This window comes from Borostomias antarcticus (assembly GCF_949987555.1).
Source record: "Borostomias antarcticus genome assembly, chromosome: 10".
NCBI classification, from domain to species: Eukaryota; Metazoa; Chordata; class Actinopteri; order Stomiiformes; family Stomiidae; genus Borostomias; species Borostomias antarcticus.
Genome location: NC_140243.1, coordinates 18,577,339 through 18,699,374, shown reverse-complemented (window position 1 = coordinate 18,699,374; position 122,036 = coordinate 18,577,339). Strand labels below are relative to the sequence as shown.

General features: G+C 44.5%; 8 protein-coding genes across 9 annotated transcripts in view; 4 read left to right on the top strand and 4 right to left on the bottom strand.

The window, feature by feature from the left end:
* Positions 1 to 16,364: 16,364 nt before the first annotated feature.
* LOC311314220 (free fatty acid receptor 2) lies at positions 16,365 to 17,261 on the top strand (the record flags this gene model as incomplete). The annotated part of the gene is made up of 1 exon (XM_084444557.1): positions 16,365 to 17,261. One exon carries the CDS (start codon positions 16,365 to 16,367, stop codon positions 17,259 to 17,261), a length of 897 nt encoding a protein of 298 aa, XP_084300683.1.
* A 471-nt stretch (positions 17,262 to 17,732) lies between these two features.
* lim2.5 (lens intrinsic membrane protein 2.5) lies at positions 17,733 to 19,094 on the bottom strand (the record flags this gene model as incomplete). The annotated part of the gene is made up of 4 exons (XM_084445104.1): positions 17,733 to 17,794; positions 17,989 to 18,123; positions 18,317 to 18,466; positions 18,920 to 19,094. The coding sequence occupies 4 exons, from the start codon at positions 19,092 to 19,094 to the stop codon at positions 17,733 to 17,735; spliced, it is 522 nt and encodes a 173-aa protein (XP_084301230.1).
* A 2,646-nt stretch (positions 19,095 to 21,740) lies between these two features.
* Positions 21,741 to 28,693, bottom strand: LOC311314219 (myelin-associated glycoprotein-like; the record flags this gene model as incomplete). Its single annotated transcript, XM_084444556.1, has 10 exons — positions 21,741 to 21,782; positions 23,476 to 23,535; positions 23,987 to 24,096; positions 24,444 to 24,710; positions 24,950 to 25,216; positions 25,840 to 26,109; positions 26,410 to 26,679; positions 27,121 to 27,414; positions 27,533 to 27,901; positions 28,660 to 28,693. The coding sequence occupies 10 exons, from the start codon at positions 28,691 to 28,693 to the stop codon at positions 21,741 to 21,743; spliced, it is 1,983 nt and encodes a 660-aa protein (XP_084300682.1).
* Positions 28,694 to 30,549: 1,856 nt separating this feature from the next.
* On the bottom strand, positions 30,550 to 36,909 carry vsig10l (V-set and immunoglobulin domain containing 10 like; the record flags this gene model as incomplete). Its single annotated transcript, XM_084444555.1, has 12 exons — positions 30,550 to 30,812; positions 31,196 to 31,285; positions 31,388 to 31,428; positions 31,537 to 31,656; positions 33,161 to 33,385; positions 33,865 to 33,957; positions 34,285 to 34,563; positions 34,719 to 34,961; positions 35,377 to 35,643; positions 36,090 to 36,362; positions 36,453 to 36,782; positions 36,900 to 36,909. The coding sequence occupies 12 exons, from the start codon at positions 36,907 to 36,909 to the stop codon at positions 30,738 to 30,740; spliced, it is 2,046 nt and encodes a 681-aa protein (XP_084300681.1). The 3' UTR covers positions 30,550 to 30,737.
* A 584-nt stretch (positions 36,910 to 37,493) lies between these two features.
* On the bottom strand, positions 37,494 to 47,639 carry etfb (electron transfer flavoprotein subunit beta). The gene is made up of 7 exons (XM_084444358.1): positions 47,528 to 47,639; positions 45,899 to 46,057; positions 42,430 to 42,588; positions 39,916 to 39,978; positions 39,163 to 39,321; positions 38,685 to 38,911; positions 37,494 to 38,257 (listed from the first exon to the last, which is right to left on the bottom strand). Exons 1-6 carry the CDS (start codon positions 47,579 to 47,581, stop codon positions 38,741 to 38,743), a joined length of 765 nt encoding a protein of 254 aa, XP_084300484.1. The 5' UTR covers positions 47,582 to 47,639; the 3' UTR covers positions 37,494 to 38,257; positions 38,685 to 38,740.
* Positions 47,640 to 51,569: 3,930 nt separating this feature from the next.
* usf2l (upstream transcription factor 2, c-fos interacting-like) lies at positions 51,570 to 62,634 on the top strand. Of its 2 annotated transcripts, none has more exons than XM_084444035.1 (11): positions 51,570 to 51,669; positions 52,118 to 52,158; positions 52,537 to 52,643; positions 53,668 to 53,787; positions 53,992 to 54,145; positions 54,661 to 54,748; positions 56,697 to 56,735; positions 57,808 to 57,866; positions 58,234 to 58,328; positions 58,441 to 58,569; positions 61,347 to 62,634. In XM_084444035.1, exons 1-11 carry the CDS (start codon positions 51,632 to 51,634, stop codon positions 61,434 to 61,436), a joined length of 960 nt encoding a protein of 319 aa, XP_084300161.1. In that variant the 5' UTR covers positions 51,570 to 51,631; the 3' UTR covers positions 61,437 to 62,634. The 2 variants fall into 2 exon arrangements, with proteins under 2 accessions (XP_084300161.1, XP_084300162.1); XM_084444036.1 differs by having other exon boundaries at positions 58,441 to 58,630; positions 61,347 to 61,394.
* A 6,175-nt stretch (positions 62,635 to 68,809) lies between these two features.
* hamp (hepcidin antimicrobial peptide) lies at positions 68,810 to 69,958 on the top strand. Its single transcript, XM_084445055.1, has 3 exons — positions 68,810 to 69,037; positions 69,141 to 69,251; positions 69,463 to 69,958. The coding sequence occupies exons 1-3, from the start codon at positions 68,951 to 68,953 to the stop codon at positions 69,559 to 69,561; spliced, it is 297 nt and encodes a 98-aa protein (XP_084301181.1). The 5' UTR covers positions 68,810 to 68,950; the 3' UTR covers positions 69,562 to 69,958.
* A 51,593-nt stretch (positions 69,959 to 121,551) lies between these two features.
* The window catches only part of iglon5 (IgLON family member 5), a 119,601-nt gene continuing 119,116 nt past the window's right edge, over positions 121,552 to 122,036 (top strand). Inside the window, exon 1 of the mRNA XM_084445008.1 lies at positions 121,552 to 122,036. This exon is cut by the window's right edge and continues 46 nt beyond it. Coding sequence (XP_084301134.1) covers positions 122,022 to 122,036 — 15 coding nt within the window. The 5' untranslated portion in view covers positions 121,552 to 122,021.

The window sequence follows — 122,036 nt, the reverse complement described above, 5'->3', positions numbered from 1 at the left end:
ATTGTGTGCCCTAATCTAAAGTGAAGATTATTCATTATAAACAAATGTCTAATAATGTTTGCTAATTATTTTTCCTCATGGTATAAATGTCATAGGCAGTTTTGGTATCCATCCTTCTTTGTGACATCAGTGAGAGAAAAGGGAGTACTGTATGATGTATACATTTTATTAACAAGACCCAATATTGTTTATAAAAGGGAAAAAATCAGATATTTCTCACACTGACATGGTTTCTCAACTGTGTGGATTCTTCTAAATTTATCTAATATAAATGGAGGCAACAAGAAAACATTGTTCATAGTCTTCTAACATAGTCTTCACTTTAGATTAGGGCCCACAATAACAACTGACAATGATCTATAGATCTTTTAAGAATGTTTTATAAAGCATTTGTTAAACATGAAAAAACAAATGAAGGTATCATGAGTTTTTTTTTAACGCACCTACAAATGTTACTACATATTAGATAACATCTTTGAATATTTCACTAATAATTTACAAATAAGGTTGATCTTGTGTAAAAAATTATCTACTGATCATATGAACGATGAAGTAGTACATTTTCAAATGATGTACTAATGAGTTATAAATTATTGGATAATCATTAACAAATGTATATTCATGGTTTGTTCATGATGAGCAAATTATCTACTAATAGCTTACAAATGATTTATAACTTAGGTTACAAACTATTTAATAATCATTTTCAAATATATACAAATGATTTATTCATGATTTGTTTACTATCTACTATTAGCTTATAAATGTGTTATAACACATTGTTATTATAAAGTGTTACCAATGTCTTTTATTCAATCATCAACATATGCTATGCTCTAATACTCTGGTGAAAGTATGATATATATGAAGGCCAATCCCTCCATGTCCAGACCCTCCCAAGAACACGTCAGTATCAGTCAGTCCCTCTGGTCCAGTGTTGGAGGGCAGCTCTGTGACTCTGACCTGCAGCAGTGATGCCAACCCAGCAGTGGAGAACTACACCTGGTACCGAGTTGATGTAGATCGGGTAACTTTATCAGGTTTTGGAAGAATGTTAACCACCAAAGTGTTCAAAAACAAGAATCAGTTTTACTGTGAGGCCAAAAATGTGTATGGAGCACAAAAATCTGAAGTCTTCAAATTGAATATCCTGTGTAAGTACTATAGTTTCTGTATTCAGGAAGTAGCACATTGTTATCTACTCTTTTGGTAATGGTGAATTTAGAGTTAATCCATATTTCCATCAGATCCTCCCAAGAGTGTGAGGATGTCACAGAGTCCCTCTGGTCCAGTGTTGGAGGGCAGCTCTGTGACTCTGACCTGCAGCAGTGATGCCAACCCAGCAGTGGAGAACTACACCTGGTACCAAGTTGATGTAGATCTGGTAAAATCATCAGGGTTTGGAAAAGTGTTAACCACCAATGTGTTCAAAAACAAAAGTCAGTTTTACTGTGAGGCCAGAAATGTCCATGGAGCTGAGAATTCTACAGTGCTCCAATTGAATGTTCTGTGTAAGTACTAAATGTATTTTATTCAATCATTAATAAACTGTATGCTCTATTACAATTATATAACTCTGGTGAAAGTGTGATGTATGAAAGTCAGTCCCTCCATTTCCAGATCCTCCCAGGAACACGTCAGTATCCCTCAGTCCCTCAGTGTTGGAGGGCAGCTCTGTGACTCTGACCTGCAGCAGTGATGCCAACCCAGCAGTGACGTCCTACACCTGGTACCGAGTAGATGGAGACCAGGTGATATCAGAGAGGTCTACAAAGATCTTAACCACCATTGTGTCTAAACACCGCAGTCAGTTTTACTGTGAGGCCACTAATGTCCAAGGAGTTGAAAAATCTGCAGTGCTCAAATTGGATGTTCTGTGTAAGTACTAAATGTCTTTTATTCAATCATCAACATATGCTATGCTCTAATACTCTGGTGAAAGTATGATATAAATGAAGGCCAATCCCTCCATTTCCAGATCCCCCCAAGAACACCTCAGTATCAGTCAGTCCCTCTGGTCCAGTGTTGGAGGGCAGCTCTGTGACTCTGACCTGCAGCAGTGATGCCAACCCAGCAGTGGAGAACTACACCTGGTACAGAGTTGATGTAGATCAGGTGACATCATCAGGGTTTGGAAACACATTAACCACCAAGGTGTTCAAAAACAAGAATCAGTTTTACTGTGAGGCCAGCAATGTGTATGGATCACAGAAATCTGAAGTCTTCAAATTGAATATCCTGTGTAAGTACTATAGTTTCTGTATTCAGGAAGTACTGTTATCTACTTTCATTGGTAATGGTGAATTTAGAATAAATCGATCTTTCCTTCAGATCCTCCGAAAAGTGTGAGGATGTCACCGAGTCCCTCTGGTCCAGTGTTGGAGGGCAGCTCTGTGACTCTGACCTGCAGCAGTGATGCCAACCCAGCAGTGGAGAACTACACCTGGTACCGAGTTGATGTAGATCAGGTGACATCATCAGGGTTTGGAAAAAAGTTAACCACCACGGTGTTCAACGACAACAGTCGGATGTTCTGTAAGGCCAGAAATATCCATGGAACTGAGAATTCTACAGTGTTCAAATGGGATGTTCTGTGTAAGAACTAAATGTATTTTATTCATTAATGTATGCTGTTAAAATTATATAACTCTGGTGAAAGTGTGATATACTGTATGAAAGTCAATCCCTTCATTTCCAGACCCCCCCAAGAACACGTCATTATCAGCCAGTCCCTCTGGTCCAGTGTTGGAGGGCAGCTCTGTGACTCTGACCTGCAGCAGTGATGCCAACCCAGCAGTGGAGAACTACACCTGGTACCGAGTCAACAGGAGAGAGGAACTCGCTGTGGGATCTGGACCAAACATGACCTTTAATAGGATTCACCGTGACGATGCTGGAGAGTACAACTGTGTGGCCCAGAATCGACATGGAATGGACAAGACAGGGACTGTTAACATGGAGGTTACATGTAAGTTTACCAACTAACCGAGTGAGACAGTATTTGATTACGCTAATGAGACCCTCCCTAAAAATTAGAATCACTGGAAAGAACTCCATCCATCTTCATCCACTTATCTGGGGTCGGGTCACGGAGGCAGCAGTTCCAGCAGGGGGCCCCAGACATCCCTTTCCCTAGCAGCATCAACCAGCTCTGCCTGGGGAATCTTTAGCCGCTCACAGGCCAGTGCGGAGATGTAGTCCCGCCACCTAGTCCTGGGTCTACCCCGCGTCTACCTCCCAGCTGGACATGCCTGGAACACCTCCCTAGGGAGGCGCCTAGGAGGCATCCTCACTAGATGCCTGAACCACCTCAACTGGCTCCTTTCGACGCAAAGGAGCAGCGGCTCTACTCCGAGACTCTCCCAAATGACTGGACTTTTCACCCGATCTCTCGGGGAGACCCCAGCCACCCTCCGGTGAAATTTTCGTTTAATTTCGGCTACTTGCCATCAGGACCACATCATCTGCAAACAGTAGTGACGCGATCCCCAGTTCACCGAACTGCAAACCCACCTCCCCACGGCTAACTTACTGCCGAGGACAGGGACACAGCTCTCGCTCTGGGTGTACAGGGATTGGATGGCCCTAAGTAGGGACCCCCTCACTTCATACTCCTGCATAACCCTCCACAAGGCCTCTCAAGGGACCCGGTCGTAAGCCTTCTCCAAATCCACAAAACACATGTAGACAGGTTGGGCAAACTCCCAAGCCCCCTTCAAGATCCTTCCGAGAGTGAAGAGCTGGTCGGTGGTTACACGACCAGGATGAAATCTGCATTGTTCCTCTTCAATCTGAGGTTCGACTATCGGCCGGACCCTCCTTTCCAGCACCTTAAGTACACTTTCCCTGGGAGGCTGAGTAATGTGATGCCTCTGTAATTTGCACACACCCTCTGGTCCCCTTTTTTGAATATTGAGACCACCACCCCAGTCTGCCACTCCTTTGGCACTGACCCAGACTTCCACGCAATGTTAAAGAGGCATGTCAACCAAGACAGCCCCTCAACACCCATCATCTTCCGCTCTGCCTTGATCATAGAGGGTGGGTTAGTTGGGTTCAGGAGTTCCTCAAAGTGCTCCTTCCAAAGCTCAACAACCTCCTCAGTTGAGGTCAGCAGTGTCCCATCCTTGCTGTATACAGCTTGGATGGTCCCCCGCTTTCCCTTCCTGAGGTGTCGGATGGTCTTCCAGAAACACCTTGGTGCCGACCGAAAGTTCTTCTCCATGGTTTCTTCGAACTCCTCCCACACCTGCTGCTTTGCCTTGATCATGGCCGAAGCTGCAGCCCTCCGGGCCCGTCGATACCCTGCAACTGCCTCTGCGGTCTTCTGGGCCAACATGTCCCGGAAGGCCTCCCTCTACAGTCGGACGGCTTCCCTGACCACCGGTGTCCACCACGGTGTCCGAGGGTTACCACCCCTTGAGGTACAGTACCTATGGCCCTCAGGCCACAGCTCCCATCCGCGGCTTCAGCAATGGAGGCTTTGAACACTGACCACTCATGTTCGATGTCCCCAACCTCCACAGGGATGCCTGAGAAGCTCCGCCGGAGGTGGCATTTGAAATCTCTCCGGACAGGCTCTTCCTCCAGATGTTCCCAGTTTACCCTCACTATACGCTTGGGTTTTCCAGGTCTGTCCAGAGGCTTCCCCTGCCATCGAAACCAGCTCACCACCAGATGGTGATCAGTGGACAGCTCTGCCCCTCTCTTTACCCAAGTGTCCAAAACACATGGCCTCAGATCAGATGATACGATAACAAAATCGATCGATCATCGACCTTCGGCCTAAGGTGTTCTGATCAATCAATCAATCAAAGCTTTATTTATCTGATGCCAGGTGTACTTGTGGGCATCCTTGTGTTCGAACATGGTGTTTGTTATGGACAAGCACAGAAGTCCAACAACAAAACACCACTCGGATTTAGATCGTGGTGGCCATGCCTCCCAATCACGCCCCTCCAAGTGTCTCCATCATTGCCCATGTGCGCATTGAAGTCCCCCAATAGGACAGTGGAGTCCCCTGTAGGAGCCCCAAATAGGACTTCACTTAGGGTCTGCAGGAAGGCTGAATACTCCGAACTGCTGTTTGGTGCATAAGCACAAACCACAGTCAGAGTTCCCCCCCCCCCCACAGTTCTAAGGCGCAGGGAGGCGACCCTCTTGTCCACTGGGGTTAGCTCCAGCACAGAGGCGCTCAGCTGGGGGCTAGCTAGTAGAGCCACACCTGCCTTAGAGTTTGGTTCCGGTGCCGGTGCTGTGCGTGGAGGTTAGCCCCACCAGGTGTAATTGGTATCGCTCCACCTCCCTCACAAGCTCCAGCTCCTTCCCCCCCAGCGAGGTCACGTTCCATGTCCCCAGAGCCAGCCTTTGCTGCCCGGGTCCTGACCGTCGGTGCCCTCCACCTTCACTGCCACCTAGTTGGCAGCGCACCCAACCCCGACAGTTCCTCCCACGGGTGGTGGGTCCACGGGATGGAGGATGAGATGGTGTCTCCACGTCGCTTTTTCGGGATGGGCCCGGCCGGGCTCCGTGGTAAGCCTGGCCACCAGGCGCTCGCAGGCGGGCCCTTTGTCTAGGCCTGGCTCCAGACGAGGGCCCCGGACTTCCTCCGGGCCGGGTCTCTCTTCCTCTTGTGTTGTTTTCCATCAGGGGTTTTGCCTGTAACCCCAGGTCGGGGGGCTAGGGGGGTACTACCACTTTCCCAAGGTGGGCCCCCAGACTAGTGGAGGAAAGGAGGCGTCTTACTTCTCCATTCTAGTTTGCACTGAAACTAGCCACTGCCCACTGGAAATAACTAACAACTAATTTTACAAAATGAACACTGTACTAGATGATGCACTGTATGTTGAGTGCAAAGTATCAGAGCTCATCTTGGACCATGTACTTTTCTTTTTGTCTTCCTCCTGACTTGATTGTAGTTGCTCCTGAGATCCTGTCCTCCTCTCGCTGTGTCAGGGATACAGCTCAGATCAAATGTTCCTGTGAGAGCCATGGAAATCCTTCTCCCAGACTGGAGTGGCGATTGGCTGGACAGCCTGTCAATCACTCTGACACAGTCGTGTGGGAGGAGCCTCTGGGCAGCAGGGGCCTGAGGAGCTCTTTCACCATGCGTCAATCATCAGAGGACACGCCCACTGTGGTCTGCATCAGCACCAACTCTGTGAGATCCACGGGCTTCCAGTTCTATTTTGGCTGTGTCAATACTGATCAACAACAGGACAATAACAGAGATTCTCGAGGTTAGTTTGATGTACAAGCAACCAAGCATATCCTAAGTTTCTTGTTTTGTACAGTGGGTACATTTAGTAGGCAGTCATCATCTGTTTTTGAGACCATTATAGACTTGCTTGATTATGCAATGGACTTTGATTGTGATAACCAATGCCAGTCTATCTTTCTGTAGGTTATGTGCCATTGCCAGTCTTCTTCACTACTGTGCTAGTTTCTGTACTATTAACAGGACTGATATGTGCTCTACTGTTTTCACAAAGGTAAGATCACTCTGTTCTCTCTCTAGGTGATGAGGAACTGCTACCAGGCTTGGATGTATTTCATGCTTTCCATACGTCGTTCTGTAACTCAATATTTTAAATGATAGATTTGCAAATGCCACCATGTTTCAAGTTTGTGATACGTAGGAATACAAATATTTTCTGTTTTTAATGTTCCTTGAGACTCCATCACAAATAGATTTATTTTATTTAATTATAAATAAAATACTACTTCTTTAATTTTATTTTTTGGTATGATGTTTGTCATTCATTTGACATGTCTATTTGGCAGGGGTAAGGAGTTGTGCTTCCGTGTGATCAGGTGCCAAGCCAAGTCCAGCAGCAGTGATAATGAAGTGGATCTGGTTCTGACCAGTGGAGGAAGAGCTGAGGTAGCTGTTTAGACCAGGATCTATTGTCATCAGTCTTCCTGATCACTCTCACTCATGGAACTGTAATTTATTTCATACTCAAAACATTGCCGGCATGAACAACACAGTCAAAGATCTGTTTGTCACTTCAGGAAGCCGCTGCACCAGAGGAAGACATCTGTATCAAGAGTGAGGTGCTGAGTCAGGCAAAGAGAGAGGAGGAAGAGGAGGGTAGAGAGGACTCAGCCCAAAGTAACAAGAAGGTGTCATTAGAGATGAAGAACCTGTATAAGGAAATTGGGCCCAATGCTGATGTAGAGAAGCCGGTAGACTGGGAGTATGCCCAGGTCTAATATAAGAAAAGCAATAACACACCCAAATAAATAGTGCATTCTACCTCCTTTGTATATGCTAGCAACTAACACTTAATGATATTTTATGAATTAAGAAATCTTAAATTTGTTGAAGATAATTTTAATTGTTGAATTTGCGATCATATTTTCCAGCAGTAGATTTATATTGCTCTATAATAGTTTCAGATTACATTTTGTGTGGATTTTATAATTCTATGGATTGTTTTTTACTTGTGGGATTGTTTTTACTTGTCTCATCCAACCCCAAAAATAAAATATTTCAATGAACATAATGTTTTCTGGTATTTATCATGATTAATATCATGATGACCTGCATAGTGTCATAGTAACTCATGCTATACTGTAGCTGTTCAAGTTATTTTAGTAGAGTTATACCTGCTATGGAGAACAGTGCAACAGGATCTCAGGAAATCTGCTATCTGGACCTACAGGGTATGGGCTATGTGCTACAGTATCATAGTTTAACAATTCATATCACACAAACCATCCCACCCTCTATATACTGTATATATATATATATATATATATATATATATACTATCAGCACACACTATCAGAGCTAGCTAGGCCTGTCCTTAGTGCTCAACCTGTGGTGGGGGCAGAGCCTCCTCTGGTCAGGCTCAGTGAGTTTCCAGTGTGAGTCAAACAGAGGAAGTATCACATAGTATCACATGGGGTTCATTCCAGTTAGACACCCACAGCAGTTGCAGCGGTTCCTCACAAAGTAAGTCTTTTTTTTTTTTACCAAAACAAATAGATAACATGGCAAATGTCTCAATAAACTTTCAATATTTATTTTAATATAGTTTAAGTTTAATACTGTTTCACGATTTGTGGTCAAAACTACATGACTGATTTAACCAATGTGATGTCATCTCTAGTGAGATGACACTGGACAGTAATCTAATCAAATCAAACTTTATTTGTATAGCGCATTCCATACACAGAGGCAACACAATGCACTTTACAGAGAGCAAAGGGGGGGTGGACATCAATCAAAGCTTAGGACATAGATCCTACCCCTACATATTCCAGAAGGAAGAAAATAAAAACAAAAACATTTCACCCAGGGGCCTAAATTAGGTGAGCTGTAAAAAATTCTTCCCTGACCTCTCTCAACAAGATGATCGAGCAAGCTCCTGGAAAATGTTTAAATCTATTGGCTAGGAACATTTACAGAGCACTAAATATGTGCTAAATACTTCATGAGAGAGACATGAATATCAATAGAGTAGACAGAGATGTTACCCTTATGTGTTAGCTATCCCTGTAGTCCATAATAGGATATTTAAGTGGATCACATAATAAGGCACAAAAAGCACTTAGCAGGCAGGCTCCTAAAGAATTCAGCGTAAACTATGAATACTTTACAACAGACTCTAAAGCTTGAGGTACTTCCTTCAATCAAAAATAAGAGGGAGAGACACTAGAGAGGCAAAACATGACTAGTAGCATACGGAGCCACATAAGCAACACATATTTTCACCAAACAATGCCAGTCGCTAAGACTCTAAAACACACATCTAGATATACACAGTGCATAAAAGGATATACACCAAGGATGTACACGAAGGATTCACTAGCAGGCTGGAGGCTGCCTCTCCGTGTCTCTAGGTCCCGGCTAGTGATTATGGTATGGAGTGTTTGTAGTATGCAGTACAATATGCACTTGTATTGCTATCTAGCATCGATGATACTGTACTGAAAAATGTTTTTCATTATTCACAATAGTCTCTCACATGTTGTCATATCACCTGCTTCAAACAACTTATTTCTTTATTGAACTTCAGTTTCTTCTCATATTTTTAGTCAGACTGTTCATATCAGTCGCCTATTTTCTATTTTAATTCTGACCTCATAGTCAAAGAAGGAACTGTTCCTTGAATCAGTAGTTTCACATCCTTAAACACCAGAAAATAACCTACAAAGAACTCTCTAAAAAACGAAAGTCTTTGACTGGTGATTGACATCCATTGTTAACTGCCTAAAGTCAAACAGTCTTGTAAGTGGATCATCTCTTGTGTGTCCCTGTAAGTAATCAATACTACCACACTAGTTATTTAATGGATACCAGGTAACTACCAATAAACTCGGCTGTCAGATAAAGTGTTGCTGTTTTTCCTTATTTTAGATCCAGAATTCCATCTATAGCCTGGACATATTTCTGGACCCCCACTGACTCCATGGACACCTTGTACGTGGTTGGACTACTCAGCTTCCTGACTGGTAAAATATGAACTTATCATAGATTTTTAGATAATGCAGCGTATCCAGTAACCCTTTAATCACGTACGATGTTCATCATCAATAAGAAAATCATGAAAGTGGGTCCATCCCTCTCTCTATCCATCATCCATCCCTCCATCTCTGGCCTGTTCCCAGTGTGCTGCTGACAGCTGTGTGAGCGCTCCTTCTCTCTCTCTTTCTCTCTCCTCTCTCTCTCTCTCTCTCAGGCTGGGTGTCTCTTCTGCTCTGCCACAGCTAATCAGTCTCCCATGCCTGATAGCTTTCAAACATTAATGTATTTGTTTATAACACAGTTGTACACAACTGATTTCAGTACTGATATCTAATTCAGTAGAGTAGGCTGTTACAAGAGAGCTGATATGATATTGACCGGCTGATTTGTCTTTCCTCTTTAGGGTGCCTGCTTGTACCCCTGGGTGAGAGCTGGACCATAGACATGCCCAGGTCTGTGACCGCTGTGGAAGGCAGCTGTGTGGAGGTGCCCTGTCACACCGAACCCCACCAGCGGGTCATCTGGTACCAGTACCATGGTACAAGATATCCTCAAGTCTACAATGGCCATCAGCCCACCAGCGTGGAGTATCAGTTCCAAGGGCGTACGTCAGTGCCAGGTGACCCCACCCAGGGAGACTGCACCCTGAGGATTGAGAATGTGAGAAGAGAGGACAACCAAGTCCAGGTCTATGTGTGGATAAACCCGGATGAGTCACAATCCCAGAAATTCTATCATCAGGTTGTAACGATTAACGTTGTTGGTGAGTTTATTTGAAGGCCTCTTTGTTGTCAGAATGAGTGACAGCTTTTCATTTGCTGAAATAGGATGGGTGGTTATGAAAAACAGGTGGTTGTGAAAAACTGTGTAACAAACATGATTGTACATGACCAAACTGAGTGATTCTATTACAAAAACAATACTGACATCCTCTTACCCTCAGAGGCGTTACCTGGAGATGGGCCACGTCTCATTATAATATAATTTATAATAATAATAATAATAATAATAATAATAATAAATTAGATTTATATAGCGCCTTTCTAGACACCCAAGGATGTTTTACAAGAACAGAGAAGACAAATCAGACAAAACAACAGACAGGACTAACAACACTGGGTAAGCTAACTGAGAAGTTTTAACTGAGAATTTACACTGACATGAACACTGTTCCTGGTCATCACACTTCGCAGGGCAGAGAGCTCCAGTGATATGGGTGCAGAGAGAGCTGGTGGAGGGGGGCCCTCTCCAGGCCAGCTGTACTGTCCGGCATTCCTGCCCCCCCTCTCCTCCCGCGCTTCACTGGGACCCCCTGCCTGAGACCTCCCCGGTGGAGAGCATCACTGAGCAGCAGGGAGCATTGTGGGAGTTCACTAGCAGAATACAAGGAAGGATGCTGCGTCAGCTTCACAACACAGTGATTAGATGCACCGCCATATTCAATTCAGGCCCCATGGAGAGTCAGCCCGTTACACTGAATGTCTCATGTGAGTTAAATGTTTTAGTATCAAGAAGTATCAACATAGTTATGAAAATAATGAAGATTAGAAGAATAATCAAGATGACTGATTTCTCTTTGTGTTCACATTTCTGCCATGTCAATATTGAATTATTAAATGTGTCATCTGTGATTTATTGCTATTGGACCATTCTTTTAGATGGTTTATAGGCAAATTAAACGCAACACACACCTGTAAGTAACAAAGACACAATACTACACACTACCATAACACATGATACATTGTTTTACAGATGCTCCTGTGAGTGTTAACCTGACATCAGAGGAACAAGTCACTGAGGGCCGCAGCGTCAACATGAAGTGTGTAGCTGACAGCAACCCCAAGCCGGAAGGTTATGTGTGGTTAAGAAGACAAGGCGGCACAGACGTCCACGTTCATTCCACCAATAAAGACAACATATCATTTTCCAACATCGTCCGAAATACCTCTTTCTCCTGCGTTGCCCACAACAATTTCGGAGAAAAGCAGTCGGCCTGGTTGTATCTGGATGTCAACTGTAAGTTTTTTAGTTGTTAGTACATCTTAGTAAACTGCCAATTAAGTGTGAAATAAGCCAAACTGTATCTGATTCAGTACAATATCACTACTAATTTATGATTGTGTTTATTCCGGCCTTCCAACGCCAGTCCCCCCAGACCTCCTCTCTGACTCCACCTGCTCCCTGAGGGATGGACGTCTGAGCTGTGTTTGTCGGGCGGAGGCCAACCCCAACGCCTCTCTGAGCTGGATCATCGATGGGGAAGACACACTGCCAGCGTCCTTCACTTCTGTCACCACCTACAGACAAAATGTGGTGTCGGCGCAGATCGCCGGACCAGTGGAGAGCGAACCGAATGTTTCCTGCTCAGCGCTGAACCCAGTGGGTCTTGCCACTCGACAGATACCTGTTCTCAGAGAAACAACATGTAAACATTCTACGGTTCACAGATCAAATCTACATTGTCTTAACCTGCATAGTTGTTTCCTGACCTGAGATCGAAATCTTATTTTGAAATAATTTAAATGACTCATCTGCACTTCATTGATTGAGCTGTGGCTCAGTGGTAGAGCGGGTCGTTCAATGATCGTAGGGTTGGCGGTTCAAATCCCGCCTCCTCCTGTCCATATGTTGCCCAAGTGTCCTTGGGCAAGACACTGAACCACAAGTTGCACCCAGTGAGCAGGCTAGCACCTTGCATGGCAACTGCCGCCATGTATGGGTGAATGAGAGGCCATTGTAAAGCGCTCTGGATAAAAGCGCGATAAGTGCTGACCAATTTACCATTGTTCTTGTCTGCGAAATGGAACCAATGGGCTGTTCACAATAATGCAATCCCGCACCCACGAGACGATCTGAGCAGACTTTAGCAAATGCTAAAGTAATTGAAAATATTTCAAATTTGGACTCATGTCTGGTAGTTTGCTCTCTCTTCCTCCTCATGTCATTGCTCTCTTGTCCTTCTGTTCTTTCTCGGTAGCAGCCTTGCAAGGGATTCTGATTGCCGTGGTGTTCGGTTGTGCCTTCCTTTGCACAATCATAGGCCTGCTCGTTTTCAGAATCTGCCACAGCAAGAGGTTTGTAGTCTTCCTAACGCACGGTATTAGAAGCCACATTTGTTTCATTTTTTGTTATTTTTTCGCCTGATTTCATTTCTCAAAACAGAAAATCCCAGCGAAGTCCCTGCGCCAGACCTGCAGCCACTGATATCCCTTTGAGGTGAAGCAGCTTCAAAACATTTATTGAAAGCATCAGTGATTTGTGAGGCCATAAGGAATCGAAATGCAGATGGTGTCATTTTTCTGTAGCCATTACAGTGTGCAATCTACATTTATTTTATAATCACACGATAAATAAACACAAAATCTATCTGTGTAACCTTTAAGCATAATTTACCATTTCTCTTTTAAGGCAATCAGTCACGTCAGACAACCAAAGGTACAGAGCCCCCCCCAGGTAAGAAAGGTCCCCTTCCTAACTCAGATGTCTGAACACAAATATCTGTGTTGACTTGTTCATTGATTGAAGCATGCACACTGATCAAGACAAAAAGGAAGTTCAAGGCTCTGTTTTTTTGGCCATTCATCCTTCCCCTTAAATCCCTCTATAGGTCAGCTATAAGCAGATCCCAGACTAAGGCCATAGAATCATCAATCTATGTGAATGAATTTGTGCCCAAGAAGCCCTGTGTGGCTCCAGGATGCAAAAAGAGCAGAATACGGGTAAGACCCCTCTAGGTTCTTATGTCCACCTGTCACACTTTTATCTTCCAAACATATTAAGCTGAACAGGGCAGGACTCACTTTGCTGTTGCTTTGTTACTGATTAGACTTGCAAGAGACATGGATGCATTTTAATCCTTTCTAAAAGTTGAAACAATTTTAACTGGAGGCCTCCTGGCTGCTCCACTTGCATAAAAAACAGTTTGAAAAAGCAGCAGGTGGACACAACCACTTACTGTAAATATGCAACAAATGCCCTAGATCAAGTGCATGTTTGAAGCCACATGGCTTTGGTGACCCATACTGTATACTGTACGACATGTGGTATTCCCCACATAAAAGAGCGAACAAATCTAACATGAACATTTCCCACAGGACATGCGGTCAGACAACGATGACGTCTATGAAAACATATGAAAGAAACACAAGGTCTGCTTCCTTAAAAGACTCAAGACTCAAGAGCTGTTTGTTGCCATCTACTGTGTTATGGTTCACACATACTAGGAATCTGGCTAGGGTTAAGGCATACTCTGTTGTAGATGATGTAGGACAGGGTGTGGGACAGGACAGTGCAAAGACATGACAGTGCAAAATAGTACAAAAAAACAGTACAAAAACAGTACAAATACAAAATACAAAAAACAGTGCAACCAAATGCAGTGCAATGTACAAATTACAATATACTGCTAAAAATAAAAGGGGAGGCACAATTCCAGTTTATACAATGGTTCGTTCTGGTTCTTGATTCTAATTGGCTGGAAGCCGTGTTAAAATACTTTGTAACACACACCTGGGACGCATATCATTCCATTTTCAGTATTAATGTACCTCCTATTTGATCCAATGCATTGTAGTTGTTGTTGTTGCTTGGCAACCCTTTTGTTAGGGGAACTATTTTGCTCGGTGGAATTGAGGGAATGATGCTTCGTTTTGAATAAATGTTAATATTTTACATTGCTGTGTGTTTATTTTACACTAATAGCTGTGGTAACCGTTGTATAAAAGCAATAAACCACTCGAGGCACGAAGCGGAGTGCCTAAAACCCCCCTAGCTGTTATAAAATCACTATAACACACGGCCTCTCGTGGTTTATTGCTTAAATATACACTATGTACAGGATGAGGTTAATACAAAAGGGTTAATACCTTACGTTTATATGTTATAGTTACCAAGCTTTATACTTAATACATGTTAAGTCTCATTTAGAGCAATATGTCTGCCTATGTTGTCACTGTTGTCACAGACTCATAATGGACAATGCATTTTTTGTCTGTATTGCCTGAAATGTTTTACCATACAGAATGCTGTTTGAAGCGTATGTATCACTGGTGGGAATGTTTAACATGTACTCTGTAACTGCTAGTAATAAAAGTTCAAGTTTCCTAATTAATCAAAAATTAATTATAAGTTGTTGTTTTTACATGTAGACTTTACTTGTCGTCACTGTAAATGAGGGCAACTACAGTGTCCTTCGAGTTTAAGTAAATGGTAAATGGACTGCACTTATATAGCGCTTTTCCACCTTAGCAGCACTCAAAGCGCTTTACAATGGCCTCTCATTCACCCATTCACACACACACTCACGCCCCAATGGCGGAAGCTGCCATGCAAGGTGCTAACCTGCTCATTGGGAGCAATTTGGGGTTAGGTGCCTTGCTCAAGGACACTTCGACATGTGGACAGTCGGAGCTGGGATTCGAACCACTGACCCTTCGATCATTGAACGACCCACTCTACCGCTACAGCCGCCCCCGCAAAGGTTATTGAGCCGCCCCCGTAAGTAAAGGTTATTGAATTGAATTGAAAACCTGTCAGAATTAAAATGACAGTGCTGCAGTAATAGCAGCCCAGAGGCTGCTGACTGAGTCATTTGCGCTTCCCAATGATACTGATATCAGATGTACAGTAGGCTGACAACAACGTCACAGTTTTGCATAGTTGCATAGTTTTGCATATTTACCACATGCTCCACTGCCATTATTTACAAGCTTGGTGATGTCCTCAGATGTAGAGTAGAGCTCAATTTGGTCAGTCCGTCTTTATGCCTGATTATCATAAATGTAGGCTTAATTTTAGAGGTTCTGTTGGCCTTTAACTAAAAATGTTTTTGAAAAGATTCTCCACTACAACCAGGTAAGTTAAGTGAAGAGCTGATTTATTGTCCTCTATAATTTTGTATAACCTGTGATTTGCCAGTACTGTATTTGCCAGCAAAGTGCATGGACCTACTGTTTGTAAAACTACTATTCATACTGTAAAACTGCATGGTGGTTAACTGTTGGGATTATTGAAGTTGGTACTGTGTGACATTGTTTTGAGGTATATACTACTGATGTATATACCACTACTCAGGTATACCACAGGTTGTGCTGCGGTCATGTGCACGAGGCGCAGCCGAGTGCCGTCGACCAGCACAACCCGTGGTATATTAGCCATATACCACAGCCCTCAACTGAATTATTGCTTCAGTTCGGTTACATCATCAGTAGTATTTACCTCAAAACAATGTCATACAGTACCAACTTCAATAATTTATATTGGCCATATACCACACCCTCTCATGAGTTATTGCTTCAGTATATGAGGTATACACTACTACTGTACTACTACTACTACTACTACTACTACTACTACTACTACTACTACTAGGCTAGTGCACTGCACTATGGGTGTGAGGTGAGGGGTTGGACTGTGCCCTCCCCAAATGTCATGTTGCCCATTTATTACAATACTGTATGTCTGAGATACAACATTTTTGCATTATCCTCAAAAATACCATCCTGCAGTAGCTTGGGCACCAGCCCTCTGGTTCAACATGGTTTCATTGGAAATGTACGATTCATAACTGCATTTTGATGGTCGTTATGGGAAAATAAATTGTTGGAAATTAGGATAAGGAATGTACAATAGCATTACACATATTTGAGCTATATTGAGAACTGAGATGGCAATCTTTTTCTTTGACCTCTAGTCCCCACAGTGTATAATTTGCATTTCCACCACTATATACAGGTAAGAACCTGTTTTTACTGGCATATGTAGTACAGTAAACTACACATTGAACTTGTATTTACGTATGTTTACCTTGCCAGGCATTCATGGCTAGCCACTGAAACCATTGTACTGTTCTGTACTGACTTTTTGTCTCTGCATCTTCTGGTTCAGAGCTATGGAATACGTGGTGCAAAGTGAGGTCATTCTCTCCATCTACATCATCAGCTTCCTGTTTGGTCTCCCTGCCAACATCTTGGCGATGTACGCCTTCAGTGTGAAGATCCACGAGAAGCCCTGTCCAACCGACATCCTGCTCCTCAGCCTGACCCTGTCCGACATCCTCTTCCTCATCTTCCTGCCCTTCAAGATGCACGAGGCGGCCTCCGGCATGCTGTGGAACCTTCCAGAATTCCTGTGCTCCATCACTGCCTTCACCTTCTTCTCCACCATCTACACCAGCTCGCTGCTGCTGATGGCCGTCAGCGTTGTGCGCTACATCGCGCTGGCCTACCCCATCACCTATCACCGGCTCCAACATCCCGTTCATGCTGTCATTGCCAGTGTTATCATCTGGATCTTCTCCATGGCACACTGCAGCATCGTGATCATCTCCCAGGATCACCCGGCCGCTGTCCACAGCATTGCCGTGTGCTACGAGAACTTCACCGAAGAACAGTTGACCATCCTCCTTCCAGTACGGCTGGGGTCCTTCGTGGTCCTCTGCTTGGCGCCTCTCCTCGTCTGCGTCTTCTGCTACCTGAACTGCATCAGGATCGTGTACACGCAGCCGAGGATCAAAGCTGTGCAGAAGCGGAAGGCCATAGGAATGGCGCTGGGGACATTGGCTGTGTTCCTGGTGTGTGTGCTGCCTTATAACTTATCCCACATCGTGGGCTATTTCCAGGGCGTCAGCCCACCCTGGAGGTACTACACCCTGCTGCTCAGCACCTTCAACACCTGCCTGGACCCCATCGTCTTCTACTCCTCATCCTCCGCTCTTCGCACCACTGCTAAGAGGTCCATCTTTAAGGTGCTGGGACTGCACCTGATCCCCTTCCAAGGAGAACCATGACGCAAGAGCACAGAATGTATGGTTCAGGAAGTACATAATTTGATTTACGGGAAGGAAAATAGTTAGACATTGATCTACAAAACTAATACAGTAGCATTTTCAGTTGAATTCTTTGTTGCCTTAGACTTGCAGCCTGTACCTTTTGGTGCCAACCAAATTTGTATTTGGATACATAGATATGAAAACTTGTATTAATGACCACGACAAGATAATTGCTTAATTGATCATTAATTTCTTTTAGTAAAAGTGACAACTACAAAGGAACACATTTGACCTATGAAATTAAATAAACTTCTGAGGAACAATTAAACGTCTTTATTAATTTTTGGTTATGCATCTTCCATTCAACGTCTCTTTTCCAGTGTAACAATGGGTCTCTTGTTGAAAGTTTGATTCAACCCATTGACTCTTGACTTGCTGGGATGAAGGTCCCTATTCCAGCGGCTTCCGACGTGATTTCATCCCTCTCTTTTAGCGCGGGCCAGCCACTCTCCTACACTCATGCATCCTGTAGGCACACATGTAAAATATACCTGCAATACAAAGCAGAAATTACTTTAAATTACTTTAAATCCAAGGTGATTTATAGGAGAACAACTAAACCTGGACATTGATCTGTAACCTGGACATCGCCCACTCTATTTGCTCCAGTCAGTTTATTAACGATAAATACCCATGTTTCGGCGATCAGTGCTTTGGTCGGGGACATAGTCATGTCTTTATTTACCTGCAAAGAAGGTCATGAGCAGCGCCACCCAGCCTAGTATATAAGACCAGGAGAAACGCCAGTCACCAAAGCGCTTGCCCAGGAAGTTCACAGTCACCCCAGTGTAGATGGCCATTGCAAGCAGCACAAAGAGAGCTGGTGGAGGATAAAGAAGAGCACATATTGACATTTGCTGAACATTCAGCTGAACATTCCCCGATTCCCAGAATAACTTTGTTTACTTGACATGAATTTGTTTTGGGTTTGCATGTGACGCTATATGTTTTTTTGTGTGTTTATTTTGTGTGCATATGGATCTGTTTGCTTTATGATGTTGAGTGTGACTCACTGGAGACAAAGAACATGATCCCTGCTGCGAAGGAGCGGTTGAATCTCTCAAAAGCGGAGAAGTGGGCGAAGGAGAGGATCCCTGCGATGATGCCGGCGAAGCACGACATGGCCGACAGGATCATGAAGGCACGGGTAGCATTCCAGTAGGCTGAGGAGAGAGAGAACATTTAAAATGTAAAATTTTGTGAATTTAACATTAAGACAGTTTGTCAGCAATGTCCTCAATAAAACACAGTGATAAGTAGTAGGCTACACGTATTATCTTTTAACAGGAAGTGTGTTAATTCGTTCGTTCGTTCGTTCGTCCGTTCATTCATTCGTTCATTCGTTCATTCGTTCATTCGTTCATTTGTTCATTTGTTCATTCGTTCATTCGTTCCTTCGTTCCTTCGTTCGTTCCTTCCATCCTTTGTTCGTTCGTTCGTTCGTTCGTTCGTTCGTTCGTTCGTTCGTTCGTTCATTCATTCATTCATTCATTCATTCATTCATTCATTCATTCATTCATTCATTCATTCATTCCAAAGGAGACCTCTGGCCTCTACTGAGCCAGCTCTTCCAGCATGGTCTCCGGGCTCCAGGGGGCCCCAGGCGTCCCACTCACCGATGCTGTCCGTCTGCATGTAGCACTTCCCGGACATGCAGTACCTCCACAGGCCCTGGTGGGCGAAGCTGCCCGAAAGACGGTACTGCATCCAGTAGTCCGTCGCCGTGGAGACCACCAGCAGGATGTTCCCCACGATGGCGCAGAACAGGCCGCCTCCCATGAAGCTGTACATCCTGAGGGACACTGCGATGGCGGCGAGGCTCTGCACTCTATGGGTGTGGCGCGGCGGGGGGGGTAACCGTGGGGACAGGGGGTTAAAGGTGAGTAAACAAAGTCTTGCACGCCCGAGTTCTCTTGTGGACGGGGGTGTAGGAGATACGTGCAGGTCATAACATGTTGACTTCATCATCTTGAGAGATCCCCCGAGTTCAGTGTAGTGTGACCTATATCACATCATCGCAGAGTGCAGTGATAGTATTCCTACTCCTAACTAGATAGACTACATATGTAGTGATGACTTGTGCACAGAATGATCTGCATCAGTGGTGGAAATACAAGATAAGCTGTGGCTACGAACAAACTAGATAAAAACTGTGAGTGTAAAAAAAAAACATGCTTCCTTTTACAGTAATACTTAGAAATGTACATATGACACGTCAAACCCCTGACCACACGTGTGCTATAGGCTGTCTAGTTTCACAGTTAATTTAGCCACCCATGCACAGCAATAGAGGAAGCACTCACAGTGTACAGTTCACTGAACAAGTACTTTCTAATAACATAGCACACAACATTGTACACAAACACACATTGTACACAAACACTGTACACAAACACCTGACTCATAGACAAAAGCCCTGCTATCACTGAAATCCATTGATCCATCCATGGACATGTTTTTGAAATGTAAATAGAAGGGTAGATGTGTCTCACAGAGTATCAGCTTCAAACCAAACCCAACGAATGTGAGGCCCAATCCAGCGGTCACAAGACTGGACCAATGAGTGACAAGTCTCAGACAATTCCATTTCTAATACAACCATGTAGCCTACAAAAGCCTGGTCAGTCTCTTTTACTGTATACATGTGGTTGCTAACCAAACTTCTCCATGATCACAGATGGATCCTGTGTGCACTTCATCTACGCCATAAAGTATCAACATGTGCTAGCCTACATTGAACATCAACATATTCAGACAATGTACCGCTGTCAACAACACTAAACACGAGTGTAGGTGTTCAGCTCTGAGTGCAGGTTGGGTAACATGCTAATGAAAAAAATTATTCAGAGCCCTTCATACAGTAGCTACATCACTAGAACTGTCTAACGCTCAAAACAAGATTCTATCTTTAATTAGTACATGATGCCTTTCCATTTAAAAAAGTGAAAAGCGTTTTCCTAATTCGAAGGCTCCTTATTCCTTATTTTTAAAGGTATCCTCAGGATGCAGTCCTCCTGGTCCATCACTGTCCAACATGAATTCTGTGAATAATTCCACACATTCGTCCAGTTTATAATTCAAAACACTTCAAACTGTCACACAGCGGCAGGCCCGGGAAAAAGAGCAGGACCCTTCTTACCTGAATTCTTCAGGATAAATAAACCCTCTTAAGTGTCAACCTTTCCCCGGGGAAAGAGTGAGCGAGAGTACGATCCCGGAGTGAGCCAAACGTCAAAGAGGACCCCCTAGGCTGAATTCCAAAAAGTTATCCCCCCCGACTTTCTGTCGATGGAGGCAAAATCCTTTAAAACAATCGGCACAGAACAAATACACTTGAGCTGGTGGGCACCCAGGCATGTGACCCCCTCACATTGAGTCAGTGGACAGTGCTTTGGGTGGGGGGAGGGGGGGGGGCTGGTGTACCACTGTCCCCTTTTCTGTTGTTGGGTTAGATGTTCTGGAACTGTGGATGTGCAAAGGCTTGCAATACTGGGCCGGTCAATGCAACCTGCTGAAGTTGACACTTTCTTTCAGGGCAGAGGCGCTCTGTCATCTGGGACTGGGTGTGGCCATGATGGACAAACGCGTGTATGAAGTGCAGGCCATAATTCATACTTACCTCTCATGTATTAACACATGCTGCCACTCACATACTGTGTTCAGGTACTGTACATACACTGCCTCTCACATAAAATGTTCTTGCATTCACTGTACTGAGCCTCTCATGTCTAATGCTTTCACGTTCAACTGAACCTCACACACACACACACACACACACACACACACACACACACACACACACACACACACACACACACACACACACACACACACACACACACACACACACACACACAGACAATGTAAAAGCTCTTACACTTAAATTATATTCACATGCACATAAAATGCTCTAGCATTCGCCATTGAACACATGCTTATACAGTAAATGCTCTCACATAATACTAAAATGCTCACACGCATAGATTTTATTTCGTACACATACTGAAATTGATTGATTCACACTCGCTAAGGCCCTCCCTCACCCCACCCACCCCACCAACTCCCTACTGAAGACAACCTCCATATGTAATACATTTATGCCCAATTATGAAGAGGCAAGAGAAAAAATATATAAATAAAATAAAGAAATGACAAAAAGTATACCAATTATTTGGGTATATAAAACAAAACAGACAAAAAGAGTCAAACATGAGGAAAACATTTACAGCAACTATTTGCTTGCACATAAATAAAAAGATGTTTTGAATGAGTACAAAGAAGTAATAGATCTTAAAGACCCAGGTAGGCTGTTCCAGTCCAAAGGGGATTTATACATTTAAAGCTACTTCTACCACTTTCTTTAGAGATTTAGGTACAGTGAAGGAGGGATACTCAGTGTGTCTCAGGTGGTCATGTGCATTCACAAGTCAGAGCACCTTAGATTGAACCCAGCGTGGGCAAGTGAGGGTGGAAGGGATACTGACGAGCAACACAGTAACAGCTGTTACACTGCATACACAATGCGTATTACAGTAATGTGTGTGAGCTGATACACTACATTATTTGTGTATGAGTTGAAAAACAAATGTGTGTGAGAAAGATTTCAGTAGAAACGGCAGCAGGTAAATTGAAATGGAAGGCAGCTGAATCTGAAACACAATGATATTCTTTATCATTTTCAACAACGTTTCATAATTATAGTCATCATTTTACGAAGCATTATGGTGTTTTCAAATAAACAAGCACAAGACGTGAACCTTGTGTCTATGCTATAACTCTCGGCTATGGGTAGACCAAGCACTAAATGTATTAGTACAATGACTAAACATCTGTAAATACCAAATATACAGTATGCACTAAAGAAATTATGTAGCTGGCCTACAAGATCATATCTGAGCACAGGAAGTGATTTCAACGTTGCTACTGTTATCTCTCATAGCCCAGGATTTATAGACCTGCTTTAGACTAGCACTTTATATATATTGCAAACATAAACTGCATACTTAAAAAAGATTCTTCAGAGAAGTGTATCATACTATGCACAGTTAGAACACTTACATGGTGGCTTAAACTTTCACTCTGCAGTACCTCTTTGTCCATACACACACACACGCACACACGCACACGCACGCACGCACGCACGCACGCACGCACACACACACACACACACACACACGCATGCACACACAAATACACACACACGCGTACACTCACACACACACGGAAGCAGGCACACACACACACACAAACACACACATGCGCGCACACACACACACACACACACACACACACACACACACACACACACACACACACACACGCACGCACCCACTCATGCTATAGACACAGCAAAGTCATATGAACTCACTGGTGCTAAAATTCGAATTTATTTCAGCAAAAATCTAATATTGACAATTTATTCACCATTTTACACGTTGCACATTTATTACAATAGGTGAAGCAGTGGAGTTAAAGTAGTTAAAAAAGCAGATCAGACCAGAGTTGCGATTGAGGCAACAACATTATGTTACAGTAGCAGTGAAGATAGATGTTCAGTTGGTCTGTGCACCCACAAAACGAGTGAATTAGGTGCATCAGCTCAATTCCAGTGAACACGGGTCTCTGGCATACCTAAACACAATGAACGATTCAAGTGATTCTGGTGGTTCCAAGACAATACAATTATCCTTTCACGCGCTTCCTGATTTGTACAGTATCATGAGGTGTTTTCTACAGGCAAGGAAACCTCAACATTTCACACAGTATAATTCAGGGGTGTCAAACTCAAGGTCAAAAAAATATAATGTAACCTTATGTCAAAAATATAATGTAATCCGGCCTGCCAAATTCTTTTTAAAAATGTAATTTATGTTTTCTAGTTGTTTCATACCTATTCAAACTACCCATTCATACAATTGAAATAAAAACCCAATTTTATAGTATTGGAAATCTGGATGTTAGTAATGGAAATAAAAAACACCAGAAATATCATGCATTCTTGTTGTACTTACTGTAAATGTTGAAGTGGCCCTCCTATGATATGACAATACCAGCAGTGGCCCCAAGCCAATTTGAGTTTGACACCCCTGGTTTAATGTGCATAATGAAACTCTTCTTCACACATTAGGGCTGTGCTTGCATTACCTGGATCTTCTGTGATGTCACGTGTCACCTGTAGCACCCTGCTCAGCTCCACCTCATCCGGCGCCATGCCGCCATGTCTCTCCCTTCTCTGCAGGGAGAGGAAGGAAGGAAGGGAATTGAGGAAGGTGTGATCTAAAAATAACTAGAAAAACCGCGTAGCGGCTAAATGCCTCCGCCCAACAATGCAAGTTGCAGTTAACATTCAGTTGACCTTTGACATTTGAATACCAAAATCTAATCCAATTAATCTAATTAAGTCCAACTGGACATTTTGGCCAAATTTGTACAAATTCTGGTCAAGCCTTTCTTGAGATATCGTGTTCACTAGGCCAAAAACGCCTTTTGGGAGGTCACAGTGACCCTTGACCTTTGACCTTTGACCCCCACAATCTAAGCAGTTCATCCTTGAGTGCCAGTGAACATTTCTACCAAAGGGCATTAACAAGCATCATACGGACGCCTGGCGGAGGCATAAAAACAACAGTACCCAATAGTTGTGAAGAGAACCGCAGTCGAAGGCCTGTTATCTCACTGCTTACCTTTTGGTGGCGTAGCCTCTTGCAAACAACAAGAACAGAGATGAGCAGCAGTAGCAGCAGCGCTACAACGACTCCTCTATAGAGCAGGGCCCGCCAACCGGACCGCTCACCTGCTGGGTGAACAGGAAGCTCGTTAACACAAGTAGGGGCCTATCGCCCATCCGGCTGGCGGACTCCCTGAAGTTAACTTCTTAAACAGTTCATATTGCCCCCACCCCCCCATTGCTCTCTGTAAAGCACATTGTGTTGCCTCTGTGTATGAAATGCGCTATACAAACATAGTTTGATTTGATTTAATTTGATATTCATTAAACCAATATGCACATATTGTGAATTTGTTCACATCTGTGACGGATCAGATGCAGATCAGATCTAGTTTATATTATTTGAATGACACTTTGCTCTGCAATTTTTCATTGTAACTGAAATAATAATTCGAGAAGGCTGGGGAACTTGCCTATGAAGGGAAGCAGGAGGGAGGCACTCCCGTGCTCATTGGTTGCGTTGCAGAGGACACTGCCCGTGTCATCAGCCCCTCGCCCAATGAGAACCGACCTCAGGATGGTCCGGTCGAGCTGGTAGGTAATGTTGTGATTCTCGCGCTCCTGGATGCTCCGTGGTGTCCAGGTGACGTTGGCCACGGGGTGGGAGTCCACCTCACATTCACACCTGATGACCTCATCATTCACAGAACAAGAGGACAGGGGGAGGATGACTGGAGCATCTGAGAGAAGGAAAGGGGAGAGAGAGAGAGAGAGAGAGAGAGAGAGAGACAGAGAGAGAGAGAGAGAAAGAGAGAGAGAGAGAGAGAGAGAAAGAGAGAGAGAGAGAGAGAGAGAGAGAGAGAGAGAGAGAGAGAAAGAGAGAGAGAGCAGGGACGATACAAATCAATTAATTTGGCCTGGTCTCTATCAAAATGTGGAGACCTATGGCACATTAACAGGCAGAACACAGGACACCTACACTCCACGTTCACGGCCACGGCCGGAGAGCTGGTCTCTCCCATCTCGTTCCCCGCCGAGCAGCGGAACCTCGCGGCGCCTCTGGTCACCTCGGGGACGACCAGACTCCCAGAATCCTCTTTGAGCAGCGCCGCCTGTTCTCCGATGAGGCGGTACCAGCTGTAAGAGCTGGCTGGGGGGTGAGACTCAGCCAGACACGACAGAGTGATGGTATCTCCCTCCACAGGGCGGGTGGGCGTCTGGCTTATCGTCACGTCGGTAGGGGGGCCTGGGAATGCAACATGGACGAGAGGGTAACACTTTACAATAAGGGTACATTAATAAACATTAGTTAATGCATTATTAAACATTAAGTAACAGTGTCTAATGTCTCTATCAACCATTTAGTAATGTTATTTATGTTAACTAAGGTTAACTCACCTAACCCTAACCTTAACTAAGGTATTAATTAACATTAGTAACCTAACCTAACCCTAAATAAGCATCAGTTAACAGTTAACTAACTAACGTTTTTTGTGACCCTTATTGTAAAGTGTGACCGACGAGAGTAACAGCCTGTGATACATCAGATTCAGTTTGCCTTGACCGAGCATTGCTAGACGAATTGACTGCGTGTAACTCTCGGGAGACGAGGGCGTCGACTTTTAACGCCCGCACGCTTCCTGATTACAAAAAAGCAGTTTGCAATTCAGACCAGTCAAACTAGGAAACGTAGCCTACATTATAAGCAACGGCAACCAGATTGTCAGAGAAGCCTAGTAGCCTACTGCCCCCTTAGCAGTGCGCTACTGCCCCTTGTGGTTGCGGGTTGTAATATTATTTTACGCTCCCACTGTCGTTGTTGCACTGACCACATGGTTGGGCGAAGGATTGAGGTTTGGCTGAATGTACCTTTCACCAGGACTTTGAGGAGGCGTTCCACCTGACCGTAGGCGTTGCTGACCACGCAGGTCACGGACACGTTCTCATCGCCGCCTGTGGCGTCCCACGTCTCCTCCACCAGGTGCACCATGGGATAGATGGCCGAGGCAGAGCTGGAGACAGGGTGTCCATCCACTCTCCACAGCACCGTGGGGACGGGCCTGCCGTGGGCCCGGCACCGGCAGGACATGAAGCCCGTGTGGTAGGAGCAGACGGAACCGACCAAGATGGAGGGTTGGTCTGGAGATGGACCACAAACACGCAGGGAGGTGACGATCATAGCGATATGGACATAAAAACGCTTAGTCAGTGTAATGGTGGCCCAACAACAATCAGCCATCTATTCAAACCCGAAAATACATCTTTTCTTACTGGCTGATTGTTTTTATACAAGCATTTCATCACGTGGTACCCGACTAGATGCATCATAGACATGGCAAATAAACCGAATTGAACTTGACAACAGTGACAAAAATTGAACTTGACAACACCCAGGACGGGTGATATAGGCAATATCAATTCAGCTGTTATGGGACTCACACTCGGCAGTGACCAGGTATGCGGCGGAGGAGTTGGCGCTCCCCAGCGCGTTGATCGCAGTGCAGTGGAACGCGTTCTCATCCGGGTCGAGGCCCGCGATCGTGACGGTCATGGCGCTGTGGTCCAGCGCAACCGCCCGGTCGTTCTTCAGCCGATACCACAGGAAGGAGCCAGCGGGGGGGTTGGCGTCGCTGGCGCAGGTCAGTGTCACGTCAGTGCCGACCCGGACTACTTTCTGTTCCCCGGTGACGTACACTGACCTGGGGGCATCTGAGGAAGGAGGGTAGAGCAGAGAGGCAGCTGGTGAATGCTTAAAGCTTCCTGCTGGAAGTCAGAACAAACACTTTTATTACATTTCATTATCTCTGAATCATATCTTTAATCATGAAAAAATAACATATTAAAAAAATTAACACTGAAATTAATCTTTTTTTCAATGTATTTATTTATTTTTATTAATCGATTTTTGCTCAGCGGACCCAGTAGGCTACAGAGAGCAGGCAGCAGAGCTGCCATCTTGTTCCCGACCTCCAGAGCTAACTAGGGGTAGGGGTGAGTGGTGCGAGTTCACGAGCCAAGAAAACAAGTCGTGAGGAGTCTTCCCGTTAAAATTGAAAGTAATATTGTGTGAATCACTACCTCACGGGCCAAATGCAACGCAGCGTAATGGGTCATTTGTGGTCAGAACGGTACCAGGATGTAAACACTCACAGCTCACGTCCAGCACCACCCGTCCTGTGGCCGTTTGGCCTCCCGGGTGTGTGACGGTGCACGCCACCGTCTTCCCATGATCCTCTGCACTGGCTGTGAAGGTGATGGCGGAGAGGGTGTGCCACCTGCCCTCTCTCTCCTCCGTGTTGTTACCCCGTACTTCACCCCTCTGCTGCCCGAAAGATAGGGAGGGAGGGGAGGAGGGGCAGGAGTGAGTGACCTCACAGGAAATGCTGACCGCGTCTCCTTCCTTCTGATCCCCACTGATGGTCATCTGTGGTTCATCTGCTGTATCTGAAAAACAAAAACCCATCAATAATAGTGAAATAATCCATTTCTATTATCTTGTCCATTCAATAATAACAAAATGAAGACAAAAAGTCATATTCACAGTATAATTCTGTTGCGTTACCCGTTACCACCAAAGTCACCATTGTCCCAGAGTACTTGAAATCTGCATCCTCAATCCAGGGGTATATCTGCTGACTGTTGTGTTCTGCCAGCGTTCTGTTGATCAGCAGGCTGCACGTTCCGGTGGGGACCTGGCCCAGGAGAACGGTTCTTCCCCTGAACTCATCTATGACCTCCTGAGGCTTGGAGGTGCTGTACACCAGGGGCGAGTAGAACCTGGAGTACTGGTACCAGCTGGCGTCCTGGGGCATGTGATCGGCCGGGTGTGTGAAGGAGCAGGGGACGACCACGCAGGAGCCTGTCAACGCAGAGACTCCAGTAGGGACATCCACGTTCCACTCCTGACCGGTCACTAACGCACACCACAGCACTGGACGCAGACAGAAGGGGAGGAGTCAGTGACAATAAAGGGGAGTAGGAGAGAGTAAGATTGAAATAGTTGTATTTGTTTCAGTGTAGGGAGACACATCCGGAGGTGTCGTTGAGGGGGGGTGGGAGGGGGGTGGTATTCAGGGGGCCCCAGCTTGGATGGGAGCCCAGAAAACCGTCCGTAACTGATCAGTAAGGAACCCGGTGGAGCCCATCTCATGAGGCTAAAATTTTCCGGTGACACTGCTCCACGCGTACTGTGCGACACACTAAGGAGTGAGCTGGAAACACGACAGCTGTTGCTGAAGCTTTGGGAAATAAAACTGATACAATTTGAGAAATGCAGATCGTGCTCTAAAGGTTGGAAAGCTCACCCATACAGAAAATTCTTATGGCCGGTTAGATATATCAATACTTAATTTTACAACAAGTTATAAAAAGTAATAAGATATGGTGAAATTATTAGGCATATAAAACATACAGCACTGAGTAGTAACTATTATCTGTTAGTCAAATCAAATCAAACTTTATTTGTATAGCGCATTTCATACACAGAGGTAGCACAATGCGCTTTACAGAGAACAAGGGAGGTGGGCATACGTCCCACCCCTACATATTCCAGAGGGAAGCAAAAAACAAGTTTCACCCGGGGGCCAGAAAAGTGAGCTGTAAAAATTCTTCCCTGACCTCTCTCAATGAGACGATTGAGCGAGCTCCTGGAAAATGTTTGTCTATTGTAGTACTGTAGTGTATTTTTACCTTGGAAGTAGAGGGAAAGATGTCCGTGAAACATTCTCACTATCAACCTGTTAGGAAGATACAGTATCATTAAACAATTATTTCACATCAGACAGTTGATGTCATCCAGGCATTTACACTGTTCATATCTAGGGTATGCTGTGTACAAAGTAGTGAACAATAACTCAAAGGGACTGTGCCATCCACCAAATAACATATGAAATCACATGGCAAATGTTAAGCTTTGCAATACCACAGTATTCAGAGCATAAGCTTAAGCTTAAAGTTTATTTGTAACATGCACGGGTTACAAGTGTAGGGAGTACAGTGAAATTCTTACTTTGCGAGCCAAATATTACTAGGTTGAGTTTCAGAAGACATACCTCAAATGGACTGTGGTTTTCGTTGTCGTTTTCACAACTGCATTTGACACTTTGTGGCCCCTGAGTCTTCTGCTTTCTCATGGGTTGTACCAATGTAGCAACCCACCCACTCACACCTAAGCCATCTGACAAACACTTTGGCAAACAATAGTCCTATAGTATACCACCGTCTAGCACTCAAAAACATCACAACTGTGCCCTTGAGAGAACTCTCTGGCAGACCAATAGCCGTCAAGACAATTTAGTTACATGAGGTCAAGGCCAAACTGTGTAGTGAGCAACATGTCAGACACAGCTATGATACATCACCAAAAATATGGGACACTTGTGGGCGTGTGTGGAAGCATATTTAGTATTTTGAGCATTTGAAAAGGCATTATTATATAAATAGATATAATTATGTAGTATACCATACATGATGGTAATAATGATGATGGTAATATGGTGTCATGCTGTTTAGTGGTCTAGTTAAGGAAATAAGAAAAAAGCTGAAGTGGATGTCCGAACAGGATGTGTCATGAAAACTTGCTTCTGGAAATATCTCATGTTGTCATATGTTTAAAGCAGGGGGGTTATAACTGCAGGACATTGCGTCTTGTGAAAGAGAGTAGTGAAACTCGCATAGGGAAATAAAAAGGTTATGACTGGTCTTCCTGTCATCCCAGATGTAGAATGACCTTCAGCCACCAAAATGGCACAACTATAACTGCAATGATTACAAAAGACATCTCTGAAACATTTGTGATTTTCATCAGATGCATTGTGAATTAATTGCACTGCAGTACTGTTCCAAAACTATACCTTTGGGAGAAATCCCTGGCCGATCAATGGCAGTCAAGACGATGTTGGTTACATGAGCAGGACAAGGCCAATGTGAGTACGGAGTAACAGTCACAGATATAATGCTTCACCAAAGATTTGGGACATTTGTGGAAATTTGGGAGTATATTAAGCATTTTGAGCACTACATACTGTAGGCTAAATATCATGTGCTATACTTTATATATGAAACAGTGGTCTAGTTGAGAGCATAAGGTAAAAAACGAAGTGCAAGTGGAAGTCAGAACAGCTGTGTGCGTGCGCGTGGCATCACCAAAACATGCTTCTGAAAATAAGTCTGAGCAGGAAGGTCATAATAACTGCAGAACATTGTGACTTGTTAAAGAGAGTAGTGAAACTGATAAACGGAAATTAAAATATTTTGATGTAGAATGCCCCCCAGTGACCAAAACGGCAAATTGTGTAATCTTGCAACTGGAAGCTCGCAACTGTTAGTGCCATATGATTAGACAAAGACAAATCTGAAAAGTGTGATTTTCATGAAATTTTCATTTTCAGTAAATTCAATTTCACTATAGTAGTGTTGCAAAACTTAACTCAATAAAATATGCTGATTTACATTAAATCAGAGAACATCAAATTCACACACAAATTAGGCAAAAATGTTGATTAAATACAAGCTTAACTACAGTACCATATATCAATACCATATATAAATCTTTATCAACTTAAATGACAGTGGATAAAATACAAACTTAAATGACAGTGGATAAAATACAAACTTAAATGACAGTGGATAAAATCAAAATTTAAAACAGTACAGCAATAATTTTTCCATCATACAAATATAAAATAAGGCATTAAATATCAAGTGAAAAACAATGACATGCAACAAAAAATGATTTAAGCAACAGGCAGATCCCTCCAGGAGGCCCTTCAGACGGTTGTGGCGACTCTGACAGGGGGCGGAGGAACAAACGAGGGGAGGGTCATTGACCTCTCAGAAGACGCCTGGAAACAGGAAGCACAAACTAACTATAGATAAAGTCCTTTAACATAAATGTGTAGTACACATTAAGAACAGAAAAGCATACCAAGCAGTTCTGCACAAAGGGAGAGTATCTCTCCAACTCCACTATGTGTTAGGACTGAGACTTGTGACTCATATTCATATCCACATATAGCATGTCCATAATCCATCCAGACCTTACCCTTATTTTATACTGTATAGAAATAGTACTTATTGTGAAATTTGTAACTTGTACATTTATAATTTGTAAATTGAGCATTGGAGTCTGTTATTGAGCATAATCTTGGAGTCGGCAGCAACATTTCAGGGTGACTGAATACGTATGTTACATGTGACAAATAAAGAAACCTTGATCTTGACTTACCTGTTGAAATATGCTGTAGTCAGGGGGAGGTTTAAGTCCTCCGGTCAGCAGGTTATGAGGCGTGCTTATATCCAGCTGGCTCGCCGCTGCCTGAGTGGGGGGGTCAGAAGAGAAAGGGTGAAAATCAAAACAAGATCTGAAGTTAGACGACATGAAATGGCCTCTTTCAGATTCAGTCGTTTCAGACATTACCTTTTCCGCTGCTCTGGAGATGGGATATCTAGTCTGCCGGCCTACAACACACACAAAAACACACGCACACACAGTGAAAAATCAGTTTCATAAGCGAATGGAGGGGAAAGATAAGCTGGTGTTGAGAGTTAGAACAGCTCCGCTCTTACGTCTCTTACTGCAGCAGCGCACACACAGATAGATGAGCCCGGCGAGGAGGAGGAGGAAGAGGAGGCTGCAGGGAACCCCGGCGGCGATGCCAGCTTTGGCCGGACCACTCAGCCCTTCACCTGGGAGGGTCACACCAGAGCCCCCCACATCCTTTAGGCTGGATTCACATACCCTTCTCCTGGGAGGGTCACACCAGAGCCCCCCACATCCTTTAGGCTGGATTCACATACCCTTCACCAGGGAGGGTCACACCAGAGCCCCCCACATCCTTTAGGCTTGATTCACATACCCTTCACCTGGGAGGGTCACACCAGAGCCCCCCACATCCTTTAGGCTGGATTCACATACCCTTCTCCTGGGAGGGTCACACCAGAGCCCCCCACATCCTTTAGGCTTGATTCACATACCCTTCACCTGGGAGGGTCACACCAGAGCCCCCCACATCCTTTAGACTTGATTCACATACCCTTCACCTGGGAGGGTCACACCAGAGCCCCCCACATCCTTTAGGCTTGATTCACATACCCTTCACCTGGGAGGGTCACACCAGAGCCCCCCACATCCTTTAGGCTTGATTCACATACCCTTCACCTGGGAGGGTCACACCAGAGCCCCCCCCTGGAGTCACATACCACACCTGAGACGCTTTTTACATTACACGTTTGGCCTTTCAGGCTCACCATACACAGCTCAGGAGACACCACACTGGCATGCCCCCAAAACAAATAGGCAACAATCAAATAAACAAACAAATAAACAAAGTCACTTTTATGGTCTGGAGGAGCGTGGGCTGCTGCACTCCTTTTCAGAATCATTTTGTGCAGTATGACAACACAGGTGCGAGACATCATGGGACAGAGAACGCCCTGCGTTTCTCCTATGAAGACAGCATTTGTCCAAACATAATTGCCACACTGAATCAGTCAGAGAAATCATCTAATCAACATTTAGTCATTTGTAGTAATGAATTAGTTATTAGTAATGAAATTGTCATGAATTTACTTAAAGCTGCATGAGATTATTTAAACATTTTCAGGATTTTCTGCTAATAGTTTATGAAATCAACTTAGCAAGACCCCCCCAAAAAAATTGTGGCCATGAGACGGCATGAGACCCTACAAATGTATTATTTTAGGATTTCACTGTAATGACTAGTACACTGTACTGCTAGTATACTGATGGCGTACTGCTTGAATACTGTGGTTTTTATCCCGACTAGAGGACGGGCCAAAGTGCTGAGTTCTCTCATGCAGCTTTAAAAGGTGCAGTAGGCGGTTTGTGATTTCCTGTTACACTTGCAAAAATGCAACTGGCAAAATCCCCGCCCCTCCCTTTAGGCCTCCCTCCAAAGCCCCTCCTCCAAACTGGGGGAAAACAAATAATGCTTGCTAGGCAGGTAGCCATCCAAACCTTTCAATTTGGCAGCATGATTGGACGTCCTGCGACTTCCACAGATAACAGATTTATTTCATTTTAGTATCACTATATTCATTGCTGTCAGGATGTAATGAGAATTGCAAAAAATATAAAGTGCTTCTGAGCCAAACCGCATACTGCACCTTTAAAAGGGTCTGTGTTTCGTTCTTTTAAAGAACTATTAGTGAAAACACCCTCATACAGTACCTGGTCCAATTTGCTCTACCTCAGATGGGTTCCCGATGGTTCTGCCAGCTACGGGGGTGATCCTGAACCAGTATGTTGATTTGGGATCGAGCACGGAGATGTCTGTACTTCGAGAGGAACCAGGTTTTTGCTGGATGGTGCGGAATTCTTCAGAGGCCTTTTTCCCTGTGCTCACGTTGCGGCCGTTGCCTAGGAGATCTGGTCCCCTCATCTGTATGTCAAAGCCTTTAGAGTGTGGATATGGATACGAGTGTTGACTGGTGATTAACAGTGGGTCATTCAACCTAGACACCAAAAACTCCCTCACCAGGAACAATATCAGGTCCGCCCTACTAGTACTTGAATCTCCTGGCCTTCGCCAGCAGAGAAAATAACCATCAAAACACTGTCAAGTAGAGAGAAACTGGATAATCCTGCTGGTTTCACACATGCGTAGTATTTACACCCCCATCCTTCTGCATTTGGAGTGTGTTTCCAAAACGGTGCTTTCATCATTTCTGAGTACCAGCACTGCTGAAGTGCACTGATTCAGCAGTGAGATCAACACAGACGAAACACAATGTTCCCTTCTCTTAAACTCACAGCTACACAGTCTGGGTCTGCTTTAAAATGGCAATCTATGAAATGTATGTTATGCTGACAATACAGAGCAATATAGCTTACCAGTAAACCATGATATACCGAGTTTTAAGAATAGCTTTTACCTGTAACAATAGATGCACGAGGGACCTCCCAGGTCAGGGTGATGACAGTCCAATCTTGATTAGGGAACAGACTGGAATCTGAGATGAAGGGGGCTAGTGGGAGGGGGGCAGAGAGGGAACCATAGCGCTTTGTTTAAACGCTTAAAAAAAAAAAAAAAAAAGCAATCAGAAGTTTCGCTTTACAGCTTGTCTGAGGGACCCATTGTAAGGCGTTACTCTAACTTGCCAAATTAGAAATACCAGGGAACATTAAATTCTACAGCTCTAAAATACTATGAAACTCAATCACAGAAACAAATTGGATACATCTGAACGTGTCAAGTAAGAAACAGCATATCCTTAGTGAAGTGCTGTTGGGGAAAAAATCATTACCCAAGAGCAATAGGCCGTAACAAACCATTAGGAAGGCCGAGCTCGTACCCAGTAGCCGAGTGTCTTTCTCCCTGCTACCCAGTGGGTTGTTGCAGGTACAGGTGTAGAGGTTCAGGATACTGGCGCTGATGTTGAAGTCTTGGATGCTAAGCTGTGTGGTGTCAGTGCTGATTTGGTAACTGGTTCCGTTGGTCAAAACCTCACTCCCTTTCGACCATGTGACCAAAACCTTGGGCGTGGCCGTGCTGTAACAGTCAATGGTGACCACTATTTTTCCATCTGAACCCACTGTGGTTCGGACTATAGGTAGGAATTCTGCTGGACTACCTGAGGAAGTAAACATTGTGAAATTGTTGTCAGTTTTTCAAGATGTTAGAGATTTGGTTGGAGGACAGGTATGAGGACATACTATGATGTGGACAGGAACATTACACTGAAGCAGTCTATGCCTAATTCCTATGGGATGGAGATCAATAACTTACTAGCAGTAACATTGCACCGTTTATGATAGGTGGGATGGCTAGCCAAGCATGTAACCATTTTCCCATTGAGGTCCTGTGAGGTGTTCATGGTCAGACTCAAGGTCCCAGTCCCACTGGTGTTGGTCAGGGCTGGGAAGGACAACTGAGACTCAGGGCTGCCCCCTAGCCACTGGCAGTGGAACTGCAGGTCTGTGCTTCCGTTCACTGCATTGACGGAGCACAGCGGGCTGCCTGCAGGACTCTCTGCAATGGTTAGATTAGCAAATATGAGTTATAATGTACCCAATGCTTTATGTGGGAAAAAAACACAAGTGTCAGTAGTAATCCTAAAAGACCCTCCGAGATGTTTTGAGGAGAATCAAGATACAGGGTACAGGGGCATGTGTACAGGGGCATTCCACAAAATTCTGGGCCCTATACATTAACAAGCTCTGTTGACCCCCCCCACGAGACGACCCTTTCTCCCCCCAGCCCCCCGCTCAATGCGTGAAACTTGGTAGCCCCGTCAATCCTAACAAATTCCAGGATTTTCCAGGGCCCCCTCCCTACTGGGGCACTGGGTGGTCAGTTCCACCCCTTCCCCCCCTCCCTCCCTCCCTGGAACACCCATGCCTGTGTACCCTCTGTAACTCCACCATTCAACAGACTCCTACTTAACTGTAAACGTTGACTGTCATGCTCTTGCTGCGCTGTGCTCCAGTCTCTTTATTGCACAGCGTACAGGTGTAGACGCCCCCCTGGCTGGTCTGGACGTTGGTCAGATTGAGAGATCCTCCCTGGGCGTCAGGGAGGGTTTCGCCACCTAAGGCCCAGGAGACGGAGGGCGGCGGAAACCCCTCGGCCAGGCACGAGAGGGACAGAGAGTCTCCAGACTCATAGAAGGGCTGCGGGGGGCTGGCGCTGAGAACTGGTTCGTCTGGCCCATCTGTGGAAGACCACCGAATACGTGGAGAAGAACGAGGAATGTCAAAAGAACCGTTCAAAGAATATACAGTAATTTGGTTTCAAAAAAGCTGTTGGAAAGCGAGTGCCACATCATCTTACGAGGAAACTGTGGTAGGCAAAGGCCTGTCAGGAGTGAAGAGGTGATTGTATTCCGGTTTCCATTAATAGGTCATGAGAATAACAGACCGATGTAGTTGATACTTCCAGTTAACATGGGTGAAAGTGTGGAATAGGACACCCAATGACATTTAGGGGAGTTTAACTAAGGAGACATGCATGGCATGTAGGAGTGCAAAAGAGAGGGTAAAAGTGTGGTCAGTAAAAAGTAGAGATTATCCATGTTACTGGGTGAGGGACGATTAAATAGCAGTATTTTAGACAACTAAGAGAGTAAAACTATGATGGGAGTTCAATTTAACCACTTACACAGAACAGTTATGTAAGTGCGAGTGCTGGCCCTACTGAAGGGGTTCGTGAGGACCAAGGTGTAATTTCCGGTGTCATTTCGCGTTGGCCGTTTGATGACTAGGCTCTTCCGCTCCACCGTGTAATGTGTGCTGTTTTTCAACTCCGCGCTGTTGAAGTACCACTTCCACTCCTCTGCCTCTCCTTGAAGCGTGCTATACTGCATAGTGAATGTATGTGCTCCCTCCACGGCAGAAGTTGGCTCAGTGAGCACCGACACATTCTGGATGTCCTCTGCAGAAGAAAAGAAATCAATGTGGATCAATCACAGAATGCCCTCAAACCCAGTGCCAATCAAATAATCCTCACTGGTCCGCTACTCACCATAGACCGCGAGCACAAACGTGGCGGAAGCTGTGCCCACTCCAGACTTGGTTATGTCCACCGTGTAAATGTTGCTGTAGTTCAGCGGTACCTTTTCAAAGGTGAGGGATCCATCGGGTTCCAGACGCAACACATCTTTGTGGTTGACGGGTATATCTGGGGGATTACTCGAGCCAACGGTCCAGGTGACCACAGGTAAACTCCCCATGTACCAACTCAATGCAGGATCAGGGGCTCCGCTGAAGGACACGGATAGTGTTACGTTGCTGTCCACAATGGCATTGACCAGTTTAGGGCCGGGCGGTGAGATGGACAGCTCACTGTTTAGACCTGGGGTTGTTAATCAAAACCAGGTGGCAAATCAGGCTATTGCTATGATAAAATAATTAAATGTGGATAAATTATAGACGCATATGCATATCGTAGGCTGATAAAAACAAAACTTACCTCTAAACATAATCAGTAAAGTTCCCCAGATACTTTGCCACCCGATAACACCATGACATCGATACGGTGACATTTTAACAAAAGCGAGCGTTCACTAAAGTGTCCACCTCAGAAATTGGTTGTCGGTTGCCGTATTTTGTCAATTAAAATAATCACTGGAATAGAGTTCTTCCCAATAAAGTCGATATTGTATCCTTATAAGCAGGGACTCGCCTTTGCGTCTTCAACGCAAGCCAGCATGAAACACGACCGTTGTCTGTTGCGGGTCAGCGCGCTGCTCGGCTGCAGGTCATCACAACCCGAGTCACCTGCGCTGATATGTCTAAGCCTTGATTGTGTGCACGTGAGACATGGTCTTTTTTTGGCTGTAAAATCGGCTACATTTGATCATTGTACTTTCAAATTGCCAATTAAATTGTAGCCTACGGCTATCTAAACTGCTAATTAGAAAGGCTTTTGGGTTTCATCCTCAGCTTCCAATAGTGTGGCGCCACTTCGAAATACCAGCATGTAATCTATTCAATCAATTAGTCTTGTCCCGAGTGTGCAAAGAAACCCATTTTTGAAGGAAAAAAGTGACAAACACAAAACATGTAGATATGAAAAAGAATTGTATTTGTCATGGTAGGTGTCTGTACAATCAACACAGAATAGAGGCGCTTATGGTAAAAATCAACTTTGTGTGTCTGATAGTTCAGTACTGAGAGACACTATCCAACATTGTCACAATTATATAAACTTTATACACAGTCTGAGCCAGAAGACATGCAGTACACCAACCCCTGAAATGCACATTTAACTCTACAAGTTTGGGTCCATATTTACACATATAATATACTTTAACACAAACTGCATAGTTTTCATGTGTCATTACATGTCTACATAAGGGGCAGACCAGTTCATGTTACAGGAGGTGTGAATAATTTGCCATGCTGACACAATGAACGTGTATTGCAATAAATACATAAACCTGATGAATGAACCAAAGTTTGTTACTGGCTTGAGAGTTGTGCACTCCTGCACGTGTGTGTGTCAAAAAGCTGGAAGACAAATAAACATGGATTTCATTTCATATTGGAGTTTAGCTCATCATACCAGATGACCTTGACTCACATGGAAAACAAAACCAACTATAACCAAAACTAACAACCAACATAAAAAAAAAACAAGACTCCCACTAGGCTTGGCTCGGCTCCGGCTGGACAGTGTTTCTCAGTACTGCAGTTCTCTAGGCTGTATACAACCGTAGGATTCAGAGTCCCTCAGAAGGGTTAGGTGTATGGGGTCATCATGCCACAGGCAACTAGTCCTCAGCATTGGTTCTCATCTTCTCTCCAGTCACACCAACATCCAGAGTCCTGTGAGGGGAAGAGAAAAAAAATGCACGTCAACATACATAGTGTCTCATAGCCAGACCACACTCCGCACTTCGTTTTAGCACTGTTTTAGCCGGTGCTGGAGAAAGTTCTGACTGCAAGCCAGTCATTCTGAGATTGGGGGAGGACGCTGTATTTCTTTAAACCAATCATAATCGTCTTGGGCGGCGCTAAGCTTGTTTTTTTTAGTGGTGCCCTTGCAAGTGTTGGGGTATTGATCTGATTGCCGGCGCTGGAATTGAGCCAATCAGAGGCTTATCTCATAAATCGACATCCTGTAAGTCAGACTAACGTGTAACCAACCACGAGTTGAGGGCGGGTTGAAACGTTCAGAAGTATCATTATTCATCCGTACTTGGGTGGAAATGTGTACTGGTCACTTGTTTATGCGGGCAGGCTGGAGACTCACTCTCTGTGTGTACCTGTGCCCACCCCCCCCCACAACGGTAGGGGGGAGGGGGGGTTCTAAATCCTCCCAGACTCTTTCAGTTTAGCCACTAGGTCGTCCACCGTCTCCACCTTCACCCCCGCCTGTCTCTGTGGGGGCTCGTCCACCCTCAGCACCTCCACGCGGGACGTCACGTCCACCCCCAGGTCTGCCGGCTTCACATTGGCGATCTTTTTCTTCTTCGCTTTCTGGGAGGGGGTTAGAGAGAGGGGGGGTTAGAGAGAGGGACGAGGGGATTGAGAGGAAGGAACGGGAGCACTAGTCATGTGTGTTCCAAGTGTTAATTTCATTAGGATCCCCATTAGTTGACGCCAAAGCGACGACTAGTCTTCCTGGGGTCCGGAAACATCAGAAAGACGTAAGAAAGAGGAACCACTCCTGGTGATTATCGAAGGAGGCGTGTGTTGAGGTACACGCGTGTGCGTGTGAAGGTATGCACCATGATGTTAGGAAGAGTGGCGTATCTGGGAGTGTTGAGCCGAAGGTCTGCGGTCACTACTGCTGGCAAGTTGATCTTAATGGTCTCTAGTCCCCCGTCGATCTCCCTCACCACCTTCACCTGGTCCCCGTCAAATGACAGCTCAGACGCAAAAGTGCCCTGCAATGTCAACAGGACATTTATGTCAAAATCCACCTCCTTTCTAGTTTCCCAGACAATTATTTAGTTTTATGAAGGAAAGCTTGTTCTAAAATTCACATGACATATCATTGACGACATATGTTGTTGTATTTGTTTACACAGAACATTTAAGTTGTGTTCTTCCACACTTCACCACATAAGCAGTCTAGGAACCAGAAATAATAAACACTGCCAAGGTCATCGTGGGTCATGAGGCAGAACAAGTGCGACATCTGCTGGTTGAAAAATACCACTACACGCCCCCCCCCTACCCCCCAACTGTTACCTTGGTCAAATCAACCTTTGGTCTACATTCCAGTATTTGTATTGACTGATTTAGATCTGACTGGTTCTAGTCTCTAGAAACTAGTCTCCAGTAACCCTGATAAGACACTCTGGCAAGTGACAACAACTACGCACACAGTATAAAGCATAGATGGCAGTGATCATGTAACACACTTTCCCTAATGTTTTAGTCATTGAGATTAACGAGTAGCCACCCACTGATCTGAGATCAGTTAATGTATCCTGTTGACATATGGCTGCTATCACAGTCCAAGCGAAAACACTGACCTGAGGCCAGTCCAGCAAGGCAGCTGTCATCTGACCCGTCTGGTTACAGTCATCATCGATGGCCTGGAAAGAAAATAGCAAAGCCATGAATAAATGATGACATGAAAATGACAGCAACTTGATATCAGTGTTCAATGTGAAAGATGTCAAATATAAAGATATGAAAAGTAATCATTTGCATAATTATATTTATTAAAGCTGCAATCATTACCTCCACCCCAGCGACAGCTCAGGGCAAGAGGTAATGTTTTCACTGGCGTATGCATGTCTGTTTGTCTGTTAGCGGAATTACGCAAAAACTACCAGACCGATTTTCAAGAAACTCTGTGGAAGGGTGTAGCATGGGCCAACTTAGAACTCATTAAATTTTGGAGCGGATTCGAATCACAGGGCAGGTCCACGAGCCGCCCAAGCACGGCCAGCCATTCACCGCCATTCATATTTTGGACCAGGATTACGCAAAAACTCCCACACCAATTTTAATGAAATTCTGTGGAGGGATGTAGCATGGACCAACTTAGAACCCAGTAAATTCTGGAGCGGATCCTAGTCACAAGGCGGGTCCACGAGCCGTTTCTTGGTTTGTATGTTTGTTTGTTTGTTTGCTAGCAGGATTACACAAAAAGTACCAGACCAGGTTTACGCTACAACTACCACACTGATTTTCATGAAACTCGGTGGAGGGGTGTAGTATGGGTCAACTAAGAACCCATTAAATTCTGGAGTGGATCTAAATCACGGGGCGGGTCCACAAGCTGCCAGAACATGGCTGGGCCGGCCATTCACCTCCATTAATTTTTTGGACTAGGATTACGTGAAAACTACCCGACCGCTTTTCATGAAACTCGTGGAGGGGTGTAACACGGGGCCAATAGGGGTGTAACACGGGGCCAATAGGAGTGTAACACGGGACCAATAGGGGTGTAACATGGGACCAATAGGGGTGTAACATGGGGCCAATAGGGGTGTAACATGGGGCCAATAGGGGTGTAACATGGGGCCAATTTAGAACCCATTACATTTTGGAGCAGATCTGAATCCCAGGGTTGGGTCTTAGGCTCCGGAGTGAAAAATTCACCCCATTCATTATCAACTGGGGGAACTGAAACGGCCATATCACAACACGGGAGGTCACAGAGACACGGGGTTTGGACTGACAAAAATCTCGACCTACCGAATGCAGCAATACCAAACGTGCACGTGCACAGAGCTACGAAATACATTCTCTGAGCACCCATTCTAGTTGATTTTATTTTACCACTAGATGGGAGTAAGGGACTCGCGCAAACTTGTTTACAAACGGAGTGGCTAAAACTAATGGCCAGAGCCATATAAAGCACGGGGGGCAAAGCAAAGGCATGGGCCGGCTACTGACAACACTGGCAGAAATGCTGGAATAATAACAGACAGGCCACCGGTAGCGGTGAGTCCGTTCAGTAGGATGCTATTAGGATGCTATGGCTCAGTGAAACAATCAGGTGGTTTAAATTTGTTTTGACATTGTAAATAAAATCACTGATTCGGAAAAACTAGTGCACAGTGGCCGTGGAGCCATCTCGGTCTATCGATCAATGTATCCATCATTCCGTCTAAAACTGACATTTTGGCTCCTGAGCCCAAGTCCAAGTAGCCTGGCTTCGCCAGACCTAATTCGCAAAAATGCGTAGGGTCTGGAAACTCAGTTGCAAAAAAAATAAAAATAAAAAGCACAGGGGACGTGGAGCCTTCGCGGTCTATCGATCATAGGGCTGGGTTATAAAATCGATTCATCGATTCTGAATTGATTCTGAATCGATTCTGAATTAAATGATTCTGAATCGATTCTTGAATCCCAAAATCAATCTTTTATTTAATGAATGAGTGAATAAATGAAGGAATGAATAGTTCATTCATTCATTGATTCATTCATTGATTCATTTTTGGAAATCAATATCGATACCCAGCCCTAGTAGGCCTGTTGATGTGTTGCATAACTTGGCAGTCATGTAATTAAGGGTACAGCTAAAAAAAACAGGTTTTAGTAACACAAACCGAATCGATAATTAATCGAATTGAATCGAATCGTGATAATCGATTCTGAACCTTGTGAATTGAATCGATTCTTGAAATTCGAATCGATACCCAGCCCTAATCGATCAATTTATCCATCCTACTGAACGGACTCCAAGTCCAAGTGCATGGGCTTTGTTTGGGCGGCTCTGTGGCGCCTCCCTCGAGTCGGAGCAGGTGCCGTTCAATGTACTCAGGGCTCTCCCCCCGCACATCCCAGTCTATATCCCACGTCTCCAGTGCCCCCCACATGGAGAGCTGGCCTTGTTTGGTTCTGTACGCGCGCACGTATGTGTGAACGGGACATTGGTATTGCTGTGTTCGTTACTTCAACACCTTTCTGCCAGTCCAAACCGAGTATCTCTGTGACCTTCCTGCATCGCAATATAGCCGTTCCAATCCCATAGCGCCATCTAGTAGCTACTATGGATGATTGAAGGAGTACCATTTCCTGGAATCACTCACCTGTTTGCCCAGAATGACGAGATGGGCGTCCTCCTTCTTGGCTAGCGCAGCGAAGATCTTGGAGACCTGCAGGGGTCCCAATGTCTCGTAGTCTTTCCCAGTGACCTCTACGTGGATGCCCCGGTCTGCCCCCATGGCCAGAGCTGTACGGATGGTCTCCTGCAGACCGACAGACAGACGACAGCTGAGTGGTCTGCCCTCGGAGCTCTCCGCATCACACATGGGGATTACAGAGGACTATAAAAATTATGACTATCTTTGGAATCAAAATTCGGTTAAGCTTTATTCTACTGCCCAGTTTTAGATAGTATAAGTATAAGATAAATACATCTTAAGACATGAGACTAAGGGAATTGGTCTCTCTGCCTCATTTGAAAGCTCTTACTGTAACTGATCAGCTGTTTCCACTGCTGTCATTGTGCAGTCACCCTTGCGGCATTAGAATCATTGCATTTCTTTTTAGTCTTTGTCTCTCAGCATTGAAACATGGCCAATAATAGCTGACAGCTCTGAATCACTGTTGAGCTGCGCTAAGCTGAGATGTGTGCCAGTGCACTGATCAAGCACAAGCATTTCACTGTAATACACATGACAATGAAATTGAACTTGAACCAAAGATGTGTATTGCAACAAAGCACAATTTATATGATTTTGGCCATGTCTGACGAATACGCTTACTTAGTATATTTCGTTCCATGGCTTATAGTTGGATTCAAGATTCTTCAAGATTCCTTTATTTGTCACATGTAATCACAGTCAGGGGTGAAAATGAACTTTTTGGCTCACGTGAGTCACCTGCCAAGGGGACTGTAGATGAAAAAATCTACCGGCCAAGTATATATTTTTTTCAGATAGCCTTCCCAATCTAGTCGGCAATTGGAAATTTTACCTGCATTTGGCAGGTGTTCATTTTTTCAGCCCTGATCACAGTGAAATGTTGCTGCCAGCTCCAAGATGATGCTTAATACAGCTGAACTCTAATACTCAATTCCAAATTTAGTATGATGCATTTATAATATTTAGGTATCAGGTATTAGGTATTTATATTTAGATATCCCCTATCACACTATAACTTATATCACTGTGTATCAACCAAAGTAAACCTAAGCTTGATAAGTACAAGGTAGAGTAGGGTATTTATGTCATATATTAAAAATTACACAGGCTCATTACAATCACAAGAGACAAAAATCACAAGACAAAAAAAATTGGACTTGCCCCTCAAAGACTTGACTTGGTCTCTAGGTCAAAGATTTCTCTGGTAAAATGGCAGTGTAGCCCCCCCCCCCTGAAAACACAGCCGGGGATGTACTTGCTAGGGCAGTTGACAAAGTTTAACCTGCCAAAGCCAGTGATGGTCATGGTACACTTCTGCACTGCCATCTTTGAGTCCGTCCTCACCTCCTCCATAACCACATGTTACGCTGCTGCCATTGCTAGGGACAAGTGCTTGGTGATTGGCTGTAACCTGCCACGCCTCCAGGAACTATACGCCTCCAGGACCATAAAGAGGGCAGGAAAGATTGTGGCCGACCACTGCCACCCTGGTCACAAACACTTTGAATCACTCCCCTTGAACCACTCCTCTCAAGAAGGAGGCTGCGGTCCATCAGGACCAAAACCTCTAGGCACAAAAACAGTTTCTTTCCGACTGAAACTGGCCTCATCAGCAAGGCAAGAGACCCCCACTGACACTGTCTAGCTTGTACATTTTTGTAGATTACACTGTATATTGTATTATATCACTTTGTTATTTTGCATTGTCCCATCTTGTGCTTGCACGGTTTATCATCTATTTTGTACATTTTGGTAGATTGTATGGTATATTATACTGTATCACTTCATTATTGTATTTTGCACTGTCCTGTCTTGTTCAGATTGTACTGTTTATTATTACTGTCATACACCAACAGACCAGGTCAAATTCCTCATAAGTGCAAGCCTACTAGGGATGTCACGGTGTGGATTTTTCCCCACCGATTAATAAACCCATGACAACATCTGCGTTACTGCCAACACACCTACAATAAGAGAGGCCTTACTTTAATATTTAACGTTAGACGTCAGCTGTGACAAGGTTGAACAGAGCCTATTTGAATTTGGTGATTCTGGTATGCCTCCAGGCTTGCCTTCAAATGCATGATCAGAGTAAGGAAAGATATAAACGTTACTGTACACTTGGTCCTGTTTTTATAATCAGAATTCGTTCATTGCCATGCAGCTTTTCTAACACAGCCAATTAGGAATATGCAAATTCTGGTATATTGAAAAACTACATGGCAATAAACTATTCTGATTCTGATTACAAGGAAGCACAGGACAGTGTAACATTTATCTTATTCTTTCCTGACTGATTGTGCATTTGCAGGTAAGCTGTGGAGGCATACAACGCCAAATTGCCTCCATTTCCTATGAATGGAACGATGCTAGAATAGGCAAGAGAATAGGCTGCTATGGCAACAGCCACCAGGTTAGGTTAGCTGAACAACCAACAAGTGGCTAGGTCAACTGAACGTTAGCTAGGCTAGCAAGCCACGAGAGGCTATTAGCCATAACCTTCCCCTCCCCTCTCCTCTCCCTACTCTCTTAATGTAAATTGAAACTGAAATCTGATTCCTTTAGACTCCGCTCTGTGCTGTATTAGCACGCGGTGGGGCAGATCAGACACCTGTTTGAGTTTGATGAGGCGCTGACATGCGAAAATTAATTAAATAGGTAAAACGACGGCGGGGGCGGAAAAGAACAGTGGGTGGTGTTAAAGATCAGTGGGTGGTGTTAAAGATCAGTGGGTGGTGTTAAAGATCAGTGGGTGGTGTTAAAGATCAGTGGGTGGTGTTAAAGAACAGTGGGTGGTGTTTAAAAACAGTGGGTGGTGTTAAAGATCAGTGGGTGGTGTTAAAGATCAGTGGGTGGTTTTAAAGATCAGTGGGTGGTGTTAAAGTAACGCCTCGGTGAATACACGGTGTATGACCCAACACCGAGTAAGTCCCAATGATTGTCACACACCCGACCTGAGGGTGGTGGAATTAGTTCTCCGCATTTGACCCATCCCCTGGGGGAGCGGTGAGCAGCAAAGGTGCCGCGCTCGGGAATCATTTGGTGATTTAGCCCCCCAATTCCAGCCCTTGATGCTGAGTGCCAAGCAGGGAGGCAATGGGTACCATTTTTTTTAATAGTCTTTGGTATGACTCGGCCGGGGATCGAACTCACGACCTCCAAGTCTCAGGTCGGACACTCTAACCACATGGCCACTGAGCTGGTTAAATGTAGGGCATAGATTGTCTATGACAGAACTAACCATTACAGGCAAGCCTACACCCCACTAATAAAGGTCAGGGTCATTTCTCCAATATGATTCTGTATGATATCTTAATTCTGGGTGAATTTTCTGGGTGAATTTCATCATCTCTCAGTCAGTGACTGCACATAGCAAAGTTGAGCCCAGCTGTTCCATTCCCAGCATTCCCACCTGAACTTGCTGAGGGCCACAGCTGACGGCCACCACCTCCTTGATCAGCTTCTTCTCCTTCATCCTGACGGCCTCCTCCACGGCGATCTCACAGAAGGGGTTCATGGAGTGCTTCACGCCGTCTGTCACCACGCCGCTGTGGTCCGGCTTCACGCGGATCTGAGAGGGGGGGGGGGGGGTGCACGGTCATTGATAAGCGACGACAGGGACAAACTAAACTCTCAGCCGGACAGACTAGGTCATGAGGACAGGAAGGGAATGCAGGTCTTCTGCCAGAGCACAGACTGGCCAAGAAGAGACTGGAAGGAAAATTTCCCAGGGAAAATATCTCAAACTATGGTATTCTAGAAGTGTGTCCTGTGCTCAGAATGAATGTGACAGGCATGGGGATGAAATTGTAAAACCTGTCTCTCTACAAAGTATTCAGACAGGATGTTGCTCTACAGAAATAATGATTTCAGAATCTTTGAAAAACACAAGATTTATCAAAATCAATGAATATGCCAAGACAGTTTTCAATCACTAAAACTTTACAATCCTGCTTTATACAGTACCTACATCTATTCGCTGCCAGACGTTTAGCCAAATGGCTACATACATGACTGTTGCTCGTCACATGCACATGCTCTACCTCACCAGACTGATAAGGGTAAGCTGAGGGCAGCATGGGGAGCAGGGGAGGGTCCAAACAGCTAGTTGTACATCAACATACTCTGCAATTGCATGAGGCAACAACTGCCTCATGAGTGGACTGGACAAAACCCAACTGTCCTGAAGATGCAGTGCCGAGCTAAGCTCAGAATTCCATGATGGTCTTGTAGCAAACAAGAATTACATGTAATAACATGCAGAATTCCATGAGGGTGTAAGAGTAAAGAAGAATTACATGTAATATAACATGCAGAATTCCATGAGGGTGTAAGAGTAAACAAGAATTACATGTAATAACATGCAGAATTCCATGAGGGTGTAAGAGTAAACAATACTAATATGTAATAACATGCAGTACAGCACAACCACTGTCCAAACACGCTTACAGCAAGACCGGTTTGAGTTGTAAATCATTGCAGACACTGACAGCTACAGTATCATACCAAATATGCTGAGGACAAGCACTAATGGCCTAAATAATATAAATAATGATTGAACAATGTAATGTTAATTAGTGTTAAACCAGACTCAGTCTATGGGTTGAAGGCTGAATGTTAGACTACTTGGTGAGGAGGTTCAAAAGTGTGCCATGCGCGCAGTCGCCTACAAGTTATAGTAACGTTAGCTAAATTTAGATTGCAGGAATGCTGTCAAATCTGGAAGTTACTAGCTAAGCTAACAGTTAGCTATCCAAAGGTAGTGACATACTTTCTTTTCCAAAGCTGACCATAGACAACAATTGAGCTATTACCTTACTCTTTACTTAACTACAGTAAGTCAATTAACCTACTGACTCTCAAGCAATAGGTTAACGGCATGCTAGCTAACGTTAGTCAGTGCAAAGTGGATCTCTAGTTAGCTAGCTAGCTAACGTGTGTTAGCTAGCCTCGCACAACGTGAAGCGAGCAGACGCTAGTGAAAATCCACAAAAATTGACAGTGAAATGTTGGATTATTTCAATAATAATTCAAGAAGTACCTTCACAGCATAATCGATGACACGCTTAACTCCAACAAGGACGCGTTTGGACATTGTTGGCGACTCTTCGATTTTGCTAGGCACTCAGTCACCGCTATGAACCCAAGGAGAGGTCGGAATGAATAAGGTGATATCCCTGAAGACGAAACGGGCGGGGCTACAATGGACCGCCCACCATTTTATCCAATCAAAGTACATACATCTTGAAGGCTACCAATCAAATCACAAAGAGCAATACGGTGCTCTTGTTTTTTTTGGGAGTGGAAACAAAGCGCAAGAAATAAGGAGTTCCGCTCCTGGGTTATCTGTGGTAAAGTTCATCAACCTGACGCGCGACATGGTCCGTGTGTAGAGAAACAGAATCAGGATCAGGATCGTCTTACGAGGCTAAAAGTTAATGATGTGATGGTTTATTGTTGAATGATTAATTTCTTAGGCCATGAAATATCTTTAAGTGATTGTCTTTCTTTGTGTCCTGGCTTTATTAACCATTCACTCAACTTCTGCTGTGTTGTCTCTTCAGCCACTCTTTTAATTACAGTAACGTTTCTTCTTATTGTTATTGATTATAACAGTTGTAGGCAGGCAATTAGGGGTGAGTTAAATCTGAAAACAGTGTGCACCGTTTTGCTATGGTTTCCGCGTTGAACAACATGTTTCCTCAATAGCCTATAGGTGTGAAACGGTGTGCAACAGGTTTCGAGGTAGGGTTTCTCTTGTTTGGTTGATGTGTCGTGGTGTCCGATCAGCAGACTGATATAAACCCTGCTCAGCTTCCAGGTGCAATGCTTGCATAACACACAGGGTGTTTAATGTTCACTGTTTCTGTTTCAAATTCAACAAACATTTTGCAACGTTCTGTCAGGTCTGAACTCACCCCAGTTAGCATAATATCAAATTAAAATATTGATCATGATCATGTACTTTAAATTTAGATTGCTATCAATTTATTTATGTTTCATTTACACCCTCTCTGCATTTTCAGTCTGGTCAGTGTACTTTCATTCATGTTTAGTCTACATTATATTGTGTTCATGCAAATGGGATGAGTTCAGCCCCGACAAAACGGTTGCAAACCGTTTATTGAAACAGAAATGGTGGTGCGTTGAACACCCTGTGTGTATGCAAGAGTTACATCTATGGCAGCTGAGAAGATAGGGTGGGGTTTATATATCAGTCTACTGATTGGGTAACACCTCTGACACACCCACCAAAAGAGACAAAACCTACCTGAAAACCTGTTGCACAACGTCTTGAGGAAACATGTTGTTCAACCCGGAAACCGTAGCAAAACGGTGCACAATATTTTGAGATTGAACTCACCCCAGGATTGGTTCTCACTCAGTCTTCACCTGAGTATACAGTTCGTAAATCCTGCAATAGAAAATCCTTTAAACCAGAATTCACACCGCTGATTCCACACAAGATTATTTAGACAGTTGTCATGTTAAAACTAAACGTGTGCTGGAACCATAGGGTTCTATGGAACCTTTGTTCAGAGGCTTCTTCTTGTCATACATGGTTTTTAGCACAATTTCGTGTAAAACATCTCACACTACTGAGTTAAAGTAGGCTACACCAAAGTTTGAGACATCTTACCCATTTAGAATCACTCTACTCATCCAAGAGACATGCACACAAGATACATTTCAATAAACATATACTGCACCTTTTATGCATAAAACAACATGTTGGTTGGAGAATTGATAGCTCAATTTTCCTTTCTGGTTCCACGTGCTGTGGACCTTAAGGAGGATGTACAATGTACTCTTCCATCCAAGGACCACACCCGTAACCTTCATCAGCCATTCGGTCCTGTAAGCTGTGTTTTGAGTTTATCTTCTGAAAGCTGTGTCTTGAGTTCATCCTCTGTACGGTCCTCCACATGTCTTCAATTGCATATTAACTGGGGTCGAAAATGCTGCTCTTTCTAGATTTCAATCAGTGAGGCTGACTACTACAAATTGTGCCCTCTCACAAATGAAATTGCTTCAGGTTAGTTGATATAAATAAACGGGACATTGTTTGTAGGCTACTGTAGTTTAGTCAGCCTCATTAATTGAATGTCCAGAAACAGCAGCATTTTCAACCAACCCCACACCTATGTGGATGATAAACGATAAATATACCAATATTATTACATATTCTTGTTTCTTTCACTGTCCTGAATCCATTTCACCCACATACTGTATTGTGGGAGCACAATTTGTAGTTTAACCAGCCTCACTAATTGAACTTGATTGATGTAAAGTAATTTGTTCCTGTAATTATATTAATATAATATATGTGTTAATTATAATGATAATAATATAATTATATTCACACAAAAAAGTTTTCTGTGTGTTTTTCTATCGCATTTGGGACAGAAAGTGCTCTTTACCTCCGCCCCAGCGACAGCGCAGGGCGAGAGGTAATGTTTTCGGTGGCATGCGTGCGTGCGTGCGTGTGTTTGTCTGTTAGCAGGATTATGGAAAAACTACTGGACCGATTTACACGAAATTCGGTGGAAGGTTGTAGCATGGTCTAACACCGTGTCCTAATTGCTTGTGACGCGAGCAACAGAACGCGACATTGCATGCTTGCTGTCCTAACTGAAACCGTTAAATGTCCTGTTCCGTTACGTCATTTGTCTATATTCCCAACTGAAGACACCTGTCAACGCGAGCGACAGGAGGAAAATAGGAACAGGGCGAGCATCAAAAGGGCAGTTAAAACGTTGCGCCGCTTCGTGTTGCGTCGCTCGCGTCCAGTTAGGACATAACAAAAGAAAACAAAGCAATGGAACGCATTTTGTTGCTGACGCTCGCTCGCGTCGCGTGTAGTTAGGACACGGTGTAACTTAAAACCCATTACATTTGGAGCAGATCCGATTTATGGGCCGGGTCCATGGGACGCCCAAACACAGCCGGGCCGGTCATTCACCTCCATTAATTTTTTGGACTACAATTACGCCAAAACTACCAAACCGATTTTTAACTCTGTGGAGTGGTGTATCATGGGCCACCTTTGAACCCCATACATTTTGGAGCGGATCCTAATCACAGGCCAGGTCCACGAATGAAAGCAAAACTTAGAATGAAGCCAGCTCCCTGTGTGGGTGCGCTAGAGACAAGGCGTTTGGACTGGGGTGTGCGGGGGAAACCCCAGAGTGCACCGCACTGCCCCTCGCCGGCTGCGACTCGAGGGGGGCGCCACAGAACTGCCCAAACACAGGCGCCCAAATCACCTCCAGTCATTTTTTGGGCTTTTTTTTTTTTCAGGACCACTTCTCCAGGGTAAAAATGAGTCGGGGAACTCCATCCGTTTATTTCCCCGCAGGATTACACAGAAAAACTATTTAATGAAACTCGGTGGAGGGGTGTAGCATGGGCCGACTTAGAAACCATTACATTTTGAAGCAGATCTGAATTACAGCCTGGATCCACGAATGAAAACAAAACTTAGAATGCAGCCAGCTCTGTGTGTGGGGGTGCTAGAGTCAGTGGGTTTGGACCGGGGTGTGCAGGGGGAGAGTCTGGAGTGCACTGCACTGCCCCACACTGGCTGCGACCTGAGGGAGGCACCAAAGAGAGAGTTTTGGACTTCTCCAGGGTAAAAATAAGCAGGGGAACTCTGCCAACTTGGACTCAGGAGCCAAAAATTCATTGTCAAAGAGGGGGGGGGGGGGGGGGGGGGGGGGGGGGGATGTGGGAAGGTCACAGAGGCAAGGCATAAAGCTCTCGACCTAACAATTGCAGGAATACCAAACATGTCCTCCTCGCAGCACGTGCGCGCATAGAGCGACAAATGCATTCATAGGCGGAGGTCTGTGCTCTTCGGGCACTTTTTCTAGTTTTTCATGTTTTCACAGTCAAATCATAAAAGGTACATTTGTTTTGATTGACCCTTATTTTGAAATCCCTGGCAAGAACGCTACCGGATATGAGTTTCGAGGCAAACTTCCCATTGCTCCGGGGCCGGTCACCGGACCTGCAGACAGCGGTGGAGACCGATCTATGCCTCACGTGTCTGGACTATCTCTCACATGACCCGAGTGTTTGTTCCCGTGATCAACACTTCCATCACCGCCTGTGTCACTGAATATCACATTTTACTCTAACCCTGATGGATATGCTCAAACCGAGTCTGGACACCACTACAAGGTAATGGCAAACTGTAAATGGTATTGCTAGTCTACAGTTTTCAACCTAGCTAGCTGAATAGCTAACATTAGCTTGCAAGAGAACCATCTTAGGCCTGATCTCAAAACTATTTCCTAGAAACTATTGCTCTAGACAAGTGCGTGTAGTTAGATAACCATTTGATTAGCGCGACGTTAGCCATGTTGCAGTTCAATAAAACGTATAGCTAGCTACATTTTATTTCTGTTTTGGCTCACTAGACTCATTAGCCTCCTGTCTAGCTATCTAGCTCTCTTATAGCTAGCGTATAGTAGCGTTACAGCTAACTTGCTATACTATACTATAGTAGACTAGCATGCAAACAACTCTACAGTGTTACACTGTACTTTTTTTGCCAGTCACGGAGTGTGTTAAAATGTTGTGGCTTGCACATGCTATTTCAGCTTTACTTCTTTTGTGTCCAATTTAGTCACGAAAAACAAGAGGAGGAGGTTGCTCAAATTACTGAAGGTAAGATGTTATTGTTGTTATTATTGTGTATGGCTGTCATATTTCAATTCACTATCTAATCATGGTTAATGCATATAGGGGGGAAAGGGAAATTCATGGCCAATGACATGCTCAGACTGTGCAGACACAAACACACATTAACATGCAAATAATGCACATTATTATTGCATATTATTATTATTATTATTATTACCATTATTAAATAACCATCTATAAATATTTAATCAGTATTCATGCAGATCAATATTATAGTCACTGTGGCAGTAGAGGTACTGGATTTCAATCACTCACTGAGGCTTTGATTGCACTTCGGCATCTCCAGCAACGGTAGCTTTTCCATCCTTCTATCCTCTAATGACCTGTCGTTTCTTTTCACAGTAGACAGCGTAGTTGGAGGGGAGCCAATAGCCGTCACTAGCATTCAACAGGCCCCTGCATTCGCGGACCACAATATACAGTACCAGTTCCGCACTGAGGGTGGGCAGGTGAGCCTCTGTCGTGAGATATCTCTTGCACAGTAGCATGTCATGGATGATTTAAGGGCTTGGGCTCCTTAATGTTTTCAAAGGGTTTAGGGACTTCAGGTGCGTGCATCTATTACTCATCTCTCATTAACTGATGTGAATACCTTTCAACGCACTCTTTTGGATTGATTGATTCACTTTTAATGTATTTTTAATGTTTGAGGATTTTGTATAGTAGGCAAGGTGTAATTGTTGATACATTATGATAATTTTTTAAAAAGCAGGACATCGCTGCAATCTGTCTCATTAAGTAAAGAGAACATTCAATCTGAGTCAATCTGACTCATTAAGTAAAGAGAACATTCTCAGTCAATCTGACTCATTAAGTAAATCTCACACATGAATGCCAAATGAATCAAGTAATGGCCAAATCTGAATATAGTCCTTATTCAACCTCAGCATCAGTGCTTAATTAAGTCTCATGTGTGTTTGCTTTGAGGCCAGGCTACAGCACACTGCTGAAAGTTAGAAAGTTGGTGATCAGACAATGTGACAATTTTTTGGGGGAGGAGACTTATTTGGCTGCTCATTCTGAGTAAACACTGCTGGCATGAGTGATCATGTGATTCCAGTCCCCTTCCAGGGCTGTGATGCGCCCGGTGTCACATGTCAGTCAGGAGGGATGTCACATGATTAAGTGGTACAAAATACTGATTATTTTGAACAAACAAGCATGCTTTTCTGGACTTGCTCTTTAAATTGAATCAGCTGCATTCTGCAGCATAAGCATAACGCAGAGATGTCAATCATGAGTCACTGTCAGATGATCTAGGCTGCCCTGCTGGCTAGCTACACCGAACCTCAACGCGAGCTGAACAACTCTGTGGTTGACTTGGAAATAAAAAGTAGTCTCAGTGCTTGCAATGCTCTCAGTCTGGATAGTCTACACAGTTCTCTCTCTCCCCCCCTTTCTCTCACTCTCTCTTTTTCTCTGTCTTCTTTCTCTCTCCCTCTCTTTTTCCTGTCTTCTTTCTCTCTTTCTCAGCTGACGTACCGCGTCATCCAGGTGACCGACCAGCCCCTGGAGGGCAGGGCAGATGGGGGAGGGGCTGTGAGCGTGGTCTCCACAGCCACCTTCACAGGGGCTCCTCAAGCTGTGGCTCAGGTACCAACAACAGCCGACCGCTACAGCCGGACCACTGCAGCGCAAGCCGAGGAACACACACATTATGTTCAGGCTTGTTCTGTGAGGGAAGACACCTGTTAGAACGGCAGTGGGCGCAGCGTAGTAATAGCTGACTGTGCTGAACTCGCTTGAGCTGTGTCTGCTTCCTCAGCGCCCTCCCCTCTGACTCCTCCTCTCTCTCAGGCTGTGATCCAGAACCCCTTCAGTAATGGCGGCAGCCCGGCCGGCGAGGCAGTGGGTGGGGAGACGCGCTTCGCCTACTTCCCGGCCGCCGCTGTGAGCGACGGGGCCGTGTCTGTGCAGGCGACCGCCGAGCCCGCGCTCACGCAGGCTGGGGGTGAGTTCAACACCCGCTGCTGGAGGGGCCACGACCCCAGTGCTGGAGGAGACACAACCATTTCTCATTCAATTATATTCTATTCTATTCTTGTTCAGTTCAATTCAATTCTTATTAAATTCTATTCTATCCTATCCTATTCTATCCTATCCTATCCTATCCTATCCTATCCTATTTATTCTATTCTATTCTATTCTATTCTATTCTATTCTATTCTATTCTATTCTCATTCAATTCAATTCTCATTCAGTTCAGTTCAATTCAATTCTCATTCAATTCAATTCAATTCAATTCAATTCAATTCAATTCAATTCAATTCTCATTCAATTCAATTCAATTCAATTCTCCTTCAATTCTCCTTCTCCCTGCTCCTGTCCCATTCCCATCTCAAGTCCCGAGTAGGCTTACGTGTCATTGTACGTCCTGGGACACTGGTACTTGAGAGCTTCGCCTGACATGGACAAGTCAGTATGAAATAAAAAATCTCATACCAACTCTCTCTTTCTCTCCCGCAGGTCAGTTCTACGTGATGATGACCCCGCCCGATGTCCTGCAGTCAGGCACGCAGCGGACCATCGCCCCGCGCACACAGCCCTACCCTGCGTGAGTATCAGAGATCCCCCAGGGGGAGCCCCGCGCTACCGGACGCTGGGAAGGAGACCCCATTGTCCACCGCAGTCCGAGCCACCTCTGCTACGGAAAGGACACACAAACAAACCCCGCTAGATATTCCATGTCGGGTATCGGCTTGACAGGACCTGCATTCAATAACGCCATTTGCAAAAGTACAAGCTTCCTCAAGCATATCCGATTTTTCTACATTAAAGGAACTAAATTGACTTTTTGACATTTTGAAAGTTGATAAAGAAAATAAAGAAAGAAATATGTTCCCCCTCCAAAACGATTGAGTAGGAATGTGATATCGGCCTTGTAAGAGTGCATGTACAGCATGAAGGGTCTGTGTGGCTCAGACTGCCCTGGTACGGTATCTCCTTCAGCCCCCTGCTTTTCCTTTTGACAGTGATGTCATCAGCTCTGTTTCTGCACTTCCTGTTCCCCTCCCCCCGTCCTCGCCTTGACTTCCCCCTTTCCCTCCTCCGTCTCTTCCTGTCATATCATCACGATTATCACGTTCTCCATCTTCCTCTAATCCCTTCCGATAAGCCTCAATTACGATGAAACAGGAGCGCTTCCTGTCTAGACTCTGATGGCGCTGCAGCCTGGAAGATCTCGCAATACAATGTTTCACCTCCATCATGGCAGCTCATGAGATTAGCAGCAGCAAGAGAAGTGACTCAAATCCTATGACTAATCATGTGGACCATGTTTACGTTCAGAAGCACGTGTGTTTATGTGATTGTGCGAATGTGCTTTAAACGCCATGCCCTTTAACAAGGGTGTTACAAAGGACTCAGTCTGCTAGCGATACTTAAACAACCAAGTCTAAGTACAGGCAGATAAGGTCTGTGTTATTTTGAGGTCATGGTATGTGGTTTGAGGTCATAACATTTCATGATGCTGGCAAAAAAAAAGGCCTGGCTCATTCTGTGGCACGTTCGCACGTTCTGCAATCCAAAACACATGATCTGCTCTGAAATCAGATTAGCACTGGTCCCAGTTTACCTCCTTGTATGTGTTTAACCCTCTCTTACAAGTCTGTGTATCATGTCTCTTTCTCACCAGCATGCTGTACCACGGGGCTGTTTAACCCGACTCTGGGCTCTCAGATAGGGGTTAAAAGGGTCTAAATGCTTTGGTTTGATACACACATTTGAATGATCACACATCTCGGGGCGTATCACATAATTATGTCTGCCCACGCGCCTTGATGATGAAGTCATTCGCAAAACAGGAAACAGTCCTTTTTTTTTTTTTTTTTACCAAAAAGGTTTGTGGTCTGTTACTTGGACGGGGATTCTTTGAGTGTGTCTTGTTTATTGGCATCATGTGGTGGAGGGCTACGCCTATGCTTTCTAGGGACTGCTTTTCACTCATCTCTCAAGGCTTGATCGTGCATTTGTGTGGGATGTTTCTGGGGATTGTAGTTCAGTGTTGTATGTATTTATATATAAGTATTCCACTGCAGTGAGTCCCCCAGTTCTCTCTATCTCCCTGGCCTCACTGTGTCATTCACATTCATAACTAAATCCTCATATTGAAAAAGGAAAAATCCAGGCACTCAGGATGGATTAGATAAAGTAGTAAAAAGCCTGTATTTCATTGGGCTATATGAACATTTCCTTTTTCAAGTCTACATCCCCCTCCATGAGCACCGGTGGTCAGAGGGACACCAGCAGCGCTCCGGTCACCTTTCTCTTTTCAGCAAATCCTCATTGTAGGAGTGAGGGGAGAGGACTGAGTTTCCGTTTTTCCTCAATGAATTGTGGTTTCCCCCAATTTTCTATTTTGTTTTCCAGTCAATGTATTGTTCATTTGTTGGGTCGATTTCATTTTAACATACATCGTATAAGTGAACCCATGACTGACAAAGAAATGTAACTGTGTGAATAAATGAATTGACGAAACAACTCCGCTTCCCTGCCATTCGCAGACAGGATAACGAGGCGCCGCAACACGAAGGTTTAACCTGGTGAGGACAACTTCCACCCCCTCCTCCTCCCCACCCCCCTGCAACCAATAAACCAACCGCACCAGATCACACCGCCCAGACTACACGCCCCCCTATCCCGGGCGCTAATTCCCCTGTGATCGCTCCGGCTCTTGATGTGAGACACGCAGACGCAGCCCCTGCGAGGGATGTTTCATGTACCTCAGCTTTGATGTCGATCTTGATACTGTGCAAGCTATAAGCTGTGTGCGCCTCGTTAGACCTCGACTATCTGGGTGTTCCACTATGAAACAAATGTAGTACGCCACCACAGGCTTTAATCACACTTCAAGGCCGTCTAGCCTGCTTTGGTATTCCACTCTTTTATCGATCGAGTCGAGCACTCGAGTGTGTGAGTAGTGCGTCCCCTATGAATTCCATTGGCAAGATTAAAACATTGCCAATGTATCACATTGTGTATGAACAATATATCACAGTGTGTATAAACAATATATCACATTATGTATGAGTCTGCCTCTGCCCTTTGGGGCGGTTTGATGAGGCTGTCCTGTCACTTAATTAAAGAATACCTCGGGGAGGACGCGCCGCGCTAGAGACAGTCATCTCATTAGCCCCGGCCACAGTCCAATCCGACAGCATCTGTTCCTTTGCCAGCGTCATTTTACAGCATAATGAAGCCTCGGATGCCCTCAGCGGGGTGTTGGGGAAGGACACAGACACCTAAAAAGGAGTCTGCATGTCCAAACAGGCCTCAGTATTCCTGTCACCCCCCCCCCCCCCTCACTCTGTCGAACTGAGGGGTTATTAGTGCTGCATATGTGGCTCCAGCTTTCGATGAGTATTGTTGCCCGAGGCGATACACAGCAGAAACCCCTTGCTCAGTTGTTAGGGGGGGGGGTCATGTGATTAAAGAAGGGTCAAGCTCTTCGTGGGTGTGAAGGATAGTTTGATCATTTTAGATTTGTTGTGTGAAAGGCTGTGGTGTGGTTTTTAGTTTTCACAGTGGTATTTAAAGTGAGCTGCGTGTTTGATAATTGACCTGTGTGCGTGTGTGTGTGTGTGCGCTCGTGCGCCTGCATGCCTGCGTCTGTAGGAAAATGGATGGACCGCGGACGCCTAGAGATGAAAGGAGAAGAGCACAACACAATGAAGGTGAGGCCAGAGTTACCCACAAATCCGCCTGTCATTCCCTGAGTTACCCACAAATCCTCCTGTCATTCCCTGCGTCCGAGCCAGTGCATCATAACCTAGCTTTCAGATCCAAGCTGAAAACACACTGTTGCTTTGGGTCAACCGATCCGAAAAACGTCACATTCCGGCCTTGATGGAGATGAAGATATGACAACGCACCAGTAGATGCTGCTATTGAACTGTTAAATATGCTCTCTCACAATCTTCCCTTCTTCTAATATCTGGGGATTTCCAGCATGTAGGACCAGAGCAGAAAAACGTCTGTTCCTGCAGGAATATTATACCCTCCTGTCATATGTTGTCATGTTTTGTTTTGTCTTGTCAACAGTTGAGAGGCGGCGGAGAGACAAGATCAACAACTGGATCGTTACTCTCTCCAAGATCATCCCCGACTGCAACATTGAGAGCACCAAGACCGGAGCGGTAAAGACTCTGCTTCCTGTCTTATTTGTGTGTGTCCGTCAGAGAGAGACAATCCCAGAAGCATTATTCACTATCCCCCGCGTGCGGGTCGTGAACCCCTCTCTCCGTCCAGAGTAAAGGGGGCATCCTGTCCAAGGCGTGCGACTACATCCGGGAGCTGAGGCAGAGCAACCAGCGGCTGCAGGAGAGCCTGAAGGAGGTGGAGAGGATCCAGGTGGACAACGAGCTGTGCAGACAGCAGGTAAACAAGCCTGGCTCCGTGCGCCGTGGCGTCACCACAGCCTGAACAAGACGACGACAAGGTTCTTACCTTCAAATTAAAATGGGAATTGTTATATTTATCCTTGCTATGTTAAGGGCCCTGTTGTGCCACATAGATTTCAGGCTGTGCTGCAGACTGCTATGTGGGTGTATATATATATATAAAAAAGACAAAAAGTAGGCAGTCGTTTGCTACGGGGAAGAGTGTCACATACTTTATTCCCCTACTGCTTAGGAAGCCAGGGAGGCACTTGGTGATGTATCCTGATTGTGGCTCGTTCCGCCCAACTCTGCAGTGGGGAAGTGGGGACTGTGGCGCTGGCGCCCCAGGGGAAATGTGGTGACGATAACGATGCCTGGAGATTTAATACAAAGCAACTGATACAGAGTTTTTATGGGCAGAACTGTCAAGACTTTGAAGGTTGAGAGGAAGCGTGTAGCGTCACTATGCGGTACTCCCTGGGGTAGGGGCACAGCTATGGTGACACATGGGATTGTTAGCTGAGGCAGAAAAGTTGAGTTTGCAACTTGGAAGTTGCCCAATCCCATTTCTTTTTTTCTTTTTTTTTTACCCCTGCCTCTATTTCAAGTGCCCCTACCCCGGGTGGTTGAAATCTTACCCTGTGAAATGGGACAACCCTTCAAGACCCTCATACATCATCAGTAGTACTATGGCAATAATGGTATCATCACAATGACATTTGCCATTTATCTGATGGAGATAGAAAAGCATGGATGCATGCGGCGCGTTCTCAGCTCATACCTGTGTTTCAATTCATGCTATCAATCGATCAAACAAGTCATCAGATAAAAAAGAGTACTGCTTCATTACCAGGCCACTTCATGACAGAATAGCAGTGTTCTGTAGGCTAGCAGCCTGTGCCCTGACCAGCCAGTCTGCACTGATATTAGAGCTGCAGTAAGAAGTGCAACTTTGCTGCTGGACTAGTTCAGTTTGGGGCATCATATGTCATCACAGGGGGAGGGGGCGCGACATGGAAATATGTCAAAATGTGGGACTGTCATGCATAAATCAGCGTTGTAACGTTAGCTAGCTAACTAGAGACTTCAGCACACTAGAGAGTTTTTGTTATGCTTGTTATAAAGAAAAGGTCTACAATACAGTTGTGGTCAAAAGTTTACATACACTTGTAAAGAACATGTCGTGAGTTTCCATTTATTTCTACAACTCTTATTTTTCTGTGGTAGAGTGACTGGAGCACATACTGTGTCACAAAAAAATCCTGAAGTTTGGTTCTTTTATTTATGAATGTATTATGGGTTTCTAAAAATGTGACCACATCTGCTGGGTCAAAAATATACAGGTACTGTACATATAGCAATGCTAATATTTGGTTACATGTCCCTTGGCCATTTTCACCTCAATTAGGCACTTTTGGTAGCCATCCACAAGCTTCTGGCAAACTTCTGGTTGAATCTTTGACTACTCCTTTTGACAGAATCACTGCAGTTCAGCTGAATTTAATGGCTTTCTGACACTGACTTGTTTCTTCAGCACTGTCCATATGTTATCGATGGGGTTTAAGTCATGACTTAGGGTAGGCCATTCTAAAACCTTCATTCTAGCCTGATTTAGCCATTCACTTTTGATGTGTGTCTGGGGTCATTGTCCTGTTGGAACACCCAACCTTCTGGCTGATGATTTTAGGTTATCCTGAAGAATTTGGAGGTAATCCTCCTTCTTCATTATTCCATTTACACTCTGTAAAACACCAGTTCCCTTGGCAGCAAAACAGGCCCAGAGCAGAATACTACAGTACCACCACCATGCTTGACGGTAGGCATGGTGTTCTTGGGGTTAAAGGCCTCACCTGCTCTCCTCCAAACACATTTCTGGTCATTGTGGCCAAAGAGCTCCATTTTTATTTCCGCTTTGTCCATGTGATCAGGAGCAAACTTCAGTTGAGCCTTAAGCCTTCTGGAGAAGGGCTTTCTTCTGGCACGGCAGCCTCTCAGCCCATGGTGATGGAAAACATGCTTGACTGTGGACACTGACACCTGTGTTCCAGTAGCTTCTAATTCATTGCAGACCTGCTTTTTGGTGGTTCTCGGTTGACTCTTGACCATCCTGACCAATTTTCACTCAGCAGCAGGTGATAGCTTGCATTTTCTTCCTGATCGTGGCAGTGACACAACTGTGCCATGCAATTTATACAGTTGGTTGCATAGTTGATCTTGAGACCTGTAGCTGCTTTGAAATGGCTGGTGACTTTCTTGACTTGTTCAAGTCAATGATCTGCTTTTTCAGATCCAAGCTCCTTTGACTTCCTCACTGTAGTGTTTGTGGCTGAGTCTAATGATTGTATCAAATGAGTCCTATTTAAATGGGCTCAGAGAAGTCATCAGCTGTAGTAAATTATAACCACTCACAATAAGTTAAGAGGCCATGCCACAAAGCTAATTTGATTGACACAACTTTCCACATCACCAAAATCGATAATTCACGTTGCTGTATGTATATTTTTGACCCAGCAGATGTGGTCACATTTTCAGTAGACCCATAATAAATCCATAAAAGAACCAAACTTCATGAATGTTTTTTGTAACAAAGAAGTATGTGCTCGAATCACTCCATCACAGAAATATGAGTTGTAGAAATTATTGTAAACTCAAGACTGCCATGACATGCATGTTCTTTACAAGTGTATGTAAACTTTTGACCACAACTGTACATTGAAACAACATTAAACTAAGATAATACGATGGTTATCATAATTTCCATTGTGTTTTTCCCAGATCGAGGAGCTGAAGAACGAGAACGCCTTGCTCCGAGCGCAGCTTCAGCAACACGGCATTGAGACAGTGGGAGAGACACCGCCACAGTGACAGAGAGAGACCAAGAGAGAGACACTCTGACACTTTGGATACTAAAAGGACAGGAAATAGAGGACAGACACAAAGAATCACTTTTCTGACAGGTGCATTCTCCTCCCCTTTTGTTTTTGTCTTTTCGGGCTGCGTTCTTGCAGCCTGTCGATTCGTTGGTTGCACTTGACTGTTTCAACTCTGCTGAAGCAGCTGCCCCTACATGCTCAAAGAAGAAGAGCTTCTTGGTGTTCATTGAAAAGACCCTTAAGAACTCTTCACTTGTATTTATTTAGTTTAACCTGTGGACATTGCTGTTGACTTATTGTTTTATGTTGTTTTCATTAATACCGTTTGACTAAGTTACTGCTTTTACTCCTGCCCATGGTTGGGTTTCATATTAATATGTTGTTTTAGCTGTTTAACTTATTAGTTTGCTTATTGTCGTTAAGATATTTCCCGGATGGATACAGTACATGTTACACAGTGAAGCGTAAGTTACCTTAGACAGTGTGTGTATTTGAATGAGTGACGCCAGGATGGAAGCACAGAAAAGCACCTGCAAAGCTGCAAAACATTGAATAATCGTCTCAATTTACAAGCTGACGTCTCAAGGATGCGATTTTGAGATGTGTGTGAGGACTATCCCTGTGTTCCCAGGGATGCCGGTTCACACTTCGTTGATAGATCTGTTTTCTCCATAGGAAACAGATTACATAACAGAAACATCCATGTTGAAACATGTTGAAGAGAGGTCTACAGTACAACCGCTGGTGTAAAAACAGAAACATTGTGGTAATCAATAACCCATTAACTCTGTATTTCGGCATTGTGTCTTAATCATGGCCATTATGTACATAAGGGTTCAGGTTGATCTCACCTGGTCAAGTTAATCAGATGCATTATAAAGATGTAGCTGTGTGTGGATGTTATTGAATGCAGGTGATTCATGTGTAGAATATGTACATGTCCAAGAATATCAAAGCATACGTTTTTCCTTCTGCAGTTATCTGACTAAAAGCCTGACCACATAAGAAGCAGAGTGCTTTTCAATTCCCCCCCCCCCAAAAAAACTAATTAAGATGCACCTGTGTCTTTTCTCCCCTCTTTTTTTCTGCGCTTAGACATTATTAAGAAAGAACACGTCTCATTATTATCTTTGGTTACAGTGAAGCGCGTGAGGGCGCACGACTCCTGGTTTAAATGAACAGTCAGGGGTGCCCGGTAGGAAGGTGGAGTGCATAGAGAAGAGGACCGGCACTCACGAGATAGACAGCGTAGTCTTTAAAGGTTTAATGGGCAAACAGACGTATTTCGACTTCAAGCCATCATCAGCGTCCGTTAGCCCATTAAACCTTTAAAGACTAAGCTGTCTATCTCGTGAGTGCCGGTTCTCTTCTCTATGCTCGTTACTGGCTTTGGCTTCGTTTTGGTAACAACAGACGGAGCTCAGTGCACATGTGGAGGAGTACCCTGAGGAGACTTACTTCTTCTTCCTTGTTTGGGTCAGTTGTTTCTCCTCTCCCCCCAGTCTCGGTGCCGAGGGGCTATCCTTCTACCACCCCGAGCCTGGGTGAGGGGTCACCCGGACTACATATCCGGGCACACCTCCAGGAGCCATGTCACCATTTCGTCTTCCACAACCGTCAGGAAGGTTGACTTACTGAAAGACTTCCTGCTCATACCTTGCACCTCACAATCATCTCCCGAACAGGAGTAGATATTGTACAAGACAAACTCAGAAAAGACATTACCTTGTACACTCTCTTCCCACTCTCCATAACAACAACCACGTTGAAATGTGTTGGGTGTATGAAAACATGGGTGATGATGACTTTGTTGGTATTGGAGTTTTTGCATTATGTATTGTTGCTCTTAGTATTTAAAGGACAATGCTCGTTTTTGACAACCTGGACCTTATTTACGACATATTATAAGACGTTTGACTCACCGAGATCACTTTGGTGTAGTTCGGAGGTCTGTAGAAGAAATTTAAAATCCAGCGCGAGCCAGTATATCCATGTAATGGCGGTGGTGGGGGCAACGAGAATGCAGTTTCTAAAAATCTATTTTCTGCCGCGAAACGGTTGTTTTCATCAATCTGTCTTGATGAATCGCTAGTTGTGCTTACAAAGAGAGCATAGGCCTGTTGTGGTATTTCACATGCCTCTGTAATATGATCTTTAGAAACGTCTTTAGACACGAAATAGCTTCCTCACTTGCTCCAGCACGCATGCGCACAGCGTGCTGGAGCAACGATTGCGCGCTGTGCGCATTAGTGCTGGAGCAAGTGAGGAAGCTATTTCGTTTCGAAAGACGTTTCTAAAGATCATGGCATGTGAAAACCACAACAGTTATGCTCTATGTAAGCACAACTAGCGATTCATTAAGACAGATTGATGAAAACAACCGTTTCGCGGCAGAAAATAGATTTTTAGAAGCTGCATTCTCGTTGCCCCCACCACCGCCATTACATGGATATACTGGCTCGCGCTGGATTTTAAATTTCTTCTACAGGCCTCCGAACTACACCAAAGTGATCTCGGTGAGTCAAACGTCTTATAATATGTCGTAAATAAGGTCCAGGTTGTCAAAAACGAGCATTGTCCTTTAAGGGAAATTACAGAGAGAATGGGAAGAGATTAGTAGGATGAAGGGCCCTCATCTGAGTTATTATATTCACTCCCAGAGTAGCTAAACACTACAGAATCAATACAACTCTCCCAGTCAAAATATAATAATTAATATAATAATAATAATAAATATAATAATAATTCCACTTTTACACCGTCTCACTGTGTGATGTGAAAGAGCAGGAGTTTGTTTGTAGTGCTCTGCTGTAGATGCAGAATACCCAACATGTCTAGTGAAGTGGTGTCTTTGAGCAGAACTACCAACCAGAGGGACACACAGCAGTTCTTTTGTCGACGTTTGTAAATTAAGTGTGAGGAAGATGAGGATGAGGAAGTGTGAATGTGTAGTCTGAGGGGAATAATGTGGAAATGCCATTCATCACAACGAAAGTATGTTGGTTATGATTAATGTCTGCTTTTATGCGTCCCCCTTTTTCAAATGGCAAAAAAGCGACCTAACAAGCCCCACTTGCCCCCGAGCATCCTTGCTATTCTCAGGTTAGACTGTAAACATCTTTTTTTCTAATGAAACGGCAGAAAAATAAATGAACAACCTGATCCACGCTGCTTCTTTTTACTCCTTCACACTTTGAATGTCGTCCATGGAAATTTGACTCGCAGCAGTTGACATTATTAATTGATGATTTACTGAGATGGCCTACTCTAGTCTGAGAGGTTGAACTGAATTGATGAATGGTGTATTGCGATTGAATGCCCTCTGTGGAAGATTTAACTCAGTAATAGCAGCAGGGGTCTTGGTCCACAGTGAAAAATGAGATGTCAACACGACTCAGCATTTTGAGGATTTTCCCTCTAAAGATGAATATACATTCTATCCCCGTAGCCACAGGTGGCTTATCACTCAGTCTTGGTTGTCAATCTGTCTGTGAAGCATGCACTGAAATATTACACCCTGAATATTGGTCCTATGCAGTAACTGATTGACATGCGTCAAGTAAATGACTGTGAACCTCTCTTTTTCTCTCCTTGGTCGCAAAAAACACAGACGCACGCACGCCCACATGCAGGTCTGCCCGCTCAGACTCACGCACGCCCACATGCAGGTCCGCCCGCTCCTGATCTCTTGGCCAGTCTGACAGCCGCCGGTCAGACACACACGGGCAGGCAGACAGGCGTCTGTGTGTCCCCTGCTCTTGTTTGAAGTGCCTGATCTCTGATCCCATGTTCCTCTGGTTGGGACATAATATAGTCTCGCGATACCAGACTTTGGAGTGCAAAGACAGACTCATGGGTCTTGGACATATAGTATCTTCTATTTCTACCCCTGCCTTGCCCCCCCCCCCCCTCCCCCGCCCCCCTACACACACACTCAACAATGTGCCATGGCTGCACGGATTCACTGATGTTTTTTTTCAAACCACTTTCAAACTACATGAACACTATTGTCGTTTCTTTGGCGAGATAAATCCCAATCAGAGAGAACAGATGGTTAATGACACGCATGGATACACAATCTACAATACCAGCTCATACTAAGGCCTTGCACACTGAATAGTTATAGCGCTTGGCTTTTTCTTTGTTCTTAAAGATGTTCTCTACCTTTCAGAAACACCCTCAGCAGAATGAATTGTCTCCTAACCTCGGCCAGTCTCCGTCTCTGTATGAGGACTGTTGTGCTTCAAGTGTGCATCGCAGAGCAGAAGAGCTTGATTCATTCTCATTCACAACACTGCGCCTTTCTGACTCTCATCTGTCCAGGGGCTAGGTGAAAGGGAACAGATTAATTTGAAGTTGAACGGTTCAAATCAATTTAACCTTTCCCAAAGTCAGATTTTCATCAATAAATAAATAGTAGAGACTTCACCTTACAAGAAATGCCCACATAAAAACGTGATCAGTTTCTATTCAGTTGTGCAAGGTAAACCTAGTAGTTTACTTCTGAACCAAGTATTTCCTCACACAATTTCCCAAAAGGGTGTCCGTCATTGCATTGTGGGAAAATCCTCACCCCATGGCTTTAACCTTCTATTGATAGAGTACATCAGCCTGTGTTCTATACTGCCTCCTGTGGTAGGACAGAGCAATGGTAAGACATAGACAGAGCATAGACAGCTAGCCGGACAGAGCCTTTGAACATTATTTGGGTTGGTAAGCAACTTTGTTTACTTTTGTTTGCTTTTAACAACCTCATCGTGGGCTAGGTGTAAAGGCAAGATTTGACAGTAAATATTAGTTTCTTTTTCAAGCCATTGCAGAGCTGCTATGCCAAGTTAAGCTTGTGTGAGGAGGATGTGAGAGAGGAGAAGGAGGTGACTGGGGGGAATTGGGTTAGTAAAGAGGGGCTAGGAGAGAGACGGGGCCGTTGCCCTGGGCCAGGCGCGAGAGGTGGAGTGGCGCCTGTCGGGGTGACTGTGTCCGCCTCACTGGAGCCCTGCTGTGTTTGATCAGATGATTCCTCATGATAACACTGGCTGCTCTCTTTCACACGCCTTCCCGCTCACTACGGTTTACATAATCCCCCTCTTACACACACACACACACACAGTCACACACACACACACACACACCCACACACACAGTCACACAAAACACACACGCACACAGTCACACAACACACAGACATGCGTGCCGGCGAGCGCACACGCGCGCGCGCACACACACACACACAGTAATACAAACATTTCCAAAGATGTCCTTTCTTTAAAATGTACAAACCTTATTTTGTCATTTCTGTGTCACAAGCGACTAAGACAGAGTTACACTGACCACTACTATTAATGACCCCTCAATCACACATCTGAAATAAAATCATATCCATTTTAAGTGTAGAGACCCCTTATGTACTAAGTTCCCTCCCCCCATTTTCATTGTACAGTACATAAGCATTAAATGGATGGATGGATTCCATGAGTCCTTGTTGGAAATTCCAACAAGCAGTCATTCATGGTTAGATTTGTTGACTTTGATGTTCTGGTCACACAGTCAACATGAGATGGCAGAAAGGTTATCGGTGAACGAGACAGACTGACGCAGCGGTCCCACAACATGTTATTGCACTTGGTCAAGTACTGTTGTAAAATATGTAAATTATAATTAATATGGCTATTGAAATATTTAGTTATCTATTTCATTGGTGGTTATACACTTTGAAGTCTTCACACGGCACTGTAAGGTTTATTTACCTTACAGCAGTGTTTCTCAACCAGGGGGCCCCTGTGGTCCCTGGCATAATTACAGAGGATCCTTGGGGAAGTGTAATATATATATATATATATATATATATATATATATATATATATATATATATATATATATATGTTTTAAAGCCCATCATATTTAACAAAAATGAATATTGTTTTAAAATGAACCAATAAGCTAGGCTCACTTTAGCGGAACGAACACACTTATTCTTGAAACATAATGATTCACAAATGATCCAAGCAGATAACAAATTAAGTGTCATAGAAGACATAAAATGTGTACAATTTCTACTTTTTCCAGAGCTCAAAAAAGGTTGAGAACCACTGGCTTACGGTATATTGTTAAGAGCCATTAGATCAATGATTAGTAGATCATGCAGAGAAAATATAATCACAGAGATAACTAATGTCAAGTGTAGGTTCAACAATTCACTGTAAAAAACAACAACCCTGAATTCCACAATGAGTGATAAGCAAGTGATGTGTATGTCAGTTTTACTTTCAAAATGACTTGAAATATAATAAAACATGAGTTATTGTGGAGGCTGCAAATCAGTCTCTTTGGATATGCACTTAATTATTGGGAAAGTTTCTTCATGTTAAGTATTCTCTGGGACTGTACCTCCTTAAGGGGACATAAACTCCAAAGAGAACTGTGGGTAAATTATTCAACTTCACAACAGCTTGTCTTTTTTGATCTTTTCACACGTCTGATAATGAACACTGCGAGGCACACTGCTGTGTAATGTTCATGTAAGACTGATATCTACAATATTCAAACACCTGAATTCTGGACTCTCTCACGGCCCTCAATTGAGGCTTCATTCAGCTGCTGTCCTTCCTCTGTCAAAGGTTTTAATTTGGTTAAACGGTAGGAACCAAGGCATTGTAGACATAATTCAAGTGATGGAAATGTATGCCTAATTATTACATTTAAGAGGTTATAATTACATCCTTTAGACCAAGGAGTGGATACTCCAAAGTGGCTTAGTCCCCATTTGTGGAGGACTTTTCATAGGTCAGGAACAGTAATGTGCTACACAGTAATTGCACAGCAGCACTGCCTGAAACTAAGCTTAAACTCCTGTACTTTTCTTCCCAAAATTAGTTTGGTTTTCCTCAAATATGATGTGAAAATATGCGCGCACACAAAAATACAGAAAATGTTGTTTGATTGATGTGATGAGAGGATCTCCCTTAGATACCGTATGATTGCCATCACTGTGAAAGTGTGAAATTAAGCATCTGTAAAAATAAATAAATAACATTAATAATAATTGGGGGCAAGGTATGGGTACAGTTCCAGAACCGAGATAATTCTGTTTTTTCTCTAATTCTATTTTTTATCCATTAAAACACCAACTAACTGTTATGGACAAGAAAGGCCAGCACAGAAAAACATGATGTGGTTTTACCCACTTTTCTGCAAGGTGAATAGTTTACTTTTGAACCAAAAATGTCCCTGGATCATAGACATTCCCCCAAGTGAGGTAACAGTTTACAGGAATGGGCTGGGCATGTGAAACTGATGAGGCAATAGTGGCCATGGTGTACATAAATACTGGCTCAGCACAGTACTAACCACAAGACAGAGCAGAGACTGACAGAGACTGACAAGAGCTGCCAAGAGATAAGTACCATCATCACAGATAAGTACCATCATCGGGTCCAAAGAACTTGAGATCCTTTCCTGAGAAAGGACAACTGATAGCATATCAACGACGAATCAAAACCCACAAGAATGAAGATCTTCAGCATAGCAGTTGCAGTGTCTCTCGTGCTGGCGTGTGTCCATTTTTTGGAAAGCTCTGCAGTCCCCTTCTCCGAGGTACGTTTGTAACCACTCTTCACTTACCTTCAAACATCTTAGTGTTCTTCGGTCAGTATGCTTAGAAGTTGTCCCTTAAAGTGTTTTTTTTTTATTTATTTAGGTGCAAATGGAGGAGATTGAGAAAATTGACAGTCCGGTGACAGGACACGAGCAGACAGGTGGCAGCTCAAATAATTTGCCTACAAATATGGACCATTCACAGGACATGGATGTAAGTTCAGTGTTACCTGTATGTCAATCACTTCCAGCCCAAACCAAATCTGAATTATTTTTTTGTCCTAGTTAATATAGCTGGTGAGAGTTGCTTGATGTGGATTACACTATGAAGAACTATGAAGTGCTGGTGACCATGTGTGCTATGGACAAACAAACAAACAAACAAACAAACAAACAAACCATGTGCTCTTGTCTTGCCTATACAGCTGCCTCTCAGGGTGAAACGCCAGAGCCATCTCTCTCTCTGTCGCTGGTGCTGCAACTGCTGTTACAACAAGGGCTGCGGCTTCTGCTGCAAATTCTAAAGGATCCTGCACTTTATCTCTCTCTTTATTTTTTTATCCATTAATTTATTGAAATACGTCTCCAATCCCCCATTGGTACAGTACCTCTTCATGTTCTCTCCACGTGATTATTATTGAGCTGCATTTGACCTGCATCCTCAATGCACAACCTGTATCTTGTACATAACCATTTTGTATAATTTCTTAGAGCTGTTGTATAGGCCTAGTGACACAGAAAGAAGAACTTTTGACTAATTCAGTATTAGTGGGATACATCTTTTTTCTATTTATTATGTACATGGATTTGATGTTTTCCCTCTGTATTGCTCCTTTTTATATAAATGTGATATACATGTTTAAAATGAATTCTTAGAGAGAAATGATTGACGTAAATAAATATATTGCTAAATAGTAATAGTAGTAGTAGTACTTTATTGATCCCCGGGGGGAAAAACTGTGCAAACAACATTTGTGGTTGCATTTCACAATACAATATCTGATTACTGTATATAATTAAATAAACACAGTAGACACCACCTTAGTGGCTCCGCAATTCATGCCAGCACATCACACCAGCCAGTGACATCACTAGCACAGCGTGCACAGTTTCTGTCTTTGGAGGTTGTGGATGAACTCTACACATTACGAATATTCCAAATTAACATTGGGATTGAGTTTGTTCCTGTTGTAAGCACCGACAACACCTTTAAAAAAAAAAGAGATCAGAATCAGAATCCTTTTATTGCCATTTGTACTTTGTATTTTTTACGACATTGTGGAGCCAACAACATAACATTGTACCAGTGCAAAAACAGGAAAGGACAGTGCAAAATACGAATAAAGTGCAAGACTAGCAGTGTATTTGGCCTACTAAAGAGACAGTGTAGTACTCAGTATAGTGCAACAATTGCAGGGGGCAGGGGAGAGAGTCAGAGGGGAGAGAGTCAGAGAGGAGAGAGTCAGAGGGGAGAGAGTCAGAGGGGAGAGAGTCAGAGGGGAGAGAGTCAGAGAGGAGAGTCAGAGGGGAGAGAGTCAGAGAGGAGAGAGTCAGAGGGGAGAGAGTCAGAGGAGAGAGAGTCAGAGGGGAGAGAGTCAGAGGGGAGCAAGTCAGAGGAGAGAGTCAGAGGGGAGAGAGTCAGAGGGGAGAGAGTCAGAGGGGAGAGAGTCAGGGGAGAGAGAGTCAGAGGGGAGAGAGTCAGAGGGGGGAGAGTCAAAGGGGAGAGAGTCAGAGAGGAGAGAGTCAGAGGGGAGAGAGTCAGAGGAGAGAGATTCAGGGGAGAGAGAGTCAGAGGGGAGAGAGTCAGAGGGGAGAGAGTCAGAGAGGAGAGAGTCAGAGGGGAGAGAGTCAGAGGAGAGAGATTCAGGGGAGAGAGAGTCAGAGGGGAGAGAGTCAGAGGGGAGAGAGTCAGAGGGGAGCCTTGTGGACAAGGCTGATGGCCGAGGGAAAAAGCTGTTCCTGTGTGGAACCGTTTTAGTCTGTGACGACCGCAGCCTCCTGCCAGAGGGGGGTGGTGTGAAGAGGCCATAGCCCGGGTGGGAGTGGGCGGCCATGATCTTCCTGGATGTGACTGGACTGGATTTTCATTATACTTCAGACTTTCCAATTATATAAAAGAAAGGTTTTCCCATTATTTCTATTGGTTTGCCATTATATCTGAGTGGTTCATAATCCAAAACTCTCATTCATCCTCATGGCTTCATTCATGGTGATGTTTACTTTGTAGAGCGGTTTCTAATCCCTGATGTTATTTGCCCTGCAACTGGATGTAGTCTCTACTGCAGAGTCTGGTGAATCGATAGATTCTCTTCAAGTCTATCTTTGAGCATGGTATAATGATCTAAAAAAGAAACATCTTGTTAAAAAAAAATCTAAAAAAGAAAGCAAATGTTTTCTGACAATTAATTCTTTTCATATAGTAGTTGGCTGTATTATTTTGAATATGGGGGCCATTTAATACAGGTGACCAACAGCTCAGCACAGCATTTAAGGCACAAGCTCATTACGGATGGATGGATGGATGGATGGATGGATGGATGGATGGATGGATGGATGGATGGATGGATGGATGGATGGATGGATGACAATGAATCAATGAATATAAAATATCTCCATAACCACAAGGGCCATTATAATAATCTTGGTATCAAATGAAAGCTAACACCTGTGGGGACTGGAGGCTGAAGGCAGAAGTGTCAGAATCAAAATAGATGCTACTATATCAGAGCAAATAGAGCTAGAACATTGTGAAAAAATAAAAAAAATCTAAAATTCAATAATAGCTTAAGAGCTTTTAGAGTGAATATCAGCTTGGATACATGATATATATAGTAGCCCAAATCAACTAGGAATCATTATTCCAATGGTCAGTGCCTGTGCCAAGTTGGTACAAGATGCTAGTAATGTGAGCTAGTGCAACTCTGGATAGGTTTTAGTACAGGTACAGTATGTCCAGGCAGACCACCAAATTTGGAAACGTTCTGACACCATCATCAGTGCCATTTGACCTTATGTATCACACTGAAAAACGAATTATATTTCACTGACATATCACTATGAGTCCTTACCCCAAGTGAAGGAGTTCAAGTAACTGGGGGTCTTGTTCACGAGTGAGGGAACCATGGAGAGAGAGTTTGGCCGGAGAATCGGAGCAGCTGGTGTGGTTCTGCAGTCGCTTTACCGCACTGTTGTGACGAAAAGAGAGCTGAGCCAAAAGGCAAAGCTCTTGATCTACCGGTCTATCTTTGTCCCCACCCTCACCTATGGTCATGAAGGATGGGTCATGACCGAAAGAACGAGATCACAGATACAAGCGGCCGAAATGAGTTTTCTCCGGAGGATGGCTGGGGTCTCCCTGAGAGATCGGGTGAGAAGTTCAGTCATCCGGGAGAGACTCGGAGTAGAGCCGCTGCTCCTTTGCGTCGAAAGGAGCCAGTTGAGGTGGTTCGGGCATCTAGTGAGGATGCCTCCTGGGCGCCTCCCTAGGGAGGTGTTCCAGGCGTGTCCGGCTGGGAGGAGGCCGCAGGATAGACCCAGGACCAGGTGGCGGAACTACATCACCGCACTGGCCTGTGAGCGGCTAAAGATTCCCCAGGCAGAGCTGGTTGATGCTGCTAGGGAAAGGGATGTCTGGGGCCCCCTGCTGGAGCTGCTGCCTCAGCGACCCGACCCTGGATAAGCGGATAAAGATGGATGGATGGATGACATATCACTATACTGTAGGTATAATGTCTATACAAATTATTAAATAATGCAATATACCAATTCACTGGCCCATATACTAGGCCATACTGGGCATTCATTCACAATTCTTTGGTCTACATGTCATGTGACAATGACATGTCAATGGGAGCTATGGAGTGTAATGACTTGAAAATGCTGTCTGATATCAGGCTAACTCAACTGGGATGTGGTGGAAAACATCTCCACAAAGTCCAACAGTAGAGGGCACTGTGCTTCCATTACAGATGCCAGCTGTCACATGACTAGCAACATTTGCTCTCAGAGTCAGATTACAACATACAGTAAGCGAGCAAAATGGAGTTTGGACATAGGTGAAGTGCGCTAAAAAATGTGCAATGCTGTCTTAAAACTTAGCAGCAGTATTACGACAATGCAGGCAGGCAGCAGTACCGCATACACAGTAAACATCCACAAGCCACATTTTGTCTCAGACTGAGTTTAGCCTATTTTTTGTTATTGTAGCCTAACTTTTGTCAACTAGATGTTATGGCTCTAGCCATATGCCCCCCCCCCCCCCATAACGTTACTGCAATGGATATAACGTCTGCCAGTGGAACACACTTTCAAATCCATACCTACCAAAATGGAATGACCAGCTAACAGTCGCTGAATTAAGAAACTTGCTGCTTGACCTTTGAACTTTATCCGACAACGGGTGAGTGAAAATGTGTCCTTCTCTTACCACCTCGCTGTAGCCATTGCCAGTGGTCTCTTATCGGATAGCGCAGCGTCTCCTGTGATTCACTCACCAGCATAACCATATGCTAATCTGGATGATGCACATGGTTTTTAGCCTCTGAATATTAACAAATAACTACGGATAGAAAAAATGCAAATCCGGGCATTATCTGTGCCTTTCCGAATAAAGTAGCCTATTTGTATAAGGTCGCACTCTTTGAAGGGACACTGAGGTCAATTTTTGGCACCCACCTCAAAGAGCATTTGCTAATGAATTCATCCTGTTAGGTCAACATGACTACAAATCAGCTATGGAAAAAACGGAAGCAGCATTCTGCAATTAATTGTCAGAGTACATTTCCAGAGCTTGCCTTTTACCGGTTCCCCAAAGATTCTGACAGGTAATTGTTTATTTATCATGTTCACAAATGTGTAGAAATTAAAATGTATCTGTCAATGCTAGCTAAGTTAGCTAGCTGGCTAGTTAGCTAGCTAATGTTAGCGGTTCACAAAAGTGTAGAAATTGAAGTTGACTAGACCTGTCAGTGCTAGCTATACAGTTAACCACTGTAATACAGTTTACAGTTCCTGCTAATTTTCAAACTAGCCGGAATAGCTCTGAGACTTCAGGTTGATATGGTTCTTATCTGCCCTGTACACAGAAAGGCATCACATCACAGACATATACAGATGGACAAGACGGTCCTAGGTGACACTGCTCAGTCTCTTCTTTCAAACATAATTATGTACCATCACATGAATGTAAAGTAATGTAATGTAACATTTTATTTGAGTGTGAATACCGGGCTGTGGTTACTTAGATGAGACATTAAAAGCATCAAGACAAAGTGCAAGAAACGCATATAAGGTCATATGAAATGAAATGCAAAAATGTCATTTAAAACAAAATGCAGGAAAGATAAAATACAGGAATAAAAGTAACAGTGCAGTGTATTAATTAATTATTATTTGATTGAATAAAAAGCAGCGGCAAAAAGAAAAGTCTTCAGTCTTGATTTAAAAGAACTGAGAGTTGCAGCAGACATGCAGTTTTCTGGAAGTTTGTTCCAGATATGTGGAGCATTAAAACTGAACGCTGCTTCTCCATGTTTTGTTTTAACTCTGCGGATAGAAAGCAAGCCTGTGCCAGACAATCTGAGAGGTCTGAATGGTTCATAACGTAGCAGCAGATCAGAAATATATTTTGGCCCTAAACCATTCAGTGCTTTATAAACCAACAGCAGTATTTTAAAGTCAATTCTTTGACAGACAGGAAGCCAGTGTAAGAACCTCAGAGCTGGAGTGATGTGATCCCCTTTCTTAGTCTTAGTGAGGACTTGAGCAGCAGCGTTCTGAATCAGCTGCAGCTGTCTGATCGATTTTTTAGAGAGACCTGTAAACACACTGTTACAGAAGTTTTTCCAGATCCTGCTGAGACTTCAATCCTTTAATCCTTGATATATTCTTCAGGTGATAGTAGGCTAACTTTGTAATTGTCTTAATGTGACTGTTGAAATTCAGGTCTGAGTCCATGACTACACCAAGATTTCTGGCTTCGTTTGTTGTTTTTAGCATTACTGATTGGAGCTGAGCGCTGACTTTTAATCGTTCTTCTTTGGCTCCAAAGACAATTACTTCAGTTGTATTTTTGTTTAGTTGGTCTGATGTTCAACAACTCGGACAAGACCAACTGTGACTTCTTCCTGCTGCCGGTCAGCACATACACCTCCCAGGAGAGTAACCAGGTCGTCATCAACACTGAGCTGGTCAGGGACGAGCACATCTCTGCTAGGGAGACTTCTGATGGTAGAGCTGCCGGTGACCAGGTGGAGGAACCAAAGGTATCCTGGTCAGATACTGACAACCTGGGCGTTCATGGTAAGGTAGTCTCTCTCCAGACTAAAATATTATGTTGAATCGCAGCGCTCCACATACTACATGATAGAGTCTGTGCCACTTCGCCGCTCAAGCTGATATTCTGAGGGCGTATTGACGGTTCAAAATTGAAAGAGTGACAGGTCGTAGCAGCAAATGAGAGACGCTAGCCCAGGTTAGATGGGCAGGGAATATCTACTGTATCACCTGATCGCGAAAGTCGTTACTGATTGGTGTTGCCAGGATTCCTGCGAAGCCAATGAATTGCCAGGATTTGAGCACCAGATTTTTGCATGAAGTGCCCCAGACCCATCTGTTCTTGGATGTACTAAGCAGCACAGATTGTCTCCCAAGCTCAAAGGACAGCAGAGCTGAGTGGATACATTTTATTTTTTATGGCAACGTTCCCGCTAAAACTGACAAAACACTGGCGGTGTGTGCTAGCCATTTTTTGCCCGATTGCTTTTCCAACCTGCGTCAGTACAATGCAGGATTTTCAGATAAACTCTTTCTGAATGATCAAGCAATAGAACGCTTATTCTGAGTGGTATTTTCAGCAAAAATACTCAAAGACATGTTTTGAGGACCCCAAAGACTTTGTTGAAAATTAGTTGGCTGTGAATCAGCCAGCTGTGATTCACAGCAACAAACAGAACTGATATTTTCTGTAAAAAAGTGTGGTCTGTCGTTTTCATTATTAACCAAGCTGTGTCCAGAAATATGGAGAAAAGCTTGGAATACTGGGGAAATATCCAACTATTCAATTTATATTTGCACTTTCTCTCTACCACAGTCGTGGTTATTGTGTTCTTGGCACAAAGCCAATATTTACCACATGGCTAATTGCAATCATGGGTGTAAATTGCACACAGGTGGCAAAATTGGTGGCGTGTTTGCCCAGGCTCATCATTAGAGGAAAATATTTTGTGGATATGTAAACTGGAGCAGATTGCCGCTGCAATTACAGTGCAAAATATTGAGCTATTACCAGTAATCCATTCTTTCTGGATTTGGACCAATCTGTTTTATTACCCACCAAGAAGAGACTGTTCCATCACCCCCTCTAGTAAACCTGAGAGTGTGAATCTGGGTGGTCAGGGAGAGTCAGCATTGCCAGATGGGAAATGTTGAAGTTCAAATGTCGTACCAGAGGCTTAAAATTATTATATTTTGAGGAAAATTATCATCATAACCAAGTTATAACCAAGAGAAATGTGCGTAAATGTGTAATTTAAAAAAACACAGGCTATTTATGGAGACAACCTTTTTTAGCCTCACAAAACTATTCTCACATCTCATACTTTTGTTTCTCTCTTGCTACACAGATCAATTCCTTACTTCTCATCACAGTACAATATCAGTGACTGTGTGCTTCAGTTTTGCAGTCAGATGAGTGAGTACTCAAGCACTCAACTAAGGGAAGTGAAAATGCTGTGGTGCTGGATAATGGAAGAGTCAAACAACTCTCAGGCAGATCAAGTAGTCTTTCTGGCAGTTGGAAAAGTGCCTTCAAAGTCCTAATTCACATCCAAATGATACACAAAGACCTTGTCTTCACCAGCCATGATTACAGCCAAGCAAAGAGACACAATGGGAGAGGGAGAGGAGTCGCTGGAGCACTCGGCTATAGAGCCTTTTATTAAGGTGCAGTATAAGCTTGACAACGTTTCGATGTCAGTACATCTTCATCACGTCATGAACACCACAGGTGAGGGTGGCACTGTATAGTTTTCTGGTCACCTGACCAGTGAAAAGGGGAGTGCACCATACCTGGGTGAATTCTACCAATAAACAGGCTGTCTGAAATATTCAATAAATATCTTTCTGGCATAACATTCCTGCAAAGTTGTCTTTCTTGATCCATACATTGTTTAGAAAAACCCATTGATTCTAGTAAGATATACATTATATAAACAGTACAAAATCTAATACAGAAAGTAAAATAATACATCACATACACAGGCCTATAGTAGGGGGGGAAATAGAGCCACTTCTATAGGAAGCTATAGGAAACAGGATAGGCTGAGTTCCTTGTTAAAGGACAATGCTCGTTTTTGACAACTTGGACCTTATTTACGACATATTATAAGACGTTTGACTCACCGAGATCACTTTGGTGTTGTTCGGAGGCATGTAGAAGAAATTTAAAATCCAGCGCGAGCCAGTATATCCATGTAATGGCGGTGGTCGGGCACTTAGAATGCAGTTTCTAAAAATCTATTTTCTGCCGCGAAACGGTTGTTTTCATCAATCTGTCTTGATGAATCGCTAGTTGTGCTTACATACTGTAGAGCATAGGCCTGTTGTGTTGTTTTTCACATGCCTCTGTAATATGATCTTTAGAAACGTCTTTAGACACGAAATAGCTTCCTCACTTGCTCCAGCACGCATGCGCACAGTGTGCTGGAGCAACGATTGCGCGCTGTGCGAATGCGTGCTGGAGCAAGTGAGTAAGCTATTTCGTTTCGAAAGACGTTTCTAAAGATCATGGCATGTGAAAACCACAACAGGCCTATGCTCTTTGTAAGCACAACTAGCGATTCATCAAGACAGATTGATGAAAACAACCGTTTCGCGGCAGAAAATAGATTTTTAGAAACTGCATTCTAAGTGCCCCGACCACCGCCATTACATGGATATACTGGCTCGTGCTGGATTTTAAATTTCTTCTACATGCCTCCGAACTACACCAAAGTGATCTCGGTGAGTCAAACGTCTTATAATATGTCGTAAATAAGGTCCAGGTTGTCAAAAACGAGCATTGTCCTTTAAGGCCGAGGGGCTCTAGTGTCTCCAATTTGTGCAAGATGGATCTAAAGGGGAGATTCGGCAGATAATGTCATACTATTCAGAAGGAAGATGTGAAATCGCCTTGCTGTTCATTCCTTTTCAGATAATTGCAGAAATCCTTCCACCTCCACAGCGTCACACGTTTGTGCCACACATTGCATGTGCTATACAAGATGATGAAGCACAAATACAGCTAGTTACTTGCTAGTTACTCTTAATCGACTGCAGCAGAAGTGTCTTGTTGTAGAAGCTGCTGCCAAGATGTTTTTGTGTGACTTTCCAAACTCATATGAAAGGGATTAGGTTATTACGAAGAACAAATCTGCCAATAGACCCATCTACTTAGATGGCCTCCCAGTCCTGGCTATGGCCCACTAGTGATGCTCTTCTGCTGGACTGACTGACTGACTGTTGACTCACTGAATGACTGGTTGACTGACTGACTGGCTATTTGACTGACTGACTAACTGACTGACTCATACCTGACCTGTGACCTCCACTGAGGCCATCCCAGTCCCAGCTATGGCCCAGTAGTGATGCTCTTCTCTCAGTCTAGTGTAGGCTATCGCTAGCCTCTCCCCACAAGCCTCCAATCCATAGATAGTTAATGTGGTGTTTCTATCGGTGGTAGGAAGCCTGAGAGTCTACCACAGACTTTATTATTGACATGGGAGAGCAGGCTAGAGAGAGGATTAGGTGTGTGCTGTGCATACACAAGTTGTTTTCAGTCACGTCTTTGGTCTGTCTGACCAGTCCATCGGTCTTGTCCCTGTCCTCTTCAAAACAGCTGTGCAGACTCATGTATTTTACTTAAAGCATCCAGCAATTGTATGTTAGGCAAACCTTTTTGTGTTATACTTCATTAACATGTTTTTGTTCATTAGTGGGAGTTTTTGTTTGTTTTCTCGTCCCTGTCCACTTAAAACAGCTGTGCAGTCATGTATTTTCCTTAATGCATCAAGCAGTTGTGTATGTTACCCTAACCTGCTGCTGTGGCTTGCTGAGCATGCACACTGCCTGGGGGAAAAAGCTGTTTGGCTAAAACCATCTAAAACCATCAACCAGTTAAACCAGCGAAGACCATCTGAAACCATCAACAAGCTAAGACCATCTAAAACCATCAACCAGCTAAGACCATCTAAAACCATCAACCAGCCTGTTCAAGCAGTTAAGACCATCTAAAACCATCAACCAGCCTGTTCAACCAGCTAAGACCATTTAAAACCATCAACCAGCCTAAGCTGTTTTTTCTAGCAGGGATGTCAATACATTAATCTGTCTTGTTCTGTCCTTGGTCAGATGTCTCGTGTGTTCTATTGTCCACCCAGTAGATAGCTAGCTAGCTTGCTAACGCTAGTCAAACAAAGCTCATTCAGATAGGTCTTGCCAAACAGAAAATGTTTACTAGTCGTGCTGTTAATTTTTGCCACGTTCTAATCCATTCACTTATGCTAACAACGTTAGCGATCAGAACGGTTTTACTGATCAGTAATTATTATTATTATAAATTATCATATTTTGAGGAAAATTATCATCATAAAAGTTATAACCAAGAGAAATGGGCGTAAATGTGTAATTTCAAAAAACACAGGCCATTTATTGAGACAAACAACCTTTTTTAGCCTCACAAAACTATTCTCACATCTCATACTTTTGTTTCTCTCTTGCTACACAGATCAATTCCTTATTTCTCATCACAGTACAATATCAGTGACCGTGTGCTTCAGTTTTGCAGTCAGATGAGTGAGTACTCAAGCACTCAACTAAGGGAAGTGAAAATGCTGTGGTGCTGGATAATGGAAGAGTCAAACAACTCTCAGGCAGATCAAGTAGTCTTTCTGGCAGTTGGAAAAGTGCCTTCAAAGTCCTAATTCACAACCAAATGATACACAAAGGCCTTGTCTTCACCAGCCATGATTACAGCCAAGCAAAGAGACACAATGGGAGAGGAGTCGCTGGAGCACTCGGCTATTAGAGCCTTTTATTAAGGTGCAGTATAAGCTTGACAACGTTTCGATGTCAGTACATCTTCATCAGGTCATGAACACCACAGGTGAGGGTGGCACTGTATATAGTTTTCTGGTCACCTGACCGGTGAGTGAAAAGGGGAGTGCACCATACCTGGGTGAATTCTACCAATAAACAGGCTGTCTGAAATATTCAATAAATATCTTTATACAACGGTCAGTTCTGGTTCTTGATTCTGATTGGCTGGAAGCCGTGTTAAAATACTTTGTAACACACACCTGGGACCGCATATCATTCCATTTTCAGTATTAATGCACTTCCCATTTGATCCAAATGCATTGTATTTGTTGTTGTTGCTTGGCAACCCTTTTGTAAGGGGAACTATTTTGTTCGGCGGAATTGAGGAAATTATGCTTCATTTTGAATAAATCTTAATATTTGACATTGCTGTGTGTTTATTTTACACTAATAGATGTAGTAACCGTTGTATAAAAGCAATAAACCACGAGAGGCCGTGTGTTATAGTGATTTCATAACAGCTAGGGGGGTTTTAGGCACTCCGCTTTGCGTCGTGCCTAACAACGCCCCCTAGCTGTTATAAAATCACTATAACACACGGCATCTCGTGGTTTATTGCTTAATTCTGGCATAACATTCCTGCAAAGTTGTCTTTCTTGATCCATACATTGTTTCGAAAAACCCATTGATTCTAGTAAGATATACATTTTATAAACAGTACACAATCTAATACAGAAAGTAAAAGAATACATCACATCATAATACACAGGCCTATAGTAGGGGGGGAAATAGAGCCACTTCTATAGGAAGCTATAGGAAACAGGATAGGCTGAGTTCCTTGTTAAGGCCGAGGGGCTCTAGTGTCTCCAATTTGTGCAAGATGGATCTAAAGGGGAGATTCGGCAGATAATGTCATACTATTCAGAAGGAAGATGTGAAATCGCCTTGCTGTTCATTCCTTTTCAGATAATTGCAGAAATCTTTCCACTTCCACAGCGTCACAAGTTTGTGCCACACATTGCATGTGCTATACAAGATGATGAAGCTCAAATACAGCTAGTTACTTGCTAGTTACTCTTAATCGACTGCAGCAGAAGTGTCTTGTTGTAGAAGCTGCTGCCAAGATGTTTTTCTGTGACTTTCCAAACTCATATGAAAGGGATTAGGTTATTACGAAGAACAAATCTGCCAATAGACCCATCTACTTAGATGGCCTCCCAGTCCTGGCTATGGCCCACTAGTGATGCTCTTCTGCTGGACTGACTGACTGACTGTTGACTCACTGAATGACTGGTTGACTGACTGACTGGCTATTTGACTGACTGACTAACTGACTGACTCATACCTGACCTGTGACCTCCACTGAGGCCATCCCAGTCCCAGCTATGGCCCGGTAGTGATGCTCTTCTCTAAGTCTAGTGTAGGCTATCGCTAGCCTCTCCCCACAAGCCTCCAATCCATAGATAGTTAATGTGGTGTTTCTATCGGTGGAAGGAAGCCTGAGAGTCTACCACAGACTCTATTATTGACATGGAGAGCAGGCTAGAGAGAGGATTAGGTGTGTGTGCTGTGCATACACAAGTTGTTTTCAGTCACGTCTTTGGTCTGACCAGTCCATCGGTCTTGTCCCTGTCCTCTTCAAAACAGCTGTGCAGACTCATGTATTTTACTTGAAGCATCCAGCAATTGTATGTTAGGCAAACCTTTTTGTGTTATAATTAATTAACATGTTTTTGTTCATTAGTGGGAGTTTGTGTTTGTTTTCTCGTCCCTGTCCACTTAAAACAGCTGTGCAGTCATGTATTTTCCTTAATGCATCAAGCAGTTGTGTATGTTACCCTAACCTGCTGCTGTGGCTTGCTGAGCATGCACACTGCCTGGGGGAAAAAGCTGTTTGGCTAAAACCATCTAAAACCATCAACCAGTTAAACCAGCGAAGACCATCTGAAACCATCAACAAGCTAAGACCATCTAAAACCATCAACCAGCTAAGACCATCTAAAACCATCAACCAGTCTGTTCAACCAGTTAAGACCATCTAAAACCATCAACCAGCCTGTTCAACCAGCTAAGACCATTTAAAACCATCAACCAGCCTAAGATGTTTTTTTCAGCTGGGATGTCAATAAATTAACCTGTCTTGTTCTGTCCTTGGTCAGATGTCTCGTGTGTTCTATTGTCCACCCAGTAGATAGCTAGCTAGCTTGCTAACGCTAGTCAAACGAAGCTCATTCACATAGGTCTTGCCAAACAGAAAATGTTTCCATTGGAGACATAATTTTTTTATCCAGGCATCTTAGTTTTAACAGGTTTATTATAGCTGAACATGTTTTGTTTGCTAGTAGATGGTATTCATTTCGTTCGCGATAACGTTATTGCAGCCAGGCTAAATTCCTCCAGGGAGCCAGTGACAGGCGAGTTGAAAAACTTCACTCCCCGCTAGCAGGAGCTTTGGCCGCTGCTACCGCATCTCGGATAACCCGCTGAGTTCGTGGCTACTATTTCACACTCGCCCTTGATCAATCCCAATACAAAAAAAAATTAAAACTAAGATGCCTGGATAAAAAATAATGTCTCCAATCGATATATTTGACAAAACAGGTTAATATGCAAGCCGGTTTTCATTTCATTGCATTTCACAGAACTTGTTCGTGGACGCGTGTAGGACAGAAAAGCACAACTGCGCAAGTACAAAAGTCACCGGAAAATAGCCAAATGACTACAAATTTAGCCAAGATGGCGCTGTTCAATATGGCTTCACTTTAGATTTCGAATCCTGGGGGCTTGGGGGAGTGTCATGAATGCAATCTGTTCGTGGACTACAAGAAAACATCATTGATACCTTTGACTGCGCATGTCAAAGGTATCAGTGACACGTTTTTTTCAAAGATGGCGCGGTTCAATAAGGCTTCTCTTTAGATTTCGAACTGACTCATGTTTACGAAGCACACCAACGTAGTGCTCTGGTCAGCTGCACTCTCCAGTGAAGTGCTCAAAACGCGTCAGAGCCGGATGTGTAGTTCGCCGTAAAATAACTTAAACGTAAAAAAATATATTAAAAAAATACTTTTGAGAAACTGCCGTTATTGCAATGGAACTTGATATAGTTAGTAGGTTATTGCTTTATCTATCCAAAATGGTATGCATTGTGACTAAGTTAAAGGACAATGCTCGTTTTTGACAACCTGGACCTTATTTACGACATATTATAAGACGTTTGACTCACCGAGATCACTTTGGTGTAGTTCGGAGGCATGTAGAAGAAATTTAAAATCCAGCGCGAGCCAGTATATCCATGTAATGGCGGTGGTCGGGCACTTAGAATGCAGTTTCTAAAAATCTATTTTCTGCCGCGAAACAGTTGTTTTCTTCAATCTGTCTTGATGAATCGCTAGTTGTGCTTACATAGAGCATAGGCTTGTTGTGTTGTTTTTCACATGCCTCTGTAATATGATCTTTAGAAACGTCTTTAGACACGAAATAGCTTCATCACTTGCTCCAGCACGCATGCGCACAGCGTGCTGGAGCAACGATTGCGCGCTGTGCGAATGCGTGCTGGAGCAAGTGAGGAAGCTATTTCGTTTCGAAAGACGTTTCTAAAGATCATGGCATGTGAAAACCACAACAGGCCTATGCTCTATGTAAGCACAACTAGCGATTCATCAAGACAGATTGATGAAAACAACCGTTTCGCGGCAGAAAATAGATTTTTAGAAACTGCATTCTAAGTGCCCCGACCACCGCCATTACATGGATATACTGGCTCGCGCTGGATTTTAAATTTATTCTACATACCTCCGAACTACACCAAAGTGATCTCGGTGAGTCAAACGTCTTATAATATGTCGTAAATAAGGTCCAGGTTGTCAAAAACGAGCATTGTCCTTTAAGAGTTGATATCGATCTATAATAATTTCAACATTTTCTCCCATGCAAAAGATAGGGCGGGTGTGAACCAAACCAGTAGAGGGTGTAGTTTTACGCTTTGGCGCTCTATTCAAAACATGGACTGTATGAGGCTATATGCCTGAATGCTTAGAGCAGCAGGGGGATCGAGCTTATTGAGGTATCCTGTAGGCTATCATGCTTCTCATTTCCTCAAGGCAAGTGGGATTCAACACGACAGAGGTGGGAATATGCACAGCATGCCCATATCTCTCTTTCCTTCTATCTCTCTCCCTCTCTTTCTATTGATTAAACAGGCCCACTCAAAGACCACAGGTGGAATGTGTAAATTGACTGCTATCTCAGAAATAGTCCAAACCACAGTGAACATTGAACTCTGTAAGCCTGTTGACTGACAGTTGACATTAATAGTCCCGCCATAAAATAATAATAAAAGTCTTCTGGCTGGCCTGTATTTTTGTTCGTCACACCTGGGATAATATCTCACACCATATGATTTGCATTTAGATCACCAACCTCTTAGAGGTGCACGCCGTATCAAGCCCATGCGTCGATACTGGTGGGGAATCCTAAAGAGAATGGATGGCGATCGTAATGAAGGAGAACCAGCAACACAAACAGGTCCGCCCGGCTGCCCCTTCTTCCCGGCGCCATGCGGCACCTGGACTCGTTAGTTTTAATTAGCGAGGGGGAGTGATAGGGCTCCACTCCCCCCCCCCCCCCCCCCCCCCCGGTGACACGCTGAGGAATACTGATGCCCACGTCTCCCGTGCCATATTGCTTCACATCCTCCGGGGCTCTGGATGACACGTTCTACACCGACGGCTTCTGAATCTCATCCCTGCTCAACAGGGATGGAATGCGTGCATTGACGGCTGAATGAATAAATAAGGGCATTTATTAATATTTAAATTTGAATGTATTAATTAATGAGTTGTTAACTTGATGCATGATTACATTTCACCTAAATAATTGGAGACACCTTGAAAATGCACATTGGCCAACCGTACTACGGGTGTGTTGATGTAGAGTAACACAGACCTGTAATAAAGGCTTCGGTCATATATTGTGCAGCCAGGTTGATAATGTGCACTGGTAGTTCAGAGGCTCGATCCTGGTTGTCAAATGCTGTTGTTTCTGTGACCCATCCATGCTGTTTTATCTTGTTCATTCTTATTCAAAGCTTTATTTGAAGTGTTCTGTCTCAGAGGGGAAGGTTTCGCTCCAGACAACATCTCTCTAGCGAAGCACAACCCATGATTTACATTGGCTATCGCTGCCTCCGGTCCCTTGACGACACCGCTACCAAACACTCATCTCTAGCACGCTGGGATGGTTAGGACCGTCCTCGACAACCCTACACCCAATATTTACAACCATGCGGGTTGTACTCTGAAGTGGGTGTGGATTTTATTATATTTTGCTAATTAAATCCACTGTTTTCATAATCTTTAGACATGCCAATGGTCATATTAATATGTAAAGTAATATCTTGGCCCAGGCAAGTGGAACTTTTTTTGTTTCTCCATGGATGCCTGAGCAAACTGAGGACGTGTAGACGGTGCACGGCTGTTGTGTGCTCACTCCTCTATCCTTGTGATTGGGCTGCTGGCTGGGAGAGAAGAATTGCATTTGAGGTGAAGCATAGCAATGAGACCAGCTTGTGATGCTCGTCTGTGCACCCATAGGCAATATCCTTCTCTCGGATTTTATAACCAAGCAAGCGCACGCACGCACGTACGCACGCACGCACACACACACACACACACACACACACATACACACACACACACACCCGAAAATCCTCATAACACCATCCAAAATCCTGAAAAAAAGCCATGTTCTTTCACACATATTATCCCACATTGCATGTGTTGCATCCACATAAATCATGTCAGGGTTATTCCAATTCCCATTCCTCCTCTGGGAGAGCTGTGCGTTTGAGTGCCGAGCGTTACCCCTGGGTCCCCGCTGATTATATCAAACAATAAACAACATGGGCTGGAATGCATAAAGAGAGAGAGACAAAGAGAGAGTGGGGCATCTCTCCCTCTGGTTGAACTATGTATGCAGGGCTGTTATCTCCAGGCTCAGTTTAATACCTCCGCCTAAGGAAAGCCACCCTGGGGTGGATAGATAGGGCTTGTCGTTGTTTTACTGGCTCACACCCCCGCCATGCAACAGCAGAGTCCCCGGCATGCCTCGACTCATTGGAAAGAAGCTACAAAGTCACCAATTGCACATTTGTCATTCCCACACATGTGCCCGCATATTCTGTACTGATGTAGTATGTTTAATTATGAGAAGCCATTGATGTCCCACTGAATGTCACACAAAATGCATGATGGTGAGGAGGGCCAGATCTGTTGTGGGGCAACAACTGGACAGACGAGAGACTGTGGTGGAGAGGAGGATGAGGGACAAACTGAAGTCTGTTCTGGACAGCCTGTCCCATCCCCTCTATGATGGGCTGTGGTAGATGGGGAGCACTTTCACGGGCTCCTCCCACCCAGGTGCAATACGGAGCGGTTCAGATGTTCCTTTGTGCCAGGAGCTATCAGACTGTAGAACAGTGCCTGAGCGTTCTGAGTGTTGTGGAGGTGTGCATGTACAGGTATGTGTGTGTGTGTGTGTGTGTATATTACTAGACATATCTATAGAACCTCGATGAACGTATGTATATATATGTTCTCCTAGATACAGTTTACAGACTAGATGTATGCATGTACATATTTGTATTCTATCCGATACTATACTTTACACATGCTATACATATGGATGCATCAGAGAAACCATCTTCCACCAGAAGATCAACACCAGGCACCCTGTCTCCAGTGGCAGTGTCCAGTGCCCCCATGCACATCTAGCCTTCTGCATTTCTGCTCATAATTGGCTCTCCAGGTGCGCCATGTTGCAGTTCCAAGGGCTCAGAGCTACTGCTTCCCTGGGGCAAAAGGTCCCAGATATCAGTTCTGTCATCACATCAGCTATCAATCATCATCCCCCGGTCTCATCCGTCATCATCCACGTTGGGTCAAACGGCATCAGGCTCCAACAGTCTGACCGGCTGAAGGAGGACTTCAAGGCCCTGATTGGCACTGTTCTGGGGTTGGGCAAGACCTACATCATCTCCGGTCACTTCTCCTCTCCCCAATATGGTGACGCCAAATACTCTGCAGATAGAGTAGGCAGGGGTGGTGGGGCTGCTATTTATGTAAAATCTTACCTGTCTGTTTCTGTTGGGAATGCCATTACTATCCCAGAGTGTTTTGACCTGCTTGTATTGAAGGTTGAACTGGGGCCTAGTAGCTCATTGTTTGTGGTTTGTGTCTACAGGCCTCCCAAGGCTGAGGTCAGTGCTATTGACAGAATGGCTGATATATTCTCCTTGTATTCAAATTCTGAGATGATAGTGTTGCGTGATTTTAATCTGGACTGGCAGAGTGTTGCTTCTGGTTAACTGGAGGAAGTGAGTGGTGATCTCTGTCTTTCTCAGCTGGTTGAGTCCACTATGCCGAATCCCAAACATTATGTTAATTCCACCCTTACTGGTTTAATATTCTCTGCTTGTGGTGTTTTTGATTTGGGTATAAGTGACCACTGTCCTACAGCTTGCGTTAGAATTACAAAGCTGGTAAAAACAAGGCTACACATTTTTGTGTGGAGAAATTCTTCAATACCCAAGCCTTGTTAGATGACATTACTGCTATGCTCGGTTGAGTCTGATGACGTCCAAGTCGCCCTTGACGCCTCAAACTCACCAGTTGCGGAAGTGCAGCGCGCACTGCTGTGCTTCACTTCAGCTCCCATGTTAACGAATGCTGCTGTTCTCACCGGCAGCAGGCGCGCGGGGCGGAATTTTCAGCGCGTCCGCATGCGCAATCTCATAGAAATACATTGGATATTTACAATATATTCATCATATCACTACATATGTTTTTCAACCTACTATTGTTATATAATCAAAGCACCAAATATCATCTCTACATGCTTGCATCCTACCATCCAATCAGAAGTCACAACACGCTGTCAACAAATCCTCTCTCGCCTCCCAGACGTCAGTAGCTAACTACTCTCACCCAGAAGACATGGATGACATCAGACTGATCACTGAAGTGGAAAAACGAAGAGAGTTATGATCTAACTGCTGAGTTTTACAGACAACACACGCTCAAATCCGCCTACGCAAACAGCGTCTGTTGCACTTGCGTGGCTGGTGAGTTTGAGGCGTGACTCTTTTGTAAAAACATTGAATTACTTTGTAGATAAACACACTCCTTTTAAGTTGACTAAGATGAAAGATAAAGCTGCTCTGTGGTTTTCTAGTGAGCGGTCTACCTTGTTTAATGATAGGAATTGTGTCTGGTCCCATGCCAGAGAGAATCTGTCCGGTCCCTACTTAAAAAGGGCAGGAAATTGAGAAGTGTCCTGTTTGCATAGACAGCACCAATTGGTCTCTCACAGAGTGACCCCCACTCCCTTTGGTCATAAAAGGGGAGCCAAGATTCTCTTAGAAGTCTGGAATCATCAAATATCCCTGTTATAGTTTCAACATATTACATTTCCCCAACATGCATAATCGACTGATTAATGATTTTAGCTTCCGATTGATACCACACATTGCTAGGTTGACTTAACACCATAAAACCAGTTATTTACAACACACAGTAACACTTCGTTACAAATACAATGCATCAATGCCCATACTTTATTCCCGGGGCTTATTCTCGTGGTGGTTGCATCACATAGTTGGGAGAAAGTAATTGCACTTCATTAAAGAAACAAGACAAAGAATGCTCATACTCCTTTGTTTAACTGTGAGTCTCTGTTGGGCCCATGTGGCCTAACGAATGGATTTATTACGCCAGGGGGGGAAAGAGAGGAGGACCATGGCGAGGAGAGAAAGAGTTAATGGTTTGCAAAATCTCATTTCAAAGAACCAGTCTTTGCTAAAAGGGTTTTGTCAGATTTACTCTGAGTTTGACAGGAAACAGTCTAAACGAACCATGTTCTCCCCTACATGACCTCCCATTGATTAGTCACTGGGTAGGGGGGGGCAGGATGTCCCGGGCATCACCAACATTCCAGTCAGTGAGATGGTCTCACAATATGGTCTGACATGTCCATAATCTGCTACACAGTCCTACCTGACAGATAGGAGCTTCTCTGTCCATCTAGGAGAATTCTCCTCATCCACAGCTCCTCTCACCTCCAGAGTCCCTCAAGGCTCCATTTTAGGCCCTATCCTTTTTTTGATTTACATGCTGCCGCTGGGGTAAAATTTTAGGAAACATAACATCTCTTTCCACTGCTTTGCAGATGATGTGCAGATCTATCTGCCCCTGAAATCAAACGGCAAGGACTCTGTACAACCACTCCTGGACTGTCTATGAGGTCAAATCCTGAATGACATGAACTTTTTAAATAAAAAATAAAGACTGAGATCATTATGCTTGGTCATGACCCCTCAGACTGTACCACTGGTTTGTTGGGCCCCTTCTCCCCAAATATCCGTTATTCAGTCAAAAATCTCAGGATGACCTTTGACAGTACTTTAAGATTTGACAAACAGGTTAGCTCTGTCATAAGAACCAGCTTGGTTGACATATTTGTATTCTATTCTATACTATACTATAATTGATTATTGTAATTCTCTGTATGTCGGCATTGACCAGTCACTGAGGCGTCGCCTGCAGCTTGTGCAGAATGCAGCGGCCCGTCTCCTCACTGGCAAGCGAGAGCGCGACCACATCACCCCAACCTTGGCCTCGCTCCCAGTGCGTTTTAGAATTATTTCAAGATTTTGTTGTTTGTGTTTAAAGCTCTAAATGGACTGGCACCTCAGTATCTTGCTGAACTCCTGCACTTTCATGCCTCAGCTAGAAAGCTGAGATAGCTAAATTATTTCCTAGCTGCAAATTGTATCCTGGACACTTTTCATTCAGGTTTTAGCCCGCATCATAGCACAGAGACAGCACTGGTCAATGTTGTAAACGACGTCAGAATCAATGCTGACTCGAAAAAGCTCTCTGTTCTTGTCTCCCTGGACCTGAGTGCAACGTTTGACACTGTAGATCAAGATATCCTTGTTAGACGACTGGAGAACTGGGTCGGCCTCTCCGGGCCAGTCCTTGACTGGTTCAGGACATATTTAACTGGCCGAGAGTTTTTCGTTGCCCTTGGTGACCACAGCTCAAAGAACACTGAGATGAGACATGGGGTTCCACAAGGATCAGTTATAGGGACCTTACTTTTCAGTCTGTACATGTTACCCCTATGTGATGTCATGAGAAGGAACAACATTAGTTACCATAGCTATGCTGATGACACCCAGCTCTACATTTCTGTGACACCCCTCGACTACAGCTCAATTGACCATTTGATAGAATGTATTGCTGACATACAGTAAATGTGTGGATGTCCCAGAACCTCCTCCAGTTAAACCAGGACAAAACTGAAATATTAATCATTGGTGAAAAAGGTGAAAGAGAGAGACTATCGGTGCACTTAAAAACACTGTCACTGAATACGAAATGCAAGGCAAGAAACTTAGGTGTCGTGTTGGATCTTAGCTTTGAGGCCCATATAAAGACTATGAGAAGGACCTAATTTTATCACCTAAGAAATATTTCCATGGTGAAACCTTTCCTTTCCCAGACTGATACTGAAAGACTAATGCATTTATTACTAATGCTTTTATTACTAGCAAACGACTTCCAGAAAACTGAAGGTCTGCTGCAACTCTCAGTTGTTTTAAATCAAGACTGAAGACTTTTCTTCTTTCTGCTTTTTATTAAATCATATAATTATTCATTCATACACTGCACTGTAACTTTTATTCCTGTATTTTATTTTTCCTGCATTTTGTTTTAAATGTCATTTTTTGCATTGTTTTATATTAGGGGAGAGCAGGGCGCGTTAGACCGTGGGGGGCGTCAGACCGCGGGGCTTTTGAGGTGATCTGTTGTAGCTACACAAACATATTTTGGTGAACACATCTCTCTACGTCATGTCAACCTATCCTGAAGTTGGAGCTACTTTGGGCATCAAATGCGACTTGGAGCTCGCCTTTCTTCTCCTCGATGCGTAAGTAGCTAAACAAAGCAACGCAGTTAGCAGTTAGCTAAGCAACGTTAGCCAGCCCTAGTCCCCAAAATTGTTAGCTACCATGTATTTCTGTATTATACATATATATATATATATATATATGTATATATATGGAGTGAAAACGCCCACTTGTTTATATCTGATACGCTGCACCGCTGCCCCATCTAGTGGCCGAAAAAAGAAAAGAGAAATCAAACTGAGCACCTTTAACAATATACACCAAATATTTTTCAGATTTTCCGTTTCGTTGTAATTTTATATCAAATCCTATCATTTTTTTCTTCCTATAAAACAAAATCTCCCGAGTGCTTACATCAGCAATGCAAGAGCAAGGTCAACCAATAATCTCACAACATCCACCTGTCAATCAACACTATCCATCTATCGAATCTGTCTTTTCCTCTAAACTTTATGTCCCGCCCTTATTGCTTGTTTAAGTTGGAAATACGTCAATATGGAAGTTATATGATCTCAAACATCCGTTTCAGCTGGTCTTTAAACTTGAATAAACAGTAACTAAAATGAATTGGGATTTATTTTAATGGTGGACACGAAATGGTTGCATTATTTTAACAATAAATACCAAGAATATTTTTTTAAATAAATTAAATGTTGATGATAGATGTACTGGGGTTGAGCTCCGGGCTGATGACGTTTGGGAACCTATGTGCCGGGGCTGAGCATATTGCATTTTGTGATAAAAGCATGAAATCTGGTACACTTATACCCAAAGGCATTCCAAAAAGTGGATATTGAGCCATCACAAGTTTTCAATATTCAATATTGATTTTTTTTTTTTTTTGAATACGAGTTTCTCAGCCATCTTGGAAGATCAGACCTCTTAGCTGTTAATACCCTAAAGGGAAACATGCACCATAGATGTCCAAGATCAATGTCAGACCATTTGGACTTGGTTTATTTATGGTTTATTCGAAAAAATGTTTTATAGGATTTTCCAAATTTTCAATCTGCAGTAAAATCCATCATGGGGGAGACTATGGGTTCTTGAGGGTCACAAGCACACCTAGTTTCATTAATTTTAACACTTGTTGTTACTTGACAAAGTCCAGGAAAAGTAATAGTGAAAAATATAAGACAATAAATAGACTCCTACTGTAAATGGCTCCTTTTTCGATATACCATTGGTTATAAGTGTATGAAATGTCATGCTTTTATCACTAAATGCACAATTGTTGTGGATTTCTTAGCTACAAGCAGCTGTAAGCTGCTCCACTATACAGTGTTCATGCAACAATGCATACTCATGTAATAACATAATACTGTAATAGATGACTTAATCTGCTCTCTCTCTCTCTCTCTCTCTCTCTCTCTTTCTCTCTCTCTCTCTCCTTGTCCTCCATCCATCATCACAGTGAATGGCTATTGGCTTGAATCACGCCTACATTCATGTAATGGATGACTCCGATTAGCAGCATATTCTACACAAAACCCCAGCCAGTTGAGTGCTGTAAGGCCACTGGCTGGCGAGGTCACGTGCGACAGACAGACTGATATTGGCAGCCCTCTGTTGGTCCCCGGTGGCTGGTTCTTCTAGCTGACGCTATCACTTCTGTAGGGAAATGTGTATGACTCCCCCCCCCCCCCCCCCCAACACATACACCCACTCCCACCACCACAGCTCCTGCACAAATAACTTCCGCCGGTATACAAAAAAATGGATTTTGGACTGAACCATCCATCCAATCTCCCTCCCCGGTTGGCGTAGTCCTTTTTCACCTCCCTCCAACTCCCTTCAGTGGGATTGGTTGAGTTCGCAGTTGCACACACTGCTTAATGGTGGAAATGGAACCTGCCGCCATTTCTTGCATTTTGGAAACAGAATGTCTGGCTGGGGATTTGACAAATAAAACAAAAAATTATATCTATCTCTCTTTTATCTGAACCAGACAAATATACCAAAATAGACCAGTAAGCAAGTGAATGCATGAATATATTTGTGTAAATAACACCAGAGGTATGTGAGCTCCTCAACTCAGCTCTGAGTGGGGTCTTTATAAGGACCCCCTGCGCAAAGCATTATGGGAAAGCATCAGTGAGAAGGATGTGGTTGGATTGTGCTCTCTGTTTTAAAGTTCCCTCTGTGCATACTGCCTCCTCCATAACTACTTTATAACCCTTGGCTGGTTTCGGAAAGGCTCGAGAGATTTTGCCCGACCTCTTTAATGACAATCATTATCATTTACTTAAGCATGCAGCCTCTGAGTAATCTTGTTCCTTCCCTCATCAACCTATATGTGTGTGTGCGTCTCTGTGTGTGTGTTCGTGTGTGTGCGTGTGCGGGTGCGTGTGTTACCATGCCGATGACTCAGCGTTAAAATGACAGTTTGAGCGATCAATAAACACATTAGCATAACTGCCGTCTCCGCTGCTTCCAGCCTCCAAACTAGGCAGAGACGCTCTGTTCGACATGCATGTCATCGCACGCACACACACACACACACACACACACACACACACACACACACACACACACACACACACACACACACACACACTCACACACACACACACACACACACACACACACACAACCCCAGAGACCCTCCAGCCCCATCCCCTACAATATCCCTGCGAGTCAAAGTTGGTGGGGGAGACACTGATAAGTGAGGCTCTAGAATTAAACACACCTCATCTCCCCCGCTAGCCGACTCAGCTCTCTGGTGGCATACGGAGCGCATAAATCAGCAAGCTCCAACCCAGCCCTCTTCCCCAAACTTCCATCCCTCCCTCCCTCCCTCCCTCCCTCCAAGCCAGGGTTCAGACTGGGCCTGTCGGGCACATCTGTCCCGCCCCCACCCCCGCCGTTCCCCAACTCTGACAGTCGGACATATGCCACCACCAGGCATCTCAGCGGCAGGGTCCCCTCCGGCCCTCTAATGCGCGTCCCCCCTCCAAAACATTCCATCTGTGCCCTGCGCCGTGTGACGGACCAAACGGAGAGGAACAGGGTTTTGGGGGGAAGGTTGAGGGCGGAGGGGAGCGTTACCCCCAGCTGTTTCTGGCGCGGTGTCTCCTGGCTAGAGCAGCCGTGCCAGCGGCGTCCCTAGTTAGCGTTTCCTGTTAAAACGTCCCCCCCCCCCCCCCGCAAAAACAAAACAAATCATCGCCTGACCTCCAGACACCTTAGCTGTTTACCTTAGCTCACCTCACTCACCTGACCTGGTCGCCCTCCAGCCAATCGCTGGGTCTGGTTACAGCACCGAAAGCTGGCTCAGGCTGGAGCTATGGGTCGATCGCTGCACAGAAACCTCATCAACCACCTGCCTTAAAGAGAGCGCGCTTCATTTCCTTTACTTCCTTTAGAAGGGTGGTTAGATTCGTCCCCGAGGGCTGCTGATACTGTATGAAGCCACTAACCCCCATTTTTCTTTACTTTCTAAACCAGCAACCACCTCTTCCTACTTCACTCTCACTGTTGCTTTAGGAGGGCTGATAAAATATTGACTGCCTGGCTGGTAAACTAGCATGACCTTTAAATGTTTCTTTAATAAGCCTCGCACCCTATCATCACCCAACAGAGGTAAACACAGGCAGAGAAGATTTACTGGTGACAATAGCTGGAGGCCAACATCTGAAAACAGTCCACAACACTATTTAGTCATGTTACCGGCTTTTCAAATGATATACTGCAGGTTTCTGTTCATCTGAGAACAGAGAGAGGTATTTGCATTTTGGTTTATATGACCTTTTATGTGTTGCACTTTGTCTAGATGCTTTTAATGTCTCATGTAAAGCACTTTGAATTGCCTTGTTGTTGCTGAAATGTGCTATACAAATAAACTTGCCTTGCCTTAAACAAAACTTTCCATTTGAGATTCGACTTTTTCATGAATTGTGTATTTTAATCACAAACCTCTCCACACTGAAAGTGGATCTCCATCTTGGAATAACTGCAAGACTTTGAGATTTTCAAACCTTTAGGAGGATAGTTTATTCATTCACGGGGAGTAAAAAGACACTGCTACTCTGAGAATACAACACAGTTATATTATACCCACCACACTCTTGGCCGCGGGCTGAGAAACGGACAGATGAAGTGAGTGTTGGCTCAAAGTCTTTCTCAGTTACTCTTCCTGCAAACTACAGAGAAACACAGTCGCAAGAGAAGTTCAGAGTTCCCTTTTGATCCCCTTATTCACATGCAAACAGATCTAAATAACTATCTAGCCCTGCAGCGGAGCAGAAGGCCCAGTATAAGAGGCATATCAGCAATCTCAGTTTGACATGTCCTTCTCTGACCCCTCTCCATGGCAATGTAGACACAAACATCTGCTGAGGAGATCAAAGGACGAGCATATTTGTTTCTCTTTACCATCAACATCATCATCTGTGTATGAAATGTGCTGTATAAATAAAGTTTGATTGGATTCGATTTGATAAATGAATCATAAAGAACATTCTGTTACAGCCTCTACAGTGACACACAAGGCTCCTTCCAGAGTGCTGATATCTCTCTCTACTCTCTACTCTGCCTTCAGAGTCTCTCTTAAAACACAAATCCACTCCGCGCGGCGTGCTCCTCACTCTGCAACGGTTCCTCCGTCTACCAGATTAAAGGCAAAGATGATCCGAACTTCAGTCTTCCTGTGACGCGCAGGCACAGATTTTGCAAATTGATTACCATGTTAGGAAGAAGGGAGGGGAGGAGCTTGATTACCATGAACCAGGAAGGGGGAGAGGGGCATCACACAGGGCATCACTTCTTTGCTGAAAGAGACGTGGAGCGCGGACAGTGGATTCGGAAACGAGGGAGGGAGGAGGAAGAGGAGGAGGAGGAGGAGGGGAAGGGTGAGAAAGGACAGAGGAAGAAAAGGACGATACAATGCTGCTGATTGGGGTGGCTCGAGCTGTCGGAGGAGGAGAGAGGGTGAGGAGAGATGGGAGGAAGAAGAGAGGAGGTCACACCCTGTCAGGCGATCACAATGGAGGAGGCAGGAGACGGGGAGGGAGGAGGGGAGGGAGGGAGAGAGGGGAGGAGGGGATGGATGAGGCGGGAGGGAGGGAGGGAGGATAAGAGGTAGGGAGAGAGGGGTGGAGGAGAGGGTGGGAGGAGGGGATGGAGAAGGCGGGAGATAGGGAGAGAGGGAGGGAGGGAGGAAGGGAGAGAGGGCAGGATGGGATGGAGGAGGCGGGAGACAAGGAGAGAGGGAGAGAGGAGAAGAAGTAGGGAGAGAGGGGTGGAGGAGAGGAGGGGAGGAGGGGATGGAGAAGGCGGGAGACAGGGAGGGAGGGAGGGAGGAGGGGCGAGAGGGGAGGATGGGAGGGAGGAGGCGGGAGACAAGGAGGGAGGGAGAGAGGGAGGGAGGAGGGGAGGTAGGGAGAAGGGGATGGAGGAAATGGGAGACAGTGAGGGAAGGAGAGAGGGAGGAGGGGAGACAGCGAGAGAGGGGAGGGAGGGAGGGAACGAAGAACCAGAATATGGGAGATGTGCAGGAGCGACGGATAGACAAGCATCTTTAAAGTTGTGCGAAGGCAGAGTCACGACAGCCAATAAAAACGTGAGGTAATTCCTCTGACAGCAGGTAAGGCTGGACGCGTGCGGAGCGCTGACAGCAGATAAACAACGCGGTGGATCAAACAATACGGAACCGGAATGTTGCGCTAGAATGATGTTGTTTTTTTTCATGGGGAGCCATAAGGCCACAGCCAGCCCCCCTGTATGAGGCCCGGGCCACGGTCCAGGGCTCTCAGGTAATTTGACGGATTGTGCCACTCTGAAACGCGCCGGTCCCCGGCCCTCCCCCACGAGGGCTCGTTTCCCCAAGCTTGTTTGGCCAGCCTGGCGTGCCGGCGCAAGATGGATAGCGCCTTTCTCCCAGCCTGTCTGTCTCTGAACCCCGTCCCAGACACAAGGTCAGCCAGGGGAGAGGCCTACAGATGAGGGCGGGGGGGGGGGGGGGGGTGGGCGGTTGGAGGGGGGGGGGTCAGGATTAGTGTCAGGATCAGTGTGCATGTGTTCGTGTGTGAGCGCGTGTGAACATTTCTATGCAAAGTAAGAAAGTAATCACATTTCTCTGTGGATGAGACAGCAGCACATAATGTCTGTCCCCCCCCCAAAAAAGTCCTAAAAAACTAATTTCCCCGCCAACTTGGGTAACATAAAACCCTGTAACCGCTCCAGATCTCGAGACGTGTGACAGTAAGCTCATCTCCCAGCTCATACTTCCCTCTCCCTCTCCTCCGCTCGCCTTCTCCCTCTCTTCCTCCCCTCCCTCCCTCCCCCGTTCAATCTCGGCACTGTCAGTCTGTGGCTCTCGCCGCACCCTCAGTCATTGATCAGGGGAGGGAGGGGGGGGTTGGGGGGGTAGAGGGTTCTGCGCCGGGCGGGGGGGGGACAAATCCCGCCGCGCGGGGAGGGAGATCAAACACTTTAATTACCGCCGATGTGTAGGTGGCTCAGACTACAGTCACACAACCAGACCTGGTGGAAGAGAGGCACTGAAGCAGACAGTGGAGCATCAGAGCAAAACGCACGCACACACACACACACACACACACACACACACACTGTTCACACATATAGAGGTATATTCCTCTATGTGCACACGTTTGGAAAAAAAGCCTCCTGCACATATTGGAGGAGCAAAATCAATAGCTCACGCTCTGAATGTTAATGAATGTGAAAAGCGCCGTCAACGCCGTCTCCGCCGACCACCCAGAGATTTATATTCGCTCGTAAACATGCGCTGAAATATGAACGCCTGAACGGACGATCAAAAATCGAGCATACATCGCTACATACCCATATTACACGGCTAAATATGTACAGACGTTACTACAAATGTATATTTTCTCCTCGTTTCAGGCCAGTCTATCATCAGAGCAACAGAGAAATTTGCCCGGCGTCGCCAGCCTGATCTCGCGAGCTCACATTCTATTTCACTCCACAGATCAGTCTGGATATCCATCCGTTCTGAATGTGAATCCATTCGAACCGAGATCAGTTCATGCCAATCACAACCGTTTATCTAATATGGGGCGGGTTTAACGAGAGGACGGAACAGATGAGCGCCGTAGAGGTGTTTTCGCTGATTGGTTGTAGGTCTATCCAATTGCGTCCTGGCATTTTGATCTACGCCCATTGGTAACGCCCCTTGGGAATCGGAAAGCAACTGTGAGTTTCCAGACCCTTTCCCCCAATTCCACCCTTTTTGTGAATTGAGTCTGGCGAAGCCAGGCTACAGAAAACCCCCTCAGATACACAATCTCTCCACAGGCGTTGAATTGCATTGTCAGGACACCCCCAACCTTTATCTGGGGTTCATCCCCCAGTCATTGCATGATCTGCTCGGCCGTAACCTTGCAGATGGAGGTGACATGTAGGACTGGGCCAATGCAGCCTGGTTCTGTGATTGATGGCCCGTCTCACCGGGCCCACTGCTGATTCAAAGCCCCCCCACGGCATCGCGGGAACCGGCACTCCGACTGATCCCACTCCTGCCGGAGGGGACAACTTCCTGTCTCTCAGCGAACCCACCCGTCTCCTCGCTTTTGCCGACCAGCCAATCAGCTGTGAACAGGGAACCAATGGGTGTTGGGCAGGTGGCAGTACGGGTGACATTGTTGGGTGGTTGATAACAAAAAGGATTGACCGAATGGTGAATAAAGAAGGATCTAACAGCTTTGATATCGTCACCTTCTTAAAATAATGGCCTAGTCATATTTTTTAAGTCATATTTTCAAGTTTGTTTTAGGCTATTTTACCAGAGATGGCCAACATCATTGATTTCTTAGGCAAAAAAATAATAATCCTCAGAAAATGACTTGGGCCATTATTTTAAGAAGGTAACGATACAGTCACAGCACTGAACAACAAGTGTTAAATTGAGGAAGGGTCTGTTAACAGCAACATTGACAGATTAACAAAGGCAGTTACGATTGATTCTGACGTGGGCATAATTGGATAGGGAACCACTCTCCAAGGTCAAGAAAGAAGGATGGGAAGAAATACTGAGGGTCTGACAGAAAGAGAGAGAGAGAGAAAGAGAGACTACATGAAAATATGGAGGAAAGAGAGATATGAGAATTGTAGTCCGATGTCAGATTACATTAACTGCCCTGCTCAGGAGAGCGTAGCGTAAACAACTTTTTTTTTTCTCTTCTTCTGTATTTCTGGTTTGATAAGCAAATTAAGTCAATATCGAACTATTAGATTTATTACAAGAGAGGGGTTATTGTTTTTTCTCCTTGAGAGAGAATGTAATGAAAAGAGGCAGTTTGCAATCAAGCAGACATACTCTAGCTCGTTGTTTGTGGCTGTAATTTATATTTTTTTTGTCGATAAACTAGCTAAGTTATTAAAAGAGATAAGTTGACCGTGCTGGTTTTCATCATCTCTCGTGCTCATTCATCTCTTGCGCTCTATATCTTGATTTTATCTCTTCTGTGGCTCTGTGACTCACTGAGGCAGCCAGAAACACATCATCTCTGTTTCGTCCGGCTCTCCCGGGAAAACTGATTCCGTTCTTCACCTTTTTTTCATTAAAAGGTGAGGACTGATATTGTGGATCAATTTCTCAGAAGTGTTTTTCTTTTCATTTACACCAGGCTTTTTTCTTCTTCTTTTTTTTTTTTACTCCCAGAGCAAATACCAGGATCCATCCCAGAATAAGCCGGAGGGAGCGCAGCCCTGGAAGAAATGATGGAGAATGTGAAGGGAGTAAAAAAAGTCATGGGGAACTCAGACGAGAACAGATGGTGGCTTCGACGGTGGGGAGGGAGAGAGAAGAATAACATACATATGTATGTTCCGTAATGTTTGTGCATGTTTCCTCATGCTCGAATGCCGTGACACAACTCAACCATGAGAAATGTGTTGGCAAGGTATCGTATGCCACACCAATGAAGCAGACGGGAGGATTCGGGAGTGAGGGAGAGGGAGGGAGAGGGAGGGAGGGAGAGGGAGGGAGAGAGAGAGGGAGGGAGAGAGAGAGAGAGGGAGAGAGAGGGATAGAGGGAGAGAGAGGGAGAGAGAGGGAGGGAGAGAGAGGGATAGAGGTAGAGAGAGGGAGAGAGGGAGAGAGAGGGATAGAGGTAGAGAGAGGGAGAGAGGGAGATAGAGGAATAGAGGTAGAGAGAGGGATAGAGGTAGAGAGAGGGAGAGAGAGGGAGAGAGAGAGAGAGTGAGAGGGATAGAGGGAGACAAAGGGAGGGAGGGAGGGAGGGAGAGAGAGGGAGAGAGAGAGGGAGCTGTCTTTAGACGAAAGGGAAAGTCAAATGAAGATACTAGGAGGAATGACAGGAGGCAGAAACGCGATGGGGAGAATAGAGGGAACCAATATAGAGAGAGACAGGTGCAGGGAAGGTAGATAAGGGAGGATACAAAGAGAGAGAGAGAGAGCAGCAGAAGGAATAGGAATAGACCACTCAGGTGCCTCATATACGTAGGACAGGGGACATGTATGTGAGGTTGAGACAGAGAGACAAGAACACTGCAAATTGTTCTGCGCTGCCAAGACTTAAAATCTTAGATTTGGAAATATGTGATTAATTATCTTGTTTTAAAAGTCATTTACTAGTTTTTATCTTACTTCTAGACTCAAACCAGCTTATTTTAAGATTTCTTATCAAGTAAAATTATCTTGCTGCATGGATAGATAATTTCACTAGTATTATATAAGTAATTTCTCCTCAAATCCAGGATTTATTTCTTGTTTTTTAACTAATGTTTTTGTAGTGAAGAGAAGAAAGAGGGATGAAAGTGAGAAAGAGAGAGAGAGAGAGAAATAAAAAGAGAGAGAGAGAGAAAAAGAGAGATGTGTGTGCCCAGTGAGTGAAGGGTATGAAATGGAGGGAGCCAGAGGCTGTTGAAGTGTGCCTGGGGGGTGGGGCGCCTGGTCATGCCGTGGAGGGGGCCTGGAGACCGGGGGAGGGGGAGGGGTGGTAGGGTGGGTCACACTGAGTCCACAGAGCCAGAAAGATGAGAGGAGAATAGGGGAGAAGAGAGGGACAAGGCCCATTAACTTAGAGATAGCACCTGACCACAGGGGGGGTGGGGGGGGGGAGTAGTCTTGCTATGCCAGACTTTGGATATCTCCATTGAAAATTGTTGCTTGAACAGCGCCGAAAACCAATGCTACCAATCAGAGCCACTGCCTGTACATCTCCAATAGGGTGAAGACTTTCAGCAACGGAATCTGGACGAATGTCTTCAGTCTCTAGTTGAGCGCAACATTTAGAGACTGACTCGTGAGTCTATGGGGAGGGTAGCTGTCTGGCTCTGAACTGAAGGTTCACCAGGACGACTGCATCAGTCCTCTATGTTCAGGAGGACTCAGAGTTCTGAGGATGACGAGTTATGAGACCTGGTGTAAGTGCGATAGAATTTCATTAATTTCTCTACTGTGAGGTAGATTCAAGATTCCATAGCTCTCATTCTGTAAGAGACTGCTACCAGGAGGTCTAAGGGTTTGTGACCAAGCTAATTAACAGGTTGATGTAGAGACCTGAAATGCCACTTGGTCTGCAGATTTGTAACTAGAGGGGCACTCGGAGAGTGCAGACCGTCGCCCATGATGCATGTCGTCAGCATGTGCAATGACATTAGGGTACTGATACTTAGAGGCGACAAATGTTAAAAATGTCCATGGTGCATCGCTGTTGCGTTTGGCACAGCCAGGGTTGGCCAACCTGGTGCTCTTCAACTCTAGCCTTGTGAGACCATCCTGATCTAGCGAGCTCACATTCAGTTTCACTCCACAAATCAGCCTGGCCTATCTTGAATGATTATTGTGGGTGGGAGAACTTGTCTTGACAGACTAACTCCTTCGGCCAATCAGCGTAACAAAACCTTTGCCAAATGCAGTCGGAAGAACAATGAAACAACGAAAACAGTTTCCTCAGATAACCTGTGCAAACTCTTGTTCTTGTTTAATTGTTATTAAATGAGTCTATTTTTGCAATACTGCACTTATGGCTGTTCTTATTCTACTAACGTTAACATTACTGCTCATTGCTTTGGACGACTGTTTTGCCACGGGAACCAATCAGGGGCTACGTCCTACTGGTGGGAATAACAGCAGTCTGAACACAGTCCAGGATTGGCCTGGTCAAAACATAATCAGAGAATAATTGTTTGAGATACAGGAAAGTCCAGACTGAAAGGCAAACTGAAAGTGAGCTGGCGAGAACAGGATGATCTCATGAGGCTACTTCTGCTCTGCTCTCTGATATATCTCGGCTACCTAGCTCACTAGAAAACTGCATAGCTAACTAATTCACAGCAGTTGATCTTCGCCATGCCATGATTAAATGATGTCGGTTCTAATACCGGCAAAATAGCTAAGAGCAGGTTAGCTCTGCAGCATAAGTTACCATGGCTATATAGCCCGAAAAAAGAGTGACCCACCATCGTGACCCGTGGTGTTAATTATACTTTCTGTTTTGGACATTCAAGTTTTGTTCAATGTTTCCCATTCCCAGGACTTACCTCTAACTCTCTGGCCTGACTTGTGGTAACTTTCTTGTTTTTCATTAAAACCACCGAACTGTCTTCGCCTGCCTCGTTTGTCTGCATTTGGGCCGTGACAACCATCTTTGCAAAGGCTTTTTATCACTTTTATGCATCTGAAGAAAACAAGGCTATCTCTTTATTCTTTTGGATGATTCCTTGAAGAAAACGACAACTCCCTCATAAGTCATGTGAAAAATCACAGCGCTGTTGTGTCACGAGCCGCAGTACAAGCCCCAAACTGATGAGAAAATATGAAACACCAAACTACAGATGACACGTCAAATATCGAACATCAAATATGCCATCGAGTTTATTTTCAAATTTACTGAAACCATGCCTCAGAGCGTGTGCGTCTATTTGCATAGACGCACACTCAGTGCGTGATTGTATATACCTGCATAAACACGAGCATGTGTGTGTGTGTGTGTGTGTGTGACATGTCCAGCCCTTTATTGCGTGAAAAGTAGCCTCAGCTGTCTACGCATTTACATCTGGCCCGCCTGCTGCATCAAGCTGTGTGCTCGCTGGCCAGTTTGCGCCTTCATGCTACAGTAGCTAGCGCCCGGCGCGCGGGGCACTGGAGCGTGACAGAGAGCCAGGCCGGCGGTGACGGCGTCGGTGGAAATGTCTGCCCAGCTTCTCCTAAATAGAACCAGACAGAAACAAAGGCAGAGCCTGGAGATTGAATTTGTAAAAATGGGACAGGGGTGGAGAGTGAAGGTCAAAGAGTTTGGAGAAAAGAAATTAAAGCTGAGGATACACTACAAGATATTATGCCCAATTTTATACACGATTCACAATCCTGCCGAGTCTGTCCTAGTCAGCAGCAGTCTGCACTAGTTGGGGGTAGTCGGAGTGGCAATTTGGCACAGAAATCTGTAAGTGTATGAGGGGTACAGATTTAAATCGGCAAGTGTATGATGAGAACAGACTTCTCCCGATCCGAGTCAGAGCAAGTCGGAGCATATCAAACATGTTTGATATTTTTGAGCAGATTCTGGACTCAATCGTGTAGTGTAAACTCGTCACTTGTTAAATGTGCGATACCCAGTTTTTCAGTAGTCATACAAAAATAAGCAGAAGCCAGTCGTCTAGTGTATACTATACTGTTAAGATTGTGAAAGTCTTCTAGTGTATCCGAGGCCTAAGACTGGGCCTGCCGTTGGAACTGCAGACGGGCACCACTACCCAGATAACAAGCGGATCTGGGCCATATATGGGCCGGAACTAAGCCACAAGTGCCAGATCTGGCCTGTATATGGCCCAGATCCGCTTGCTATCTGGGAGGGCAGGGAAATGCTGCAGTGGTGTAGAGTCTGGCATATGCCATGGCGGCGGGGGTGGGGGGGTGGGTGGGGGGTTGGGGGGGGGCTGGCATTCCCAGACCCCCTGCCTTCAGTGCCATCTCTCAACACAGGGATGCAGAGGGGGGAGAAGATAAGGAGGAGGAGAGAAAGAGGCAGGGTGAGAAAGAGACAGAGAGAGAAACAGAGGGAGGGGTGAGAGAGAAGGAGGGAGGGGTGAGAGAGAGAAAAATAAAGGAGAGAGAGAGACAGAGGGAGGGGTGAGAGAGAGCGAGAAAGAGGGTGGGGAAAGAGAGGGGAGAGAAAGCAAGATAGAGAGAAAGAGAGAGGTGGAGAGAGACCTGGACCTCCCACGAGACGAACACTGTCCTGACACCAGTTACGCCTCCGAAAAGCTAGCTATTCAGTGATGCACAGCTGGACATTATCTATACTAGTGGAGTGAGTTTATATGATTCAACTGGGTTACATTCACCTCCCTAAACTCACTCCATATACTGTACTATAGCTACAGTATCTTAGAGGTTAGGTAGGTCAGAACGGTGTTTGTCCTACGGGAGTCCCAGGTTCAAATCCACCCTTGTGCAATAAAAATACTAAACGTTGAAATCGGTCACAATTGCATAACAAAGGGTTTATTAACCTTAATAAAGCACTTGAAGATGCACAGTAAAGTGCATGATGTGCATGATAAAAGGCTTATTAACCTTAATAAGGCACTGCTCTCACTTTAGATCCAGGACCTTCAAAATGCATAGCAACGTGCATAATAAGTGCATAATTAACGGCTAATACGTATGTATAACAAATTAATAAGGATATTATTAACATTCTTACATTCTTACATAACAGGTTTCTTATAAATATCTTAACTCATCTAACAATAAACTTATTTATAATGCTGTAAAGACATTCATGTTAATAAGCATCTTATAAGGACCTTATTACATATTAAGTAATGCTTATATTACACAGACCTTAATAGGGCATTTTAGAGAATTGTCATCATAGTTTATCATGACATCATTGAAATCATAATTTACGAAGACGTCCTACATGTACCTACTACATAAGTGGATCTCCCTCTGGGCTAGTTCCCATGGCAGCCAGAACATCAAAGCATAAGGATGCTCAATAGTCCATGAGTGTAACAAAAGACCTTGTCCCTGACTGTGCATAATTGTGCAAGGGCAAAATGCTTCCTCTCTGAAAGGCAGAATAAAGCCGTTTCACTACAGCTGATAACAGGGAGTGCATTCAGCCGAGCAGGAGCATTGAGAGATCGCATGTACAGAGCTGGTGAGTCGCCATGCGGCACCGTTCTCAGTGAAATACCGACTGCGCCTTCCTCTTTTCCTTTTGAAGCACCGGTAAGTCATAAAGCCTGCTCTTCATACAACACACACTTGTTTTCACCTGCAAACAAAGTACACTGAGCGAGACCCAGGCCCTCAGCTACAGACGCTGTTCTGTTCAACCAACGTCAAGGAGGACAAGACACCCCTGTTTGCTCACAAGCTCTGCACTTCACCGGACCCAACCGCTGTACAAGGCAAGGCAAGGTAAGGCAAGTTTATTTGTAGAGCATATTTCAGCAACAAAGCAATTCAAAGTGCTTTACATGAGACATTAAAGCATCAAGACAAAGTGCAAGAAACACATAAAAGGTCATATAAAACAAAATGTAAAAAAAAACAAATAATATTTTTTTTACATTAACAAAATGCAGGAAAAATAAAATACAGGATTAAAGTTACAGTGCAGTGTATGAATGAATAATTATTTGATTTAATAAAAAGCAGCGGCAAAAAGAAAAGTCTTCAGTCTTGATTTAAAAGAACTGAGAGTTGCAGCTGACCTGTAGTTTTCTGGAAGTTTGTTCCAGATATGTGGAGCATAAAAATCGTTGATTTGTTCAATGCACTTACTCAGCGCTTGTATGGGATTATAGTCCCCTAGGGATATGGTGATATAAATTTGTGTGTCATCTGCGTAGCCATGGTAACATACAGTATTTTGTTGTTTTCCATAATTTGAGCTAGTGGGAGCATGCAAATGTTGAACAGAAGAGGCCCCAGAATGGAGCCTTGGGGTACTACAGTCCAATATTCAGCTCAAGAGTACAACTGATGGACTGTGTTTGGACGCTAGGGGTATCTGTTGCAGCCACATTAACTTCCTGTAGCAATCTTGTTAGTGTAGCGCAACTCCAACGAGGGCTGCTACTGTCTACAATATCCCTCCTCTTCCTGTTCAGCTCCACGGAGAAGACCTCCCTTCACCCCATCCAACGCATCAGAGACGCTTTGTTCCAGAGACATCTATCTCTCACTCACCCGTCTACTATCTCTTCCTTTCTCCATTTTCTCATTCCCACCGCAGGGGGCAAGATGTGTCATGGGGTGCGAAGTATCGCGGGGGAACAGATAACCATCCACGTTTTTTTCCTTTCGCTTCATCACAGGGCTGACTTCACGGCGAGATATTCCGTGCAAGTGTCAAGGTGTGTCACCCACAACCTCCCTGAGCACCCCTCATTAAATCCCCAGAGCTTCAGACCGGCTTGCCCTCGACCGCTGAGGTGCCGATAAGCCCGTCTGATATTCGGCAATTACCCATCTCGGCCTTTGAGTCCTCCCTGAACCTTGGGCTTCATTGTCTGGCTTTGAACTCAGCTCACATGGATGTTGAAATACTGTACAGCTGTGGAGAGTCCAACTAAATTGCCTTTAATTTGAGATGTGTGGCCCTTACCACTGATGAATAAATTAGGATTCTCAATGCAGGATGAATAATAGATTTAAACATTTTGCCTGGGCATTAATCAACCAGACTAATGAAACAGGACAAAAATACAGACATGCATAAATGATGATTAGTATTGAGAGGTGCAGCTGAGGCTCTCATAAGTGTAATGAATCACCAAAACCCTTTGCATACAGTACAACCGAGAGCTTTTCCATCATGTCAAACTAAAAATTAACAGTCGTCAGAAAAATAAGTCTTGCACTTTTATTTAATTTGGAGTGCCACTATCCCACCCTGCTGGCTTTTCTCTACAAGTATTTTCATAGCAGAGCACCCACAGCCTAAACAGGCAACTAGAAGAGGCGCACCTGTTCTACCTCTCAAAAAAAACAACAACAAAAAAACTGTTTGGTGTTACCGTGAACTGGATAAGGACTCATAAAGGCCGAGAAATACTTCAAGCACACAAAGAGAGTAAAAACCAGTCAAATCCAGTCTGGTTGCGTAAGCAGCCGTGGCTGATCACAGTGAGAATTTGTAATGTCCAATGGAATAGCACGACTCACAAGGATGGATCCCATTGTTTTGTAAATTGAAAATGCGCGCCAGTTCTTCCGAATTAGCATACAGTAAACTCCCCGCAAGCCCCATATAGGGACATGCGACTAAAGAGCTGTGCACAGACGAAACGTTCTTAGGAAGAAATTTACTAACGGAACTTAGGGAGATATTGGTGAATGAGGCCCTCACTCGCAAAAAGGTTGGGTACACGTGGAGGCGGTCAATATTCAAGGTAAACAATCCAACATGGAAAAGGCAAAGGCGAGGTCCAGGAACGGAGCAGAGGTCAGTAATACAGGTAGAGCTAAACACTAGGAAAGCCTCTGGAACGCTGGACACACAGGTGCAGCGACGAACTGGCACATAAAGAGGGAAACACATCCCTAAACACACTTGGAATGGAATAAAACAACAACAACAACAATATTTTACACAAAACAATGAAAACATAACCTAGGGAGCAGGGGACAGAGTGGACAGAACCACTGGAGACCAGAGCCCATGGGAGTAAAGCTCCCTTCTGGCAGACGGTAGAGCTCACAGTGGAGCCGACTGAAGTGAGTTTCACCATGTGGAGCCCGAGGACAGAATTACACTGCCCCCGTCACGGTGAAGCTCTTTAAATAGGAGAAGATGAGCAAACTCCAGCCTCTTTAAACCCACACTGCATCCGGCAGCAGCTGTTCAGTCAGGGTACGAGTGCAGGTGGTGCCCGCAGGCCTCCTCGTTGGAGGTGAGGGACGTCTTCCAGATGCTGATGTTTGGAGAGGCTGACAGAGGTCAGTTCTGGCTCGGGCTCACTCTCACCACCTGTCCCCACCGACACTAACTGTCATTTTCATCGAGGTAACAACACAAATGAATAATCATTACATTTAACCCGATAATATATAATTATGAATGCATTCTGGTTTATTTGGTAGCATTGCACAGTGTGACTGATTTCACTAACTGCATTAGTGTTGTACAAAGTTGTGCTCTATTTGATAGATTCCCCTGCTATCTACCTCGAGCTTCCAGTGGGGAGGCCTGAGGTCTTCCTGGCCCACCTCCTTCTTCTGGGTGGGAGACCTTCCCAGGCAGTAGCCTAGCTCACAAACTAGAATAAGGGCGTCCACAAGGTAAATTGACTCACACAGTGATGTGATATCATGGACATGACGTACAAATGAGCGATAAACAAACTATTGCACAAATGTCACCATTCTGATTTTGTGAGGGTGCCCCGCTCTGCCCCAGGCAAGATGTCGCCCTGGGCCACTGCCTACTGGATGTCACTTTTGCCTAAATCTGCCACTGAGCTGAAGTGACCGTAATGGGTGTCCTCAGAGATGCCTGAGTGTATAAATGATTAGTGGCGAGAAGCAGAGCACCCAGAGTTTAGACAAGACGAGGAAATACTCAGACCCATGGTTTTATGGGACTTGGAGATTAACTTGTGTGAAATATAACAGACTGACTAAGTATACAGATGCAAACTACAGATTCGATCTACCATATCTCTAAATGTCTAATGCTGGGTTCACACACAACAGCCAAAACGGTTTCTGCCCATATTAGTCTGTTTCTTTTGATGTTTTTTTTGTCTGTATCTGTCAATTTCTATTCATTCTCTAAAGAAACCCTCCGTTTACTGACAACGTAATTGATGTGTTTGTACTGATTAAATTTCCATCCGAAGATCCATCACAACAAACTTTCTGAAACTGCTTTAACTGTCTTGGCTGTTGTACGTGAATCCAGCTATATTTTTTTGTTTTATATTTTGCCCGTATCCGTCAATTTCAATTCAGTCTCTATGGAAATCTGTTGACGGGCAGCGTGATTTGCAATTTCGTACAGATTTGATTTCTATCTGAATTCATCCATCACAACAAACATTATAAAAACTGCTTAAAACTGTCTTGCCTGTTGTACGTGAATTCAGTCCCATCCAAGGCAAGCATTGCAAACCCTCTACTGTAACATTCGGCTAATCATCCACAGGAAGGGCACCAGTATTCCACTCACCGAGGGTTGTGTCATGGAGGAATCAGACAGCTACTGTCACACATCAGAAACCTTTTCATTAATCTGCCCAGCTCAACCTTGGGAAGCTTTTCTCACGGCGGTAGTGTTATTGTCTCTCCTCCAGGGAGAAGAGGAGCAGAGACTGGCCTTTCACAGCCGGGGACTAAATGCTTGGGTCCAAACAGGGAAGGGGCCACGGTTCTGTCATTCACTAGTTCTGAATGTGCCCAGCCTTGCCTCGTCCCATCATGCTCTGCTCCGCGCCTCCTCCGGCTGCGTACAAAGAGAGAATCCAAATGCTCAGCTTTTTGCTGTTTGAAAGTCAGGATCCCGTGGCGTTTAAGCTCGCGGGGGCTGGGAGGGGTCAGGCCCGGCGAATACTCGGGAGATGGAACCAGCGGCATTGTGGGAGAGGGGGGATTCCGAATCCAATGGCAACAGATGCCGGCCCCTCGGTTTCTCGTTGCCGACTTTTTAAAGGTCACCGTGCCCCTTTCACACAGCAATTTACATTGATCAGCTCTCTCTCCCACTGCTGTTTATCCACGGCAGGTCTCACCCGGAACCAACCGTATATCATAAATGGATCGTAAATCTGTCAGGGAGAAAAAAGCGGAACGGGCCTCTCTCTTTCGAAATGGAGCAACAACGGCTGGTTTCTTTGTCCTGTCCCTCCGCACGCTGTGATGCACGCCGCCCGGCTCCTCTTCCGTGATTTCCCAGCATGCATTTGAAGGAGATCAAAGCGTCGCGTGCTTCAGAAACAATCGGGCGGCGAATCCCAGCGGTCATTTGAAAATGCTTGTGAAATAAATACATAAATAAATAAATAAATAAATAAATGAAAGGAAATTCTGTTTGACATGTATGAGCTGTGTTTTGCTTTCGGTTGAGTTAATAGACCAACACTCGGTAGTTTAATCATGAAATGGTGTATAATTATACACTTAATCATTTTTTCATTCTCAGACCTGTCAGACAATGTTTGAGCAAATTAACACCTGGTGTGTCTGTGTGTGTGTGAGATAGAGAGATAAAGAGAGAGAGAGAGAGAGAGAGAGAGAGAGAGAGAGAGAGAGAGAGAGAGAGAGAGAGAGAGAGAGAGAGAGAGAGGGAGAGAAGCGTATATCAATCTCTTTATATCTCAAATTGCCTCTTGAGACACTCAGACACAAATAGCTTTTATGGTCACCATCATCAGTTAGACATGTAGCATAACCATGACATGGAAATATCAGTAGTGACCTGTGGGTTTGGTTAATTAACAAGTCTGCATTTTCAATTGGAGACAGGCGTGATTTTGCTAGTTATCACCGAGCTAAAGAGGAGAGCGACAAGTCCCGACGGGGTTTACCTCACCTTCGACAGGTGGCGCACTGTCATGGCGTCTGACTCCCGCGTATAAGCAGCCTTAATGAACGACCCTCCTGAACGAGACACAGGTTTGAGAACGTGCCGTAACGAGCGTGACACGCTGAGAAGCAAATCTGTTCACTTCACTGCGGCACACCGGGCCACTTTATAACCCTCACCTGCTGGGCAGCGCGCCCTGTCTGCTCCTGACAGCTCCCCCGGCGAGGACAACCTTCTCCTGCCCCGAGCGCATGGCCGCCTGCCTGCTTGTTACCGACATGTTCACGAAACACATGCCAAGGACATGGAATGAATAAGACATTTGAATGAATGTGATGTGCATGTTGCTACCCCACAATGTCGTTTGTGAGATATTGGATTGCAAGAAAGAGAGAGAGAGAGAGAGAGAGAGAGAGAGAGAGGAGAGGCTGGGTGTGACACTTCATTGATTGCCGCTGTCATAGAGCCAGTACAGTTCTATGTCAGCGCTGAAGCACTCGATTCAAAAGTGCATCGACAAACGGCGATGGGGCGCTCTGGGAGAGGGCCGTGATTAATTAATGGGCAAAAAACAAGAGCTACGTGTGATGATTAACCACGATCTGGCCGCAGGAGGCGGAGCTGAGACCTGGCTAAAGCCGCCGGCTACCCCGGTACAGACGGGAAGTGAGAGGGAGGGCAGGGCGATCGATACATAAATTGAACTGCGCGATCATGGCGAATATCGCTCAGCGCCACTAATGACAATCCTGATTCGCTTAATTATTTCAATGGGGGCCAATCGGGCTGTGAAAGCGGGCGCGCCTGTGTCACGCTATTAAAAGCAGAATATAGCCTTTCCGAGCAATGGCTCTCTCAAGTGTATTGATGGGCCATGTTAAATGGGTTTAGAGAAGGCGGGGGAGATGCATGACAACGCATGCCGTAAACAAGCAAACATTTAATCATGATTTCATTCCACTTAACAACTCCTAGTGTTGAACAAAAAAATCAATTTAAAATCCATCAAGTAAACTCTCATAGTTTTGAATTGGCTCGCAGATAAATGTAATATGCAAGCATTAACTTGAGAGTTATCTCAACCGTTTCTAAAATCTGAATACCTCACATGTGCACAGGAATGATTGCATTTCTGCTATACCTCTCTCTCTCTTTCTCTCTCTCGTTCACTTTACTTCTCAAACCTTTCCTCTTTTCTCTCTCTGTGTAAAGGCCATCCACACGCAGCAGAAATCGTCTTTTTTTTTTTAAAGGCCCAGATTGATGATAGCCTACCTCGGGCTCGCACACCAGAGACCGTCACAACGTTTGGCTTCGTCAAGGCTTCTTTAAAGATGGATACGCGTGACGCTGTCTTCCCTTGTCTCGTTATACGGCACAAACAGCTGAGCGTTATGGCTCGCTGTGGCATTCATGTATACATTTGCATAAAGATACCTCACTTTAACAAAACAGCGTGCTCTCTCCATCAATGAGATAATTAACGCTAACGTCTTCAGGATAGAGGATGCTTCCTTACTGTTGCTATGGCTCACAGAGGAACGCGGGGATATGAGAAGCTTTCATGTCTCCAGACAGGGATTGACAATAACTGTGTTTTCAGCCTTTGGACTTTGGACAGCCTTTTCAGCCTTTGGACTAGAGTGCATATTTTGATGTAAAATGGTATATTTCAGACCATTGTAGGCCTCTGAGTGAACATAACACAGTTCTGAACCAGAAAGGGTGCTCAGAGAGCACAGGCCTCCGCCCCTGAATGCATTCCGTGGCTCTATGCATGGCAAAATTGAATGGGTTCTTAACTGGCCCATGCTACACTCCTCCACCGAGTTTCATGAAAAGCAGTCTGGTAGTTTTTGTGTAATCCTAGTCCAAAACCGAATGGAGGTGAATGTCTGTCTGGGCTGTGTTTGGGCGGCTCGTGATTCGCTGGGGCGGAGGTAAAAATGACAGGAGGTGAATGGGTGGCCGTATTCGGCTGGCGCGGGGGGCAGTGCAGTGCACTCCGGGCTCTCCCCCCGCACACCCCAGTCCAAACCCTGTGTCTCTAGCACTCCCACACACAGAGCTGGCTTCCTTCTAAGTTTTGTTTTCATTCGAGGATCCGGCCCGTGATTCTGATCTGTTCCAAAATGTAAAGGGTTCTAAGGTGGCCCATGATACACCCTTTCACCGAATTTCATAAAAATCGGTTTGGTATTTTTTGAGTAATCTTAGTCAAAAAAATGAATGGAAGTGAATGGGAAGTCCGGCAGTGTTTGGGCGGCCCGTGGACACGACACGTGATACCAATCCACTCCAAAATTGAATTGGTTCTACTGTAAGTTGGACGATGCTACACCCTTCCACGTTTTGTGTAAATCAGTCCAGTAGTTTTTGTGTAGTCCTGCTAACAGACAGACACACGCAAGCACACACGCATGCCACCGAAAACACAACCTCTCGCCCCAACGCTGTCGCTGGGGCGGAGGTAAAAACAGGAAGTCTTTTATTTGCAACACACTACCGCATCAACTGTGATCGATATGTTCTGTACTCCTTGGTAGCTGGGTCAAAAAATAATGTGTCATTTCCCGGCATTTGTCTCTGCAGTGACGAGCCAAAGGGGAGAGCAATCAAACGCCTACTCTGAGGATACGAGTGGCTCCTGAATAGTTTTAATACAACAAAGTGCAACACATGCTGTACACCCTTCAACCAGGACGAGCGGAGCCACACTTCATCTCCACCCACAACATTACCGTCAGTACGATCATACAGGGCGAAGCGTGTACGCTGTAGCCTAGTGGTATAACACACTGCCAAGACAATGCTTTACAGGATTCATGACACCGCCCTGTGCAAGGCAATTCTGCAAGGTACAATGGCGTCTGTCCGTGAGTCTGTGTGGCACGCCAGACACATCTAATCAACACATTGTTTCACAACCCCAGGGAGGAAGGCCTCACAGAGGAGGGGGGAGAGAGACCCGTTCCAAACTGATCTGAAACCAGTTACCGTGGAACAGAGGAACGGAGTGAAGGTGTGAGAAGATAGAAAGATGGAGGGAAGATAAAGGCGGATGGAGAGGTGGGGGACGGGCGGGCGGGGGGGTCTGTGTGCGGCGGTGGCGTCACGACGATAAGAGGTCGCAGAATCAATTCTGGGCGAAATGAGAACGATTGATTTTCGGGGAGCGCAACAAAGGAAACTGCGTTTAAGTGCGGTGCAGAAAGGGAGGGAGATATACGGAGAAAAGGACGAGAAGCAGCAACGACAGGGTATCTGCATGGGGGGGAAGACTGGAAGAGAGGATGCATGAAAGAGGGAAATAATGTGTGCGAGAGAGAGAGAGAGAGAGAGAGATAGGGATGGCTGGGCAAGATGTGAGAGATTTGCAAAATGCTTCGCTGCTTCCTCCCTGACCCCCCTCCCAACCCTGCCTTTGCTCCAACATTAGCGATTTGATTATAGTCACATGGCTCGCTTGGCATTTACACACACGGCAGCTAGAAATGAAAGCGTTTGTGCATTGACTGGATTAATCAATTGAAACGTTTTTTTTCCCCGTCTCTCTGTCTGTTTCTCGCCCCCCCCCCTTGCCTCCCCTTTCCTCACCCTCTCTCTCTCTCTCTCTCTCTCTATCCATACCCCAGGCAGAATCCAAGGTCGCCATCCTCATTAACTTCCTGGCTCACTCTCACTCACCTCCGACTAGCTTCACCTCAGCTGCTACTCATTACCACCAGATCAGCCGGACGGGAGGAGGAGAGGAGGAGAGGAGGAGAGGGACTAGTGGAAGAGAGAGGGAGAGGGAGGGAGAAAGAGAGAGAGAAGGAGGGAGAGGAAGCGAGAGAGAGTTTAGTCTTTCAGCAGGCCGAAATGAAAAAAAAGGATGAGAAGCAGACAGACAGACAGGTGCAGAGTCCATTAGGGAAGGGAGGAGTGGCTGAGAGGATGAGTGAGCCAATCAGAAACCGCCGTGCACAATACTTACAACTATAGCACTTGGCGTGGTATGATTTGATAGATATCCACCTCTGAACCCCAGCTATTCATCAATGCTGTCTTTCCTGGGGCCTGAGGTCTACCGATTCAACGCGCAGAACCCTCTATCAATAAGACATTGATTAATCCTAATCCTAATTTTTCCAGAGTCAAAGTTCAATAATCCCCGCAAAACGCATCATCAATTAATTGTGACTGATTTAAGTGCAACGATTATGGACACAAATGGATCTAAAAGTCCCGGCACTTCATATTATTATAATGAGATATGTTTGTTTTTTTCTTCCGACCACTGAAAATGTTCTCCGTTTGCATCTAACCCGTTTTCCTCAGAGACAGACGGGACTTGGCGGGTGATGTACGGCACCGGGGCCTCATCTTAAGCATCGTCTGCGATGGCGTTTTTTACGAAGAGAGCGGGTTTTCTGGGGCGTGACGGAGTTCGGAGCTCGGAGCGAGGACAGGAGCAAGTGTAGGAGAGCCCGGTGACCCCTGCTGACCCTTCGGATTACACACCGTGCTCACGGGACCGCGAAGATGAAGAGAGAGGAGTGGAGGAGGGGAGGAGGGGAGGACAGGAGGAGGAGGAGGAGGAGGAGGAGGGCAGAGATGTGAAGTAAGCCGTCCAATATAGTCCCAAAATACTGAGGGTGAGATAAGGAGAAATTTGAGTTTTCTGCACTGGCACTTGAGAACATGAATGCTATTGGTACCGGATTTGTACCAATTTGATTTCCATACAAAGAACTGCAGGAACTGAATTGTATTCCAACTGCCGTATTCACCTGAAGATTGAAAAAAGTACAGGTCAACTGAAAATACGAAACACGGAGAAATAGGTTAATAGACAGCAAGAAGGAAGGGAGAGAGAGAGAGGGGAGAGAAAGAGCAAGGGAGGGAGGGAGGGAGAGAGGGAGGGAGGGAGAGGCGGCAGACATGATTAAATTCCATCATCTGGGCCTATTACACCTCAGCCTGCTGCTTTAATCCAGCTTCAAGGCCACACACTCAGGAATGCTCCGGCTCTGCTCTAGCTAACATTACCCTTAAAAGGTAGCTCTTTCCCCATCGTGTCTCGTCACACATTTACCAGTCAGAAGCCACGCTGCCTGAGGCGAATCAAGGAATTAAACGCAAACTCAAGAGATTCAAATATTTAAAACAGCACTTTCACCAAGAGGGAGTACTACACCGTTTCCTTTTGGTCACTAAAGAAGAAGAGGCTCCTCAGAACCCCCCTGGCCATCAGGACCCATGGCCGTCCTGTGCGTGCCTGTGCCTGTGCAACTCATTACAGAATTCCTTATGAAGGCTATTGCCCTAAATGTATTAAATAAAATGAATTTACTCATACAATAATTAATTGAAACAATTCCCCTTCCTTAATAGTCCAAATGATAAATAGTAGGTAAACCCATTCACACATTGGTGGTATTAGCCTGCTCATTGGGAGCAATTTGGGGTTCAGTGTCTTGCTCAAGTACAACTCAATGAAACAGAGGTGTAGGTGGAATCAAACCGAGGACCTCCCAGACAGCTACCCTACCTCCTACTACTTCTACTCTACTCAGCTACTGTGCTCCTGGACAGCTACTCTACCTGCTAAGCTACTGCCACTGATAAGGCAACACCAAGGTTATAATAGTTATAGTTTTTGTAAAGCCTAGTTTTTATTTTTATTTCAGTCAACTAAAATGTTTTTTTACACCTAGTTTTCGTTTTTTCATTAGTTTTTGTTAATTATAATAACATTGGTCTACACACTAAGAAACTAACCTTTAGCAATGGGGTGAGGTGCAAGTATAAAAAATGCAACACAGCACTATCTACGATACTCCATCCATCCATCCATCCATCCATCCATCCATCCATCCATCCATCCATCCATCCATCCATCCATCCATCTATTAAATATCAGTGATTAAATCTTTGACCCATTCAACTCAGGCTGCGTATGTACAGAAAGCATTGCTCACAACACCAGAGGCAGATACATTGACGGAATCAGTTAAAGGAGTCCTATTATGCTAATTTTCAACAATTTAATATGTCTTTGGGGTCCCTAAAACATGTCTTTGAGTATTTTTGATGAAAATACCACTTAGAATAAGCGTTCTAGCATGCCTCTATACCCCTCTGTTGACCACAACATCAGATTGAGGGGATTGAGCGTTTTTCATATGCAAATGAGCTCAGCCAAGAGCAAGTCGGCAGGCTAGAGAACGAGGGCTGTTGACGGCGCTATGCTACCTCAAATATAGCTGGCTAGCCTGGACCATCCACACTCGATGCCACTGTGACAAATGTCAGTCCTCTCTCCCTGACTAAACATTATAGCGTGAGTGCTCATGTTATTATCTCCACAGTTGCATGCTGTTACCTCTAGCTACATTCGCTAGCTAGACACCACCAGGTTATATGACACCATTCGACTACAAACAATAAAAGCTAGATTCTGTAGGCCGAGGGGAATCCAATGATGTCCACTTCTTAACATTTGATCATTTTTAATGACCGCTCGATGAACTAGAAATCTACCTACTATCTACCTACTACCTACTATCTATCTAAGTTCATTCCACTAACGTTACTCTAACATATGATGAGCCGAGCATCCGGGTTGAGGCAAAAGGGGAGTTTGTGTTAGCTAGCTAGTGTTAATACTAAACAAACACACAACATAATTACTTCATACTTCATAATTTCCACAGACAGTTGGTATTGCTTGATCATTCAGAAAGAGTTTATCTGAAAATCCTGCATTGTACTGACCCAGGTTGGAAAAGCAGTCGGACAAAAAATGGCTAGCACACACCGCCAGTGTTTTGTCAATTTTAGCGGGAACATTGTCATCAAAAATAAAATGTATCCACTCAGCTCTTCTGTCCTTTGAGCATAGGAGACGATATGTGCTGCTTAGTACATTCAAGAACAGAGCATTTTCCGTGCGAAGACATTATGCTAGCTAGCGGGACCTGCAAATAATGTCAGCCTTTATAGCCAGGTAAACAAACGCAGGTGATTGAAGGTACAGTATTCAGATGGGGGTAGGATTATTATAATAGGTCCCCGACTGTGACGTAAATTGACAAGGGAGATTTGAATGGCTCGCTGGCAAATGTTTTCATTTCAGCTGACCACAACAAAATGACTGGGTTGTTTCACTTCATACTTTGTGGTTTCACTTCATACTTTGTGTGTTAGTAGGCCCATCAGAGACTCAAATGCATATGCAAAAACAATGAAAAAGTTAGTTTTGCAAACGTGGACCCCTTAAAAATTCACTATTCAAATCTCTAGCGTACACCTCAAACCAAAACACATGTACCCAATCTATTTTTCTTTCATGCCACAAACCGAAATGAATGAACCAAGCAAGCAAAATCGTTTTAATATGTTACTTTTCATTGACTCATTTCATTGTACTTCACCACATGTTGTTGGTTCTAATGTACTGTATATCAAACCTAGTATCTATTCGATAGGTATTTTTACCTTTTTTATTCCTGCAGTATCTAAGGCTAATGGCAGGTTATCCGTACAGAAGTTAGCTACTGTAGCTAGCTGGTAGCATTTTAAGGCCCCTGGTATGGTGTTGACTGTACAGTAGCACTGGATGGGAGAATATCAGGTTGCGTGGAAACTATTTTTTACCTGCACAGCGCCTGTCGAGAACCACTGATCCAAACAACTTCACGGGCAACACTGCACCTCCGTGGGTCCTGAGAAATGCTGACAGACAGACACACTGTCCGTTTGTGGAATTACAGAGAGATACTGTAGTAATCATTTAATAAACTGCCTCAGTATATCATCTACAGTACAGCCGCGTGAGGCGCTACTTCTATCAACCAGTATGATAAATGAAATTGAGGTTGAGGTCTGTCTTTAAACAATGTCACCATCATTATTTATAAGTTTGATCAATTTACGAGTTTTATCAGTTTGTGTAAATGTATGTTGTTTTTATTTATTTTGTATTGATGTATGATGTTTTTTTGTAGCCAGGGCACCATTGATAATGAGACCTTGGTCTCAATGGGCTCCCCTGGTGAAATCGAGGTAAAACAATCAAAGAAGGTTAGAACATTTTTCTTTTATTTTCCAAGTGGTCATGTTTTTTTTCTCTCTCTAGCTCTCTCCCCCCTCCGGTGGATTCTCTTCCTTCCTTCCCTCTATCTACCGGTTCGTCAGTCATCCCTCTCTCCGATTCAGACGTGGTTATTCAATTTCAAGGTGCTTTACAGCCATGACGTGTTGCACAGCAGAGAAAACAATTGGACGATGTACCAACAATCGAATTAGGATTCTCTGTAACAGCACGCGTGTCCATGGAGGGTGGAAATGAACAAGGTGGAGGGACATATCGCTCCTCCACAATCTGGTCATTGGATATTCACCTCACGTGCATCAGGGGAAGATGAAAAGACATAGACCAATTAGGCTACAACAGGTGAAATTACACCTGTTGTAGCCGCTCTCTCTCCCCCCTCCCCTCTCCCTCTCTACCCACCCCCCCTCCCCCCCCTCCCTCTCTATCCACCCCCTTCTCTCTCTTGGTCACTGTCTTCTTTTTCCCAATCTCCTCCCTGTCAGCTATCAATCTTCACCCATAATCCCTCATATGATCCGTCTGCCATCAGTTCTCTCTTGTTCAATCCGTGGCCTTCCCTCTAGGGACGTGTTCACAATACAACACCAAGAGGATCATACCTCTGCCTCCTTCTTTTTTTTTTGGGGGGGGGGGGGTTCTCCCTCCTTCATCTCCTCCTCCTCCTCCTGTCTCTCCGTCCATCTACCTGCCTCTTTCTCTTTTTTTCCTTTGCACGCTATTCCTCGCCCTTCATCCTCTTGGGATAACTCTCTCTCTCTCCATCCCTCTCCCTCTCTTCATCCCTCTCTGCATACTCTCTCTATCTCTCGGTGGGGTTCTCCTAGGGACAGTGATTACAAGCGTATGTCCGCCGCCTCTGCCGTGCCAATTAATGTGGGCTTAAGGACGGAGTGGGAGGAGAGACGCGAGGAGAGACGGGAGGGAGCCGGCGTGCGCGTCTCCATGTATTTCCATACTAAGCAGCCGGTTCGCGGGGTGTCTCACCTACTCCCTGGCAGCACCTGCTGGCTAGTGCCACGGTAGACACTTTGAGGAAAACTTCCCTGGCAAGCGTTGCTCCAGCTTCATCAGATGGCAACTGGACAGTCTGCACAGACCTCCCCTGCTTCCTGGAGATGCACTACCCAGGGTGCACCGGGCCTGTTTTTGGAACAGTGTGTGTGTGTGTGTGTGCGTGGGTGTCAATGGTTTACCTGGCCTGTGTGCTTTGATTCTTATTACTCTGTGGTTTAGACTTTGTTAATTTGCTGTGAAAGTGGTGTATAGGACTGCAAGATTATCGTCTCTCTCTCAATACTCTGTCTACACATGGTGCCCTCGCACATGCACACACACGTACACGGACAAGCACACTTGCGCGCACACAAATACACACACCCAAATACACACACCCAAACTCAAAGTACTATGAACTAGAGCACTAGCAGAATGATATGATCATGACATCACAAAATATCTCATATACTGTATAAAATATATATATATCTATTGCTGTCAATACGGTACTCCCTTAGTTAGTACTCTATCGTCCATAAAGTCATCGCTTGATGGAGATGGTGTTTGGAGGAACAGCCCTAATTAAGGCTAATTGTGTTTTATCAGATTGATTCAAAAACAATTCAATGTCAACATTTTCTCAGGTGTTACTATATTTCACTAAAACAACTCCAAACAATATAATACAAACGGAATTACACTTTTGGTAGGTTTATAAATAACTGCAGTCAGATGAGTCATAGACACATGCATTACCGATAGCTTTCATGACACTGGAACAGCCTGCTTCCTGATGGAAACCTTTGGATGCCATTATATAAAGGCACTGTGTTTCTACTATCTAAAAGCATCATGCGTCTATGCTAATGAAGTAGCTGTACTGTAAATACCTTACAGCATTTCAATGTAGATCTCTCATAGTGGATATGGGCGGAAAGCTGATCAGCTGCACTTTACCTGTCACTTTTATAACAACACGAGAGGCTGTGTTATGTAATATTGGCTCATACTCTTGAAGCAAGGAGGAATTGGTCATTATTACATACTGTAGTACTACCAACAAACATGTAAATTTTAGGTAGTTATTGACATGATGCTTCTCAGTGATTTTTATTTTTTTGAGTCATGGGCCATTGTCATTTTGCTTGCTTGGATCAGTTTGGTGGGAATTCCCAGTTTGGTGGGAATATTATGGTCCATGTCTGAGTGATATTGTTTCTGTCTTGCACTTCCTGTTGGTACATGACCCTGCTCCTGGCAGTCATCCCCCACCCCAAGCAATGCCCATCCTAATATTGTTAAGTCTAAGTCATGTACATTTTTACTTTTGCTGTAAATTAGGCTGCCGGAAAAAAAAAAAAAAAAAACCTGCCCCCAATAACTCTCACTTAGAGCCCCTGCTGGCCTGAACACATGTCTTAAAACAGGCATCTTTGTCTACTCTTCAAAGTTGCTCTAGATTAACATGCCCCAGTCTGCCTGCCTACAATACAGAAAGTTCCACCTGGCTCTTTCTCCAACACTTTGGCCACTCAACTACAGTTAGCATGTTCGTCCCCTGTGGACTGTTTCTCAGAGTACTGCAGCAACACCAAGCTGGCTATAAATTATATTGCATTATCACCGCGCCGTTCTCGCCTCGCGGTTTGCCCGCCCACTATGCGCCTCGGATTGGCCAGTCCTCCTCCTTGGCCACCCTCTCCGACCCGCGCATCAGCGCAATAGTTAAATCCCGCCCCCCTCCTTGGCGGTGGTGATTGGAAGAAAGGAATTCTCCTTGAACTGTCAATCATGCATTTTCTTGTGCGCTTCGCATTTGCTGTTTCTGCCTGAGAGGCACTGAGTGCGGAGCGGCAAGGCGCGCTGCATACCGACAGTGGGAGACAAGAGTAGGCTAATTACGGGACGGTTTGTCCACCGAATGCAAGCATCACATCATTCAGTTCACAGTCTTTTTGTCGATGTTTTGCAGCGAGCAGTTGGACAGTTGAGAATTTTCTCTTGGTTGCTTTTGAACACATGCGTTCTCTCTAAAGAATTGAAAACATCGTTAATTCTGTGTCTGGAATATTAGATAATTTTGCACCAGAATCTTGGATCACTGGGTGGCCCGTCTGCGAAAACGTCAACAGCAGCTTTCCTTGGCAACCTTTCGGGGGTCATCAAAGAGAAAAGTCAAAGGGATACATTTGTTTTTGTCCAGTCATATGTAAAAGCAGTCGGGTTTTAGCCGTTCACGTAAAGAAAACATTAATTAGCTCCGTTTTTATATTGTTCCTGCAAAGACATACAAGCGGACTACGACGGTTGTAGGCTACTACGAAAACAACAACGATAAATCACAACTCCAACATGGGCTGCCCCGTC

Coding starts and splice junctions, on each gene's coding strand:
- etfb (XM_084444358.1), bottom strand. CDS start 47,581: ATGTCCAAACGCGTCCTTGTTGGAGTTAAGCGTGTCATCGATTATGCT. Junction 42,589..45,898: donor GTGGCCCTCAGCAAGTTCAG/GTGGGAATGCTG, acceptor GTCGGTCTGCAG/GAGACCATCCGTACAGCTCT. Junction 39,979..42,429: donor TCGTCATTCTGGGCAAACAG/GTGAGTGATTCC, acceptor TTTTCTTTCCAG/GCCATCGATGATGACTGTAA.
- usf2l (XM_084444035.1), top strand. CDS start 51,632: ATGGATATGCTCAAACCGAGTCTGGACACCACTACAAG. Junction 51,670..52,117: donor AGTCTGGACACCACTACAAG/GTAATGGCAAAC, acceptor TGTCCAATTTAG/TCACGAAAAACAAGAGGAGG. Junction 58,570..61,346: donor ACGAGCTGTGCAGACAGCAG/GTAAACAAGCCT, acceptor TGTTTTTCCCAG/ATCGAGGAGCTGAAGAACGA.
- hamp (XM_084445055.1), top strand. CDS start 68,951: ATGAAGATCTTCAGCATAGCAGTTGCAGTGTCTCTCGTGCTGGCGTGT. Junction 69,038..69,140: donor CTGCAGTCCCCTTCTCCGAG/GTACGTTTGTAA, acceptor TTATTTATTTAG/GTGCAAATGGAGGAGATTGA. Junction 69,252..69,462: donor ACCATTCACAGGACATGGAT/GTAAGTTCAGTG, acceptor TTGCCTATACAG/CTGCCTCTCAGGGTGAAACG.